Genomic DNA, 141,860 nt, shown 5'->3' with positions numbered 1-141,860 from the left:
ACCTCAATCCCCTTCCACAATGAACCCTTCCATTTGTACAAGGGACCCTCTGGGTACAACCAAGAGCGATAAGGCTAAATTGTTTCTTATTCTAGATTTCAATATTTTTAGGCAGTTGGGACAGAGGTAGAGGGTGACTTGGAGGCTTTCAGGAAGATGTCTAGACAAGCTTTGCTAATAAAAATGGGCATTTCATTGTAGAACGATACCCTTTAAAGTTGTTACCTTGAGCCTGATGAGGTGATGCAAAAAATGAATTTTGGTACTGCTTTGGCCTTACATGTTTTCTCCCTCCCAAAGTTGGGCTGAATCCAAATGTTCCCTTCCTACAACAGAGGAAGAAATGTACTAATCAAAATGCATTGTTAAGGCATTTAAGGGTATTCATTATTGGAGATGCAAAAATATAACTTGTGTTTCCAGCTTTCAAGACTAGCCATTTCATCAGTTATCCTAGTGCACTTGCATGGCATGAATCAAGGTTCACATTTCCATATGTGTATTTGAGTTTAATCACAGCAATAGCTATCATTGCTTCTAAGTAGCTGGTTTATCCAAGGCCCTTAAGGTACAATGATGGGCCCTCTAAAAGTATCCAGATTGGAGTTAGGTCAGTAACACAGAAACAGGTTTACTTTTGTGAAACAGACGCTAATGACTTGTAAAACCTAAGTGTTGCTACATGTTGGTTCTCTTTAAAGTATGACTTTGTAGATTTAGCTTAGTTATGTTTAAACAGATGGGCTGCCAAATTCCTTCAGTCTGTACAGAGTGTAATTTTTTAATGCTCTTTCTCCTCTCCTCTCCTACTCTCTAAGCTTCTGTCCACACACACAAAAATAAAGATGAACTATTCAGCTGACAAGAATAACCCTAAGAAACTCTGATTTTACACTTTTCTGTATAGCGCCGCCTTCAGAATTAGTGTCTTAAATCAGATACAGTCAATAAATTATTATTTTTTTCTGTTGGGGAAAAGCTGTGATTTATTCAAATTTTTCAGACTAAGGAAAACTAGAGTACAATATTTGGAAAATGGCGAACTAGGATTATTCTAAAGTGCTTCTGTCACTTTAGCAGAAAGGGATGAGTAATGATGTCTGATAAAACAGCACAAGGTCTGGTCTGTCAATTGGCAGTAGGAGTTTTTACATAAAACCAGGTATACAGAAGTAGTTAACCTATAACAAGGATACAGGAAAAGCCTCACAAGTCAGCCATGTAGGCAGAAAGGATGCCAAATGGGAAATGATTCACCGTCTCCGAATGGGATGAGCAATGAGCAGAAACAGTTTAAATTTCAGACTTTGGGCTGGATTCAACTAATTGGTCCTGCTAGCGGAAGTTTGCATAAGAACTTCCGCTATTGCAGTGGGGTTTCCCCTGTCTCCTCTCCATGGGCGCCCCCCAAATTGGCTGGGGGAGGGGTCAGGAGAACCTCCAAAACTGCATGCGAGGGGAGGAGAGGGGAGATCTATCAGGCAAGCAGAAATGCTTGTATTTCCCAAGCACTCGGCTTACTTCTATGTTGAATTTCTACCTTATCATTTAGTGCATTACTAACCAAATACAGTGGTACCTCCGGTTGCGGATGGGATCTGTTCCGAGGTCCGGTTGGATCCTGAGGTTTCTGCAACCTGTGGACCGCTTCTGCGCATGCATTCTTTTTTGGAAGTCATTCCGCTAGTATATTGAATTCCTCCCCCTCTGCGCAATGGGACTTATTCACAGGAAGGTGTGCTTAGTATTATACCATTAAATCTTCCGGATCTAGGAGATGCCATGTTCAGATAACTGATGGGCAAATCAGGGGTAACATGTCTTTTGCTGCTGCTGTGCCCAGCAGACCAGCTGACTGCAGCCAGGCAGGTGGAGATGCTAGGTGTCAAGTGTGGCGATGGACATCTCCATCCAGTTACAAAAGGCCAGTTGCAAAATGCGCCTGGCTCCTGGCTAATTTCGAACGCTTACCAGGAAATTGTTCTTCACAATGTCGGAATCAGGCCTTTAGTTGTTGTGGCACCCACCCTTCGGAATTTAATCCCTTTGAATATTAGGCATTTATGTTGTCTTTTGGGTACCTGCTGAAGACCTTCCCTTCCAACAAGCCTTTTAAGTTGTGGTCTTTCCCAGTCTGCATATGCGTTATAATTATTTTAAATAATTTTTTTAATTGTTTGTTAACCTTGGGCTTGTTGGGAGGAAGGGTGGGAGACAAATTTAATAAATAAATAAGTTAGCATTTTATTTGATTTGCAGCTGGTCATGGCACAAGGAAATGAACACTCACTCATACTCAGGAAGTTCAATTATAGAATCATAGACTTGGGGAGTTCTTTCTAAGTGTCTGATTATGTAGTTACAAATCCATATGGCAGGTTGATTTTTGTGGGAAGGCATCTACAGTTATGTTGAACACAGAAAATATCAGACACGTGTTATAGACACACTCAGTGAGGAAAATGACAACATCCTTAGCTAATCTCAGACCTCTCACATTATTAGAAATAATCTCATATCTACATACATCAGGGTGTCTAGATGATGTGCATTTATCATGTTGCTTTAGTTGCTATATTCCTATAATTTAAAAGTTCTGTCAAAAGGTTTTCTCCAGTAATGTATAGTAAAGCAAAATGTATAATATATCCTTGTACTCTGAGGTCCTTTGCTTCAGGAAGAGGCAAACAAATAAGTGGGAAGGCACAATAATGTCTTACTGTGTCTTTGCTTTGCTTCTAGAAGAGAGAAAGGAGGAGAAAATAGGGGTCTGCTGCTTTCAGTAGCAGTCATGTGGCTTCTATATTCTTTTTTCCTCCCTTAGAGTAGTTACTAAGATCACAGACATGAAAATGGAATACTGAAGGTAGTGGATTTTTGTCTTTTGTGGAATTGAAGGAGGAAGAGGAAGGGAATCTGCAAAATTATAAACTTTGTTTTTTCTTAAAGAAAAGAGAACCTTGATCTTGGCAGGGAAATGGGAGGAAACTTTCCTATTCCTGAAGAGTTTATCTGTAAATGTAAATATACACTGGTTAATATTTAAGCCATTTACCTTTTCACACAAGCTCTGTGAATCCATGCTATGAATTGCAAAGAGAGCATAGTTTCTAGAACTACTGCAGGTAGTCTCTTAAGCTTCTGTACCACTATTATAAATATTTCAGTAAAATGTCATTAGTTGTATCCAGTAACAACTAGATTGCTAGGATTTCTTGTGTCTTTCTATTCAGGATCCAGCATAACCCGTCCAAATCTTATTGTCAAAAAGCTTTCTTTTTAAACTGTATATTAGAGTGTGCTTTAAAAAAAGGGGTGTAATCTCTCTCCTGGTTTTAAAACGTAACCCATGAGCAAGTCTTAGAGTGACATTCGATGTTAGTCGCCCTTGGAGTAGACCCACTAAGTAACAAGTCCATAAATTTGAATAGGCCAATTTTGAGTATGACTTAGTTGGATATTACCCTGAGAGTTGAAGGTATCTCTTGGGTCATATAAAATATGAATAGTATTTGAATTTTTGAAAGTCACTTCCATGCTAATCCTGGGAGGTAGCTATGTAATATTGTAAATAAGTTTTGAGAAACAAAAATGCAAAACAGTACAATTCAGTCCTGATTTCTGAGGGAGATGCAAAAAGATAAAATTCCTAAAACTCTTGTGTGAATGGGTCATCCCAATACGAGGCAGCACTGAAATTATTTCTTAAAAGAATACAGTGGACCCTCCGGATACAAACTTAATTCGTTCCGGTGGTCCGTCCACAACCTGAAAAGTCTGTATCCAGAAGCGCTGCTTCTGCTCACATGCGCGACGTGATAGAGCGTTTCTGCATGCACACACGGTGTGAAACCTGGAAGTATATACTTCCAGGTTTGCCACGTTCACAACCCAAAGTTTACATATCCGGAGGGATACATAAGTAGAGGTACTACTGTATAATGGAGTCTAGATTTATTTATTTCTACATTTAGCCGTCTCCCCTAGAGATTTCCATTAAGGGGACAGAACGTTGTCTGTTTCATACACTTTCCTTACCATTATCCCAAAGATGCTGTCTTTTAGATCTTAAAACATCCTTTGAATGACTACAAGCAACCTCATTGTTCAGTGTAATATGAGAACCACGGTATTATATTCAGAATTTAAGGAATAGCACTGACAGCTATGGGTGCCCACTTCTGCAAAGGATGGTAAATACCAGCTGCGATGCCCTATTGTCCAGAAGGTGTAAAATTGCTCTCAACTTAATTTTAAAAGTGAATTTGTTTAAGTATCCTGCCTTGTTACCATAATGCCCCCTGAGTGGCCTATAAATAATAGTTCCATCAATTAAAATTAAAATTTCAAAAATGTTAAAACTGCTTTAAAAAAATTACAAAGCATAGTGGAGCAAGAAAAGAAGTAAAAAATTGAGTTCAGTCAACTACTCCGAAGCACTTGGGCATATGCAACCATATATTTCTGATAGTGAACTAATTGTTCAGAAGGAACCTGATTTGGAGAGAAAGTTCCATAAACAGGGTGCTGCCACTGAGATGACCCTGTCCTTTCTGGGCACCCCCTAATGTCTCTCCTCACTCAGTAGTTGTCTTTTTTTGTATATATTTTTTATATTTGCCAAACTTTCTCTACTGAAAACTGAGGAATCAAACAGTAAGTTTCAAAATAACGTAAGTATCATGGCACTTTCAATGTTGTTTCTCTAGAAGAAAGAAGAAATGTGTAATGAAGAGGCCAATCTATCAGTTTCAAAAGCAATATTGTTGACTGCTATTTTGCTCCCAAAAGGCTGTTGCCTCCAAGTATAGTAGTTAGCTAGTTCAAATTCCCGCAACAGGGTGAGCTCCCATTGTTCTGTCCCAGCTCCTGCCAACCTAGCAGTTTGAAAGCATGCCATTGCAGGTAGAGAAATAGGTACTGCTGCGGCGGGAAGGTAAACGGCATTTCCATGCGCTCTGGCTTCTGTTACAGTGTTCCGTTGTGCCACAAGCAGTTTAGTCCTGCTGGCCACATGACCCAGAAACCTGTCTGCGGACAAATGCCAGCTCCCTCGGCCTGAAAGCGAAATGAGCACCACAACCCCATAGTCCACTTTGACTGGACTTAACCGTTCAGGGGTCCTTTACCTTACCTTACCTTACCTAGTTAGCTAGTTGTCTAGTTTCCTTTAAGGAACTGAAAGGCTGAGACTATTTAAATAAAGTTTACCAATGGAGATTGAATATTATCTACACAAAAGGTAAGCAATTTCATTTGCTTAGGCAATCGGAGTTCAGTGTTCATTCTGAAAGATGCATTTTGTTGCCTTAGCTTATAGTTGTGATGGTTTTAGTAAGTGTCTTCTGATTAAATAAAATAAACATAATCCAATTTAAACAGTGCACGTAAGGTTGAACGGGAGCTAGCGTGAGCAACACAACTCATCGCTTGTTCAAACACATGGGTAGTTTGACAGATACTATGTATCTCACACTGCAGTTTTCCAAGAACCTAGAAGTTGTTGTTTAGTCATTTAGTCGTGTCCGACTCTTCGTGACCCCATGGACCAGAGCACTCCTGTCTTCCACTGCCTCCCGCAGTTTGGTCAGACTCATGTTTGTAGCTTCGAGAACACTGTCCAACCATCTCGTCCTCTGTCGTCCCCTTCTCCTTGTGCCCTCCATCTTTCCCAGCATCAGGGTCTTTTCCAGGGAGTCTTCTCTTCTCATGAGGTGGCCAAAGTATTGGAGCCTCAGCTTCAGGATCTGTCCTTCCAGTGAGCACTCAGGGCTGATTTCCTTCAGAATGGATAGGTTTGATCTTCTTGCAGTCCATGGGACTCTCAAGAGTCTCCTCCAGCACCCAGAAGTAGCAATTAGTAATTTCTAGACGGGGGTCCTCAAACTTTTTGAACAGCAGGCCAGTTCACTGTCCCTCAGACACTGTTGGGGGCCAGACTATAGTTTGAAAAAAATATGAACAAATATTTAACTCACCTGCTTTTGAAGGTTTGTGGCCTTCCCATTCCCCAGCCTTATGGCAAAAACGCAGGGAGGCTTTGCTACAGCTGGCTGGAAGCATGTCCCATCTTTAGCTGGCACTGAATCCTTGAGATGCCCGTCTCTCCCTGGAGCCTTCCTGCAGAGGAGGAAGTTCGCCTCCCCACGTGAGTGGTTGTGTGCTGCTTTCTGGCAGGTGAGTGATTTTCGGCAACCCCCCCCCCCAACAATCAAGCGGCCAATGCCGAAAATTGGTCATCCGCTGAAACGAAGCGCGAGCCCAAGATTGTAAGCGGCGATTAGCTGCTTGATTGTTGGGGGGGGGATTCTGAAATCGCTCACCCACCTAAACACAGCACACAACCACTGGCGGTGGGCATGAGGAGGAGGAGTCCAAGAGCGACCCTGCCAGGCGGCACCCTATTGGTTGGCGCCAAAGCCCGTCAAACGCGTTGTGGTGCTCGGATTTGCTCTTTCCATGTTAAACAGCAGCGGGTTCTGCAATGGCCGGGCAGGCTGGGTTCAAGACCCTGGCGGGTTAGATCTGGCCTGCAGACCGTACTTTGAGGACCCCTAGACCTCATGTAGTGCCTGCTCATGTTGCTTGATAGGCAAATATTCAGAAAGATTGCTTTGATATACTGGGATTTTGAATCTTTCAGCAGGCATGATGTATTCATTTACACTAAACAGCAACAAGCAGTGGAAATTTCCTCTGTTTGCTGAATATCCTAGATATTTTAAATGCTAAATAGGGGTTGACCTTACCTGGGATGTTGCTTGTGCCTTTTCCCCCTGCTAGTCAAAAGTGCCAGCAAATTGTGCACAGGGGGAGTGAACTCTGGAGTGCGAAACCAATAACAATGGCATCAAATACTTGTGAAATCCTGTTCATATGAGGTACTCTTTGGTTTCAGGGTTTAAACACTTTACAGAGTTGCCATTGGTGGGGAAGCAGGCATCTGAAACAACTTTTAGAGACAAAGACTTTATTTCTCAAGTTTTTATAGAAGGTGCTTTCAAGTTTAATTTCCAGTGTTCTTTTTGACAACTGTATTAAATTAGCGAGCAGAACTAGTGCAAAAATGACATGAATTCATCATTGATCGCATTGAAGAAATATGAATGTATTATGTCTCTGGGAATTCAGTGTGCATGTTTTCTTTTTTCTTTTAATTTTGGCTTAGAAAGTAGAAAATGGGAGGAGGAGTGGAAAAGGAAGCCTTTTGTTTACTTCAAAACAATACTGTGAAGTAGACATGATGTTTAAAACAGGAGTCTAAACATGGCAAATGTAGGCAGACTGTGTCCACAAGTTACTCAGGAATCCTAAGTGCAGATTGCTGGAGTCTGATATTTCTTAAGGAAATTCAGATTTACTTTTAAGAGGAAATTTACCCCAGAATTTTATCACTGAATTAGAAGACTGGCATTGTTCATATGCGTCTATAAAAATACTGTAATTTAACTGAAATTTGCTTGAAAGCTCTTCCGTCTTCCTCCCCTTTTTGGTGTCCTATGCAAAGTTTAAAATATTTATTTTTTAAAAAAATTATAAGCTTAATAATATACTTAAAAACACTCCATTATCAAGTGGTCACTGTTACACTTTGCAGTACCTTAGTATATCATTTGATTTAGGTGCTGGAATGCTATAATGTTCAGAAAACAATTCTGATTTATTTAGGCCTGGATTTTTTAAAAAGTTACAATATGCTCTTGTAGTTAGGCAGTTCTGTGTAACTGCAAGTCACATTTTATTTTGTATGAGATGAGCGCCGCAACCCCAGAGTCGGTCATGACTGGACCTAATGGTCAGGGGTCCCTTTACCTTTACCTATGCACACTTGTGTAGGAACTTAAAGTACAAATAGAAATCTAATTAGATTATTTAAAACTAGTCTTTGTTTGGTAATTTCAAATATTCCTAGAAATTGCTGCCCCTGACCTTGCCTATGTCCCACCATTTCGTCCAGATACATAGATAGCAACACTTGTCTCAGCAGGCTGGCTTCATGGCAGTGCCCTACTGTGCCAACAGCTCCTGAAATCCCACTCAGATTTATGTTTGGAGCATAATCCAGCCAGAGGAAAGATTTAAGCAGATGCTTAACTCTTTCACCTAAGCATCAGTGCTAACTAAGACTAGCTGGTAGCCTACAAACTTTACTATAGTTCCTATAAGGAAGTTTAATGTTTAGCGCATTGTTGTAGTATCCATACTGTCAACTTTTCCCTTTTCTTGTGAGGAATCCTATACAGAATAAGGGAATTTCCCTTTAAAAAAGGGAAAAGTTGGCAGCTATGGCAGTATGATTAGTTAAGAATAACATGCTTTTAACACACAATTACAAATATGGTAGTTGGGTGCATATGCTTTGTAGTTCCACATTAAATTAGCTCTTTTAGAGATGAGATGACTAGGCTGTATTGCAGGATGCAAGATCTTGTACTCAGGACCGGTTAAATACCCATTGGCAATCCAAGGAGATGGAGATATGCATGAAAGTGTATCTTTTGACTTGGTTTTCCAAAGAACAACACTATACTACACAAGCTGTTTTTCCAACTCCCCTGACTTTGAACAGTGGTTTGTCTTGTGGCATGTAATGCCTTGGTGCTTGGGAGTTTCACTGATAGTGGATTTGCTGTGTTTCTATATCATGAGTTAGAAGATAGGTTAGAGGATGTTTACTCTGACACAGTAGGAGGTATTTTCAAAATTATACTTCTTACATTTTTAGGAATATCCCGTATTTAAATTAGAGCAATCGTGGGAGGAATATTATAAACTGGCAGAAATGAATCTGATACAAAAAAAAGTCCCTAAGTAATTGAAAAGTGATTTGAATCTAGTAAACTTAATAGCGCTTTTTCACCTGCCCCTTCTGGAGGCAGCTCCAGCACCCATGGAAAAGGTGCTCCTAGGGGGTTGAGAGACCCTCTAGAGCAGTGGGGGCAAACCTATGGCACGCCGCGTGCCAGAGGGGGCACTCTCTGTGGGCGCGTGTGCCGTCGCCCCAGCACAGAGCCTTCAGAAGGCGAGGGCAGCTCGTTGAGTCCTCAGCTCAACTTGTGTCCGAGTAGAAGTGCCTCGGGTGGGGTGTTGGGGATATGTGTGTGTGCAAAATGGAGCCACAACCTTCAGGGTGCGCATTTTCCCTTGGGGAGCCGCCACTGAGGGTGGGGAGGGCGCAGCGCTGTGCACGTGCTCAGAAGCGCGCTGCCACATTGGTGGGCTGCTGAAAGTTCCGATCACCCGTCTTCCTCCGCCTCCTGCTGTGAGGGTGAAGCTTTACACCAGGGGTCAGCAAACTTTTTCAGCAGGGGGCCGGTCCACTGTTCCTCAGACCTTGTGAGGGGCTGGACTATATTTTGAAAAGAAAAAAGAACGAATTCCTATGCCCCACAAATAACCCAGAGATGCATTTTAAATAAAAGGACACATTCTACTCATGTAAAAACACGCTGATTCCAGGACTGTCCACGGGCCGGATTTAGAAGGCGATTGGGCCGGATCCGGCCCCTGGGACTTAATTTGCCTACCCATGCTTTACACACCCTCCACCCGGGGCCAGTGGGAGTGGAGTCAGAAGTGGAGTGGAGGCTTTGCGCTCCCCAGCTCAGCTGCGTGATCCCACTCCTACTTGCGTGCAAGCAAGAGCAGGGTGGGGATCTCTCAGCTGGGAAGTACTAAGCCTCCACTTCTGAGAGATCCCTGCCTCTACTCCTGCTTGCACACAAGTAGGAGCTGGAGCGGGCAGCTCAGCTGAGGAGTGCCTGGCTGCTTTCAGGTGGTGCAGGGGCTCTCAGATGCAGCTTCTGGGCTGCCTTCACCTTCCCCAACCTCAGCAACTATTCAGCCTGGCTGCCTTCACGGGGTTGCAGGGGATCTGATGCGGAGGTGGGGGCTCCTTTAAACTTCTCTCTTGAGGGAAGTGCAGCCATGAACCCCTCAATGGAAAGTGTGACAGAGCCTGCACCACCCCAACTGAGCAGCCCTGATCCAGCTCCTGTTCCTGTGCAATTAGCAACGCTGCCTATCAGAGCAGCCCAATCCCACTCCTACTTGCCTGCAAGCATTAGCAGGCTAGGGGGGCGGCTGGCGGCGGCGAATCCCTTGTCTGCTCGCTTGCTGCCCCAGCCCAACCTTTGCTCACTCAGCGCCGGGGCCTCTGGAGCTGAAGGAGGGGGTGCTTGCTTTTGTGGCTGCGGCGGCAGAGGGACCCAACGCTGGAGGGCGGCAGGTGCCTGCTCACTTGTTGCCCGGCCCGCCTTCCCTCACTCTGAAAACGGAAGTTATACTCAGAACAGAGCATGTTCCACTTCCGTAAAAAGTTGGGAAACCGAAACACTCATTTCCGGGTGTAAAGTGTTTGGATTCCAAATAGTTTGAGAACTATGCTGTTCAAAAACCGAGGTACCACTGTATTGCTCCACTCTCTCTCCACATGGATACACCAACCTTCCCTTCTAAACTAAAACCTTAGTACAGTGGAACCTCTACTTATGGATGTAATCAGTTCCGGAGGTCCGTCTGTAAGTCGATCCGGGTTGCTGGTAGAAGCACCGTTGTGCGCAGGCGCATTTGGTGGCAGCATGCTTCTGCGTGTGCGCGAATCGCAGCAAACCCGGTACAGTGGTACCTCGGGTTACAGATGCTCTGGGTTACAGTCGCTTCAGGTTACAAACTCCACTAATCAGGAAGTGATTGTTCCAGGTTAAAAACTTTGCCCCAGGATAAGAACGGAAATTGTGTGCCAGCGGCGCAGCAGCAGCAGCAAGAGGCCCCATTAGTGAAAGCGCGCCTCAGGTTAAGAACCGTTTCAGGTTAAGAACAGACCTCTGGAACGAATTAAGTTCTTAACCCGCGGTACCACTGTATTTACTTCTTGGTTTGCCGCGGTCGCAACTTGGATCGGGCCCAAGTAGAGGCGGTCGTAAGTAGAGGTTCTACTGTATTTAGGTTAAATTGCCGTGTTGGCACTTTGCAATAAATAAATGGGTTTTGGGTTGCAGTTTGGGCACTCGGTCTCTAAAAGGTTCGCCATCACTGCTCTAGAGACTCTGTGATGTTACATAGTGGATGTAGCAGGAAAGGAGACTTGGTATAAAGTGGAGAACCCTCCCTTGAGCTGTCATTTCATTGGATTCAAGCCATTACATGAAGGGTGGGGAGCTGTTGCAGTTGGTAGACGGAACATTTCTCAACAAATTTAATTCACTTTTGCCACATGTTTTCTAGAAAGGAGAATATTAATGGCTAAAGTTTTATTGTCAAGTGTTTCCAGCTAGCTACAATTCCCTTTAGAAAGCTTGGTTCATATCATCTCTGGAATTGTGATGTGCTCTGGAAGGCAAATCACAGAAAAAATGTAAGTGGCTGTGTAGCTTGCCAGCAGTTCAGCAAAAACATAGGAATTTGGTTAGAAGTACTGAAAAAAAGCCTAGGGTATTCTCTATGCTCTCTTCTGAAGTTTTTCTTCTTCTAAGAAACCTCTTCTATAAAGCCTGGTAAAATGTCGCAAACATTTAAACATGTATTATCAACGTGTTTAAATTGCCAGTGTTGCTCTTAGGTTTCAGAAGCATATTTTGAAATAGAGAGTTTCCTATTTTTTTCTCTCTTTTCTCTCCAGTGCACCCCCACCCCCTGCCCAAGTAGCTTCATTCCAATCAGCAGTGTAATTGGAATGCAACCACAGTCTGGAGGAGGAAAGGAAATTTTTGGCAAGAGGCAGCAGAGCAGTTGGGAGATTTATTCAGATTAAAGCATAGTCTATTCATTATCAGCGCAGCGCACATTAACAGCAGTGTAGCATTGTGTTTCTACAGCTGGGACCTATTTTTAATTATTATATTCCTTGCATAATGCATGCAAAACAGCTGGGAACCAATCAGCAAAAGCCATGGTAATGACTTTCAGTGAAAGATTATTTTGGATAGCCTAGGGATTTCCCACCCACCCCCCTCAAGCTTGTGGTGCAGAACTTGCCCTTTTTTGTCTTGTCCTCTTTCTTACCAATTTTAAAATGCATCCTTTGAGAAGCAAGAATAATGTTGTATTATTGAATCTTTTGTTTTATTTTGGTGGAGCTAATGATCGACTTCACAAAGATTCAGTTGTTTTCCTGCAGTGATGACATCAGAAAACTAGAGGATTAGAAAACAAATTTATCTTTGGACCAAGTTATTTTTTTCTGCTGTAATGTTGCTGTTTGCCAGCATGAAATTTGTTACTTTCAGACATTAGTAATAACAATAATGTAACAGTTCATAGATCAGCCTTATGTTTCAGCAGTGGATAAGACTTAATGACTGTCTTTGATTTTTTTGTTTTAAAATGGTGTAAAATTATAAAAATGAAAACAGGATTATAAACATTTGTTCTATTTTAATTGATGTTAAGCATGTTAATTGTATGGAGTGTTGACACTAAAGACATTTTAATTTAAGGTCTTCTAAGTTATTTACGGTATATGGGCCTTTAAAAATTCCAAGTGCTCGGTTGCCCAGGTCTCTAAAACCATGATGCTGGTGCCTGCATATGTAAACATTTTCTCACTTTGTTCCTAGAAATTGGATATATTTCTCCAGACATATTATTGATTTCATTTCAGGGTTTTTTTGTGCAGTGTTTTAGCATGGAAACTTTAGTAAGCGCTGCATAAGAAAATCTACAAGAAAAAGTATAATTTTAATAATGTTAGTTGCATTCCATTTTTAATGAAAAGAAGCTGTCACTCAAACTATCCCCAGAAAAGTGCTTCTCATTCAATTAAATGTTCACCAAAATATTTTTGCTTGGATTATTTCTGCTTCTGCAGACTTTTAGTTTTGAAAAATATTCAATGTCAAGTAAGCTGTTTGCCTGAGGCAAGTTGCAGTTACCCTGGGTGGAAAACAGTAAATTCATGTAGGCAGTCATCATCTGAGCTTGGCCTTGAGGCTTAACTGTGTTTGTTTGTTTTTAACTTTGAACAAACCACACCTGTAAGCTATGGGTTTTTTGTTTATAAACTCTTGTTAAATTTAACTGTGTTGTTGTGTTAGGAGTGAGTCTGGTCCTTGTGTTGTTCTAAGGGGGAAGGCATCGTGTGTCACCTCGGAAAGCAGATGAGTGCATGCATTTGCTTGTGGCATGTGGATTGGGCAAGTAGGGTGACTGTCTCCTGTCTCCTGCAAGGATTGAATTAAACAGAGTGTAGGGTAGACTCAACAGTGTACCTAACAAATTCCAAATTCTCAGTGGGAACGCAACTATTTAAATCCAGATACATGGGTTCCTTAAAATTGCAACCCCTCCCTCCCTTTTCCTTCTTTAATGGCATTGTACTTTCTGCCTCCAGCGATATAATATTTGTTCAGATTGATTGTTCAGCATGTTGTTTATAGTCAGTAAGAACAGCAGTTTCAAAAATGGTTCCGCCTCTATCGATTTTTCTCTCTCTACTACCTGCCCCCTGATTTTGTGGTGTTTTGCAAGAAAGGAACATGCAGAACTACACCTGCAACAAATGTTGCTTAGAGAGAGCTTCTGTGCCCCCCCCCCCCAATAAACTAAAGCTTTACTTGATTATAGTAAAAAGGCTCATTTACTCGTTTTTTGTTCTGGTGCCCTTCTACAACTGGGAACAAAAGATAATAGTAATGTTGGTTTCTGGCAATTAATAATGAGTTCTCTTGCTTCCTCCAGTGTCTCAAAAAGGCACCTACATTAAAATTGTTTGGAGTGTACAGTTCAAATGTTTGACAGCTCTAGCGTTTATGAATTTCCTTTTGGAAAGTTTGATTGTAGGATTCCTGGTTTGGAGGCAAGGGAAGACAATGGCACTCATTTTTTAAAGGCAAATGATTTTTAAAAAATTTCTAAGGACCTTAAAAAATATTGGGTACCTTCCCATTAATCTGGAGACACCGTAAATTGCCATAGCTGTAGACAGAATGTTGGGTAATGTGGACATGTGTTCTTTAAAAGTCAAGTTGGGTGGAGTTTTCGTTTAGTCCTTGAGCATGAACCAGAAACAGAATGCCATATTTAGGATCCCAAAGGAATTTTCCTTGGGTCAAATTAAGGAGAATGTGATTGCCTTCAGTGTGTAGTGTATGCCCTTGTTTGATTACGTCATCTGCAGTTCTGCTGGTATCTTTCTGTGGAACACCTACTCTGCTTGTGACATACTTAAGGTTAGGATTGTATAGACCCGGCTTGCCATAGAGGTTTAGACCTTGTACTCCTTACATGTTGTCACTTTATAATATGAACCAATCTCCAAAGAAAGTTCTATTAAAATATAGGGATTGGATTCAGAGACTCCCTGCGTGGAGTTCTGCTCACAGGATGTTTCTGCCACGTGTTTCTTCCCTCCCCACACCCCAATTATGAACAAAATGTGTGAAATTGCAATGTATACTTGTCAGGATTGTAGTAAATGTTTGGAATTAATATGCATATTTGGAATGAATAAGCAATATCTGTTCAGACTAGCAAGAATGAAAATATTTATTTGAGTGTGGGCGAGATGCTCTAAAAATACTGTTCCCTCTAAATGACTAGGAGAGGCTCCTAACACTACCAGATAATTTCTCTTCACTGTAAGATGCAAATGAAATTGTTGTTCATTGCCCACAACTCAAGGGGTATAACATTTTGTGTGTGTGTGTTCAGATCACTATGTTCCATGCACACAGTTGGCGGGACATAGCCCATTGGACAGTGTTGTTTTCTCCCCTTTCTTGACTCTTCATTGTTGACACACAACCCTCTCTCAACACTTTGAAGTGGGTGCTTGTTACTACCATTTTAGCATTGTGGGTGTATGTTTGTTTTTACGAGTTTCAAATTGGTGCACATGCACTGTTCTTAATTTTGTGTGTGTATTCCACCACAGTGCAATTGCACAGCTCTGAGAACTGGATGTTTTTACAAACCGTTTGTGGCAGAGGGCAAGAGGATTACAGTCTTACTTTCCAATAAACATTATTGCATTCAGACTTCAGGTCCTGAGTTTTTCTAGTAAGTTTCACCACCAAACTAGGAAACTTGCCCACTTGTTTTTTCTAGTCAGTTTCACAACACCGTTCGTTAATATTGTTATTCCACTCTTACTATACTCTAAAAAAGAAAGGACAGGGAAGCAAGCAGTGCTGTGGGAGTTGAGGACAGCTCATACCAAGAGAAGAAGCAATCAATTAAACTTTTTGAGAGCTGAGATCCGTAAGCAAAATATTGCAAAGGAGCCAAAAAAGCAAAGCTCTTTAGGGAAAGGACTTTCAGTAAAAGAAGCGAAATGGTTCTACAACTGGTTGATGGCAAGAAACCTGATGGCAATAAATAAAGGAAGGGCCTCACCAACACGTCATCCAATTTCCCCAGGGACCACTTCTCTCACCTTACCTCAGTTGTACATTTTTCTGTTTGCACCTGGAGAGAGATTGCTATGTTGCTCTTTCCCTCCATAATGGATTTTTCTGTGGTAAGAAAAAGATGCAGCAGTGGGAAAATACAAGTTTTGTACAAATGGATCATAACAACTTGCTCCCTTTGGTGTAATTAAAAGAAACAAACCATAGCAATTGGACAATAAGCATATTGTCTGGAAGCACTCTATGAAAACAATGACTGCAACCATAGCTGAGGTCAAAGCCCTGGTCATTTTAATGGAATGATGCAAGTGTGTGGAGAAATGGGGCATGCGTTTGAGGAAGAATAAGAAAGAAGACAAAAATACATTTCAGATGTGTTAATATATTAGTTCTATATCTTCTTCTTTCTTCTTTCTTTGGTGATCACTTGTAGCCAAGTAAGATTGTCTTCCATGAACACAGTCTTAATGGTGTGTCCATAGGTGGCTGTGGATTCCAATTCTGGATCCACATGTCTTTGCACAGTGGGGTCATAGGTTTCTGGGCAGGAGTTGATCATGGTGAGGGTTTTGCCAAATGTGCCTTCCTCTTTGCTTGTTTCTGCCTTTCATCCTGAGTTTGAGTGTCTTCAGAGACCATTACACCTTTGGTAAAGGCTGTTCTCCAATTGGAGCGCTCGCAGGCCAGTGTTTCACAGTTGTCGTTGTCATTTTTTAAGATTTGCCTTGAAGAGAGTCTTTAAACCTCTTTTGTTGACCATCAGCATTACGCTTTCTATTTTTAAGTTCAGTATAGCATAGTTGCTTTGGAAGACAATAATCAGGCATCCAAACAACATGACCAGTCCTGCGAAGTTGATGTTGAAGAATCATTGCTTCGACACTGGTGATTTTTGCTTCTTCCAGTACACTGGCATTAGTTCACCTGTCTTCCCAAATGATATGTAAATTTTTTGGGAGACACCGTTGATGGAATCTTTAGAGGAGTTGGAGATGGCGTTTATAAGTGGTCTGTGTTCCACAAGCATACAGTAAGGTTTGTAGTACAATAATTTTGTAAACAAGCATTTTGGTTTCCCTGTGAATGTCCCAGTCCTCAAACACTCTAAACTTCAGTCAGGAGAAAGCTGTACTTGCAGAGCTCAGGCAGTGCTGGATTTTGGCATCTTTGTGGAAAGATAGCTGCCTAGGTAGGAGAAGTGATCAATATTTTCCAACATTACACCATTAAATTAGATTCGTGGCATTGCAGACGGGTTGTTTTGTGCTTGTTGGTGCAGCACTTTGGTTTTTTGGATGTTGAGCAATAGACCAAGCCTTTTGTAAGCTTCTGCGAAGATATTTAGGATGGCTTGGAGGTCATCCTCTGAGTGTGCACACACTACGTTTTCATCAGCATATTGAAGCTCTGTGGTGGAAGTTATGGTCACCTTACTCTTTGCTTTCAGCCTACTCAAGTTAAAGAGCTTTCCATCTGTTTGATATATGATTTCTACCCCAGTGGGGAATCTCCCTTCGACAATGTGTAGGATCCTGGCAATGAAAATAATAGAGCTGGGGCAATAACACATCCCTGTTTAACACCTGATCCCACTGTGAATGGTTCTATATACTGGTACATCTTCACAGATCATGGTTTTCTATTATGCAAATGAGTTCAGATTTGTGGTGTTAAATTGCCTGGCTTGCTGGCTTAACACTAGTATGTCCTGTGTACTAAGGAAATAGTGTTTGCTATAAAATAAACAACTGGTGAACTTTTCTCCAAGTCACAATCATTCAACCTTCTCCCCCAATTGTCATTGCCATTATACATAGCCCTCTACCCAGTAGCATAAGCAAAAAGACAATTGTCTCTCTGAGGATCTTCATTTACATTTCATAAAGGGAAAAGCAAGAGAGGAGCGTGGTGTTAGTAGAAAGGAATGAAAATGAGGACGTGAGTTGGGGTTGATCCCTAGTCCTTAACTCAAATTTTATTTTAGCTGAAGTCTTCAAGGGAAAGGTAACTTTTGAAAAGGGATTTGAAGAAAGAACTATTCAAGGAGTGTAGCAGTGAGTTTCAGCAGAATAGATAGCGTCATCTAAGTGGGCAGGAGACACTGAATTGTCTAGAGGGTGGTAAAGTTGCAGGGACAATAATTATAGGCAAGAGCATAATTGGAAATAAGGATAGAGAGACCAATACTGGTTAAGGCTCTAGATAACTATGAATGTACAGACAATACATTTTTGCTGGATCTGGAAGGGGAAGAGAAACTGATGTCAAGATTTGGGAAAGATGATCACATGATCTGATCAGCAGAAGTTAGTTATTTTGTTAATAGAGTCTGTTTTCGGGGGCAAGATCAGGGACAAGAAGGTTGCAGTAGTCAAGATAGCAGATATTTGAAGTATGAAGTAGATTTTTGGCTAAGAAGAGGGAGATGGAGTAACATAGTTCAGGTAATATGCACAGAGAAGCAATAGGACTTGGTAGTCGATTGAATACTGAGAGCAAAGGAAAGGGAGAAATCAAAGATAAAGCCTGGGTTTCATGCTTGGTCAGCAAAATGGATGGTGACAATATCAGTTGATACGGGGAACAGTTGAAGAAATTACTTGGCACAGTTGAGTCTTGGATGCATAGAATTTGAGACAAAGGTAATATCCAATCAGAAATGTTGGAAATCCTTCTAGGATTTGGTCAGGCTATATAAAGCATATTCTGAATTGAAATGTTCTGTTTAGGCATTGATAGACCTATCCTCTGTGAGTTTGTCTGGTCCCCTTTTAAAGCCATCTGAATCAGTGACCATCAATATATCTTTTGAGCATGAATTCCATAACACAAATGGAACACTATAATAATAAGTAGAAGCTTTTATTTTCAGGCGGTCTTGGCATGTGGGTGTCTTTAGAAAGTCTGTCTTCAAACATAAGTCATTTTTGGACAGATAGTGACATTTAGTACTAATTTGTTAGCTTCCACTGATGAAAATTGAACCACAACTACAATATATACAAGATATACGCAATACATGTTAGGAGATTATATGTAGATAAACTATTTGTATTCCATCTGGTGTGCTCTGTGTTTTGATTCTCAAATGAAAACTGGGGATTTTAAAAAGATTTTTTTAAAAAAAACACAGTTTGTTTAATTCAAGAGATTCAGAATATGCAGGCCATATTTACATGTGGGTGGGACCAACCACCTGTCAATCACCTGACATCATAGGATACCAGGGGATTCAAAGTTCAGTCTGGAAGCAGGGAGAGGCTTATTTCCAATCTTAGCACTGTAGTTCCACAATATGGATTAACACCAGGTGTTTTCAGACTGTTACTGTCTGCTCTTTATTATTAAATCTTAAAGATTGCACCTAAAAATCTGATAAAATCTGATAAAAAGTCTGATAAAATCCTATGAACATTTCTAATAAATCATATACAGATGTGGGCCTGGTTTGCATGTCACATTAAAAAACCTATGGTTTAATGTGAATGTTCAGAAATGAACCACAAGCCTAGGTTTGGATGTCCCAACAAGCCAGACTTTGGCTTCTTTTTGGTGGCATGGCAGTGGTAGGAACAGGGAAGCGGCAGAGTGAGAACTCTTTGCATTCACATTTAAGTCATAGTTTATAAATGTGGTTTAACGTGATGTTTAGCAATACAGTACATGTGATTGTGTTGCTGTTTTTTGTAAATGCTTTGTAGATAAATCTAAACGTGTTTCATAATGTGTTTTGTTTTTCTTACAGTTCTGTGTGCAAAAAACTTGGTGAAAAAAGATTTTTTCCGTAAGTAAATGTTTATGTATTTGTCTCTGAATTCTGTTACACAAGGTTTGAATGTCTCTTTGCCTTGGCTACCATGTGGTAATCAGCCAGCTAAGTCAGAGAGCGCTAATGTGATTTTAAATGCATGGCCACAATTTTTGTGGGAATCTAAGGTTCAAGGCAATGATCCAAAGGGTTATGCATGTTTATTGCACAAACAATGCACACAGTTGTGTTTTTTTTTTTTGTAGTATTGCCTTTTTAGAAGCTGTTATCTCAAAACATGAAAAGAACTCAGAAAGAAAGGTGGAAATTGTTAGGAGAGGAGCTGAACAGGGGGACAGCAGACTAGTGTGAAAAATGCTTTCATTCAGGCTTCCCTTTAGTAAATGTGGTGTGAGATCATGTAACAAGCCTTGGTTCTAGCTGTAGTCTCTTGTGTACTATGTAATATTTATAAATTTGTAAATTGTTATATACATTACTTAGTCTGTGGTTACATAATCAGGTGTATTGATTTTGGAACTATTGAAAGAGTCTTCCCATTCTTTGAAGTATTTTAGTGAGAACATTTGTAAAGAACCACTTTTCTTCTAGTATTTGGGATCATGGCCTACTGTGTCTTGAGGCACCTATGCCACGAGTCCAAGCAAGCAAACTCTGAATGGCATGTGAGTTGTAATAAATAAGTAAATAGAAAGGCCAGGCTTATGGACTGCCTTATGGATTTTATTGTAGAAAAAGCACCAGGGGGTCTCTCTTTTTCCTTTTTTTTTCAATGTTACATTTGGCAACAATGCTGAAAGGTTTGATGCCTTCAAGAAGAGAGATGACCGAGTATAGAAGCAAGCTGAAAGGCCTCTAAGTTTCTTAAAATTCCTTGGATAATGTAAGAATACTAGTACTGTTCAGTGAAAAAGAGATAACTTGGAAGAATCAAAATATGTTATAAAAAGCCAATATTTGGCAGCCATTCATGATTAAGATGTCCTAATTTAATTATACTCCCACCCTATTATGTATTTTTCCTCCCTTCTGACAGGGCTTCCTGATCCATTTGCTAAAGTGGTGGTTGACGGATCTGGCCAGTGCCATTCTACAGATACTGTGAAGAATACCCTTGATCCAAAGTGGAATCAGCATTATGACTTGTAGGTGTTGATAGGAGTGATCACAATATAGCTAGAATTTGAGCTGGGCATTGATTGATAGACTAGAAATGTATAGCATTAGGTAGCCCCTGATACTTTATCTGTGAGTTGGTAAATGTTTATTAGCTTTTAAAAGCTTTAAAAGCACAGAAACTAGCTAGTTCTTTTGTGGTGCTTTTACATCTGTAGCTATTAAAGTGCTTAATGGACACGGTGAGTATCTTTATTCTTCTGACAATTGATGAACACAGGCATGGGATGAACAGCTGTGCTACCATACATACACATGAACGTGCACACACCTCTTTCTGGTCTCTCAGTTTATTTGTGCAGTAAGTTACTGGCATAAAATTAGTTAGGCTTTTATTGTAATATTTTCTTTCATACATACGTAAAATATTCTGCATCTACTTGCATTATAGCCCAAGAAGACTCAAGATCCTAGAAACAGGATTGCAGAGTTGGAAGGGACCATGACGGTCCCAACCGGCTACAATGCAGGAATCTTTTTGCCCAGTGTGGGCCTCGAACCCACAACCTTGAGATTAAGAATCTCATGCTTTACCAACTGAGCTGAACAGAAGGAAAATTGGTGAGGGAAATGCTAGACTGTATTGTGCACCACACAGGGGAATGCGAGGTCCAGGAGCAGCGAACAGACTGAGGCCAGTAGTGAGTTAAACATGCCACAACTTTATCAGTTACAACATATCAGAACTTTTCATGCATAGGGCAAAACTCCTCCTGTCGGACAACCTGCCCACTGGCAGATGTTTCTTCCGCAGCCTGCCTTCAGGGGAAAGAGCCGCTGGGCACATAGAACCTCGACCCACTGCAATGCAGTCTGCTCTGGTTGGCCCCATCCACAACATGAATGTGTGGCAGCCTACCTCAGCCCTCTGTTGGCACAAATCTATATCCCAGAAGTGGACTGTATAAGTCTCTCTCCAGTCTGCTCCTCAGGCCTCCTGTCAGACAGCTAGCCAAAGCCTCTGATTAGCCCCGACTGGGGTCAGGGGTCTGTCTGGTTGTCCCCTTATCTGCCTTGGTAGCTGATTCTGTAGAGCATAATACTCTTAATCTTAGGGTCATGAGTTCAAGCCTCATGTTGGGCAAAAGATTCCTGCATTGCAGGGAGTTGGACGAGATGACCTTTTTGTTCCCTTCGGACTCTACATTTCTATGATTCTCCATTTTCTCTGTAGACAGCATAAATGAGGCTAGCTGTGGCAATGGCATTGTCCAGGAAGTTCTGCGGTTTATACTTAAATAGTTGCAGCAGAGGGGCAAATGTTGCAGTTCTGTATTAGCCTGGGTTTGTGATTCCCTAGAGTCACGAGGCTTTAGTACAAGGTGACCCAACTTTTCATACCAGTTGGGCCACAAGAGTACCTTGATACTGAACACACGGGCCGCACACTGCCTTGCCATCCAGTGGGAGGTGATGAAGTCAAAATTTGACACACCCACCCTCCCCTCTTGCTGCCTTCCTAAAGTGGGCTGAGCAATGCACCGGGCTTTTTGAAGGAGGCCCTAGGGCTGGGGCGGGGGGCAACAGATGTTACTGAGGGCCTCAGGGCTGCATGTTGGACCACCCTGGTTTACTAAGTGCTTGGGTCCCCAGCTCAAATGTTTGTATGTTGACAAATGTATGTTAACAGCATACATTGCTACGTCAGGACAAAAGTCCTGGGAGTAAGTCTGGTTGGATCTAATGGGCTTACTTCTGAGCAACCATGCATAGGACTTTGCTGATGATCTTTGCTTTTAAGTAACCTTACAGTAATTAAGGATGTTGATGGAGAAAGGATGCAAAAAACCCCACCAAAAAACCCCATGTCATTTAAATGTATTTATTTCAACATAACTTGACCTTCTGATGAGCTTCAGCTGTTTCAGACTACAACTCCCATCAGCTGTGCACTGGATAGAGTTGATGGGAGTTGTAGTATAAAAATCAAATCAAATCTGGTGGGCAGCAGGTTGCAGAAGGCTCACGTAACTCTTGTAAGTTCCCAACTCTTTGTGGAGAATATATATTCAGTATTTCTTTTCATTCACAGAAGGCTAAAAAAATAACATAGTACAGATAATATGTAGTTTTCTGCCAAACATTGGCGATTAACCCAGAAGTCTGTGATTATCCGCTGTACTATCCATTTCATACAGTAGATTCTGAAAGTATAATAATGTTTACCCTAACAACACACTGTTGCAGGGGAATGCTGGTCTCTGACCTATGACACATTCATTGTTATAGGAAATAACTTGCTTGGCACTCAGTGAACATTTCCCCCCTTATGGATACTGAAACTATGGCTGTGTACACAGTACACATTTAAACCACATAGCTTCCCGCAAAGAATCGTGGGAACTGTAGTTTGCCCCCGAGTTATAATTCACAGCGCCCTCAACAAACTAGTTCCCAGGATTCTTTAGGGAAAGTAATGTGCTTTAAATGTGTGGTGTGTACACAGCCTAAGTGTGAAATGGATTTGTTGTGATGTGAAACAATGTTTAAATTGTGTTTCATGTACTTGGATTTCTGTAAACTCTTTTAAATTATATTTTGGCATTACAAGAGGCATGAAATTAATGTAATATCTAACTAAGGTTTTGATGAGAGGGAACGGAAATAAAAAGATGATAGAATTAGTTCAGACTAGTTAGTGGAAAAATCTAGGACCTCTTCCAGAATTATGTCCTCTTTTATGTCATCAACTTGAATGTCAACAAAATGTTGCCCATTTTTGTTAAGCACTCCTCTAATGCAATCTTCTTATTTCCCATTTATTGTATGTTTTATAGCTTCTCCAGTGCTTAAAGAATGGCATGCCTCTGTAGATTTTTCAAAAAAACAAGCATGACATTGGTTAGATCAATTTGATGTTGTAAATGGAGATGTCAAGGCAATAAAAAGCTTTTGTCAGAGAGGATTAAAAATCAGTTTCTGTTGGTTTCTTGCTCTCTACTGTAGATAGAAATATTGTCTCTATCCTGACAAGCAAAGTGGGCTTTTCCAACACAGATTTTTCACTCTTAGTGGCTACCTACATTTGGTTTCCCCCTCCCAAACAGAGTTCTGTCACAGATTTTTAGTTGGGTGTAGAACACAGTTGGTTAACCAGTTTGTTGAAAATCAGATCCAGTGAAACAAATATATTGATTTATTGTCTAGATTTGAAACTAGTTTCTGGGACACTAGCATTCATAACTTTGTCTTTGCTCACATACATGCTTCCATTATCCAAATTTACCATATGTCAAAGATTAGAAGACTGAGGAGTGATGTGCAGCGTTAGATGGATAAATAATGAGAGAGTCAAGTGAATGATTGGTCTTAGCTGCTATTTGATACAGTTTCTGGTTTTTCATTTTTTTGTCGTTTCGTTTCAGTTTGATTCAAAATAAAGATACATACTTTTATCAGCCTTCAAGTGAACAGTAGGCTAGACGAAAAGCTTTTTTTCCAAAAAGCTCAACGCAACCATAAAGGAAATGTTTTTCTTCCTCTGGAAAAACATTATTTACTTGGCAAGACGACTTTGCATTGATTCCTATGCTAAACACAGGGACTGTGTGTCCTTTAGCAATTCCTCAGTTTCTTTGAACCAGCTAGATCCAATAGGCATAGCAGCCTCTATCCTGAACAAACAAGACTTGCGCAGAACATTGTAATAGCTGAAAACGTAAATATATTTATAAAGTTATGTATTAAATACATTTACCATATGCCTTCATGTTATGAATTTTTTTTAAGAGCACTGGAAAAGGCTTTACAGTGAGCACAGTTTTTATTTAGCGCCCTGTAACTTGTTATGGTTTTAAAGCAGGCGGACAGAATATGAAACAAGATCAGCTTCACTTTTCCTATTGCTTATCAGGCACTCTTGACTTCTGAATAGAATTATATTGGAATAGTCATGGTGGATGAAATCAAAATATGACCTGTCAGAAAACTACATTAATCTCTGTTTATGTTGCTGACAACTAATAATTTATTGCCTCCCTCTTTGGGGAGGAATGGTGGGATATAAATTAAATAACTAAATAAATAACATTAAATAACTAAATAATACAAAACTGTGCATTGCTTTTAATCTAAATATAACTAGAGTTCAATTTCACCCCCTGCTCAGTAGCACTGTTCCCTCCTGTGATTGTTTGCTGATTGTTATGCAAGCTGCCAACAGAAATCTTGGGCCTTTTTTTGCATGTAGGCCTTCAGATAGTGTGGAGCAGGGCGGGGGCAGCAGTGAGGTGGGAGGAAGTGTTCCCTGAACTTGAAAAAAAAATTACCCTTGTAAGTCTTGGAAGGTACAACAGGGTTTTGGTCTGCCAGTCCTGACAGCTTCATTTATGGTTAGATAACTAAAGATATATTACAGCTCTGCGGGTGGGGGAAGTAGATAATTTAAATGGGTGAATGTAGGAGGATATGCTTTTAGTAAGTGGAATACTTGGATGTTTGTACTAACAGGGAATGTGTAATGGAAGAAGACTGCTAAACATCTTTCAGGGAGAACCATAATTCTTAAATTTTATATCCCCCCCAGGATTAAACACCCTATGATATACCAGCCATTTGCACTTAGACATACTGTCATTGTCTAGCCAAAGGACGACCGTGTTTGATTTACGCAAGACATTTTGAAAAGCTCTTTTGAAATTCCTTCGTGTAAAATCTGTTTTACAAATAAATTACTAGGGGAGCTTTTGCCAATCTGTAGCATGCAGTTCCTGTGAATCTGACCTCTTCTGCCAGGGGAAACCATGTTTACACTTCTTAGCTGCAAAAACACACTGAAGTAAAAAAATAAAGTGTATTCCATAGACTGTCCAAAGAGTGCAGTTAACAATTTGTGTTGCTCCAATTCTTGTCCTATTTCAGATACATTGGGAAGTCAGATTCGATAACGATCAGTGTATGGAACCACAAGAAAATTCATAAAAAACAGGGAGCTGGTTTTCTGGGCTGCGTAAGACTTCTTTCCAACGCCATAAACCGCCTTAAAGACACTGGTTGTGAGTAGACCCTGATTTGGAATGAGCTTTTTAGAATTTAAAATTTATTATTATATAAAAGCAATCTTTTATGAAAACAAGCATGCTTTTCCCTCACTTAATAAAGTACAGACATGTTTAGGCAAAGAAAAACTTCATAGTGTATGCGGGTATTAAGTGATTGTTGTAGATTGTAAACTGTGCTGTTTTTTCCTCCATAGATCAGAGGTTGGATCTGTGCAAACTTGGGCCAAATGACAATGATACCGTTAGGGGACAGATTGTAGGTAAGTGCAGATTTGATTTTGCTAATTTGAATATGTGGTTTTAACACGTAGTTAAAATATCAAAGATTTTACCATCTGAATTTGAAAAAGTTCCCCCTATTACTGACATGTGTTTGGGCTCCTGTGTAGAGAGCCTGCAATCTGAGAGGCATGGAGTTTGATGAATCCCTACTCAGTTTTGGCAGAAAATCCCACTTACATTGTGTGACGCAGCTGCCATAGCTACGAAACATGGGCAAAAGTTAGGCAAGGCTGTCATGGTACAGACTTGGCTGTAATTATGATTTTATTATTTATTGCATTTATATCCTATCTTTTCCCCCTCCTCAGTTAATCCCCGTAACAAACCAGTGAGGTTAGGCTGAGTGGCAGTGACTGAACTGAGGTCACTCCTTGAGCTTCATGGCCAAGTGGGGAATTTGAGCCCCGGGCTCCTAGGACCTAGTCCAACGCATTGACCACTATGCCACACTGTGTCTTACTAGATTGTTCCTGCCTCTCTTCCTCCTCCTGCATATGGGACATGTGAGGCAGGACAGCCTTTTGGAGAGCTGTCAGTACAAAGGTTTACAGTGTCCAAAAGAGGGTTGTGGAGGGGGGGGGGAATGGAACATGCTGGGAATCACAAGATTGGACTCAGGTCTGTTTTTGGGCTTCTCATGGGCATCTAATTGGCCTCTGTGAAAAGAGGATGCTGAGCTGTGGATCTGATCAAGCCAGCTCTAATATTGTTCTTAGAAATGGAGCATACTAAACCAGGTTGTATCCAGTATTCACAGAAGATTCTTTGATCCAGTGAAGTATCCCATGAACAAAAGCAGAAGTGCGGTATTTCTTCAGATTCTCCCGCAACCCCCTGTTTACCTCCCAAACTATTCTCAAGGGTTATCCAAGTCTCTGTAGCAGATTGTGGGGGGCGGGGAGTGGGGAGCGCAGAAGGAAACAGGAATAATAGCCTCTCCCTGTTCTATTCATGAAAATGTCTGCTGGCTTAAATTACCTTCTGTGAATGGAAAGATGGCATTGGATGCAATCTTCTAAATCTGTGTATCATCTTCCTTGCGTTTATGTTTGTGAACACTATCTTGATTTTCTTCACTCCATTGTGAGCCTTCCCTAACGTGTTATTATTACTACCTTTATTTGATTGGGAAAATGTCTAGCACCCATAGATTTTGCAATGATGATGAATCAGGCAGGGATTAAGGTTCTTTTCGGAGATTTAAAGTTCAGCCTACTTTGAATGCTTTTGAAGCTTCATTAATTTTCAGTGGGAGAGAGATAAGCAGAGTACTATTTCCCCATTGAAATCAGTAGGCCTTAACATTGCTTAACTTGAGCTGGATCAAATCCATTATATTTCAGCCCTTGAAAACCTACCTGCTGCCTATGTGAGTGTTTTGTTTGAATAGGAGCAGACAAAAGTTACGTTTGCAAATGTTGCTCTGGTGCTTTCAAGTGATGGTGCCCTGAAAGAGGAAGCTATTTGACAACATCATTGTGAAAAATCACACATTATATATTATACATTATGTTTTTAGACCATTACTGCATCTATGATAAAAAAGAACAACAGTGGATTTTACCTAAAGGTCCTTGGATGGAATGAATTTCCATTCATAGGAGGAGACTTCACAAAATGCAGCCTTTGGATCCAACCCAGAATATCTTACAGTTTGATTTAATTTTAAGAGCTCACTTATGTACTTAAGTGGTTGAGGTGAAATGATTTGACTTAAATGATGCAACAAAGCAAAGTACTAGATTATGTTAATTGATGTCTCGGTTATCTCATAACATTTGCATACTCAGGTCTGCCTGGGGAATGTTGCCACTTGGGCAAGTGGATCTGCAAGGTTTTTATTTGCAAATGGTGCCTCCCATTCAGAAAGTTGGCGTGTCTTTTGGTTGCAAGGGGACCCAGCTTCTCTTATTATCTTTTGCTGGACAGGTGCTCATTTTGGTCTAGACACAAGCATTCACTTCCAATCTAAACAGGATTAGGAAAAGCACATTAATCTTAATGCCACAGAAACCACAAATAATGTCGTGTGTTCAGTTTCATTCTTGACTAACCTGTTTATAAAATAAACCTAGCTACTTAGGCTTTCACAGGCAGCCTTTATTTTACTGTTTACAGCACTTCAGGCACAAAATTGCCAGGCTGATGTTCTATTGCGAAAAATCTTCAGGCATAAGAAATACTACCAAATGGACAAAGCTTGCCATTTTTTAAAGGGATGTTCGTATGTATTTTTTCTGGAACTGTGAGCTGTGTGTTTGGACCCTTCTTACTTCTACAGTGTTCTCTGTCCAGCACTTCTTATAGGCGTATTTAATGTCTAAAAGTAATACACTGCTTTGTTTCCATAATGCTGATCAAGAATCTAAATATGGTTCCATCTTGTAAAATACAAGTGCCAGTCCATATTAAAGGGCAAAGTAATTCTAAATTCAGTGAGGATTCCATATTTTAAGGATTCTTGAAGCCATGTTTACTATTGGTGCTGTGGTCCTTACAGAAACATACTCTTCTCCCTATAGGGTTCTTGTCAGTGGAGGGTAGACCCCAAATATTAAGGAGTGATGAGTTGGTTGAGATCCTACTTCATTTTTAAGTACAAGCCAATCAGCCAGACCTCTCTGTGGAGGGAATTCCACAAACAGGGCACCACCACTGAAGGCTTTTTCTCTGGTTGCCACCCACCTTACCTTAGATGGCAGAGGTACCTCCAGAGATGACTTCAGCATATGGGAATATTAGTAGGTGTTCCTCATGTACCTGGGTCCTAAGCTTTATAGGGCTTTAAAAGCCAGTACTCTGAATTATGTTTGGAAACAGTATTGAATTTATTTCAATACTATTGACCAATCATGGTCAACAGGCGCAGCTGTTGCAGTCTACTGAGGCAGCCTCATGAATAACCACACCTAGATGTCACCAAGTGAAGCTGCAGCTGGTATACCAACCTCAGTGGATGAAATGCACTCTTACCAGAGAGGATACCTGGATCCTGGGTTCATGTATCATGGGAACTCAAGGTTATTGCAGCTTTTTGGTCCCGCTTGTTCAAAGATGAAAGCAAAGTTGGAATGATTAAGTAGAGTGCCCCAGTATGCTGCTTATTCCCAATAAACCAGAATAAACTATCAATCCTGCCTCAGTGCAGCATTTGAATGGGGCCAGTCTCATCATGTCTCTGTTGAAATGGTGTGTAAAAAATAATCAACTGAAAAGAAGGCTTTTAAGACTGTATCAACAAGTTGTGTCATTTCTTTCCAAATACAGTCGTGATTTGAATTGTATTGTCGTACCTCTAATTTTGGCCTTTGTTTGTTTGTTTGTTTGCTAGTAAGTCTTCAATCCAGAGACCGGATAGGTACTGGAGGGCAAGTTGTGGACTGCAGTAGATTATTTGACAATGATCTACCTGATGGGTAAGATAACATTTTTACATTTCATAAATGCTGTTTACATATTTGTCTGATATTTGCAGTGATGAAAAATGGATGGAAGAATACTAGTGTGTTCTAAAAAAATATTTACATGTAGACTTATTTTGGAGTTAGAGATGCCAACCAGCAATTTAACTTCATGAAAATACTGGACTGCAAACTCCCATTATCCCTGAACATTTGCCATGGCTGGTGAGAGTTGAAGTTCAAAACATCTGGACAGCATTGGTTGGAAAAGGCAACTTCACCGTTAGAAGAAACTGTGTGTGTGTGGGGGGGTGAATCCTGATAAAACTGAAACTAAATCCTGATAAGATAGACACAGTGTGTGTGTGTGTGTGTGTGTGTGTGTGTGTGGTGAATCCTGATAAAACTGAAACTAAATCCTGATAAGATAGACACAGTAAGTCCCCACATCCAGTAACTTGTATGTTTGCTTACCCTCAACACTGTTGTCCCTGAAAGAGCAGGTATGTGATTTGGGGGTGCTGCTAGATTTATCACTTTCAGTTGATGGGCGAATGACCTTGATAGCAAGGAGTACCTATTACTAACTGGTTGCTTTGCCAACCGCCGGCTTTCTGGATAGAGTCAGTTCAGCAACAATGATATATGCACTGCTAACCTCATGATCTTCTAGGTGGCATTGTAAAGCCCCGAACAACTTGGGTCAAGGTTAGCTAAAGTACTGTCCTTCTCTGTACAGCCCCCTATACAGTCAGATATATGGAGAAGGCCTTTCTGATGGCGCATTCTGCAATATGCAGAATGCCACCTACTGGCAACATAAAAGAGGGCCTTATCCCTGGTGGTTCCTACCCTTAGGAATGTCCTCTCCTGTGACTTGGGAGGTACCAGTAGTTGGGCACTTCTGAAGTTTAGTAGTAGCCGTGTTGTAGAAGTTGATTAGTAGCCCTGATGCTACTGCCCTATATTATGGCTTGTCTCTGTAACATTAACATTATTTTTAACTGTATAGTTCTTTTTATCTTTGTAAAAATACATTTAAATAAAAATGAGTAATATAAAAATAGTGTGGATAGTTAGCCAAATGTAATGTTCATGTTATGGTGTCTGTTGGCTAAAAACTTCTTTAAAACAAACTTCTTCTAAATATGGTGATTTTCTTTCAATGTATAATTCTAGTTGGGAAGAAAGGAGGACGGCCTCTGGAAGAATTCAGTATTTAAATCATATTACACGAACAACACAGTGGGAGCGACCAACACGGTAAGAATTATTAGAGAACACTGTACAGTAAATTTTTCAGTGACTCAAGCTAAGCACTTGGGCTTCTTGTGGATTTAATTGGTAGGAGTCCATCATTCCTTGAAATTGTTGCTAGTTATTACCTCAGTTCCACATCTCCGGAATAGAGATTCCTCCCAAATATTGCTCCTATAATGTAAATCCTTCCTATATCCCTCTTACAGAGTCGGATGTGGATATAACAGACTTGTGATGCATTACTAGAGTTTATAAATGGGACACAGGTGGCGCTGTGGTTGGCAGTTAGAATCTGTGCGACCAGATGAGCTCCCGTTGCTCTTCCCAGCTTCTGCCAACCTAGCAGTTTGAAAGCACACCAGTGCAAGTAGATAAATAGGTACTGCTTTGGTGGGGAAGTAAACAGTGTTTCTGTGCGCTCTGGTTTCCGTCACGGTGCTCCGTTGATCCAGTAGCAGCTTAGTCTTGCTGGCCACATAACACATAAGTGTCTGTGGACAAATGCCGGCTCCCTCGGTCTGAAAGTGAGATGAGCGCTGCAACCCCATACTCGCCTTTGACTGGACTTAACCGTCCAGGGGTTCTTTACCTTTACCTACCCTTTCCTGACTAGAGTTTATATTGCAGGCCATTCCCACAAACCCCTCACCCCTGCCCCACAGATAGGGTTCTGGCCCACTGGCCCCCAAAGGTTCCCTGCTCCTCACAAATGAAAAGTGTAAAATAAGAAGGCAATGTTGGCATTACTGTTTTGTATTAGATAAATGACACTTGGTTATGAGCCAGGTTAGTATAGTTTTCATTGTGGAAAGTGATTTAGTAATATGGGAGAAGGGAATTGGGAATCGGGACTGGTCCATATTTGAGTTGTTGCCATCAGGCCATTATTTCATTTAGTGAAGATTAGTCTGTACATTAGTTGTCACACATCAGTTTTCTGTTGGCTCCTTACTTGGTTTTAAGTATTATGTATTATGTTGTTAGATTGTGCTTCTGTTGAATATATTGTCAGGTCCTTTATCTCTGCACGCTCTCCCACTTGCTCCGTTTGTAATAGGATACAAGCAGGGCATATGTTTCTCTGCAAAGTAGCTCTGGGCATCTTGTGGCCACAAGCAGCCCTTGATTTTTATTACCATGCTTCTGAATAGCATTGGAATCCAAACTTGTGTGTTGCCTCGGCATGTGTATTATATCAGTGATGCATAACTTTTTAATTGAAGCTCCCCACAGTTTAGGAGTCACCAGTGCGATGACTGCAGGCATACATGTACTCAGAGAGGACTTTGCTCAGAATTCCCTGCCCTTGCTGATGAAATGAGTCTTGAAAGAAGGGTGATTTTATAGCCAGAGAGTACGGTTGTGGGTGTGTGGTTGCCTAGAACGATTTCTCCCGTTTGCAAATTGCCCCATGTGTCCAAAAAGGTTGGCAATCTATGGTTTAGAGACAGTTCTCGAAAACAGAGAGGTCTCAAAAACATTATTACTGTTAACAGGCCAGCATCGGAATATTCAAGTCCAGGTCGACCACTGAGCTGCTTTGTGGATGAGAACACACCACTTACGGGAATAAACGGCGCGACATGTGGACAGGCATCAGATCCCAGGCTAGCAGAGAGAAGAGTGAGGTCTCAGAGGCACAGGAATTACATGAGCAGGACCCATCTACATACGCCTCCAGATTTACCGGAAGGATATGGTACGCATTTTTAAAACAGCGTAACTATCTGTCTGTCTGTTTTTCAAAGGCTACTTCAAAGGACTATTATTCTGAAGATCTAATGAGAGGGATTTCCCCCTTCACGCTTTCATGATACTGGTCTCAGTCCAGCTCTGGTGATTTAATTACTGTATGGGTGTAGTATACTGCTGGAGCTTTGCTGTGTGAGAGAAAAATCCTGTTAATTCCTATTCTGATCGTTGCTTCTTTTCCTTGAACCATGGAGTGGTGCAATTCACTAGTCCAGATCTCAGGCTTCTAATTTAATCAGTTTCTGATCCCTTGTATAGACATTGTAGAGGAATAAAATTGGCAGGCGTTACATCCAGGAAGACATGTTAACGAACAGAGCCTTTGCTGCAGATGGTGATAGAGGCATATGGCACAGAGTATCAATAGATGATATGAGGGAACTGGGAATGGCCTTAGAGAACTGCATTAAATGCTAACCGCTTCCAGGTTACGTCCCACCATTAATGCCATTGCATGAAAGGCAGTGCAGAAACACAAGAAACAAAGCTTTTCTCACTCTTTGAGAGACAGTTTTGGTGTTGCATTTTTCCTTGTATCCTTGAAGGCTAATAAACACCTTTAAAATACCTAGCTCTCTGGAGATTCTAAGAGACATATCCTATAGTACAAAGCAATGGGTTGGAACTGACTGAAGTGTGTTACTTTGGGCCTATTGAAACTAATGGGACAAGTTAGCAATGGCTAATTCAGTCTGGATCCAGTCCAGTGTATTTTATGGTATGGCCATAAATATGCAAATTTCCAACTTTCTGTTTAATATGATCCTCTATCGTTACACCAGTTTAGGTAAAGGTAAAGTTTAGGGCTGCGGGTGGCGCTGTGGTCTAAACCACTAAGCCTCTTGGGCTTGCCGATCGGAAGGTTGGTGCTTTGAATTCAAGTGATGGGGTGAGCTCCCGTTGCTCTGGCCCAGCTCCTGCCAACCTAGCAGTTCAAAAGCATACCAGTGCAAGCAGATAAATAGGTGTGGTGGGAAGGTAAACGGCATTTCCATGCGCTCCGGCACAGTGTCCTGATGTGCCAGAAGCGGTTTAGTCATGCTGGCCACATGACCCAGAAATCTGTCTGTGGAGAAACACCGGCTCCCTCGGCCTGAAAGTGAGATGAGCGACGCACCCTATACAGTGGTGCCCCGCAAGACGAATGCCTCGCAAGACGGAAAACCCGCTAGACGAAAGGGTTTTCCGTTTTTGAGTTGCTTCGCAGGACGAATTTCCCTATGGGCTTGCTTCGCAAGACGAAAATGTCTTGCGAGTCTAGAGATTTTTTTTTCGCTTTCCCCCCCCTTTATCTAATCTGCTAAGCCTTTAATAGCCTTTAATAGCCTTTTAGCAGCTAATCCGCTAAGCCTTTAAGCCTTTAATAGCCGCTAAACCGCTAATAGCGCTAATCCGTTAAGCCGCTAATAGGGTTGCTTCGCAAGACGAAAAAACCGCTAGACGAAGACTCTTGCGGAACGGATTAATTTCGTCTTGCGAGGCACCACTATAGTCGTCTTTGACTGGACTTAACCGTCCAGGGGTCCTTTATCTTTAACTTTTTATACCAGTTTAAGAATGTAACTCCATATGTGTTAAAAATTCACAGGAAAAATTAACTCGTGCATTATTATACTACCCTTGACTTCCAAAGAAATTCTTCAGAATTTTCAGTTCATAAAATACTTCAAAATCCTTTGAGACCCACATTAAAATTGCAGTTCACTTCTGTTGCTATGGCTCAGTGTTTCCACGTTATCTTCCTCTCTGTGTATATGTGTGTCTCCTGCCCTATGATCTAATCATAAGACGAATACATGAAAACTTAACCTCTAAAGTGAGAGTTTCAACCCCACCCCAAGCTGCTCCAGAGGATTAGGGGAAACCCCCAGAATAGATGAGGGGTACAGGGGAAAGAGGGGGAAATGTCCTGCTGAGTCGGCAGAAATGCGTTTTGCTAAGGGGACAATTTTGTTGGATCCAGCCCAGAATACAAAAGCCAACTGGGGAAATATATTGTTTAAAAATTAAGCTACCTCTACTCTTGCTTTGATGTGGCTATTAAAGCTAGACCAAGCACAAAAGTCTTTTTAACTGTTTTTCTCAGAGACATTCAGGTTTTGACAAATCTTGAGGGGAAGGGAATTTATATAGTTATTTCAAGTCTGTGAACTTGTTAACCTTTTGCATGGGATTTTCATTAGTAAACGAAGCAATCTTTTGTTTCCACATTGGCACGTCTGAATGAACAGAGCAAAGGACAACTCAGCAAGGGCAGGTGTATTTCCTACATACTCAGACTGGTGTAAGCACATGGCATGATCCACGCGTACCGAGGTAAGCGGATAATTTGTCCTTTGATGCTGTAAGTTAAATAAAGTTGCTGTACAAATCAAATTAGTAATATATACATTGGCTATAATAGCCTGTTGGCAGGAGGTATGTTATCTATGAATCTGTGCAAGCCCAGATTTTGGAAGTGGTATCAGAAAATTCAGACTCCTAAGAAGCTCTGATATAATTTAAAGCAAGAGAAACAGAAAGCTTACAGCCCCAGACTCTGAAGCAATGTAGTGTTTGCAGTGCTTAGTGAATTCACAGAGATCTGAGAGGGACGGAGTAAGACTTTTCACTGATCAGATTTTAGTGCCTTCCATCCTTTCCCTTTCTGTGTCATGTGAGTAGTTTAAAACAGACCTGTGCGGAACTTTTGCATACTTTTATCAACTTGCCTCAGAATTCTAAGGGAGGTTTTTTGGGCACAGAATATTCAAATATTTTTTAACAGTATGCACAGCGCTGGCTGATCGCTGAAATGTTGATTATGCATTTTTTCTTTTACGGGCATAAAATAATTTTGGTAAATCACCTGCTGCGTACATATTTAGAGCTAACTTGTTCAGTTCCTTGCAGCGCTAGCATGGTGTAGTGATCTAAGGGTTTGACTTGGACTGATGGGATCCGAGTTCAAATCCCCACTCGACCATGAATCTCATTAAAAGACCTTGGGTCAGTCCCTGTCTCTCATCCTACCCTTCTTTACAGGGTGGTAGTGGGGCAAAGTTTTGGGGGAGAGCTATGTAGGCTACCTTCAGCTCCTTGGAAGGAAGACGGGATATGAATGATATAAACATTGCTACAGGTTAGGATGTTTAATCTCTCTAGTAGATTGGGAGGTCCTGTACAGTGAAAACTGTGTTATACGGAGCTTTAGTGATGTAGTGCCTGAAATCACTAGCCCCAGATCCCCCTGCCTGATTTGAGGCAATTTCTTCCCCTTCCACAGCAGCTCTGTTTAGGCTCCCTACTCCCCAGGAGAGCATTTTGGCCGGGGGGGGGGGCGGACAGGAGGAGGGAAAGCGAGACTGAGGGCTCAGCTACTACACAGCTGCAAATAAAATGTTTTAAGTGTGTTTTAAGTGCAACATACAATGTGACACTAGATAGCGATGGTGAGCCTTAAGGAAAATTCAATGTATTTTTTTAAATGCTTTTTTAAAAAAAAAAATTCAGAACAGTTTTTATGTGTTTGTAGATTCCACCTGACCGTGTGATTGCCTTCTTTCTAGCCGTGCAATAACTGGACACAACCCTTCTGGGATTATGATTTTTTACGACATCTAGTGGCTAGTTTTCTTAGTTGGCAAAAATTGTCTGTGGCACACATGCATAAATCTTCATGGAAAACACCAGTATTGACAAATGTGTCTGTCCGCCTTCCACTGTTTCTAAAAAAAAAGAACTATTCCGATGTCCTTTAAAAACTGGCATTAAGAACATGCAGCTCCTGTAGGAAAAAGGATTTTGTTTTCGTTTTAAGTCAGTATCCCATTAATTACCGATGTAGTTATTTTCTTCTTAAAGCAAAAAACATAGGTTGTGCGATAACAGTTTTTCCAAGACCAGTGTAGCGGGATGTTTTTCTGAGAGTACGTTTTGCTTTTCCTTTGGTGGGCTTGCTCCTTGAGAGTAGACATTCCAGCTGTATAGATCAAGTTTCCGAAACAATGCATACTCTCAGGCTTCATGGAATTGTAATGTTACTTTTACACTGGTTTGGCTCAGAGGTCAAATACTGAGGGTTTTTTCTCTCTCTCTCATTTTTATGTTTGTTTTTGCAGGGATCTTAGCAACATCAATTGTGAAGAGCTTGGTCCTTTGCCTCCTGGATGGGAGATCCGGAATACAGCAACAGGCAGAGTTTATTTTGTTGACCATAACAACAGAACAACGCAATTCACAGATCCACGGCTATCGGCTAACTTGCACCTGGTTCTAAAGTGAGTTCATGATGTCACCAGCACATGCAGATTAATGTTTTGGAGCATGAAAGTGGTTCTCTGGGAATGTGCAATAGGTTGATTCTGCCACCTTGGGTTATATAACTCCTTTGTGTTGACTTAAGATCTCTTGAGACTTTGTAGTCCTGGGGAGAAGCAATCTGAAATATATATTATTGAGGGAGTATGTGGAAGAATAATTACACAACAAGGTATTGCAGAAGCTTAGTGATCTGCATTGTCTGCCTTTAATATTTTAAACCAATACAAAATAAGTCCTTTGAAATATTCTTGGCAGCAAGATTTTTTGGTTTCACTTTGAAAGAACTGATTCAGTTGCCCTTGAGGAAGAGTTTTAATCTGAAACGCATAGGGCAATAAAATGGCTTTTTCGTCACCATCTGAGCTCTTCTTTCCATTCACTTCTGCATTTAATGCCTTCCTTGCTTTACTCTGTTAGCCATGTTTCCAAAAGCAGAAGAGACTATATAAATCAAAATTGCCATTGTCTAGACAGAACGATCCGTTTGTTCAGACACTCCTGGAATTTTATTTCATTGTTCTTCGCTTTAACACCTTTTAAATGCTATTTTGGGAAACACCTGCATAGCATTAAGTAAATACTCCACAAAAGCTGGGTTAGAATGTGACTGGGCATAAGAATCCGCAGAGCTAGACTAGTGATGAGACTCTGGAACCACTTTTTTATAGGAAGGGAGGCTGTGGAAGGTAAAAAAGTAAAAGTTAAATTGTCTTCAGTATATCTGAAAACGCTTAGTGTACCTTATGTGCAAATATGCACATAGTTTTGGAAGCTATTTCTTACAGAATCAAATCTGTTTGGAAATTTCGGGGGGTGGGGATTTTACTCAGACCCATTAAAATTAATGACCACGACTAACTTAGGCCCACTGGTTTTAATGGGTCTACTCTGAGTAAACATTAGTTAATTAAAATCTCAGGGCTGTGGTCATCTCTTGGCTAGAATGTCAAGCGAATTCAAATATAACGTGTGATATTTGAGGAGTCTGTAGTTACCTACTGAAGAAGGATGTAATTTAAAAAAATATATATTACTATTCTAAGATAGTAATTTGCATTTGTTGTTTTTAATTTTCAGTTTCCTAGCAGTAACCAATTGACATCTATAAAATTGTGATCCTTATAGATTTCCAAGATAGCTGTGACAACCTTCAGGTTGTCTTTCAGTAGGATAAACCTCAAGCTGTAAAATCACAGATCTTTTTTGCACTTCTCAGCCTATTGCTACAACATTTAAGCTTTTTCATTCATACATCTGTCTTTCATTATGAAAGGATTTCAGAAATCCAACCAATAGTCCAATAGTGTCATCAGCAAAGACCTCAGTCTGATAAATTTTCTCCAGTGTGTGTTACTGTCTGCTACAGTAAGGCGAGATATGTGAAGATGATTTCTCCCTTCTTTTCACTAAAGAGGAGATAATTTTTGTGGTTTCGATATATCCAAAGCTTTAGATTAGTTAAAAAAACAAATGTACCTGTCTCAGTGAAGTTATACATGGCTTCAGTTGCCTGTCCAACCTCAAAGTACGTAAGTTTAGTATGTAGTGTTAAATTTAGGGAGCTCTAAATTTAAGAATTGTGCAGTGGAAGAACAGAAACTTCAGAGGTCAGTGTGAAAAGAAAAGAAAAGGAAAAAAAAAGGCAATTTTTAAATTATTCAGCATAAAATGGACTGGGTGTAAATAATTTGTTGCTGACATACTGAGTGCTTTCAGGGTCTGCTGTCCAGGCAGACGGATGGATAACTGAGCAAAAGGCATGACTCGTTATCATGGCAAGTGTAAGTCAATCCCACTGTACCCCAACCCAAGGGCATAGCTGGAAACAGATCTTCATGGTGAATGTGGACCAATTAGCCAAGCCCCAAGAACCAACTTTGTCTTACCAGTTGCAGTTTATTTTGGAGCGGAACAAATTGCAATCCCTGGTTTGGACATAATGTTAAGCAAGGAGTTGAGGTTCACTTCCCACACTCACACCTGGGCAACCTGGGCATTCCCAGTAAACCGTTAACAAGAGCTTCATTTGCATGTCACAACGAATCACAGTTAAGTTCTATGCAGATCTCAGGGCTGCTGGGAAAAAGGAACACACAATGGTTCCCCCCCCCAAAGATTTTGTTGCGCTAATATGGCTTTTTCAACTTTTCTTGTAGGCAACATAGCTACTTTTACTTTCAGTAAGGATACCAAGGCCCGCTGTTCTGAGTTTACATGCAGCCCTGACATGTTTCTGAGTTGAAGAATTTTGCAGAACTGCAGATTAAGCTGAACCATTTAACCTGGAGATTGCCTTCCTTGCAGCCACTTCAACGCTCCTTTCCCTGCGCAGAACATACTGTGCAGCAAAATTTGGCATGACAAATCTCCAGGAACATTCACGTAGAAAATATTTTTTATAAAGGTTTCCCCCCCTTCCCCAGTTGCAACCTGAACTTCATTTCAATACATTTTTTAGAATAGCTAATAAAAAATAGTCATGTCTTTGTGTCTGTTGAGTGCATGTCAATCTGTTTCCCTTCTCACCTTACCAATCCGCTTACAATCCTGTGGTCCCGACTAGCCCAGGTAACAATCTTTGTCAAATGTTCTGTACAAGCGTTTTTGTAAGCGAATTCTTCTTTAAAATGTAAGGTTGTATCAAATTTAAATTGACTGTGCCTCGAACTAACCCTGAACATTCACATGAACATCGATAAAGCATGCAAAACAAATATGAAAGAGCTTTTGAGCAGCGGGTTGTCAATATGGTGCTGCAATCTGCTTAGCAGAAATGTTCAAAACCCCTCAAAGCTGGTTGAAAACGATCAGGACAGGCAGATGGATATGTTCTTAGTCTCCTTTAGGAAACATTAGTGGAAAAGCAGGGCACTCGCATAGAAACCATTGTTACACTTGCCTCAGAATGTTGGTTGAAAGGCATATTAATTTGTTGTGGGGGGGGGGAATAATGGGAAGTTTTGAATTACTGACAGCAGCTGCCATTCTTTTCAGTCGTCAGAACCAACTTAAGGATCAACAGCAGCAGCAGCAGCAGCAGGTAGTCTCGCTTTGCCAGCTTCCAGATGAGGCCGAGTGCCTGACTGTGCCCAGGTATAAGCGGGACCTTGTGCAGAAACTCAAGATTCTGAGACAGGAGCTATCCCAGCAGCAGCCCCAAGCTGGACACTGCCGGATAGAAGTCTCCAGGGAAGAAATTTTTGAGGTAACTTTCGGTAGAGTTATCTTAGGTGTTAAATAATGCGGGGGAACATCCTGCCGCCGGGATGGTTCTTGCTTTTTTTGGCAATGTAAATGGACAAAGATTATGTGGAAACATCTGAACTACAGCACATTTTTTGAGATTTCATGGTGAGCAATGTGATAAAGTGAGGAGGCTGAATCTTAATTCGTTGTGTATATCCTACATGTATCGTCAGGCATCATTTTACTGAATCTAAGCTTCAGTCCTATACATGCTTTCTTGGAAGCACAATCTATAATTTAAAGCAGGGGTCAGCAAACTTTTCCAGCAGGGGGCTAGTCCACTGTCCCTCAGACCTTGTGGGGGGCCAGACTATATATTTTTTTGGGGGGATGAACGAATTCCTATGCCCCACAAATAACCCAGAGATGCATTTTAAATAAAAGCACACATTCTACTCATGTAAAAACATGCTGATTACCAGACCGTCTGTGGGCCAGATTTAGAAGGCGATTGGGTCAGATCCTGGGCCTGAGTTTGCCTACCCATGATATAAAGCAAGTGCCTGAATTTTACAGGCATAGAATCGGGCTGCGCAAACGGGTTTCAGTGCATTGATGTATGAACTGCCCCCTTTTCTTGTGGCTGTAAGGAATTAACGTCCAGCCATGTTGGACCAGGATTGCTTCTTGTGCTCTCATTCAGCAGGGATTGTGAAAACCTTCTCACCCCAAATGTATTATGCCAAACTACTTTTCACGTCCGGAGAACTACACCCAGAATAATCTCAAAACATTAGCAATTCATGTAAGCTGCGCAAGAAAATGGGCAATATACCCCTGCAGGTTAAAAGGCATTTTTAAGTGCATGTGGCAGTGACAAAAGATCCTCACATGCCTGCTTATATATTATGATGCCACCTGCTGTAAGTTTTGGATACTCTGATTTGTTCTTTCTTTAGGATCTTGAGCAGAGGAACATCAGAGTAAGGACTATGATAATATTGATAAATGTATTATCTGGTGTAATTCCAGGAGTCTTACAGACAAGTCATGAAGATGAGGCCCAAAGACCTGTGGAAGAGATTAATGATAAAATTTCGTGGGGAAGAAGGCCTTGACTATGGAGGAGTTGCCAGGTAAATAACAATGCCTTAGGTCTGTCTCCTAAACCAGGATCAAGCAGCATCCAGAGTTGCTGTTGAAATAAATTCTGATACTTGGAGATTGATGTGAAGGCACTGACAACAGCAGAGCTCTGTAATATATGGCAAGTCTGGGGAGAGGGAAAAACAGTTATGCTGGTTCTCTCCCCACCCCCTATCTCATGGCTATTCATCTCAAGTTTATTCATCTCTAGCAGTAGCCTGTATTCAAAGCCCACCCCTTATTTTGATTGCCATCTTATACTGAATGAATGCATTAGTATATATTTACTCTTAGAAAATAAGCCACAATTTTTCTTACTCTCAGAAGAACCTCTCTATGGTCAGAAGTAATTTGTGGTCCTACTGACCTTGAGATGTCAAGGAGTCTTACATACTCAAGGCATGTTATCTGCCAACACTCAACATACTACAAAAGGTAAAATATGATTAATAATAGGGAAATCAATTGTTGTATGTAAGGGTTTAACGGATTATGTTAGAGCTTTGTCAACTCTGTTGAGCATATCCGTTTCAAGGTAACAGGCTGGATAAAACTGTTCTGTGAATGGTGGTCTTCTTCCACTCCCGGAATGGAATCTTGGCTCCAATATGTTGTGATTTTTTTCCCATCTAGTTAGTATAGATTAGAGAACAGAAAGTTTGCAATTAAAAAAAAATTTTTTTAAAGGTTTGCAATGTTAAGAATTGCATTCTGTGTTAATAATTTCTTTCAAGAAGGAAGGTTCGTGTAGGCTTCAAACCAACAAGGAAATGGGAATGACCTTTCCCTGCTTGCTGCATACCATGAGATCTTTTCTGCCGTGTGTTTGGACTAAACATTAAGTTGCCGTAATTCCAAGTAACAGAATAGGGCTGGGGAGTGCAACACTACATTTTCAGAATCAGCAATGCAAGTAGGCTCTGACCTCTGATTGTGAAACAATATTATGTGGAGTGTTTTTAGTGTGCTGTGGCTTTTCTGTTCACAAAAGGGACTGTGGGAAAGAGCACAAGCTACAGCCTGGAACATGAGAGGGAAGGGAAGCAAATCAGCCAAGCACCAACCCCTCCTTTTTCTTCACCACTGCCACCAAGTGGATGTCTTTAGTAGGAGGGAACTATTTCTACAGTTTGAATAGCTATCCATAAGATCAAACATATGCATCCTGCTATACCTCTTCTATAATGTTTCCCTAACTAAGCCAATACTCATCAATTTGCATCCCTTAATTGAGCTTCTGCATCCCTTCGTAGTTCTCTCCTGCAGTATCCAACTCTGCTCTCTTAACATTTTTCATGGTTTCGGCCGTTTTCTCACTTGCAGCTTCTCAACTCCCGCTCTTGAAGTTTCCGACTCCGCAACCTTTTGACCAACTGGGTTGTTTCCTAGCTTGACTTACGCACAATATTTTCACTTCTCCCCCAAATGTGTTAGCGAATCAGGAGGGAGAGGAGTGTTTCAGTTGTGTTTCTGTTCCCCTTAATTGACAGGATAAATCTTTGACCCTTCTGTGCAGATGTGAGCAAGATACCCATTGGCACTTTTAACTCTCCTTGAACTTTTGATTCCCATATGCACAAAACTCTTTAAAGCCAAAAGTAACCATTTTGCAGCCCAAGTTTTCCAACCAGAAGCCCACCACAAAATGACATAAAATTCTATTCCTTCACAGACCATTCCTTTTCAGTGCCCAGAAAGCCCTCTCCAGCCAAGGCCTTCCCTTCTCAGCCCCACGCCTGATGTCTGGTTTAGGGCAGGTGGGAATGGTTTGCCCAAAACTGCCTCAAAGCATGTAGGGTAACAGGGATGAAGGTTGGCAATTAATTTCAGATTTCAGGTGCATTTCTTATCACATTCTTTGAACGGAATTCTTTTTTTTTACATCCAGATATGTTAAGACTGCCACTCAGGGGTAGTTTTTATTCTTCAATATCTGCCCTCAACTTTGCTGCTCAGGGGTCCCCAGCAGATGTTTTTATTGGGTTTCTTGTAACATCACCAGTGGGCCTTTTCTCTCTTTTCTCCCCCTAACTCCACTGGCAGGCCGCAGGATATGAGCCTCCCTCTCCTTAAATTCCAAAGCACCTGCATTTACCTCCAGCTTTCATTATGGACACCTAATAGTTGAACAAATGCTGGTAGTTCAGTTACTTATCAATTCCAAAGACCAGAAGCAGAGGAGTGTTCTCTCGGGTGATCTGAGGAGTCTGCCATCAATTCCATTTGGCATAAGCTGGCCTGTTGGCAGTGAGCTTTAGTGACCCATGCCAGGAAAGTAAATCTCAGAAGCGCTGTGAAATTCTGTGAATTTTTTTGCTGTTAGCTATACCAATATTTACCAACTGGAGCAAATTTATTTAGCACTTTAAATTTTAAGCTTTTAAAGTAATAGTCCTTCAGGTAATGGGTATATTTCAGCATACTGTTAATATCTGTTCAGTACAGTGCATTAAACTGCATTCAGTGTGACTATCACAATCTGAAGAAGGCATCTGAAGAAGTGTGCATGCACATAAAAGCTTATACCTAGAACAAACTTAGTTGGTCTCTAAGGTGCTACTGGACATTTTAAAAAATATATATATACATATATATATCACAATCAGAGTCATATTCACACTATGCTGAAACAGTAGAAGGTCTGTATTCAGTTAATTTAAAGTCTTCCAAAAGAACTGAATTAGAATGTCAATTAAGCTCTTAAGTTTCACATTTAACAATATATAGATACTCCAACATTGTTTATGATTGGAACAATGATCTTTAAAGCTTTCTTTACATATTTTTAATTCTTTTTCCTTCTTGTACATTTGCAAATCTGTGTGTTTTGTTAATAAATGAAAGACAACAATGGCTCCCTTTATCTAAAAAAGATTGTCTTTTCACCCCTGCTTGAATCATGCCATAACCTTCAAGTGTCCCGATTCCCCTGGCACATTCCTGGAATTTCAGAAGCCCCCCTGGCTTCTGATTTGATTCTGGGATGTCCCATTTTCCCCCTCCAGCGCCACCACGGAGCTCAGGGAGGAGGATGAACCAGCGCTTGCAATTGCCGTGGTCCTGCAAGGGTATCTTATACAGTGGTACCTCGGGTTACATACGCTTCAGGTTACAGACTCTGCTAACCCAGAAATAGTACCTTGGGTTAAGAACTTTGCTTCAGGATGAGAACAGAAATTGCGCAGCGGCGGCAGCGGGAAGCCCCATTAGCTAAAGTGGTACCTCAGGTTAAGAACAGTTTCAGGTTAAGAATGGACTTCCAGAACGAATTAAGTTCTTAACCCAAGGTACCACTGTAGTAGGAAGCAAGCTAAGGTGTGGTGTGGCACACCTGGACCTCTTACTGCCTTCTCAGGCCTAGCCCTGCTGGAGTGGATGTGCGCAACCCTCTTGTTGGCCCCTCTGCTGCCGCCACTGTCACGGCGGCCTGAGGCGTCGCGCAGGCGGAGGAAGCGAGCAGAGAGGTAAGGGAGCAAGCAACTGCCAGGTAGTGGCTGCGGCAGGGGAGGCGGCCAGCTGACTCGTGCAGTGGCATGGCACACAAAGGCATGTGTCTTTTGGCACTGTGTTCCGGCTTGCGTGGGAACAGCTCCAAAAGACACGCGTCCCGATTTTCATCTCAGGAACATTGGAGGGTTGGTCCCCCATATGTCTGGACATTTTCCCGGGATTTCAAAGGCGGAATTGATGCCTCCGGGGGTGGTGGTTCCCAAAATGTGTCGCTTTGTCCTGGATCTTAGGCAAGTCAGTCGAGAAATCGTGGGTATCTTGGCGTTTTTTCTTTTAATTTTTTTAAAAAAATAAAAGCTCAACAACTTCCAGGGTGTCCTGGTTTTTACTTTTTGAAATATGGCAATCCTACTACCACTGGTCTACACAGATAGGCAGTAGCTCTCCAGGGTTTTGGACCAGGGCTCTCCAGTCACCAGAGACACTTGGGATCGAACTAGAAAACTTTTGCATGCAAAACAGGGGCTCTAGTTACCATCATGCCAAACTTTGGGGTTTGTCTAAAAAAAAAAAAAAGCTCCACAACTTTGGGGTTTCCTTTCAAAAAAGCAAGCTCAACAATTCTGGGGATGTCCTGGTTTTTACTTTTTGAAATATGGCAACCCTATTGGAGGGTAAGTCACGTTCTATATAAGTTTTTCTTTGTCACTGCTTCCTTCCCTGTGTGCTTCTTTGCTTTACATCTTTTTATTCTGGTGCAAGGTACGGAAATAGTTGCTTCCTTTCTTTTTGCCCCCTCAAATCCCCCCCCCCCCAATTCAAGCCCATCTTCAACATCCTGTTAATAAAGGGCACACAACCGATTACTGTGCATAGCTAGTGCAGTTATACAGCACACAGCTTTTGACATATGCAGCTAAAGAGATTGGACACGTCAGCAAGACGTTGAGAGAAATAGTTGAGAGAAATTGAAACAAGAAATTCTGAAAATGTGCTTATGAGACAGTTGTGAATAAATGCTTTTCCCATTACCACATTCTGTTGTCATTGATTAAGAAATTATTTATCACTGAAAACCAGTGTTTTTCTGCATCAGTTTAACAGTGTTTGACCCTTAAAATGTTTTCTTTTCTTCAGGGAATGGCTCTATTTGCTCTCCCATGAAATGCTGAATCCGTATTATGGCCTCTTCCAGTATTCGCGTGATGACATCTATACACTACAGATAAACCCAGATTCTGCTGTTAACCCGGTATGGAAATGTACCCCATGTTTGTGGCCAGCAGTTCCTTTTTAATAGTTTTGGTGTGCTAGCTTTATGCAAATCTGAATTACTTTAGTGACGTTCAACTTCTTTTTTAGAACAGATAGAAACTGCTTTGGGAGTTCCCTTTTTGTTTTTGCTTTGAAGTGCAGGGTATAATCATGAAAATTAATGAATGCTGCAGGTTTGTTAAACCTTAGACAAGAAATAAAGGTGTTAAGTTGTAGCAGGAAACTTTGAGGTCAAATATAAGAGGAAGTGTTGTAATCCTAAGAATAGCTGTTTAGAGGAAGTGTTTTCAAGTGAAAGTGGAAGTTTATACAACACTAGGGGCTGCACCTTTGCTCACAAGCCAGTATTGTGATGCAGCACAACAAATCCTGCAAAAGGGGCTGTACAGTCTCAGATAGATAGATAGATAGATAGATAGATAGATAGATAGATAGACAGATAGTCTTGATGGAAGTGAAGCAGGCACATTAACATATTTTAAAGCTTTTTATTTTATTTTTCGGACTCTTCATTGTAACTTTTAAGTAAATCTTATTGCATACTGTCAGGGAACTGACATCGGAGCGAGAGGCGAAGGGGAGGCTCCTAGATGATGCCGGCGAAGGACCCAGCAGCAGGGGGAGAAACAGCTCAGTAGAGGGGGAAACAAATCAGCGCAACACCAGGGATAAAGGGGGGCAGATGGGGGAATCGGAGAGAGGGCTCCAGGACTCTTCACTGGACCTCAGTGAGGAGGGCACAGGTCCTCCGCTACCCACGCCCTCCCTGCGCAGAAGACTCCCGCGCAGTGAGAGGAGGAGGAGACTGGGTGTCAAACAACTTTTATGTTGGAAGAGGTTCAAGAAACGCCCACTGACGGATTCTGCCAGCGACTGAGGCAGCCACAATGAGAAAGGGCTGTGCAGTCAGAAAGGTTTAACAAGGCTAATTAGCCTAGAGCGGCACCAGTTTATGCACGAGTAACTCATACCCACTGCACATACTAAAGAAAATGTTCTTGTTGAAAAATCTGAATGCTTCATCAGTTTTGGAATCAAGCCAAGAACCCCGACATGAGTACATTTTTTCCTTCAATTCTAGGAACACTTATCCTACTTCCATTTTGTTGGACGGATCATGGGGATGGCTGTGTTTCACGGACATTATATTGATGGGGGCTTCACATTGCCTTTTTACAAGCAGTTGCTAGGAAAGCCAATTACGTTGGATGACATGGAATTGGTTGACCCAGATCTTCACAACAGCTTAGTATGGATACTGTATGTACTGATCTCTTTGAAATGATGCTTATCATTTATAATGGTTGTATCCTGCTTTAATTCATTTGCTATAAATGGGCAGGCTATGAATATAATTTTTGCTAAAAAAACCCCAACAACTATAGCTGAGCCATGGGAACTTAAGTCTTCTAATCCAAATCATTATTAGAAAGACTGGGACAGATGTAACGTGACACATTTGGTAGCCCCATTGGGGAAGCCTGCCAGCTTTAGGCAATCTGAGCCAGGATGGGGTGACTTGAGGTATGTGTGTGTATTTTGCATAGGACTGGCTAGGGAACCACAATATAGGCTACAATTGGCCATAGTTTTCTATAGAATGGCCTTCTTAGTCTTGTGCTGACACGTAGGGTCTGTCCTCCCTTGTTACTTCTGAGCATTCCACAAGCTTTGTAATCAGAGGTGATTTTTATCATGGAATAAAACAATTTTGGGGTACTTTCATGTTAAAGAATACATCACCCACCCACCCTCCAGAGTATTGGATTCTTAGAGGCAGTATAAGCAAATTATTTATTTATTTATTTATTTTTTAACGGCAGGCTATAGGATGTACGGTTAGGTATGCCTGAGACGTTTAGAATTCATATAATTTTGCTTTCTCTACTTCAGTGAGAATGATACTACCGGAGTCTTGGACCATACATTTTGTGTGGAACATAATGCATACGGTGAAATTATACAACATGAACTGAAACCTAATGGCAAAAGCATTCCTGTCACAGAGGAGAGTAAAAAGGAATACGTCAGGTATCAAAAACTATAGTCTTTGTCGTTGCTTAATCGTTTAGCCGTGTCCGACTCTTCGTGACCCCATGGACCAGAGCACGCCAGGCATAGTCTTAAAAAACCCCAAAAGGTTTCTGTTACAGTGCTCTGTGCAGAGGGTAATATGCTATGCTTAAATTAATAGAGTGACTTTGTCATGTTAATGGCTGCTTAACTTTGGCCCTACAGATGTTGCTGAACTATAACTCCCTTCATCTCTGACTACGCTGGCTGGGGTTGATGGGAGTTTTAGTCCAACTATTCCAACAACATTTGCACGGCCTCTAGCCTGTCTATGTAGATGCTTGGTTGAAAATTTGTAGTAATGTTTGCAGCTTGGGATCAAGCATCTAAGTTGTTGAGTGGGAAGACACTCCTTTGCAAATAGGACTTGTAATTTATTGCAGGCTTTATGTAAACTGGCGATTTTTACGAGGGATTGAAGCTCAGTTTCTGGCTCTGCAGAAGGGATTTAATGAAGTAATCCCACAACATCTGCTGAAGACATTTGATGAGAAGGAGCTAGAGGTCAGTACATTAATGATATGCTAGGTCATCAAGTGTAACAAGAAAAAAAGCATTCTTCTTAAATTTTGCGTATGCAAAGTTGATCCCCAATGCTTCTAGGGATGGAGGGTTTGCAGTAATTTTAACCATGGTTAACATACCAAATCACCAAAGGGTTGGGATTCCTTTTTTCTTTACATTTTGTAGACAGGCTTCTTAATAATACTCTTGTCTTGCTAGCTAATGACTTTAAAATGCTATTTTTGATAGAATACATCACATACTTTGGAGGGCTATTTTTTATTACCCTTAGCATTATTTTGAGTGTTTTACAATTCCTTTAAGAAACAGATTCTTAATATTGTACAATAAGCGCTGGATGATAAAAGTTGAAATAGTAAAATTTTGTAGTTCTTAATGGTTGGGCAGAAAAAAACCTAAATTGTGCAGTGTGAGTCAAAGGATATCTTGGAAACTAAAATGTGCCTCTGTAGGAAAGTATTTTCTGGTAACCATAGATAAACATATTCTGTTTCCTGTAGAGAACATATTGGGGAGGGTGTCTGAACCACCCTACTATTAGTCCCATTTGCTGAATATAGCACAGAACATGCAAGACACCCATGGGAACTCTTTCATTGCCCTCTTCTTCTTCGGCGATCACTCATAGCCGAGTAAGATTGTCTTCCATGAACACGGTCTTAACAGTGAGTCTGTAAGTGACTGTGGAGGCCAATTCTGGATCCACACGTCCTTCCACAGTGGGGACATAGGTTTCTGGGCAGGAGTTGATCACGGTGAGGATTTGCCAAGCATGTTCTTAGCTCATTCCTCCCTTTTGTCCTGAGTTTGAGCATCTTCAAAAGTCCATGACACCTTTGGTAAAGGCTGCTCTCCGTCTGGAGCGCTCGCAGGCCAGGGTTTTCCAGTTGTTGGTGTTTATACTACATTTTTTTAGATTTGTCTTGAGGGAGTCTTTAAACCTCTTTTGTTGACCACCAGCGTTACACGTTCCATTTTTAAGTTCGGAATAGAGTAGTTGCTTCGGAAGACAATAATCGGACAGGAGAGAGGCACAAACCCACACCTCTTGTTTTTACTGTCCTGTGCATGTGTGCCAGCCAAGCAGGGCATGTGAGAGAGGCAAACACACATGAGACTTTTATATGCTTTGCTCCTGGTTGGGGCAGGAGGGGAATTCACGGTGCATGAGAGATGGGGTGATAATGGCACATGGATACACCCATTTCCCCTATACAAAACCCATGAAGACCTTATTCTTGGCTAGGCTGCCTTTCTCCCTTTGCTGCCCTTGCTCCCAACCACTCATCTCAACCCTTTTAAATGTTGCACACTATAATACCCCCTCCCACCCTCTTTCCGGGAAGGGATGATGGAGATGCATGGCTGTCGGGTTATTTTTTTTTTTTTTTTAATCATATTCATTAAAATTTCCAATAATAACAGAATAAAGAAGATAGAAAAGATAAAGAAAAAAAAGAAAGAAAAGAGACCAATTTTAAACCCTTATTTTCATAACCTTCTTTCTGGGACTCCCTCCTTCCCCTCCCGGCTGTATTCCCCTTTCCCTACGTTGGTTCCACAAGTTCTCATTCCCAATTTAACCTAATATGTTATGCCTAATAGCCAATTTAAATTACAATCTTAACATCACTCCTCACCTTTAACAAAATAGAACAAAGATTTTTTTCCCCAAAATCTACCCCGTTTCCTTCCACGAATTCCCCCTTTTCTTTTTTTTTCCAAAACTTGTTAAATCAAAATACCAAAGTTATATATAAAAAAAAAATTTAAAAGATAGAAAATAGAAGAAGGTTCCAGAAGTTGATTACATAGCCTTTGGATTCTAGAATTCCCCCTCCCTTCCCCGGTTTAGATTCCCTATGTCCATCAGTCTGTATGTTGTCGGCCTGGAGGTCTCAAGTCCACAGCCAAACTTTCTCAATTCATCTTGCCGGTTTTCTTTAAATTTACTTGTTTTGATAATGTTTAATTTCAAAAGTCCAGTCTAATCGAGGCCTTTAATTTCCCTTGATCATTGTTACTCCTCCCATTGTTCTTGCCGTGGCGTAGTTGGTCCTTTACTCTTTTGTTTCTTACTTTCTCAGGTTTCTGTCTTGTTCAGCTGCAAAACCATTCTTATTCTGAAATCTAGTATCTCTACAGAGGTTTGTTATTCAGGAGCTTACTTAAATAGAAAGATTCTATTGTGTTGTCACCTCTGTAGACAAAACAAATATTTCAGTTTTGCTACTTTCCCAGAAGCTAAGACCAGTAGTACACATCCCAGAGTAGTTTTCCATATACGCCGCTTGTAATGTCCCAAAACCCCTCTAGAGGGATTGCAATAACTTTGTGTCCTCTCATCCAAAAGTCAAATTGTTGTTTCTTTTTCCACCCGACATTTTGTATCCATATTTATATCCAATTGTATCAAAATTAACCAGCAAAGTACTTGTAGCAAAGTCCTCTTTATATTCTCAAGATTTGACAGCTACTTTGACAGCTGTCAAGCTCTCCATCTCTCTCCGCCAGGTTCTCTGAATCGCCCCGGTTCCCGGGGGGGGGGTTGCCTTTTCCCTCTCACCCTCGACTCTCCTCCAGCACAATTCTTGTAATGATTCCATCGTGGAATTTGGTATTTTTAGTCAGCAATAAACTTCTGAATTGATCTTGGTTTCTCAGTCCTTGTTTTAGCATGTTTACAATCAGGGAGGGGACTGACTTCCTTTTTAGATCCCCCCCGCTCGTGCCGAATCCGAAAAAAAAAAAATTCCTTTTTTTTTCCTCCTTTTGTACCCGGTTACCCAATTACTCACGGGTTTTTGTTAAATGTCCGAATTTCAAATGGAAGAAGCCAGCGCTCTCCGACGAATGGCATGCGGCTGCACTCGGCAGGGGAAGCGATAGACTCAAAGTACCACGCCACTCCCAGGCACCCGATCCGTAGCCTTTAAAAAGGCTCCTTCACGAGTCGGGAGGGCGCTGACGGTACCAGCCGAGTCCCCATGTCCACGGGCCCCGTGCCCGTGGTTTTTAAGGGTCCCCGCGTCGCCGGCGCGGTAGGACCCAGCCCCTGCCGAGCCGGCTCCCTCCGGAGCTCGGAGGGAGTCCGCCATTCGGCGATGGCGCCAACCCGGAAGTCCCCATGGCTGTCGGGTTAGAAAGTTGTAGGGGAATAGAATGTGTGGGAGAAGGAAAAATCAGCCCAAGAAACCTGCATATAAGCCAAAAGGGGGCTGGATAGCAAGGGCTTGCTGTGGATCAGGATCTGTTCGCTGCTCACCTTTGGTGAAATCTGTTTCTTATTTCTAAGACTTCTATAATGCACAGATGAAGCTGACTATATTGTTTGCTATTCCACTTAGAAAACTAAGGTTATGTACTTTGCAAGCTTAAACTGACTTGTCATTTCCTACTGGCCAACATTTCATATAACAAAAGTTTTTTAAGAAAAGAAAAGAACAAGAAAAGTTTTGTCATTTAGAGGGATAACTTTCTATTTGTAGCAGATTTGCGGGGGTGGGGGTGGGGTGTATTGACTTCATGCAGTCCTCCACTGACTGATATTTGTACCGTTATGAACAGCTCATCATTTGTGGCCTTGGGAAGATAGATGTTAATGACTGGAAGGCAAACACCAGGTTAAAACACTGCACGCCAGACAGCAACATTGTGAAGTGGTTTTGGAAAGCCGTGGAGCTCTTTGATGAAGAAAGGAGAGCCCGATTACTGCAGTTTGTGACTGGGTCATCCAGAGTACCTCTGCAGGGTTTCAAAGCATTACAAGGTTAAAAAAAAAAAAGCACAAAAGCAAATTTCTTTTGAATCGCTGTCCACAGTCCCAAGTTACTGCTTTTTCAATTTTGTAACATTTGTGATATATTCAGAGTACATTATGAAATGCATAGCTTTGACTTTCCGTCAAAAGTCTTAAATCTGTAGGCTTGTGTGTGTTTTTGTTTGGTATGCCCGATGCCCTGGTTTTCCAAATGCATCTACTAGTCCAACTACTGCAACATTTTATCATAAATATATTGATAACTGTTGTTCCTGGCTCTGTGTGATTTTCTGGCTGTTATAAGACCTGGCAGCACATGATACTCAATTCAGAAGGCCTCTTAAGTTAGCCTACCTTACAGCATAGCTGTCAAGCGTCCCTTATTTGGCGGGACAGTCCTTTATCCCAGCACCATGTCCCGCTGCTGTCCCTTATTGATGACGTCCCTTAAATAAGCTACTGAAGGTAATGGGGCCCTTTCTATGTCCAGCTGTCCTTTGTCAACAACAAATTGTTGCTGTTTTTTTGTGTTGAATATATGCTGTATGGTAATTTATGGACCTAATAGGTATCTAAAGCCATTTGCACGCAACAGAATATGTATTTTATCAAAGTAATTGTTGGTCCCTTATTTTGGCTGCTGATCCCTTATTTTCGAGGCTGCTGGTCCCTTATTTTCAAATCTGTAAGTTGACAGCTATGCCTTAGAGCTCTTGTAACATGGTAAGGGGCAGTCAAAAGCCCTTTGCGTGTCTGTGTATCAGAGCCATCGTTTTCACTTACTGAAAGGAATGGAAGGTTGGGGGTATATGGTTTCTAGTATTCACTTTTCTAATATGTTCTAGAAAGCCTTAAATCGGCACGTATCAAATTGGAGATGTACAGGTCACACTCCATGGATGCTGCCTTTCTGTCTGTCATCTTCCAAAGCTTGCTTCTCTGGCCAGTCTTTTACATGTTTTGGTTGTGCTCCAAAGTACTGGACAGTAATGCCCAATTTCTGATCCATTTGCAGGTGCTGCCGGTCCAAGACTATTCACAATTCACCAGATTGATGCTAGCACAAATAACCTGCCAAAAGCTCACACTTGGTAAGCTTTATAGATGCATTACTGTGCTCATTCTTTTCTACATGGAGAATATTGAATTTGCAACTAATTAGAGAAGAAATTCATTAATAATCCAGCTTCAGAAATAGGTTACTATGAATAATCTACCTGCATATAATTAACATATCATCAAAACCATTAGAAGAAAGAAATAAGCATTTATGATTTTTCTTTCTGCACATCGTAGCCTAGTCATCAGTAAATTCTCTGTGCTACGTTTTTGTGGGAAACTGTTTTTTTCCAGCAGTCTTTATCCATTCATTACTTACAACACCATGTGTGTTTTTAATTCTTTGTCAAAACGGATCAACATGGGCATAGTTCTATTTAGAAGACAATGTTAGCGGTGGGGGAGGAACTGTGTTCTTTTAACTGTAGCAGCCTGCTTGAAGTATATTACTTATTACTGCCATTCAGCTTAAATTCAGTGTGTATATATTATTGAAAGCCTATTAAAGCTTTTGTTCTCTGCGTGCAGCTTCAATCGAATAGACATTCCTCCTTATGAAAGCTATGAGAAGCTCTATGAAAAGCTGCTAACCGCCATTGAAGAAACATGTGGGTTTGCTGTGGAATGAACATTTGCAGACTTACCTGGGACTGTATTTATACTCCGTCAAGCAGAAAATCCTCTCCTCAGCCATGACACAGTTAAATGCTTGAAATATAGGAAACTTTTTTCCCCCACTCCCTTTTCTACTTTAGGACGATATGAGGGAAAGGACAATTTTTGGAGTTCTTCATTCAAGAAAATGTCCTGTGGCTCCTGCCAAGGAATCATTCAGCTGCTATTAAAAACAAGTATCTTGAATATACAGAATGCTGACTTTTCCTTCCTTTCAACAGCAGTATTCTTCTCTCAAAAAGACGACTACTATTTTTGTAAAAGGTGATCTGATCTATTTGCTTACCTGATTTCTATTCTGACAGGTCCAAGATATAGCTGTCGGTACAAGTCACGTTCTAGCCTACTTAAGTAAACATGTGATACTGAACAGCATCTATACCTGCTATTTTTTTAAATAAAATATTTTGATTATTCTAATTTTTTCATATAATTGGCTAAGCAAACCATAACCCTTTTAAATTAAGGCCACTTAACGTACAAACTGTGTTTTCTTATAGTGAATGATTTAATTCTCTGTTATGAGTTAAACTTCAATGTTACTTGTATAAGGATTTTTATATTTCTCAAGCATGAATTACAGGTTTTGGCTCCTGTTTTTCTCTTGTCCAGTTTCTTTAGCAGACTCCTAGTCAGAGTTAACTTGCACTGTATTTGGTACAGTACTTTGTGGTAAACGTGGAAACCCCCCTTTTTTAAAGCATCTAGCATTTTTTAAAATGAGCGTTTTTGTAAAAAGTCAATACTTGAGTTTTTTTTAATTTGCTTTCCATTTTAAATGGAACTTGCTGCATTTTGTAAACTCCTAAATGTATGTTGATGATATCAACAGCCTTCTGCCAGGTCGTCAGTTCATTTTTCAAAACTCTCTGTGGATGTCATACCAACCAAAGTTTTTCTGTTCCGATACAGTGAATCTGCATTGTATATTAGTTGTTGCAAAACAATATTATCAGGTTAAAACGTCTTTATTTTAAATGGCTTGTGGCATATGGGTTTGTGCTAGCTACAACTAAGGGAAAAAATAGTGATGCAATGGACTTAAAAGCAGAGCTTCTGTACATTTTGTGATGTGCTCCAATAAATAGCTGACTGGAGCACCCCAGAAATCATCTTTGCATTGAGGGTAAATATATGCAAAATAGTTAAAATAAAGGGGGCACGTTTAGATGAAATATATTGCACTGTTAATTGACAGTCATCCAAGGAATTATATATCAATAACTAAAGTGGTTGAGCTTGTAACTTGGGGATAGCTCATAAGTACACTTCTCTTTGCAATAGTGTGTTTAGTTGCTGTGAAAAGTGCAGCTTCTCTTGCTGAAATCATTGCTGGCTGTTTCTGGTACGCTGGCAAGCACAGATATTTCTTCCTAGTTTTATGTACCCAACTGTGTGGAGAGGAAAGCGGAACTTGCATGTGCGAACTAGCTCTCACTGAACAACATTGAGAACGTCTAGTGAACTGTCAGCACAGTTGTTCGGTTGCTCATCTTCTCGTGCAAAAGCAAGGAATGACAAACAACAGCAAGGCATATGGTAGTAATTAATCACAAGTAACCATCTAAAACCACCCACTTTTTCTGTGCAAATGATCAAGAGTGCCACGTATATGGAGGCAACAGATTGAAAACTATTAGTGCAGCCCTGCTTATCTTGAAGGTTTTGTTGGAGATGGCCTTTTTCCTTGTCTAAAATTGGGATAAGAGAAAGCAAGTTAAGTCAAAAGACATTCGCTAGATGTAGATGTGTGTAGCCTTCTCTGACTTGAATCCGGCAGGTTGTACGTTAACAACCAGTCTTGTAGGCTCAAGATGTAGAGAGGCGAGGATGAATGATCATTTCCATTTGTTGCATTGGTTCCGAAACAGCCTCGCTCCTATGTCATATTGAATTATGAAGCAATTACACAAATTAGCCATAGTAAACATAAATAAAAAATGGTGACAGGTGGTCTGTTTATGAGTAGATTGTCCAGCATTTGGAATAGCTAGGTCTGACTTCGTCTTCCTTTGCTCATGGACTGCAGCAGAACTGTAAGTCTACATTGATTGCTCCGAGTAGACTTAAGGCGGATTTTGGAATGCAAGCCTAAGGGAATCTGCTCTGGTTCTAGGCTGGCAGATACGATCCTTTCTATCGGAGCAGATCCATCTGCTTCCACTGTTCTTTCAGGTTTCAGGAATAGCATTGCGTTGATTTCTCTCTACTGTTGTCTTAAATTAAAAGCTGGTAGAATACTGGTTTCCATATCCACAGCCGTGCGCGGCTACTGTTCTGCATATCTTTCAGGAGTTGTCATTCTGCCTGTGCACAGATTGATGTAGGGCTTCTTGTTAACCATGTTTTGTACCAGGCCTTACTTGCTGCTTGTCAGCTGTGTACTTCCTTCTCTGAAAAATTATCACTTGATCCAAGATGATAGCCTCACCCTTACCTCATGGGAATATGCCTCTTGTTCTGCATCAGATTGTGCTGAATGTTGTGGCCTCCACTGATGACCTCTGCTCACCTTACAATATCTTGTATTATTTCATAAGGAGATGTAGCCTAATAACCACAGAACGATTAACGAGAGCCTGTGACAGACCGCATTGACAGGTCTCCGTGAAGGAGTTTGCGTTACAGGGTTTTGATGAGGCGGACTCGAGTCGGGTCTGAGATCAAAACCTGAGAGCAATTTCATTGTCGTCCTGCGTTGTGTCCAGAGATTCTTCCGTCATTACAGGGCTAACTTTGCAAAATCTGATTCTCACTAACAGGCAAAACAAAAAACATTTCTGCATATTGCTTTGACTGCTACGCTGAGCAGACTGATGCAAATTGAATATCGGGTCTCCTGAGTGCCTTCTTATCTGCATAACCATTAAAATGCTTTAAATCACACAACCTGTCAGAAGCTTCTCTAGACCCATTGAGTGTTGTCCCACGGCCATGCCACTTTTCCCGTCGACAAGTGCTAAACCCAATATTATGTTAAGACCTTCGGATTTTCAACCCAGATTTAAATGTGAATATTTATTTCCAGCTTGTCCCTCTTCCTACACGGTTTATTTCATCCATCCTAAATTTGCATTAAGTGGTTAAGAGAGATGCATTAAATGGTTAAGAGAGATGTCACCTCACATTTCCATGCTTCCTTTTCAGAAATGAATGTTTTTTAAATATAGTGACTATTTTGTAGGATTCAGATATACAGTACTCAGTTGTGTTTCAGATTTAATTTTTAGATGTAAAGTTTTGTAATGGTGCTTTGTACAGTATGTATTCTATTTTTTTGCACATAGGTTCAGTTTCCCTAAACCGATTATATTTTTACCAAAACATTGTGTTGTACTGGAGTCCAGAGCACACAGGATGTCCCCCCCAACACTACATCTGTTAAACCTCTGGTGCATTAAAACTGGCTGCATTAATGGAAGTAAAAGCGTTGCTTCTATATCATACATCATAATGTAGCATGACCCCGTTGCTTCAGACTTTAAACCGCACCATATAGATAACAGGTGCAGTTTGTACTTAACACAATCTCTTTTTTAGATTTCTGACTCTGCCAAATTCTAAGAGCTTTGTCTATAGCTAAAACTAGTATATATTTGGTATGATTTTTCCTTCTTCCACAGACTGACAGGTGGGGTTTTTTGTTCTTTTTTAGTTGCATTTCTATTGTATTTATTGCAGAGTGTTTTTAGCATTGATATACATTGTATTTTCACCAAGCTGTTACATGAGCTTTAACAATACATCTGTATAAAATGTTTTTTTTTTGTTTTTTTAAAAAGTATGTACTCATGCAGAAGTTGAGCAATAAAATTGTATGCTGTTTGCACTGTCACAGCATCAATGGTTTTAAAAAAACTGGGTTTTTTTGCATTTACTTCATTTTTAAGTAAAAGCAACAGTGGTGATCGTGTAATTTAGTTTGTATGTTTTTAAAGAGGATACGTGCAGAGGCTCCCTGGATATGCTTAACAGCAGCTTTATGTGGAGGAAAAATAATCACTTGCAACAGCTGTAACCACTGTATTACATGAAGAAAAAATTGAAATTTTTGAAGGTCAGTTCATTGATGTTCCTTTAATATACAGACGTAAGAAGAACCTGCTGGATTTAGCCAATGGCCAATCTAACCCAGCATCCTGTTCCCACAGTGGCCAAGCAGGTACCTGTGGGGAAAGCAGGATATTCACACTTGTGATTCCTGGCAACTAGTATTCAGAAGGATACCGCCACCAACAGTTGGGGGTAGAACACAGTCATTGTGCTTAGTAGCCTGGTCCTCCATGAATTTGCCTAATCCTTGTTTGAAGTTAGTGGACATCACTGTTTCTTGTGAGAGTGAATGTTTCTTGTGAGGGTGAATGTTTTAATTCTAAGTACAGTGGTACCTCGGGTTACATATGCTTCAGGTTACAGACTCCACTAACCCAGAAATAGTACCTCAGGTTAAGAACTTTGCTTCAGGATGAGAACAGAAATCGCGCAGTGGCGGCAGCAGGAGGCCCCATTAGCTAAAGTGGTGCTTCAGGTTAAGAACAGTTTCAGGTTAAGAACGGACCTCCGGAACGAATTAAGTACTTAACCCGAGGTACCACTGTATGTGCTGCATGAAGTTCTTTTTTTGTTGGGTTGCCGTATTTCAAAAAGTAAAAACCACCAATTTATTTGTTTGTTTGTTTGCTTGCTTGCTTGCTTGCCAAAGATCCAGGAAAAACTGCCCCCTTCCAGAAATCCCCCCTGGACGCCACTTCCACCTTTGAGCTCCCGGTAATGTTTTGGGAAATCTGGACATATGGCAGCCCTATTTTTTGCTTTCTTTCTGTGTCCCGAATCTGCCAACATTCAGCTTCCTTAGATATCCCAGAGTTCTAGTGTTAAGCGATAGGGAGAGAAGCTTGTCTCTCCTCTCCTTACGCCATGCATAATTTTATATAACCCTATCATGTCTCCTCCTTCTCTCCAGTCCAAAATATTGTAAACTTTCCTCATAGGGGATTTGTTCCATCACCTTTTTCTGAATCTCTTCCAGCTCATTTTGAGGTGAGGAGACCAGAAACGTACACAGTGTTCCAAGTGTGGTCGTAAACTATCGCATTTACTCTAATGTAATGCGCACCTTTTTGGGGGGGCCAAATTGATATTAAGTTTGCTAGAATTTATCTTTTAAACATGCCCAGTCTTGATTTAAATGCATCATCAGTTAGCTATACTTAAGCAATAAGATTAATAAGATTAATATTTGGAGTAACCTGGAAGAAAGCTTCACTAGCTTAGTTTTGACGGTTGAGAAGGTAACCTTTATTGAAAAAGTCTTTTGTTTTTAAAAAAATCATTTTGAAAATATCAGTTCAATATTTCCATGACACTGTCTATGGATTCTGGGCAGCAAAACAAGCTACTAACTTCATACTTCAGGTTGTGTACCACCCAGTATCATTTTTAAATATAAAAAGCATATTTGCCAGAAACAAGAGGCATTCCAACACTTAAAGGAACTGGTAGTTTTTGCTATATTGAAAGGAAGCCACTAGGAGTCTGGTTTTTAGGCGATCAGCTTCCAGTTCTCGGAAGAATGAATCATCATCATCACGTGTGATCATGTCCTGCAGTTCTTTAATCTCCTTCTCCATCTTTGATCTCAGCTCACGTTTCACTTTGTTTAATGTCTGAAAGAGACCATTAGGATTAAGTCTAGTACAAGGGTTCCCTAACATGGGTCTCCAGCTGGTTTTTTTGGACTACAATTCCCATCATCCCTGACCCCTGGTCCTGCTAGCTAGTGATGATGGGAGATGTAGTCCAACTGCAGCTGGACGATTTTGGGAAACACTGGTCCAGTAGTTGGTCAGCAAGACAGAAAGTTTAGAGCAATAAGACTTACTGTTGCCTGTGCTTTCTCTCTGGTTTGGATTTCTCGACGTTCTTCAGAAACAGCTTCTGCCAGCATTGAAAACTAAGCAGAGCACAAGAAAAACAAATTAATTAGGTGAAGATAATGTTAGTTTATCCTTGTGTTGTAAGGAAGAAGCAAGCCTACCTGGTCCTTATAGTAGCACTCCATGGCCTCTAGCTCAGCCTGATGTTCTCTCTTTTGCTCAGCTCGCTTGTCCTTGGCATACGATCTCAGCTCATGCAGCCTCTGCTTCTGAATTTCCAAGCCTTCTTCAAACAGGTTTTTAAATATCTGCCAAACAAAACATGGCAGCCGCAAACATAAGAACAGCTCCGTTCAAGAAAACCTCAGCCCAGGTGACCAAGTGAAAAAAGCTAGTCGCGCTCAAACCTATTATTTCCGAGAGAACGTAACCTGCTTTGCAACAGGCGGTCAAGTCGGTTTGCTTCCTTGGCCGTGGATCAGTAGCTACAACATGTCAACTAATAATTTTTTTAGCTTATTAAATAAGACTTGGTGATTACATGGTTCATTATGTGAAAGTGCATTTGCGTGTTCCTAAAAGGCACCTTTGAGATGCTCAAAGTAGTGTAGGAACTTAAGCTAACAAAGTCACAATTCATTTTACTTTCTTGACAAGTTTCCCCCTAGCTCTTAATCTCAAAGGAAATTACAAAGGAAATATCTATGTATTATCGCCGTCACAAAGCTGATCTGCAGTGGGCAGGTCTCATCCCACCCTGCCAAGGAATGGGTAAGCTAGATCATGTGGTACCTTGCAAACTAGTGTCACAACCCCAACAGCACCAGCACACCTAGTGCAAGAAATATCCATATGATGGCAGCCTACTCGCATGATGAAGACATTCCTAAGTTACCAGAGTGGTGGGAGAGATGCCCACGGAGAAGGAGGAGCTATGCAGTTGTGATCGGAGCATGTTGGAAAACATGGAAGCTGGCCTGCAGTCTCAATACAGTCCTTAGAATCTCAGCTGGACTTTCCTGGGTGGAAGAGCAGGAGTCCCCCTTCCTGCAGCGTAGGTTCCCCTCGACTTACACGTTCCTCGCGTGTCCTGGCTCTCATCATCTTTGCCCGCAGCTGAACTCTGTAATCCTGGTAGTACTTTTTAGCTCGGACAATTTGCTGTCGTCTCTCCTTCATTTTGTTCTGGGCACATTTCTGCCGATTAATGTGTTGCTTCAACTCTTGCTAAAGACAAAAACCGAAAAACACAATTCAGGTTTCCCTAAGGAGAAGAGAGAAGGTATTAACTATTTTCTGAAATAGGTGCAGCGACCAGAAAAGAAGAATTCCCTTCTTGATCTTCATCTAGAGGAACTATAGCTGGACAAAAGAGTTTAGGAGGGAAGGCCGTTTTTCAGAAATTCGGCTGTCCAGTTTTTCACTCCCATTTGCTGCAGGACTATCAAGCACAATGTCCTGCTGAGCAATTGGTAAATCCCGAAACTAGATGAGGGTGTGGCAATATGCTTCACCCAGCAGAATTAGGGGTGTCTGAGGACCTGGCTCGCCCAACTTGAAAGCATTGCTCTGAGAAAATAACTCACGACCTACCAAACCAAGTGCAGTAGTCTCCCCCCCCCCCCACAAAGAAAAAACGTTTGTGGTCCCAAGCAGGTGCCCTAACCAGCCCCACCTCCTGCAAGATCTCTGAACATACCAGTCTCCTGTTATGAGCATGCTCTTTCTTAATGAGGTCAACAAGCAGTTCATGCCTTTTCAATGTTTCTAGTGCCTAAAAGTGGGGGGAAGTAAAGAAACCTGATTAATATTGGTTTTGCACATGTCAATCTTCTGCATACTATAATGAACTCATGAAACACCTTTAAAAAAAAGTGCCCTTCCTCCTTTTTTTACCCATCACGTTTGGATCTACAGTTTCTCTCAGAAACTCTTTCTGTATGCTCTGTCTCCCTCTGTGAGCAGGAAGGCAGTCACACTGAAAGCTGATCCGCTTCCAAGAGGAAAGGCGCATGCTGCTCTAAAATCCCCTTCTGCTTTCCTCCAGTCACCCTCTCTCATCTCTCGCAGGAGTTAGTTGAGCCCTGCCACAAAGGTACCTAGCTGCATGGTCCGGTTCCTTCTTTGCTTCCCATCTCTTTTATGCCCCAACCTCCTTATCTCATCAGAACTAGCTCCTTGTGGAAAGAATTTGCTCAGGTGGAATCCGGAAAAGTCCCCCCCCCCCTTTTACAGCCTTATCAGTCCTGCAGCGAAGAAAAACCAAGCAGAAGACTCTGGTACCGATCAGCACATTTTGCAATGCCATCTTATGCATTTACTCAAAAGCAATCCTTCTCCCACACCTCTGGAAGGCATGCATAGGATTGGAGCCTAATATGGCTGGTACACACGACCCCACCTGATCTTTAAAAGACCGTGACCTTCCTTGGCCTGAGCAGAGTAACTCACTTCACTCTGCAGTTTGAATTTGTTTTTACTGCCGGTTGACTTCAGGTGGTCTATCTGTGCCAGCTGCTGGTGCCACATCTTGTTCATGACAGGGCGGGAAATGTGTAGGTGGGGGAAATCCTCCAGGAGCAGAGGCAAGAGGTCGTTCTCCTTGACCTTCACTGCAAGAGAGAGAAAGGCAGGTGTCAGCCACCCAGCTCTGGAAGACAAGGGCAGGGCGGCATAGCCTGAGGTCCCAGTCCTCAAGCTGTCAGAATCTTGTCTAAGGAAGATGTTGCAGGTCTGTGTCCCTGGAGAATAAATATGTATGGAGGGCATTGTTAAAAAGGAAAAAAGAAAAATAACTGCCTCAAAGTGTGGGTAGGACCTAGCTATTATGTTCCATGCATGTAACACCACCAGCTACTTTGCTGCAGGAAGAAACAAACTCTGCACAGAAAAATGGTGGGCATTGGAAAATTTAAGCCCAGGCTCACATTGCCTTGTCTGTGCTTTGTCTCAAAGCTGTTTTTCCCTTTTTTTAAAAAAAAAGAAGCTGTCAGATTCTGTTAGACATGTGCATGTAATGTGCAATCAGTCTCTCAAATACCATATTGCTCCATGCAATACCTCGAAACAGGGAGCTGCGCACTTATTGCAGGTATCACACTTGACCAACAAAGCTGGAGTCGCTTGGACTGTGGCTTTTCACCGCAAATGGAGAACATGCAAGGTGAAAAGTGAGCGTGCAATTTATGGAGTGCGCTCTTTTCTTTGACAGCAACCTCTCCCAGCATTCTTGCGGCGACCACCACAATTGCAGCCTCTGTTTTCCTAGTCAGCTACAGGTGTGGAGCAAAGGAAAACAGGTTTGCCCATATTGGCACAGATGCTTTCAGTATCTTTCGGAAGAACATCAAGCTGTATAAGCACGGCTGGCATATGTTGCTTGGGCGCTTAATTTTAAAGCAACAAACCCTTGCCAGTGACTACACTGAACTCCGAAGAGCTCCCGAAGCAGAGAGGAGTGTGGTGGTGGGAGCCTTGGCTTCTCTGATGGCTTTTGGGAAAGGGGTTGGGATGAGCTGTGTGCCCTTGGTTAGAAACTGGTACATGAATTTGCTTCCCTTACACAAGTCTAGACATATGGAGGTCATAAGGCAAGAAGCCAGTATTCTTGGCCTTCAGCCGACGCTTTCAAAAGGTGCCAAGCTTTCTACTAAGGAGCTCTCTGTAGTTCTTACTTGGAGCTGCTTTCTTTGGCTTTGCAAACCCTCCTCTTGAAATCCACTGGCTGAGTTTGGGATTCCGAGGACCATTTTTTCTAGAATAAATCTTTGCTGCTTGCGAGGCTCTTGGAGGTTCTTTAAATAATTTCTCCTTGTATTTTTGTTCCTGGATGCAGACAGACATGAAGAACAAGTTACTGAAAGGCAAGCATTTCCAAAAATAGCCACTGGCTACTTGTAAGGAGATTTACGCGGACTGGGCCAAATTCTTCCTGTAGGGCAACTGGATTCTGAGCAAGGAAGAGGAGCATTTCTATGCACCTTGAAAGAGAGGAAACCCACCCTCAGAATCCCAGGAATTCAGAGACCAGTGCAAGAGAGGCACACCACCCCCAACTCCTTCATTCTCTTTTGCTCCCCCTTACAATTTCCTTCGCCTTGGCTTTCAGCTCTGCCAGTTCGAATTTCTCACGAGCCTCATAAGCTCTTAATTCATCCTCGTAGGCTTTGGTCAAGAGCTGGAAGGCAAAAAACAAAGCCTGGTCAATGTCCACAACAAGTGTGTCGATTTAGCAAAACATTCTATGCCACTTTTCCACGTTTCTACTCCCAGGGCAGCTAAACATCAATTAAACCATATAAAAACAGCAAGTCAACGTACCAAAGCAGAATCCAAACATAAAGGTATAAAAGCTTCACAGAAGAATAAAAGGTCTGGGTTTTTTCAAGGCCTGGGAAAATAGACCAGCCCCAAAACACAGCTGCCAGACGAGCCTCCCCAAAGAAAACGCAGCACAGCTAAGGCAGGGCAGCTCTCGCCAGTTGCTGCAACTCTCCTCTCAGAAGGCCAGAGCCCTGAAAGGAGGCCCGAAAAAGGTTGGCTTTAATGCACAGGCAGAGGAATGCAGGGTACCAAAGTCCCAAACCATGTAGAGCTTTAAAAAGGTAAGGGTAAAGGGACCCCTGACCATTAGGTCCCGTCGTGGCCGACTCTGGGGTTGCAGTGCTCATCTCGCTTTATTGGCCGAGGGAGCCGGCATACAGCTTCTGGGTCATGTGGGCAGCATGACTAAGCCGCTTCTGGCGAACCAGAGCAGCGCACGGAAAAGCCGTTTACCTTCCCGCCGGAGTGGTACCTATTTATCTACTTGCACTTTGACGTGCTTTCGAACTGCTAGGTTGGCAGGAGCAGGGACCGAGCAACGGGAGCTCACCCCGTTGCGGGGATTCGAACCACCGACCTTATGATTGGCAAGTCCTAGGCTCTGTGGTTTAACCCACAGCGCCACCTGCATCCCTTTAAAAAGGTAGGGGGCAGGAATTGGAACAGTGCTCAGAAACAGACCCAACAGCCAGATTGGCCCTTGTATGACTCACACCAATTAAGCCCAATACCACCAGTGCAGAGAACAGCCACAAAGTAGAGGCTTAGGTTTGCAGGATGATGCTTGTATTGTTACGTGTCAGCAAAAATATATTCAGCACTGCAGTTCTGTTGGGCCAATGGACTTCTCTGTGTGCATCTAAGGTTCCCCTTCCTCCCCCTGCACACCTTCAAAATCAGCTCCACGGGGGTTGGGGGAACCCCCTGGAGTAGACTGTGGGGTCATAAAGGAAGGGCAAGACTCATAATCCCATCAGAATTACATGTATGTAGCACTGGGTACAACCCATAAAAACAAAGCAATTGGCAAATGAAACTGAATGTGTCTCCCCACAAAGTGAGATCTATGTTTGCTGCAGCTAATATTGGGAATGTTAATGCATATGGCATTGCCAATTCATATATGTTAAAAAATACCAAGCTGGCACATATGAACATTTCAAAGAGCTAGTTACTTAATAGCTAACAGCACCAGGAGGCTGCAGCCCACTGGACCCCCTGCCCCCGCAAAGCATCAGATGTGGGAAGGAATTTTGCTAAGGCCTGAACCAAACCTTTGCCTGTACTGGGCTGGATCTTGCAATGCTAATCTGGGCATAAGATCCTTTTCAAGAAATTAGAAAGCCAAACAATCCAGAAACATGGCGGCAAAGATTAACAGCCAGTCGAACTCTGACGCAGTTTAGAAGAGGGTATTTGATAAGGGAAAGCATCAGAAGTCAGCACATCAGAGAAATAAAAGCTGAAGAATTATTTAAGCTGTTTTATTACTTGGCTGCTTAAGTACAGGCTAGAAAGCTGATAATAGGTGCCAAAGCACTTTGCTCAAGCCGCGTAACAAATCCAAAACAGAATTGAATGCCTCTTGTTTTCCAGGGTGTCTGTGTCACATCACAACTCTAGCAAATTCACAGGGTGGATGTTGAAGCAGATAACAGATCTCTGGGCATGCTTCCCACCCCCCCTTTTTAAAAAATAAAACCTTACAACCTCCCCTTTGGGCAAGCAGATAAACCATCTGCATCCCTAGTGCCAGAGACCTGGGAAGGCTCTTCAGTGTTGGGTATCCTTACCTGCCTATTGAGGCTATCGGCTGTTCACCCAGAAGGCTGCATCTTGCAATCCTGCTGCCCTTACCTTTGCTCTTAACTTCCTCTGGTCTTTTTCCTTTTGCACACGGTCTCGCATTCTTCCCATTGGCCCTCGTACATCTTTCCAAAGTGCACCACCCGATTCAGGGGTTAGGTGGTGGCTTGATGGAGGGGGTGAAGCAGAAAGTGACCGCCGTCTGCTGGGTGCCCTTCCGAAACGTAGCACACCTGCAAAAGAAACTAGCTCTGAGAGTTTCTAGTAGCAGCAGCAGAAACGAGAGGCCCTTGCAGACATGCTCTTATTTGGTTCGCATGTAATGTGAAGCCAGATTGGCTTTGGGCAGAGAAAAGCTGGCTACCGCTTTGCTCCTCCTTTGGTCCTGCAAGCTAAGCCACGGCTTGGCTTAGCCTGTTGTCTGAACCCAGGTTCATGGTTTGTCTTGCACCAGACAAACCATGAGCTGTGAAATGAGGTTTGTTCATTGGAACAAAGCAAAGCATGTCCCTGGGTTTGGACAGCATGCTAAACCAAAGCATAGTTTAGCTCAGGGGTCAGCAAACTTTTTCAGTGGGGGGCCAGTCCACTGTCCCTCAGACCTTGTGCGGCTCCAGACTATATTGGGGAGGGGAGAACAAATTCCTATGCCCCACAAATAACCCAGAGATGCATTTTAAATAAAAGCACACATTCTACTAATGTAAAAACACACTGATTCCCAGACCGTCCATGGGCCGGATTTAGAAGGCGATTGGGCTGCATCTGGCCCCTGGGCCTTAGTGTGCCTACCCATGGTTTAGCTCGTAGCAATTCAGCACAGCTGAAGGAGGGTCAAAGCAACTGTACTTCCTCAGGGAGCCACACAGTTGTGAATTTGTGTTGAGCTAGGGTTGCCATATTTCAAAAAGTAAAATTCGTGACACCCGCAAAGCTGTTGATTTTTTCTTTTAAAGAAACCCACCAAAATTGTTAAGCTTTTTTAGGGGAAACTGTCACAAAAATTGTGATTTTAAGCTTTCGGAGTGGTTTCTGCTGCTTTTTCTATTGCGTAGTCATACATCTGGGTTTCCCCTGACATTTTGCCAATTAGGCAAAATTCCCCCCAATGTCATTTTTACACCCAAAAACCAGGGCATGTCAGGAATTTTCCTGACCTATGGCAAGCCTATGTTAAGTCATGGTTTATCTTAGCATCGTGTGCCAGCTGAGCCACAGAGGAGTGAGAGCTCTTTACGGTGAATGCCCTTCAGTTGCCAGTGGGACTCTCTGGGACCAAATACTCTACTGCCTCATATTCCAATATAACATTCCTTCCTTTCACTTTAGGCGTTGGATCCACACTTTGCCAATCAAGGTTCAGCAGCAGGCTTGCAATTTACTGAAGGAAGTCCAAATGCACATGCAGAAGCAACAGCTGGTTTTCGCCTGGAGGGCGTTTCTTTAAGGTGTTGGGACACACAGCATTGGTGGGTTGTGCTGCCCCTCTTGTGGCCATCTGCATCCTCTGTCTTTCACCACAAGAGGGCAGTATAACCCACCACAAAGTGCGCACATCACCTGGCAAAGAAAGGGGCAGGTCACCAGGATGTCGTCAAACTTAACACTCTGAACTGTTACCCGATTCCGGTTTCCTTCGGCGGTAATCCATGATGCTATCGCTGTGCTGAGAAAGATTATCTTCATCGGCTGATGACTCTTCCTCCTCCTCCTTGCTTTGCTCGCCCAGAGCATGCTTTAACATCTGTCATTTAAAGAGATCTGTCAAGAATGCATTCCAATGGCACAACCTAGTACTAACTGTTTATTATAATAATAATAATTTATTATTTATACCGCACCCACCTGGCTGGGTTTCCCCAGCCACTCTGGGCGGCTCCCAACAGAATGTTAAAAACACAACAAAACATCAAACATTAAAAGCTTCCCTAACCAGGGCTGCCTTCAGATGTCTTCTAAAAGTAATATAGTTGTTTATTTCCTTGACATCTGATGGGAGGGTGTTCAAAACATCCGTCCGGTGTTCAAAACATCCGTCTGAAAACTTCAGCCTCAAGTATATAGTGTCATATTTACTACCAAAACCAAGGTTGGCACCTTGCGGTAACTTGCTTGAATTTATTGCAGCCTGGCCTATGCATGCGGCAGAATGGTTGGCAGAATCACAAGGTGGCAGAACGGACTGTGCCGCTACAGTACTACTACAAAATGCAGGCAGGAATGCTTCCGAGTACCGCAGGAGAGTTTTCTGCAAGCATGTGGGTGGCCATTGAGAGAACAGGATGCTGGATGAGGTGGACCTCTGGCCTGATCCAGCAGGCTCTTCTTATGTCCTTAAACTTCTCATTATTTTGGGTAGCAGTTTTAATACTGGACTGTCTCTCTTTGGAAAAAGTCAGTACAAGGAAGGAGTAATTGACCTAACATGCTACATATATTGATTTTATTGGAATGTTTAGTAAAGCCCAGGGACGTGGGTGGCGCTGTGGGTTAAACCACAGAGTCTAGGACTTGCCGATCAGAAGGTCGGCGGTTCGAATCCCCGTGACAGGGTGAGCTCCCGTTGCTCAGTCCCTGCTCCTGCCAACCTAGCAGTTCGAAAGCACGTCAAAGTGCAAGTAGATAAATAGGTACCACTCCGGCGGGAAGGTAAACGGCGTTTCCGTGCGCTGCTCTGGTTCGCCAGAAGCAGCTTAGTCATGCTGGCCACATGACCCGGAAGCTGTATGCCAGCTCCCTTGGCCAATAAAGCGAGATGAGCGCCGCAACCCCAAAGTTGGCCATGACTGGACCTAATGGTCAGGGGTCCCTTTACCTTTACCTTTAGTAAAGCCCAGGGTGGACACCAAATGGTTTCCCATCTGGTCCTTGGATACCAGGGGCTACTAAGGGATTTTAAATTCATCCCACCCCTTTAACTAGGTTTTCTCACAAGTTGTTGACAACAGGAGAGCTGCACTATATTGGGAGAAGGTGCTGTCAAGAATAGATGGGGCTTACTTACTCCTTCTAGTTCGTTCATCCGGCGGGACAGTTTGTCCGACATCTCCTTCAGCTCCTGTTCAGACAGCTTTTCCTTTGCCGTTTGGTGTGAAGAAGCTTCCTCTGCAAGCGAGTCTGTGATGGAACGTTCTTTCTGGCTGAGAAACCACATGGGGTCAACAGGCTGAAAATGAATGTTGCTTTTTCTATCAAAGACCTCATTTCAGCAACACTCAGACAGCATTCCCAGGAGTTCATCTTGGCAGCGATACAATGAGAGTTCATACATGGACCCCAGGGATCACACCGGCCTCCCTAAATATTTAGCTACATATCTGACATGCTATTTCTTCCGATGAGGGGGAAAAACTTGTGTTGCAAGAATCAGTGCCCAGGTTGCATGAATGGGCTTTTGAGGAAATAAATAAAGAATATGACGACTGTTATTAGCATGTACCACCTTAAGCTGCTGATAACATCGCTGGTTTGGGAGGAAGAGGCAAATACTGAGGTTTTAAGACAGGAGGAAATAACCTTTTTTTTTTGTTGAGGACTACATTCCCCTTGGAGGGAACCTACGTGGAACAGAGCCAGATCATCAGCACTTCAAATACCCTCCTTTTCTCTCTCACTACCTCATACTTAATAATCTTGGTAGTTCCCCACCTCTGTCTTAAACAATGCAAGAAAACCTTTAGGATCTCAGACGATCTAGGAAGTGCATACCTTTTCCCAGGAAGCAGATTCCTTTGTTTTGGTCTTGTGCTTTGCTTTGTTGCAAACTCTGGCAACCTGCCCTTCTCAAAGCAAGGAGCTGGTGTGTATGGAACATTCTCATTCCTTTCCTTTTAGATGAGAGAGAGGGGAAAAAAGCTCTCACTGAAGAAGTCAAGAATAAATTAAAGAGAATGCCTGGTGTTAAAACTGAGCAGTGAGTACCACACCATATACTGAGGGGCTGCCAAATGGAATTGCTGGTAATATTAAAGCAGCTTTTAGGGCATTAGCAGTCCTTCAAAGGATGATATTCATTTACAGTGGTACCTCGGGCTAAGAACTTAATTTGTTCTGGAGGTCTGTTCTTAACCTGAAACTCTTCTTAACCTGAAGCACCACTTTAGCTAATGGGGCCTCCTGCTGCTGCTGCACTGCTGCACAATTTCTGTTCTCATCCTGAAGCAAAGTTCTTAACCCGAGGTAATATTTCTGGGTTAGCGGAGTCTGTAACCTGAAGCGTATGTAACCCGAGGTACCACTGTATTGCAGTGTTGTTTGTCAGCCTAGAAATATATTTTGGGTTCTGAGCAGCCAGCACTATGTGTACTCTCTCTCTTTCTGAGCAAAATGAAAATCAGAAATGCAGCCTTTTAAAATCTAAGCATTCCTGAGTTTGACTCACAAGCAAAACCTGTCAAATGTTTTAGAATCTTAGAGTTGGGCTCAAGGGTTGATTCACCTAGTCCAGCCCCCTGCAATGCAGGAATCTCAGCGAAAGCTTCCAGGACAAATGGCCATCCAACCTCTGCTTAAAAACCTCCAAGGAAGGAGAGTTCACCACCTCTCGTGGGAGTCGGTTCTACTGCTGAACAGCTCTTACTGTCAGAAAGTTTTTCTGAATGTTTAGTCAGAATCTACTTTCTTGCAACTTGAAGCCACTGGTTTGAGTCCTACCCTCCAGAGCAGGAGAAAACAAGCGTGCTCCCTCCTCCATGTGGCAGCCCTTAAGATATTTGAAGATGGCTATCCTCTCAGTCTCCTCTTTTCCAGGCTAAACATACCCAACTCCTTCAACTGCTCCTCATAAGGCTGAGTTTCCTGACCCTTTATAATCTTTGTCGCCCTCCTCTGCACAAGTTCCAGCTTGTCAACATCCTTTTTAAATTGTGGTGCCCAGAACTGGACACAGTATTCCAGGTGTGGTCTGACCAAGGCACAATAGAGTGGTACTATTACTTCCCTTGATCTGGACACTGTACTTCTGTTGATGCAACCTAGAATAGTGTTAGCTTTTTTTTGGCTGCTGCATCACACTGTTCAAATACAGTCATACCTCTTGTTACGTTCGATTCAGGTTACATCTTTTCAGGTTGCGTCCCATGGTGACCCAGAAGTACCAGAAGGGATACTTCTGGGTTTCGCCACTCATGCATGCGCAGAAGCGGCGAATCACAACCTGCGCATGCGCAGGTTGCGTTCCTTTCAGGTTGCAAACAGGGCTCCAGAACGGATCCTGTTCGCAACCAGATGTACCACTGTACTATAATTCAAATACTATAAACATGTAAGGTAAAAGATAAAGAACTCCTGGACGGTTAAGTCCAATTAAAGGCGACTATGATGTTGCAGCGTTCATCTCGCATTCAGGCCGAGGGACCCGGTGTCTGTCCACAGATAGCTTTCCAGGTCATGTGGCCAGCAAGACTAAATGGCTTCTGGCGCAACAGAACACCGTAACAGAAGCCAGAGCACACAGAAATGCCGTTTACCTTCCTGCCGCAGTGGTACCTATTTATCTACTTGCACTGGCGTGCTTTCGAACTGCTAGGTTGGCAGAAACTGGGACAGAGCAACGGGAGCTTACCCTGTTGTGGGAATTCGAACTACCAATTTTCTGATTGGCAAGCCCAAGAGGCTCAGTAGTTTAGATGACAGCACCACCCGCATCCCTATATAAACATGTATCTACACCCAACAGGGTATGAATTAACAGTTACCTTTCCTGCATCATCTATGGTGTCTTCTAGCACTGACTCATCAGCTTCTTCATTCACACCAGTTTCAGATGCAGGTTCATTATCTACAGCTGGAAGAGCCAACAGCAGAAGCCACAAGAAATTAGTTTACATAATTCACTTCTTTACGCAACTAGAGACAAACCCAAGTCCCAAAAAACTAAACACACTTGTCACAGCATATGCAAACAGGATAACGCAGTGACTTGTAAAACTACCTCCACATGAAGACTTCTATAGATTTTTCTGCAAGGATCATTGGCAACAATAAGTTTAACTTGTAAACATAATACAAACCTCCAAATAAGAAGTGTGGTGGGGAGTCAATTTGTTTTCTCTGGCTGTGCCTATCACAGGATGGTTAATCACATTTTCTAGAATGGTTTCTGTTCAGCAATTTTTTTTGCTAATGTTAGTTCAGTGATGTAATTACCCAAGAAGGTGAGCAGGGAAAAGAAAGGCTTAAAGGTGAAAGATAATCAAATGTTCTTGCCAACAAGAATTGGTGCCTTTGTTAATGCTGCACTTGAACTGTGTGTTAAAGTGATAAAGGGTAGCAACATGGTGCCCTCCAAATGCTGGACTCTAAATTCCATCAGCCTCAGCCAACGGCCAGGGATGATGGGAGTTGTGATGCAGCAACATCAGTACTGGTTTACAATGCAATCCTATATAATCTGCCAAAGAAAGTAACTGACACTGAGTTCAGTGGGACCAGCTCCTGGTTTGTTGAAAAGTCTCTTTGGGATAATGCAGAGCTCCTGGAGGGAAGTGAGTTTCTGACAGAATTTGCCATACCGTTATAAAAACTTCACTACCCAAGGTATCCTTGGGAAGGTGAAAAATGAAACTGAACATATGCATACAGTGATGTTCCCTGGCAAATGAGAACATTTTGAAAGTACATTAAAAAGAAAGAAAGATAGATCCACAAGTAGTCGCTTTTACAAGCACTTTTCAAAAGTCTCTTTCTCCCTATGTCAGTAGCTTTAATTAGAGTAGTAAAAGTAAAGAGGACCCCTGACCATTAGGTCCAGGCGTGGCTGACTCGGGGATTGCGACGCTCATCTCGCTTTATTGGTCGAAGGAGCCAGCGTACAGCTTCCAGGTCATGTGGCCAGCATGACTAAGCCACTTCTGGCGAACCAGAGCAGCGCACGGAAACGCTGTTTACCTTCCCGCCGGAGCGGTACCTATTTATCTACTTGCACTTTGACGTGCTTTCGAACTGCTAGGTTGGCAGGAGCAGGGACCGAGCAACGGGAGCTCACCCCGTTGTGGGGATTCGAACCACCGACCTTCTGATCAGCAAACCCTGGGCTCAGTGGTTTAACCCACAGTGCCACCTGCGTCCCTAATTAGAGTAGTAGAAGAGATATTAAGATTACACTTTTCAATAACTCAAGGAATGTTCTTACCGGAAGTGATCGTGGATAAAGAAAGGATGTCACCTGAGAGGGTTCCAGACTCTTCCCCAAGGGACTCTGCAGGCTGTTAAAAAACGTGGGACATGTAAATTTTGTGTGGCATTTGCTTGTTTGTTTTTTTAAAATGCATATATGAGCAACTTCCTGTTTGCATGGGGGTTGCATTCCAGGTCATCGTGCACGTCAACAGTCGCACGCCAATCAAACACCTGCAAAATGGTCACTGCTTGTGCATAAAATATTATCCAAACCGTAAAAATAACCAGATGTATTAACACTACATTAAAATTTATTTGCGTTTGGTGTAGGCCTTGTCATTTCTCATCTAAATAGCTAATGACACCAATGGTATATTATGACCGACACACACACTCCAAAAGTAAGTGAAATAATTGCCAATTCTCCTAACAGGTTATTCACCTTATTCATCCTTTCTCTTCCATCCAGATACGAGTTTGCTTCAACATACAGAGAACACGCCTGATTCTCCTTGTGCAATTAGAAAGGCTTTGGCTTACTTCCATTGACTAGTCATCTCATTCCTTGGTACTGCTAGTAGATTAATCATTGCCTTTTGATGTCCTGTTCAAACAATATCTTCTATATCCCCTAAATGACTTATTGCTTTAAGAGGAACTCACTATGAAGATGTGCCTCTTCCCACACCATTTGGACAGTGTTAGAAACTGAGATATTAAAGCTAGGAACTAAAGGGCACCTTAAACCTAGGTTGTGGGCCCAACAATGGAATGTCTAGGCGTGCTTTTTTATAACAAGAATACAAAGCTGAAAATGAATGAACTGCAGCTAAAATCTTATGTTCGTTTTTCACATGGTCTAGTCCCTCCCCTGCCCCACCCGCCCTAATATTCTTAAGAGGGTCTCTTCGCCAGTCTTCAGAGAGTAGCTGGAAGTGAGGAGGCAGAAAAAGGTCCTCCTTTCCTTTCACTCTGCAGTTTTAATCTGAAAATCTTTGGTGCAGTTCTGCGCCCAGAAACTGCATGTCCTAATGAAATTCCCTGTCGCAAAATACGCCTAGAACAATGGCAGTTTCAAACACAGCATTTGAGACTCTATCATGATTCTTATATATTGGTTTTATCTTAAATCAGCAGGCGTGGTAGTGGTTTAATACGCTTAGACAGCGTACTGTAACTCAGTCAGAAATACACTCTTCCACCTACGTTCTGAAAGTGAAACATACTGTATTTTTCGTTCTATAAGACGCGCCAGGCCATAAGATGCACCTAGCTTTTGGAAGAGGAAAACAAGAAAAAAAATATTTTGAATCCCAGAAGCCAGAACAGCAAGAGGGATCGCTGCGCAGCGGGAGCAGCGATCCCTCTTGCTGTTCTGGCTTCTGGGATAGCCGCACCAAGCCTCTTCAGGACAGGGGGAGTGTTCCTCCCATTGCCTTGAAGAGGCTTCGCAAAAGCAATGCAAAGCCTCTTGAGTGAAGATGGAGGAGCGCTCCCGCTGCACTCAAGAGGCTTTGCGCGGCTATCCCTGAAGCCAGAAGAGCAAGAGGGATCGGTGTGTGTGCAGTGATCCCTCTTGCTCTTCTGGCTTCAGCGATAGCTGCACAGCCTGCATTCGCTTCATAAGACGCATACACATCCCCCCTTACTTTTTAGGAGGGAAAAAGTGTGTCTTACAGAGCGAAAAATAAGGTACATATTGAGCTTCCTGGACACAGGAAGGCCTAGCAGCGTTAACCTGGAAGCAGTCTGAATTAAGGATCCCAAGGCAGTGCATTTCTACAAAGGCTGACAATACTAACAGAAACAAAGGAAACTTCAGCACTTACATCAGAGGACGCAAGTCTGCAAGGTTTAGCTGGTGGCGGCGAACGTCTGCCTGAACTTCCAGCACCTCTTTCAGTTAGGTAAGAGGGCCTGGATGCGGAAGGCTGGAATGGTGGCTGCAAAGGAATAGCTGGGCGGATTGGTTCCCCAAGCTTTTTTGCATTAGAACACAACTGCTCCTTAGACGACAAAGCAGATTTGGCTGTTCCTTAGGAAAGACAAGCAGTTTAGAGGTTCAGTCCATGTACTTTAAAAAAAGGGGGGTATATAATTATTATAATTAATCGCTCCACTGGGAAGTTTCCTATAGAAATTTTGGGCCCAGTGCTGGAAGCAAGCGATTTATGGGATTTCATAGAATTGATTAGGATATTTCCCCCACAGGTCCTATCAACTTAGCCCATCCAGACTTTTCACACACAAAAAGAATAGCTTTATTTAACTGAATAAGATGCACAGGTAAGATGAAACATAGTAACAAACTTAAGCCAGTTCTCTTTCCCCCACCAGATCACCAAAGAAAGATCAAACCCAGGTGGTAAAACAAAGGGAACCCTTACTTGATTAAAATACAATGGACACAAGAAAAGGCCAGTAATATATTTTAAATATATATTTCTGAGGTTCTTTGGTATACACTCACCTTGAGTTTCTCTGACAAGAGCTCTTCTGCCACTAGATGGTCCCCCAAAAGCCACAAGATCTTCAGGTTTTGTAATCTTCTTCGAGATGTCTCTTTCTGCAGGTAACTCTGTAAGAAATTGAAATTTTAAGGGCAGCATTTGGAGGTGACTACGTGCAGAGGGAGCGCGCGAGTCAAACATTTGTGTTTGACTATTTCACTGCTAATTACGAAGAAGATGTATTATCCAAACAGACTACTGCTGTAACAGGGAGCAGAAAAAGAGAATAAAATATTAAGTTGGCATTTTGTGCAAGGAATCCCGCACATAGCAAATGCTGCCAATTCCACCATGCTGCAGCCCACAGTGCTTCATCTCATTGCATTTCACAAGGTCCTTTAACCCTCAGTAGCAGCTTGGGATATATGTGTAGATGCTGAGAGCAGAAATAGGAAGGAGCCAGCAGCGGCGTAGCGTGGGTTGTCAGCACCCGGGGCAAGGCAAGTAATTTGCGCCCCCTAACCCGGGGCAAGGCAAGCAATTTGTGCCCCCTAACCCCTAACCTGCCGCCGCTGCCAGCTTCTTCTTGCTGCTGCCTGGTCTGGTCTGGTGTGGTTCTCTCCCGCGCTCAGCGCTGCGCTGGGCGGCCACTGCACTGTCCCTCCCCCAGATAGTCCCTCGCTCTCTCTCCGCACCGCACGCCTGGCACCCAACCCCTCCACAGTGGGCGGCGACCCAGCGGCTCGGATCGGATTCGCACAGCCAGCACTGCAGTGAGAGAGAGTGAGTGAGCCAGGTAGGGGCAGAGAGCTGCGAGTGCGAGCGCGACCCCCCCCCAGATGTTGCGCCCGGTGCGGCCGGCCCCCCCTGCACCTCCCACGCTACGCCACTGGGAGCCAGGTAAGCCCCACAGCTCCCCTGGCACTTTTTGGGTTCAACCCAGTGAGTGATCCTGAAAGTTACCATATTGTAAGTACCCTTATACATTTATTTAATTTAATTTCTACACTGCTCTCCATCCGAAGATCACAGGGCGGTTTTCAATATAAAAACCACAAAGATACATACCATAATAATAAACCAAAACAATACCCCCCCCCCCCCAGTTTAAAAGGTCACAGACTGTTTAATTAGCCAAAGGCCTGGGAGAAGAGGAATGCTTTTGCATGGAGCCTGAAGATATGTAATGAAGGCACCAGGCACCTGGAAAGAGCATTTCACAAGTGAGGAGACACTGCAGAAACATCCCATTCTCGTGTTGCTGCCCTCCAGACATCTCGCAGAAGAGGCACACCAATAACAGCCTCAGATCATGATTGCATGGTCCAGGTCAGTTCATAAGGGAAGAGGTGTTCCTTGTGGTATTGTGCTCCTGAGCATTACCATATCTTGAAAATATGCATGCTAAGGTTTGGGGAACATGCAAAAGCCAGTGTAAATGTTCAAAACTGATGAGTTTAAATGCAGATCCAACAACTAAAAATCTTTAGTAAGTTAGTAATTTAATCAACCACTCAGTGTGCTATCTGACTAACACCCCAGCATTTTTATCAACCAGCTCGTTCCATTTAATCACAAAATGTCCAAGAACCCAAAGAGAGAAACAGACAGAGAAATGTAGACGGTAGTGTATAAAGAAGTCCTGGATGAGTCCAAACCCAGCAATGAACTCTGGAAGTCGGGAATTTACAATAATTCCAAGTCAGCAAGTAGTAGTATTTCCATAAATGACGATTAAGATATGATCTTCCCGCAAAAGAGGGGCCAAAAGGGACCACTGGTTTCCCCACATAACTTTGTGACTCGGCATATTGTTGCATGAATCTGACATAAACATTATACCCCGTACTTCTGCTAATACTATCTGCAGCAGAGATGGGTGTTTTTATTTATAGCCTGCCAAATGTGTTGATTTCAAGTATTAGTTACTTGTGGAGTTATATAGACTACTCAAATGAATTACATCTCTCAGCTTCACGTTTCAGGCCATTAAGATGCTGGTTTCAATTGTATGCTAATAAGGAGAATTGGTGGGGATCTCAAACTTTGTTCAACCTCTTACACTATTCCGATCCTTGAGTACCAACTTCCAATTGACACCAGGATCTACAAAAAAAAAAAGCAATCTGAATGTGTTTGTAGTTAAAGGGTTACAATTTATTCCATCTGCTGGTGGGAGTGACCGACCTTGTGACTCTTCTGGTTTTTTACTACTGCACTAGAATATATTACAACAAACCATAGATTTCCTAATCATTTGTCTCATGCCTGTTCATCTCAAGTAATTTGTGAATGTGGGGAGAGAAACTGCCAATTCCCTGTAGCAAGCTGCTGCATACCAAGAGTTTTTGTTTGCGGGGAAAGTGCCTGCACAGGGAAGAAACTATTTAAAGTGGTCTCCGCACGGCAGACATTCAGTTACTCAGATTTGGCTGCTCTTGTGTGTTGCTTGAACTCACCTTCATTTCTTAGAGAAAACAAATAAGCAGTGTCGCCAAGCTTAATGAGCTCACTTGTAGATTCCGAACCATCTACCTCGTATGATGGAACCTCTATCTCTGACGACCGAGAAGACCTAAACAGAATGCAAGGAAGTAAATTTGTTTACTTGACTTGGCCACAAGGTGGTGCTTCTAGCTGAGAGGCGCACACTTCCAACGCCAAGGATCACTGCTACATGTTTATCAACTGAAGGCGGCTATGGCACCACATTAACTGGAGAAAACGCGTTTTCCCAGGTGACAACTACGTTTAACCATTCTACGCAACTGGGAACGGGGACAGCATCTGGCAATCGGTTGCACCAGTGCGTTGGTTGCAGAACCAATGTCATGTCATGGCATTGCGGTGGAGGAAGAAACCTGCAGCAATATCCTCTCTGAGATGCCAAGCAGAAACGCCGAGTTCAGTGCATTCCATCAGCTTGCAGAGGCTCTCAGTGTTCTCAACCTGTGGGTTCCCAGATGTTGTTGGACTACAACTCCCATCATTCCTAGCCAGCATGACCAGTGGTCAGAGATGATGGGAGTTGTAGTCCAACAAACATCTGGGGACCCACAGGTTGAGAACCACTAACATATCAGAAATGCAGAAGCAGTTGTGGAGCAAGCAATGGTGGGGAGCGAGAAGAAGAGAGGTGTTAACTGTATGCTTCACAACTAAAGTGGTGCCCATGGTCATCGAAAGGCCATAGTCTAAAATTACCTAGCTGCACCACTGCCTCACCTATGGAAGCAGTCTAAAATTACCTAGCTGCACCACTGCCTCACCTATGGAAGCAGAGAACAGTGGTACTAACATGTTGCACATTTTGCAACCTAGTAAAGACTTGGGAAGCTAAGGGAACTATGAACCTGCCTTACCCCGAGGCAGACGGAAGTGTCAGGGAGGGAACTGGCACATCATGAACACCACCTTCTTCCTCTTCGAGACCGGTAGTCTGGACTTCATCTTCAGCCCTCTGGTTAAGATCTTCTGTTCATAAACAAAACTATTATGAGCAAGGAGCAAGACAGACTTCTGCCTGCCACAAAGATGACCGTGACAATATCAATCCCCTCCTCAGCCCACACATCTGCAGTGGCATATCAGTCAGCGTATGACTAACGCAGCAAAATATTTATTCTGGCACAGAAGCTTATACAGTGGTACCCCGCAAGACGAACGCCTCGCGAGATGAAAAACTCGCAAAACGAAAGGTTTTTTCGTTTTCGAGTTGCCTCGCAAGACGAATTTCCCTATGGGCTTGCTTCGCAAAACGAAGCTTGCCCCGGGGACAGCGGGTCTTCTCTTCGTGCTGCCCCCGGACCTCTTTTGAAGCAAGGGTTTGCGGGGAGATCGCTTCTCCCTGCAGCCCCTTGCTTCAAAAGAGGTCCGGGGGCAGCGGGAAGCGCTTCGCGCTGCCCCCGGACCTCTTTTGAAGCAAGGGTTTGCGGGGAGATCGCTTCTCCCTGCAGCCCCTTGCTTCAAAAGAGGTCCGGGGAAGCAAGGGGCTGCGGGGAGATCGCGATCTCCCCGCAGCCCCTTGCTTCAAAAGAGGTCCGGGGGCAGCGCGAAGCGCAGCGCTTCTTCCCCGCTGCCCCCGGACCTCTTTTGAAGCAAGGGGCTGCGGGGAGTTCGCTTCTCCCGGTGCTCCGAAGCGGGGCGGGGGGGCGGGAACACCTTCCCCCACCGCCCCACTTCGGAACGCTGCTCCGAAGCGGGGCGGGGGGGTGGGAACACCTTCCCCCACCGCCCGGCTTCGGAACGGTGCTCCGAAGCGGGGCGGGGGGGTGGGAACACCTTCCCCCACCGCCCCGCTTCGGAACGGTGCTCCGAAGCGGGGCGGGGGGTGGGAACACCTTCCCCCACCGCCCCGCTTCGGAACGGTGCTCCGAAGCGGGGCGGGGGGTGGGAACACCTTCCCCCACCGCCCCGCTTCGGAACGGTGCTCCGAAGCGGGGTGGGGGGGTGGGAACACCTTCCCCCACCGCCCCGCTTCGGAACGGTGCTCCGAAGCGGGGCGGGGGGCGGGAACACCTTCTGAAGGCTGGCGGGGGGCAAAAGTCTTTGTCCCCCCTGCCTGCCTTCCCAGGGGCTTTTAAATCGCCCCGGACAGCGGAGAAGTCCTCCGCTGTCCCGGGGCGATTTTAAAATGCCGCCCGCCAGCATTTTAAGATTGCCCGGACAGCGGAGAAGTCCTCCGCTGTCCCGGGGTTTTTTAAAATGCTGGGGGTGGGAAGAAAAGCCCTTATCCCCCCCCCCAGCCTTCAGAAGAGGCTGAAGGCGGTTTCCCTAGGAACGCATTAATTGATTTTCAATGCATTCCTATGGGAAACCGTGCATCGCAAGACGAAAAACCCGCAAGACGAAGAGACTTGCGGAACGAATTAATTTCGTCTTGCGAGGCACCACTGTACGATGCACTGTCTGTTTATGTAAGGTGTGCTGGCACTGTTGTAAAAACCCAGTTTCATCCAGTACCAGCCACTTTGAGCTTTAAATCTCACAGGCTTGATTGCTTTGCAACCAATATTGTTAAATAAAAACTACTTGCTAAGAAATTTAGCATTGTTTTACTCCATATTTTGTGGTTTTATATTTTGATTTTGTTCTGTGAACCACTCTGAGACCTCTGGGTACAGGGTGGTATATGAATTCAATAACTAATAATAAGCTTTTTCTTTCTTTTCTATTATTTCCTATGCTCTTATTCCCCCCCCCCCCGTAATTACAGCCTGACGGTGACTGAGAGGCACCGCAAGTCCTTTCACTTTATGCCAACATACTGATGCTAAACAAGGCATTGAAAGTGCTCTCTCTTTTTAAGAATACCCCTCTAGGTGCAAAAAGTGATACTACTACATACAAATAAACAGAATACGCTATCTGCACAGAGGAAGCACATGCCATTGATTATGCCCCTTCTCTCACCGCCATTCTGAGAAGCCGTCTCACTGATCTCTTCTGTCAGGTACTCGAGCAAGCCATCAAATATTTCCAAGAGATTTCTGATGGACTCCTTATTTCCTTTCACAATGTTCTCCCCTTGACAAAAATCGGTGTTAATAGATTGGCAGAGAATGCGGGGGGGGGGGGGGACATGGGTATTGTATGCCTTTCACAACGGGAAGAATGATGGGCAAGGCTGGGCTCCATGCAAATGGCTCAAAGTCGTGCGTCTCCACCCCCATCGTTCAGCCTGAACACTGAGATCCAGCGCCGAGGGCCTTCTGGCGGTTCCCTCATTGCGAGAAGTGAGGTTACAGGGAACCAGACAGAGGGCCTTCTCGGTGGTGGCACCCACCCTGTGGAACGCCCTCCCTTCAGATGTGAAGGAAATAAGCAGCTATCTTCTCTTTAAAAGACATCTGAAGGCAGCCCTGTTTAGGGAAGTTTTTAATAGTTGATGCTGTATTGTTTTTAACACTCGATTGGAAGCCGCCCAAAGTGGCTGGGGAAACTCAGCCAGATGGGCGGGGTATAAATAATAAATTATTATTATTGTTGTTGTTGTTATTATTATCATTATCATTATTATTATTAAATCAAGCCGAATGCAACAGTCGGCATAAAGCGAGCCGTGTTGTGGATTGTTCTCTCTGCTCATTACGATTAGATGAAGTAAAGGGAAATTCATGGTGAGAGAAAATCATGCAGAGGATGTTTTCCTTTCTCATTCCAAATCCCTCAGAATGCCTTTTGAAATTTTTTGGAAGCCCTTGTAAAGCATCTGAGGCTGCTCCATGGAGCATAGTATTGGAAAGGAAACTCACAACAGGTTTCAAGTAATCTCACCTCTGAGTCACAGTTCTAAAATCGAAGGAAAGGGTAGCAGCAGGGAATGTCAACTCTGTGGCTTTGTTTAATGAGCTGCATTAGAACACTTGGGGCACAATCCTGCATGCCAAGAATTCTTGTAAGCTCCATCTCCCCAACAAGGTGCAATTGTTTTGCTAGGAGAGGGATAACCCGTTTCTGACATAAGTATTTTTGTATGCCTTGGTGGGGGCTTGACCCTCCTCACGGTGCTAACCATAGAGATCCATGAACAAACCCATTATCCAAAGCAGTGACATTTCCTCTTTAGATAACTGCTGGTATAGGGAAGAGTCAGCCAGAAAGAAATGCAACTGGTATTGAGTCCCAAATGTCTTTCATGCACTAACAAAATCCTTGCGCTAACAGAGCTACTTCATGGGATACTGCCCTCTGAATGTGTTTTAACTAATGAAAGATTTAGGTCCTAAATCTTTCAGTAAGTCGGATATACTTCCTAGATTTTAGGAAGGCCCTATCAATTTGTCTTACTGGGAAAAGGTGCTCCATTGAGCAGCATGATCCCCTGTGCTCTTTTACGCAGAAGCACAGAGACGCACTCCCTAGTGTGTTTAGGATTGCAGCCCAGGTCACACATTTCCAGTAAGTGAAAACATTGATTAAAAATATGGGAGGAGGAAACTGCCAAGTTCATACAGAGACTAAAAATTGATCCCTAAGTGGACAGGGTTATATCCTACCGAGTTATTGCAGAAGCACTCCCCCAATCTCTCTCTCCTTCCCTTCCCCCAATATGCTCTGTTGGTTCCCAAACCAAGTCACATGGAGTTCCTCAGGAACCTGGACTGCAGTTCTTTATATACCGCAGGTTCAGGAGGCAATGGGGATACATGTATCATATCAAGGTGATATTCTTAGTATCTTATCAACATAAGCCAACTTATCTTATCAAGCCCGTATCAACTTGAGACCAGTTTACCTACGAGATCGCTTTACCCCACAGGTGCCCACTTGAACCCTTTGATCAGCAGAATTGGTACTACTACAAGAGCCACGTAATACCCCTTCCGCATCTGTAAAAACGTGATCATTTAGTTTGGCAGCGCCTAAACTTCAGAACTCCCTGCTTCTTGAGATCAAGCAGGTGCCTTCACTGTACAGTGGACGCTCAGGCTGCGAACGTGATCCGTGCAGGAAGCACGTTCGCAACCCGTATCTGCGCACGTGCAGGTTGCAATTCAGCACTTCTGCGCATGTGCAAAGCGCGATCTAGCACTTATGCGTATGCGTGACTGCCGAAACCCAGAAGTAACCCGTTCCGGTACTTCTGGGTTTTGGCAATCCGTAACCCGAAAAAATGCAACCTGAAGCGTCTGTAACCCGAAGTATGACTGTATTCTTTTTGGTGCCTTCTAATAGCATTATTGTTTAGAAAAGCCTATCCAGATGCTTAGATAGTTGAGGTGATCTTAATCTGCTTTAGTACTTTAACTTTTTTAGGAATTTTTTCTCAATTTTATCTTTTCGTAAACCACTTTGAACTTTTTTTTATAATTAAGTGAATTCATAAAGGTTAATGAACTTAATTAAATAAATAAATATTAAATAAATAAATAAAATAAAATAAAATAAATAAATACATACATACATACATCCAGCATAATTAAATTATTGCTCGCACCAACCATAAAAGTGCATATAATTTTTTATTATTAATTTTTTTCAATAGCAATCATAGAATGGTAGAGTTGGAAGGGCCCCTGAGGGTCATCTAGTCCAACTCCCTGCAATGCAGGAATCTCAACTAGATTACAAATGATAGGTACCCACCAGTTATATGCGATAAGCTGATCTGCAAATAGTCCAAAGCCAAAGAATCTATCACTGCCTGCACATTATGGGCATCGTCTTCAGGGCAAAGAGGTGTGGCTATGACATCTATAAAATAATAGTACATCATGCTATTATTTCACAGAACGGTATACTGCGTAAGCTGCTTTTCATGTAATCTGAGAGCAAGTCTGCACAGACCCCATGAGTCAGTTGGCAGGAATCTATATAACAGTGGATTGTGTATAATCGTTCAGTGCTTTCTTGTGCCAATATTGTTAAAAAGAAGTTTAGAGCAGTTTCCATTTGTGTTTAGTTACAAGTGTGTGTGTGTGTGTGTGTGTGTGTGTGTATTCATATATATATATTTCTCATTATGTTATTAAAAGCTCTTGGATATAGAACATATGATGCCTATTTATGTCCAAATCTCACAGCATTACTATTTATTTCAAATATACATAGACAACAGGAAAAAAACATTACCCTAGAAAACCAAGACATTGTAGGAGGTATGCATTCTTACCTGGCACTCTCTCTCCCAGTATCGATTCATAAAGATGAATAAACACTTTAGCTCCACAGTCAGAGAGATTGCTAACATGCAAATCTATGTTACATTTTGTCAGGAGATCATTGGCAACATTGACCCATTCTATGAAAATAAAAGAGATGAAACATTATGGCTTTTCAGAGAATGTGTTTGCATAAAAAAGGCTACAAAATCTTCTACCAAGGACCCAAAAAGGACTTAACAATGTTTTTTTAATCTCCATCAAAAACAAGTTTTCTGAAATAATGGGTGCAAAATTGCCATTTATCTCATAATGCATACATTAATCTCCAGCAATTGAACTGGCAGGCCTATTTGTTTATTACCACGGCAGTAGCCCATGATGAATCAACATTCTCACCAATCTTGTTGGGTAGGGAAAGTGGCGTTTAGAGGTCAAGATCAAACTCGTATAGAAGTATCAAGTTTAGTAATTAAAAACATATTTTTAAAAATATATTATCACATTTTAAGAATAACTCTCTAGTCTAGACCTTATCATTCATCTTATTACAAATGTATGTAAAATACTAGCTTAAAATGTAGCATGTGTTTCTTCTGTCAGCCTGGTATGATATTGCAGACAATTCAGGAAGGAATGTTGCCTCTTTTAATGATCGATTTATTATCTTCAGATTCCTTTTTTTGATGCTTAGAGGGATTACTAGAAAGAAAAAAGGTAATATGATAGTTGATTGCACAATTCTCTTCAGGCTGCATGCCATCCATATGTAAGAATCTGGTCTTTTCACATTTGTCTTTCCTATATTTCCTATATTTTTTCAGCTGTAAGCCCTTTGGAAACAGCAATGGAAAGTATTTTTTTCTACACAACACTAACCATGCTGGTAGGGAATCTGCAGGTCAAATTAAGCACTCAAGGCTGCCTAATTTGGCCTGTGAGGCCATTTTCATTCACACCAATCAGATGTGCGACTCGTATAGTTGTGGGTGCCAATGAAGAACCAGGAACATAAAGCTCAGTGTGTGCTCTTGATTGTTCCTTCTCACCAGGCTTTTGCATTCCTGAGTAGCTCCAACTATTGCCAAAAGTAATTGCACTTGCCAACCGGGCATTAAGTGGTGTGTCAATCATTTTATAGTAATAATAATTCACTGACAAATTTAAGCAATGCCAAATGTCAGCCTTGCTGCAAAAATGCAATCAGGAGAGCATGGCTTGGAATCATAACTTCAGGTAACTGACAGGTGGGTGGCCCCACCCTTCTGACAAATGTGGCCTGACAAAAGCAGCTCCCTATCCCTGACATAGCATTTTGTTGGGTCTGTAACATGCAGTAGGAAGCCAAAACTAAAATATATTTTGATGAATGATAAAGGTTGTGACACCACTGTGACCATTTTAGTTTAGCTTTTGCATGCATTGTTTTAATGATATAGACCGCTTTGGGTATCAAAACATTGGTGAACTCCTATATTTGCATTGTGATGTACTAAATATTATTTCTGAATATACTGTAAATAAATGGTTTAAGAAAGAAAAATATTGGTGGGCCTGCAAACTTTTAGTCAATTTCCAGTTTCTGAAACAAACTCTGTTCAAATACTACCTAATTTGGGATGCATTCTGTTTTCAAATATATGGAAATCTGATAAACCTTGCCAGATAATATAAGTTTAATATAGAGCCCTGTGAACCAGTTCTGGGATATCAGGTTGCAATTGCATACTTGTTTTTGTATAGCCACTGTCAAAACCTGTCGGAAGGAGCTGCAGGCAACAGATCTCTCAGAGCAATGCCAAATATACTCTCTTAGATTAGTGCCAAGTGAGGAAGCCAAGACAAAAACCAGGACAGCACTATGTGCTCAGTTTTCTAAGAACATGAGCTTCCTCCCTCCCAGTGCAATCCTATACAGATATACTCAAAATTAAGTGCAAATGACTTCAGTGGGGCTCACCCACAGGTAACAGTGTTATTCATACGCATAAGATACCTTGTAAAGGCACAAATTAAAGAGAAAACATACGCAACCAACAAAAGCTTGCTTATATTGCTAAATGGAAACATACATGTTATTACAAATATAATGAAAAAATGCTTGTTTCCGATGTGCTAAAAGAAGCAGCATTTTATCAGGTGTTTAGTTACCTGAAGGCAAGGAATCAATCTTATATTTATTGTAAGCACTCACAACTGGAATAGCCATAGGGACTGATTCCCTTTTAACTGTGCATTGTTAAGAGAACAAAATTCCTCTAAGAGTAGCTTTCTCATCTGTGTCATCAGACAAGTTAAAAGAATTATTTACCAGCATTTCACAGGCAAGAGCGATAAAGACATGCAATAGAATGGTCATATATACGTGCTTCTTGGGCACCTTGTGTTTTCCTAGATGAGGGCCCTCCTCACCATATCTGATGAAGTTGGTTCCACAGACACTTATACCACAGACACTTATACCATATATCCACAGACACTTATACCATACTAGATAGACTTAACATATAGCTTTCTTGACTTTGCCAGTGTGGAGTCAGATTGTATGCCTAGAGATGAATTACAGGGATGTGTGGTGCAGAATTCCCCTCCAATAAATTCATTACTGGCAACCATTCATGGATACTGATTGCAAAAACAATATTGGGCAACCCAGTATTTGTGTTGATTGGAAGTTCGGCTTCTGCCCACCTTGCAGTTCAAAAGCAGTTTGAAAGTAGATAAATGGGTACCGCTGCAGCGGGAAGGTAAACGGCGTTTCTGTGCGCTGCTCTGGCACGGTGTCCCATTGCGCCAGAAGCGGTTTAGTCATGCTGGCCACATGACCCAGGAAAGCTGTATGCGGACAAACGCCGACTCCCTCAGCCTGAAAAGCGAAATGAGCCCCATAGTTGCCTTTAACCGGACTTAACCATCCAGGGGTCCTTTACCAATTTACCTTTACTGGGTCGTTTCAAAGTTGGTTAGGTCTTTTTTTTTTTTTTTTTAAAAAAGGAAAAATAACCATGTTCAATTAGATCACACTGTAGTAGAGCATCAGAAGATTTCCAGATAGAAACGGGGGTGGGAGGCTGGGGATCTGATGCTTTTAAGAGAAAACTCACATCACAGACGACTGAGCTGTGTTTCTACAGAGATAGGGGCTGAGGTGGCCCCGCTGTTTTACATAGGTAAAAAGGTAAAGGACCCCTGGATGGTTAAGTCCTGTTGTCAGAAGCTGGGACGGAGCAATGCTTGGAGTTCACCCCGTCCCGAGGATCCGAACAGCAAGTTTTTGCTCGCTCCCATGCAAGGGGAGAGCCATATGGAAAGCATTATTACCACAGGGAACAAGAACCTGTGGACCCCACCCCACCCCGGAGCTGCTGAACCCCGACTCCTATCAGCTGAGGGGCAACAAGTGTTAGGAGAACGTGGGAATGGGGTGAGGGGGAAAATGGGTGTCGCCCTCCCTACTCCCGCCTCCGAAATTAGGGTCCCTCGCCTTCGGGGGGGGGTTCCTTCCTGCGCCCCCCCCGCCCGGAACTCGTCGGAGCGGGCCCGCCCACCTCTTTCAGCGGCGCCCATCTTGGGACGCGGAGGCGACTTAATCTCCCGCAGCCGGGCCCAAACGAGCGGCCCCCTCACCTCCCGCTTCCTTCGCCCTTAAGCGATGCCCAGGGATATTTAAACGATTGGCCCGCTCTACGGCCTTTTGCTCTGCGATTGGCCAGCCGGGAGCGGAAGAGGCAGGACTTCCTCTTGTCACTGTCGGCTCGCGCCTTCCCCGCCCCCCTTCCTGCCCGCCTTGTTGCCGCGGCTGTTTATTTTCCAGGCCGCTCCAGTTGCCGTGGCAACGGCGGCGGGGGAATTGATGGCGGGATGGAGCGGGAACGAGCCTCCCGTTTTGCCTTGTTCGATTTGCGTCCTGGGTTTTTTTGCCCTGCCTTTCCTTCGAGGGCCCTCAGGGCATCCTCCCCTCTCCCACGCGCTCTTTATCCGCAAAACAACCCTGTGAGGTGGGCTAGGTCGACAGAGACAGCGAGCGGCCTAAAGTCACACACAGAGACACAAAAACACACCATGCGGCCCAGCTAGGGTTGCCATGCGTCATCTTTTTCCAGGACGCAGCCTCCTTTTTAGGTAAAGTTAAAGGGACCCCTGACCATTAGGTCCAGTCATGACCGACTCTGGGGTTGCGGCGCTCATCTCGCTTTATTGGCCGAGGGAGCCGGCGTACAGCTTCCGGGTCATGTGGCCAGCTTGACTAAGCCGCTTCTGGTGAACCAGAGCAGTGCACGGAAAACGCCGTTTACCTTCCCGCCGGAGCGGTACCTATTTATCTACTTGCACTTTGATGTGCTTTCAAACTGCTAGGTTGGCAGGAGCAGGGACCAAGCAATGGGAGCTCACCATGTCACGGGGATTCGAACTGCCGACCTTTTGATCGGCAAGTCCTAGGCTCTGTCGTTTAACCCACAACGCCACCCACATCCCCTTTTTACGGGTATGTAAAAGGAGAGTCGTCATAGTTAAAAGTAGAAGTCAGCAAAGGTGTCCTCTTTTTTTGCAGACCTAGGCCACTGCCCGGCCGTGCCTGGGTCCACTGCCAGGTTTCCAGACAGGGCAGAAGAAACCTCTTGTCTTCGGATGGCGGCATTCGTGTTGATTTTGAAAGATGTAAACCAGCGGAACAGGCCCCTTGGCAGACCTCATTTTGGATGATCAAGGACAATGTGCCAGCCTTGAGAGCGCCTGCTCCTGCTGCCAACTAGCCACGGAGGACATGGTTATAGGTTGGAAGGCGATGGAAGGTGGGCAGGAGAATAAAGGCTTGCGTGTCACATTGGGCACACGTGACTTACGGGGAGGCAAGTCAAGCCTAGCAAGGTCAAAACTGCAGGAGTCTTGGAAGGCGATTCCTCTGAGAAAGAGAACAGTTTTCAGCATTTCATCAGTGGGATCTGAGGAGTTTGTGTGTTATTCGTTTGATTGTAGAGTGTATGCAGAATTGGAATTCTGCTATATCCCACCCCAAGCCTTTGTTCCTAATGTTCCATTGGAGTCTATAAAACTAACCTTAACCATTTCTATTCTCTAGCTGTCGTAGAACCATTTTGCTTAAATGCCTATTCCAAAGAAATAAAATTGAAAAGTGTGATAGTTTCCCCCCAAAATCTTCATTTGTGACTTCATGGAATTCACTGTTTTATCCATTCATGTTTCACATTGTCCAGAAACATAACACTTGATTTTAGCTTATAACCTTTGTATACTATTGTGTTTTGATAATAATGGTTTTGGATTTAGCATCCATGTTGTAGTTGAGTTCAGTCACAACAGAGATAAAGCTAAAGACTGAAAACACTTGATTAAAATGAGTCTAATGTCTCAAAACATTGTTGTATTTCCTTTAGTCCAGGAAATACCAGCAAAACATACTTGCTGAACTACACAATTGTGTGTAGTTTTGCAGTATCCTAAAGTAATATTCATTGTCTTGGGCATTGCCCAAGTACTGATCCTACATCTTGACTTATGGTAGGTTGTACTTGGAGTAGACCCATTATTATCAATGAATATGGCTAACTTGGGTCCATTCATTTCAGCATTGGCTACAACCTTGTGTAACCCAAGTATGTACTTAATGGGTATTTGTGGATACAGCACTGTCACTTGAGGCCTTGGTGGTGAGAAGTGTCTCTTTCCAGTTTCAAGTAGTTCACCAGCTACAACCGTTCCTGGACAGGGATAGTCTGACCACAGTGGTCCTTGCCTTGGTAACTTTCTCTTTTGATTATTGCAATAAATTATCCTTGAAGCCAGAGAGTCAATTAGTGCTGAATGCAATTACCAGATGTTTAATAGGTATAGATAGCATGGTTCATATTTCACTGATCCTTAAAACAACTGCATTGGCTGCATATTCAATTACAAGCCCAATCTAAGGTGCTGATATTACCTTTAAAGCCATAGCTATATTGCAACTAAAAACACGAAGTGGTACCTCTCCCTGTAGTAGTCTGCTGGTGCTTTAAGATCCAGGGATGTGGTGGATTTCTCTGTTATAATTTATGCTGTACTGATAGGACCAATAAAATCCAGGCTACAAACTTTTGAAGAAATAAAGACTTATGCCTGGGGAATTTATCTGGGACCTCTTGCATACTGGAGCTAGCACTGAGTTTTTGCTTTCATTTTCCGTGTGCGGTTACTGCTTTGATGATGCAATCCCTTAGTCTGTTGAAAGCCTTTAGCTGACACTTCAACTAATGTACACATGTACACACACATAGTGTCTATGATCATTTGAAATTCCCAAGGTAGGTATAGTGTGGGGGTACAGGGGTGTATGTGGGTGCTAAATCACCAGTATTAGAACTGCTGATTTTATACACCTGACCTGGCTCTCCTTTTCCAAAAATGGATTCTGCACTTAAATGGTGTTGTTTGTAGCTGCTGTTGGGAGTCCCACTGGTGTCTTTATCCAGAGGCATGAATGTCTTCTGGGAAATCTGATAATTGCTGTACTGTTACTCTGCTTTTTGGCTTTGTTTGTTGCTTTGTTTATTGTATGGGTATTCTTTGCTTGGTTCTGTGCACTTTCAATGTCTATTCCAATCATCATTTTTCTAATACATAATACTAATAGCCCTGGCACTCCAGTCATGTTCTGCAGCCCTACTCAAACTGAATTGATTCCTGGATAATACCAAAATAGGTTTTGGATGAGTAAATAAAAATAATAAAATGGGGGGGGGGAGTTATTATTGTTTTTTTTATTATTATTTTGTCTTTTTTATCTTGCAAATGTTGTGAACAGCTCTGAGATCTACAGATTAAGGGAAGTATACAAATTTAATTATTATTAATAATAATAATTTTGTGCTGCCACCTTGTTTCCAATGGGTAGTCTTTAGATAGGTTCTCATCAAACATTTAAAGCACATCCGATACACATCATTCCTCCAAAAAACCCCTGAGACCATAGCTATAATTCCCAGCACCTTTAAAAAAACCTACAGTTATCAGGATTCTTTGGGGAAGTCATGTGTTTTTAAAGTGTGTTAGATGTGCTTTAAATATAGGGTGTGGATCAGCCTCACGTTTCCTGTGAGTTGTGTGAGAGCAGAATGCTATGGTCTTATGCCATGTGTCTTATTTATTTTTAAATACCTGTTTTGGCTCACCCTCCATCAGATGACCCCAGGGCAGTTAAAAACACAAATGTGTGCACTCTCTTTCCTTTCTGCAGCTCATACACACTTGTGGTAGTGACCTCTGCAATGACTCTTTTCAGTGCTGCAAGTTGGCCTGTTACATTCCAGTATCGTGATGGTTGCTGTCATCATCCAGAGGGGTGTGCCCTTCCCCTCTCCTATCCTGTCTTATGTCCTTTCTGCTGCTGCTTTTGTACCACTGATGCCATCCACATAACCTGTTGTTTCATGTTCTGAACTACATTCAAGACAAAATAAATTGTCATTATTGCTACATGTTTTGGCAAGCGAAAAGGGAAGAGAGTGGGGTGCTTGGGAATGGGGAAATGAGCCTGTTGCCTTGGGGCAACACTATTGCAGCAGAAAGATCACTCTGCAGTTGAAATTTAGAAGCAACTTCGCTGAAGAGCAGCACGATGCACAAAATTAATAGAATCGGGTTCTCATCAGGTCAGGGACGCGAGACTTTTATATTACTGCTGTTAAGTGCAGTGCAGTCAGGGGTTCTTGCCCTGACAATAGGATTGGACTTTCCAAAGCGGGTACTGTGGTGAGTAGGCCTTTTGTTAGTGGGCAGAACCTGAGTTTGCTAGAAGGCTGATCGCCAAAGAATTGATGCTTTTGAATTATGGTGCTGGAGGAGACTCTTGAGAGTCCCATGGACTGCAAGAAGATCAGACCTATCTATTCTATTTTTTTTTTTTAAAGCAATTTATTAAATTTTACAATAAAGATAAACATAATAAACAATGTAACATTGATCTTAACATATTTTCACATTTTCTTTGGACTTCCTCACATCTCCCGCTCCCATTTTCATCGTTGTAACATTTTGTCAGCAATTTATCATCTTATTTAAATTCTTATATCCCTTCTATGTTACATAATCTTATAATTCTCAAAAGGAGCTAAATTTCACAGTCTTACTTATTTTCTTAAAAAACTTCTAAATTTAGTGGTGCTCAGTTATTTTGATCTAGCATCTTGTTTAGCATTCACTCAAATTACAATACTTTTGTAAATAGTTCTTAAATTTCTTCCAGTCCTCCTCAATCCTCTCTTCTCCCAGGTCACGGATTCTGCCGGTCATTTCAGCCAGTTCCATGTAGTCTATCAGTTGTATCTGCCATTCTTCCAGTGTGGGTAGATCTTGAGTTTTCCAATGTTTTGCGAGAAGTATCCTTGCTGCTGTTGTTGCATACATAAAGAATGTCTGGTCCTTCTTTGCCACCCCTTGGCCGACAATACCCAAAAGGAAAGCCTCTGGTTTCTTAGTGAAGGTATATTTAAATACCTTTTTTAGTTCATTATAAATCATTTCCCAGAACGCCTTCACTTTAGGGCAAGTCCACCAGAGGTGGAAGAACGTTCCCTCACACTCTTTGCATTTCCAACACTTATTATCAGACAGGTGGTAAATTTTGGCAAGTTTGACTGGGGTCATATACCATCTATAAATCATTTTCATTACATTTTCTTTCAGAGCGTTACATGCAGTAAATTTCAATCCATTGCTCCACAACCTCTCCCAGTCCTCAAACATGATATTATGCCCAATGTCCTGTGCCCACCTTATCATAGCCGATTTAACCGTTTCATCTTGTGTATTCCATTTCAACAGCAAGTTATACATCCTTGAAAGTACCTTAATCTTTGGTTCTAACAATTCTGTTTCTAATTTCGATTTCTCCACCTGGAACCCTAGTTTCTTATCATTTTTAAAAACTTCTTTAATCTGAGCGTAATGTAACCAATCTCGCACTTTGTCTTTCATTTTCTCCAAACTCTGCAATTTCCAATTGTCTCCATCCTTTTCTAGTATTTCCCAATATTTTGGCCATTTAGCCTCCATATTGGGTCTTTTTCGGGCCTTGGCTTCCAAAGGTGAAAGCCACCTTGGTGTTTTATTTTCCAGCAAGTCTTTATATTTTGTCCAGACATTAAACAATGATTTTCTGACAATATGGTTCTTAAAGGCCTTATTTGCTTTAACCTTGTCATACCATAAATATGCATGCCATCCAAAAGCATTGTTAAACCCTTCCAGATCCAACACATCAGTGTCCTCAAGAAGTAGCCAGTCTTTTAGCCAGCAGAACGCTGCGGCTTCATAATACAACTTTAAGTCTGGCAGGGCAAAGCCCCCTCTTTGTTTTGCATCAGTTAATATCTTAAACTTAATTCTGGGCTTTTTGCCCTGCCAGACAAACTTAGAAATGTCTCTCTGCCACTTCTGAAAGCACCCCGTTTTGTCCAAGACCTGAAGTGTTTGAAATAAAAACAACATCCTTGGCAATACATTCATCTTGATAGCAGCAATTCGGCCTAACAAAGAAAGTTTCAATTTTGACCAACTATCTAGGTCTCTCTTAATTTCTGTCCAGCATTTTTCATAATTGTCCTTAAATAGACTTAGATTTTTTGCTGTTATGTTTACCCCTAGGTATTTTACTTTTTTAACCACGTTAAGTTCCATCTCATTCTGAAACCGTTCTGACTCAGACCTATCTATTCTAAAGGAAATCAGCCCTGAGTGAACACTGGAAGAACAGATCCTGAAGCTGAGGCTCCAATACTTTGGCCACCTCGTGAGAAGAGAAGACTCCCTGGAAAAGACCCTGATGTTGGGAAAGATGGAGGGCACAAGGAGAAGGGGACGACAGAGGACGAGATGGTTAGACAGTGTTCTCGAGGCTACCAGCATGAGTTGGACCAAGCTGTGTGAGGCCGTGGAAGACAGGAGTGCCTGGCTTGCTCTGGTCCATGGGGTCACAAAGAGTCGGACATGACTAAACAACAAATGTTGATTTTTATAGATTGTGGGGGCAGCTGCCCCTCCCTTGGCTACGCCCATAGCGGGTGCTGTACTTTTCCTGGAAACCTATGCGCTATGAAGGGCTTCCTTCATTACCATCGCTTTGAAAGGCTCCCTAAGCCGGGAGGAGTTCACCATTACCGTTAATCGCACGGTATTTCTCTTCCCGGGGGCGGAGGCAGCTGGCTCCCTAAGGTGTGCGGGGGCGACCCTCCTTTCGCTTTTAAATGGGGGGGTAGTAGCGTAAAGGGGGGGGGGAGCCCTACAGGTCGTTTCAGGCCGAGACTCTTCCTGGGCCGGCGCTGATGGCTACCAGGACAAGGAGAGCCGCTTCCGTTTGGCCTAGTTTACAACCACCCGGCACGCCGGCCGGCCGGCTTCGAGGACGAGAACGTGCGCAAGCGCGCGCCCCCCTTCCTTGCCCCGCCTTTCGAGGAACAGCAGAGGAGAATCTTGCGGGGGCGGGGGAAGAGGGCGCGAACGAGCTCGTCGCTGACGTCACGAGCCGGCTTCCCGGCATTCGCGGCGGCGCCGGGTATATAACCGGCATCCGCCCGGCTGGACCCTCCCCATTCAGTCGCCCTCGTCATCGGCGTTTCGCTTGTGGACCGTCCGTGCCGTTTCATCCTCGACGTCTTGATCTCCGCCGTCGCCGTCAGCATGCCTGGGTATTCCAGTGAGAGGGACCGCGGGTGAGCCTGAGGGGCTCGGTTCACTTAACACGCGGCCGGCTCCCCGAGGCTCCCGCCTTAAAATACCGTCTGGGGCTGGGATGGCGGGGGTCGTTAAAATGGCGGCGGCGAGAAGCAGCCGTTTCCCGGCGACCGCTCGAGGCGCACGGAATGGGGGGAGGGGGCGGAGGAAAAGGATGAGCGACCTCCTCAGGGACGTCGTCGCTGGCCGAGGCCCGATAGTTAGGGGGGCGGGGGGGGAGAAGCGGGAGGTTAATTTGACGGTGGTGTTCCGCTGAGGGGGGGGGGAGAAAAAAAGGCAATTTAAGCGGGGGGCGGGGAAGAGAAGCGCAGCGGGCAGGAGGCAGAAAAGGACGTGCGGACTGGGATTTATCTTCTCGCCGAAACCGGTTTCCCTTCCCCTCCTTTTTTTTGTCTCTGGACTCGGGCGGATGTCAATGGCTGGCCCCGCCATGCGGCGACCGAGGGGGAAATCAAAATGCCGGCGGCTGCCTTTGTTCCTCCTCCGTCTGCTTCTCTCTATCCCCGCCCCGGCGTCAAAATGGACGCGCCGACTAGAAAATAGCTTTCCCTCTAACATCCTATAAAACTCCGATTTGTTATCAATAGTGGGGATATACGCACCTAATGATAACAAATCGGAGTTTTATAGGATGTTAGAGGGAAAGCTATTTGAATACGTCGATCAGAAAATAATACTATTGGGAGATATGAATGGTGTGGTGTCGTTAGAGATGGACAGGTTAAGGGATGGAATGGGCAAAGAAGGAAAGCTACCCAGAACCTTCTTCTCATTGGTTCAGAACTGTAATTTGGTGGATATTTGGAGATTTAAATACCCTCTGGAAAAACAATATACTTTCTACTCAGAACCCAATGACTCATCCTCGAGATTAGATCAGATATGGACCTCGGCAGAACTAGTACCAAGATCTATACGGGTGGGGATCCAGGCCAAAACGATTTCGGATCATAACCCAGTAAAAATGGAACTGAAAGGGCTGGAAGAAAGATCATACAGATGGAAAATGAAAGATTACTTGTTAGATGATTTAGAGATAGTAGAGAAAGCTCAGAAAAGGTTAAAGGAATACTTCGAGGATAACTTAGGTAATGATACAAAACCAAAGGTGGTGTGGGATGCAGGTAAGGCGGTGATGAGGGGTTTCTTCATTCAACAGAGTGCAATTAAGAATAAAAAAAGAGAAAAAGGGAAAAATGAAATTCTACAGCAAATAATGGACAACGAACAAAAATTAACTAAAAACCCCAAAAATAAGAGAATAAAAGAGAATATTAAAGTTTTACAATCTCAGTTTGCAATGTTGATAAATAGGGAAATAGAATGGAAAGTCAAAAAATTAAGACAGAGAAGCTTCGAATATGCTAATAAATCAGGAAAGCTATTAGCTTGGCAGCTTAAAAAAAGGAAGGAACAGAACACAATAAATAAAATCAAGGTGGAGGGAGAAGAGATAAATAATCCCAAGGAAATAAGGAAGGCCTTTTTGGATTTCTACAGAGGACTTTTTAAAAACAGTGAAAGGAATAATCTGAGAAAAATAGAAAGATTTCTAAAATGTAAGAATATAAAAAAGATTTCCACAGTGGAGAAAGGAAAATTGAGTGCCCTAATTGAGGTAGAAGAAATCAAAGAAGCAATAAAGGAATTAAAAAAAGGGAAAGCCCCAGGTCCAGATGGGTTTACTGGTAGCTATTATAAAGAAATGGAGTCAGTCTTGCTGACTCCATTGCAAGAAGTAATGAATAATATCCTTAAAGAAAGAGAAATACCAGAGACATGGAAGGAGGCACTAATCACACTAATCCCCAAACAGGATTCAGATTTACAACAGATTAAAAACTATAGACCGATCTCCCTATTAAACATAGATTACAAGATTTTTGCGGGAATTCTGGCAAGGAGACTAAAAAATATATTGGTAGAAAGTATACACAAAGATCAAGCGGGCTTTTTGCCGGGTAGGCAAATGAAGGACAACATAAGAAACATAGTAAATATTATAGAATATTTATCTGACAGGTGTGATAAACAAGGTTTGTTGTTGTTCGTGGATGCAGAGAAAGCATTCGATAACATAATCTGGGATTTCCTGCTGAAACAATTGGAATATATGGAGGTTGGCACTGAATTCTATAACGGGGTAAAGGCAATCTACACGGAACAAAAGGCAAAACTGATAATAAATAATGTGGAGACAGCAGAAATAAGAATAGCAAAAGGAACAAGACAGGGATGTCCACTGTCCCCATTGTTATTTATAATGGTGTTAGAAGTCCTCCTAAATTCAATAAGAGAAAATAAGGGGATAAAAGGAGTAACAGTTGGGCAGAACGAATACAAAATTAAGGCATTCGCAGACGATCTGGTTGTAACAATGGAGGATCCAATAGATTCAATAAAAGAGGTACTCGAAGAATTTGACCAATTCGGAAAAGTGGCTGGCTTCAAATTAAATAAAAGGAAAACAAAAATTATAGTAAAGAATATGAATACAGATAAAACTGAAGAATTACAAAGAGAAACGGAAATAGAGGTGGCCAGAAAGGTGAAATATTTAGGAATATGGGTAACGCCAAAAAACATAGACTTATTCAAAAATAATTACGAGACAGTATGGAAAGGAGTTAAGAAAGATATTGAAACATGGGGCAAGCTAAAACTGTCATTTTGGGGCAGAATAGCCACAATCAAGATGTGTGTGCTTCCAAAAGTGTTGTTTTTGTTTCAGAACATTCCTGTAATTAAGGGTATAAAGATATTTAAAGACTGGCAGAGGGTGATCTCAAAATTCGTCTGGCAGGGCAAGAAACCAAGAATAAAATTTAAACTGTTGACAGATGTGAAGGAAAGGGGGGGCTTTGCCCTGCCAGATTTGAAATTGTACTATGAGGCGTCATGCCTATGCTGGGTCAAAACATGGATAAAACTGGAAGATAAGGAAGTGCTAGACCTAGAGGGATTTAACAACAGATTTGGGTGGCACGCCTATCTATGGCATGGGAGGAGAAAAGTACACAGGGGCTTCGAAAATCATATTTTCAGAGGTCCACTGATTGAGGTATGGGAGAGGAACAGAGATATGTTAGAACCTAAAACACCCCATTGGCTATCGCCACTAGAAGTCATGAGCGTTAAAAAGATTAACATGAGGGACAATTGGGCTACCTATGAACAACTGTTAATGAAAGAAGAAGGAAAGTGGAAAATGAAGCCGTACGAACAGGTCAAAGAGAAAGTCTATGATTGGCTGCACTATTTCCAGATAAACGGAATGTTCAGGAAAGATATTAAAGACAAAGGATATGCTGATAAAGATTCTAGATTCCAGATTGAGATATTGAATAACAACTATAAAATTTTGTCTAAAATGTATAATCAGTTATTGGAATGGAATTTAATAGACGAGGAAGTAAAGTCGGTAATGATATATTGGGCTAGAGATATCGGTCATAATATATATTTTGAAGAATGGGAGAAACTTTGGAATAAACATCTCAAGTTTACAGCTTGCGTGACACTAAAGGAGAATTTAATGAAAATGTTTTACCGATGGTATATGACTCCTGCAAAATTAGCCAAAATGTATGGAACTTGTAATAAATGCTGGAAGTGCAAGGAAAGGGAGGGGACCTTCTACCATATGTGGTGGGAATGCCAAAAGGTTAAAGGGTTCTGGGAGAGTGTATATAACGAAATGAAGAAAATTCTAAGATATACTTTTGTTAAAAAACCCGAGGCTTTTCTGTTGGGATTGGTAGGAAGGGAGATAAAAAAGAAAGATCACAAGCTGTTCCAGTATGCAACAACGGCAGCAAGAGTCTTATTAGCTCAAAATTGGAAATCAGAGGGCCTACCGACAATTGAGGAATGGAGAGCAAAACTATTAGATTATGCGGAAATGGATAAGATGACAGGGAAAATTAGATATTCAAAAGACCAGAGGTTCATTAAGGATTGGGAAAGTTTTACGAAATATCTGGAAAATTTAAGTGATGGACAGATAACACTAGTGGGCTTTAAAGGAGCTCTGTAAAAAGAAAAGAGTATTGTCTAAAGAGAAATGGAAGAACTAGAATGATTAATGGCATTACAAATTAAGAAATGCGAACTTTTATAAAAGATTATTACGGATGATTTGTGGAAAGGTTGAAGGAAGCCATACTTAAAAACCTGTGAAAATGAGAATCGAACTTTTATATTTTGTTTTTGTATTTTGCATTATGCAAATTAATAAAAATTATGCATTTAAAAAAAAACAATCTCGCACTTTGTCTTTCATTTTCTCCAAACTCTGCAATTTCCAATTGTCTCCATCCTTTTCTAGTATTTCCCAATATTTTGGCCATTTAGCCTCCATATTGGGTCTTTTTCGGGCCTTGGCTTCCAAAGGTGAAAGCCACCTTGGTGTTTTATTTTCCAGCAAGTCTTTATATTTTGTCCAGACATTAAACAATGATTTTCTGACAATATGGTTCTTAAAGGCCTTATTTGCTTTAACCTTGTCATACCATAAATATGCATGCCATCCAAAAGCATTGTTAAACCCTTCCAGATCCAACACATCAGTGTCCTCAAGAAGTAGCCAGTCTTTTAGCCAGCAGAACGCTGCGGCTTCATAATACAACTTTAAGTCTGGCAGGGCAAAGCCCCCTCTTTGTTTTGCATCAGTTAATATCTTAAACTTAATTCTGGGCTTTTTGCCCTGCCAGACAAACTTAGAAATGTCTCTCTGCCACTTCTGAAAGCACCCCGTTTTGTCCAAGACCTGAAGTGTTTGAAATAAAAACAACATCCTTGGCAATACATTCATCTTGATAGCAGCAATTCGGCCTAACAAAGAAAGTTTCAATTTTGACCAACTATCTAGGTCTCTCTTAATTTCTGTCCAGCATTTTTCATAATTGTCCTTAAATAGACTTAGATTTTTTGCTGTTATGTTTACCCCTAGGTATTTTACTTTTTTAACCACGTTAAGTTCCATCTCATTCTGAAACCGTTCTGACTCAGACCTATCTATTCTAAAGGAAATCAGCCCTGAGTGAACACTGGAAGAACAGATCCTGAAGCTGAGGCTCCAATACTTTGGCCACCTCGTGAGAAGAGAAGACTCCCTGGAAAAGACCCTGATGTTGGGAAAGATGGAGGGCACAAGGAGAAGGGGACGACAGAGGACGAGATGGTTAGACAGTGTTCTCGAGGCTACCAGCATGAGTTGGACCAAGCTGTGTGAGGCCGTGGAAGACAGGAGTGCCTGGCTTGCTCTGGTCCATGGGGTCACAAAGAGTCGGACATGACTAAACAACAAATGTTGATTTTTATAGATTGTGGGGGCAGCTGCCCCTCCCTTGGCTACGCCCATAGCGGGTGCTGTACTTTTCCTGGAAACCTATGCGCTATGAAGGGCTTCCTTCATTACCATCGCTTTGAAAGGCTCCCTAAGCCGGGAGGAGTTCACCATTACCGTTAATCGCACGGTATTTCTCTTCCCGGGGGCGGAGGCAGCTGGCTCCCTAAGGTGTGCGGGGGCGACCCTCCTTTCGCTTTTAAATGGGGGGGTAGTAGCGTAAAGGGGGGGGGGAGCCCTACAGGTCGTTTCAGGCCGAGACTCTTCCTGGGCCGGCGCTGATGGCTACCAGGACAAGGAGAGCCGCTTCCGTTTGGCCTAGTTTACAACCACCCGGCACGCCGGCCGGCCGGCTTCGAGGACGAGAACGTGCGCAAGCGCGCGCCCCCCTTCCTTGCCCCGCCTTTCGAGGAACAGCAGAGGAGAATCTTGCGGGGGCGGGGGAAGAGGGCGCGAACGAGCTCGTCGCTGACGTCACGAGCCGGCTTCCCGGCATTCGCGGCGGCGCCGGGTATATAACCGGCATCCGCCCGGCTGGACCCTCCCCATTCAGTCGCCCTCGTCATCGGCGTTTCGCTTGTGGACCGTCCGTGCCGTTTCATCCTCGACGTCTTGATCTCCGCCGTCGCCGTCAGCATGCCTGGGTATTCCAGTGAGAGGGACCGCGGGTGAGCCTGAGGGGCTCGGTTCACTTAACACGCGGCCGGCTCCCCGAGGCTCCCGCCTTAAAATACCGTCTGGGGCTGGGATGGCGGGGGTCGTTAAAATGGCGGCGGCGAGAAGCAGCCGTTTCCCGGCGACCGCTCGAGGCGCACGGAATGGGGGGAGGGGGCGGAGGAAAAGGATGAGCGACCTCCTCAGGGACGTCGTCGCTGGCCGAGGCCCGATAGTTAGGGGGGCGGGGGGGGAGAAGCGGGAGGTTAATTTGACGGTGGTGTTCCGCTGAGGGGGGGGGAGAGAAAAAAAGGCAATTTAGGCGGGGGGCGGGGAAGGGAAGCGCAGCGGGCAGGAGGCAGAAAAGGACGTGCGGACAGGGATTTATCTTCTCGCCGAAACCGGTTTCCCTTCCCCTCCTTTTTTTTGTCTCTGGACTCGGGCGGATGTCAATGGCTGGCCCCGCCATGCGGCGACCGAGGGGGAAATCAAAATGCCGGCGGCTGCCTTTGTTCCTCCTCCGTCTGCTTCTCTCTATCCCCGCCCCGGCGTCAAAATGGACGCGCCGACTAGAAAATGTGGCGTAGACGGAAAAGACAAAAGCGGGAGGGAGGGAGAGAGAGAGATGGAGGGAGGGGGGAGACGCCTCTCGGCCTCCTTTGTGTGCGGCTTGGCGCGTTTGGGCGGGCGGCCTCCCCCGGCGCCACCCCTCTCCCCTGCCACGCGCCCCGGACAAAAAAGCCCAGTCTAGAAATGGGATTAATTTAGGGGAACGAAGGCTAGGCGGGGGGTAGGCTAAGCGGGATTTAGAAGCCCTTTTGGGTGCGCGCAGGCGCCTTAAGCCCCATGCTTCGAATTTCTCCCCCGGCTCTGAATGAAGCGTTAAGATATGTGTCTAAAAAGAGAAGTAGCCTAATCCCGCCGCTTGAAAAAGCTAGCTTCTTACCGGAACCGTGTAGGTTTCATAACCATCCCCGCCCACTTAGGAGCCTGACGCAAAGAGGGAGTGCCCGGCAATTACCGACGGCGACGTTTGTTTTTGTAGCGTTAACCCAACTTCAGATCTCTTTTCTAGTATCTTACCAGTTCTGAACCTTACTGTGTTTTTAACTTTGGGGTTGGAAGCTATGGGGTACATAGATGCCAGCGATCGTTTTTTAATATGTCCCTTAACCATGGCTACTTACGACACTGAATTAAATTTTGCTTTGGCAGGTTTGGTGGCCCTCGTTTTGGAGGAAGTCGAGGGGGATCTTTAGGTGGGAAGAAGTTTGGGAACCCTGGAGAAAAGCTTACAAAGAAAAAATGGAATCTAGATGAGCTTCCTAAATTTGAGAAGAACTTCTACCAGGAACATCCCGACGTTGCCAGACGTCCTATGGTATGAAAACTACTAACTTTGTAGACAATGTTGCTTGAATTGTGCTGTAATTAAAGTGTGCTTAAATCACTGTTTTAGTGAATATTATGCCTGATGAGTCATGGTTTTTTTATTTGCAGCAAGAGATTGAACAATACAGAGCAGGAAAAGAGATCACAGTTAAAGGCCACAATTGTCCAAAACCAGTTATGAATTTCTATGAAGCTAACTTTCCAGGTAAGTAGTAAATTTATTGGTAGTAAATACATATTTGTATACACCTCTTTAATAAAGTTGTTGGACTTAACTAGCATACTTCCTTGCATTTTAGCAAACGTTATGGAAGTTATTCAGAGACAGAACTTTACGGAACCAACTGCTATTCAGGCACAAGGTTGGCCTGTTGCCTTGAGTGGACTGGATATGGTTGGCGTAGCACAAACTGGATCGGGGAAAACACTGTCTGTAAGTACTTCTGTTTAGCTGTTCAGATGACTTAAATGAATGATATTTTTTTCCTTGAACTAAGACCCTTCCTTTTTCCCCAACAGTATTTGTTGCCTGCCATAGTACACATAAACCATCAGCCATTCCTAGAACGAGGAGATGGGCCCATTGTAAGTATTGAGCAACATGAAATTTGTTGTGTGGCAGGGGTAACGAAAACTTAACCTTGGATGTCATGGCTGTAGAAACTTGTATTTGTGATAGGATCAAGCTGAAAGTTTGGTTTTTTGATCTTTGGGCTCATGGTGCAGCTTGAACAGGAGGACTAAAACGGGCAGGGATCTCCTGTAAAAGTTCTGCGAAGAAATAATGGGAGCATGTCTATTTCATTACCTTTTTAAGCTGCTGAGTCTTCTCAGCAGCTTCCATTTTTTCCTAGAGTGCCACAGAACAGTACTGCCACTGCAGTATTGATGAGTTTTGCTTTGTTCCCTATGACCTTCCAGTGGCCAAATTCCCTGTTACAGTAGTATAAACACAGTTCATTACATCTTCTATAGCAGTTGTTGAAGCCATATGATTTATTTGTCCATCACAAACTTGCAGACAGATGGAAAAACGCTAACCAAAAGGCATAAAGTCGTAATGAGCTTTACTGCCATAAGTGAATCTGCACCAGTGTATTTACTTTACTTTGAAGAATGAAGTAAAAAAGTAAAGAAGAATGAAGTAAAAAATAGAATGTCCTATCATTTTCAGTGCAATCTGTACCAGTAATTACCCAGAGTACAGTATGACTATATTTGTACTTCTGTTCGCAGTGTTTGGTGCTGGCACCAACTCGAGAGCTGGCTCAGCAGGTGCAGCAAGTGGCTGCAGAATATGGCAGAGCCTGCCGTTTGAAGTCTACTTGTATTTATGGAGGTGCTCCTAAGGGACCACAAATACGTGACCTGGAAAGAGGTATGAAAATGACAGCTGAGCAACGTTCTAGTATGTTAAGCCTCACCATGATAGCTTATAAGCTACAAAGAGTGTAAAATCATTTTGAGAAATGACTACTAAGTAACTTACATTTTGCTTTCAGGTGTGGAGATTTGCATTGCAACACCTGGTAGGCTCATAGACTTCTTGGAAGCTGGAAAAACCAATCTCCGGCGATGCACTTACCTCGTTCTTGATGAAGCTGACAGAATGCTTGATATGGGATTTGAGCCTCAGATTCGAAAAATTGTAGAACAGATTAGAGTAAGTTCACACTATTATTGGACACAGTCGGGAAGTTGTGCCCAGGAACTTGCTAGTTCTAGGAGCTGGGCAACTGACCGAATGTTAAAAAATATCCATTTACTTCCAGCCTGACAGGCAGACTCTGATGTGGAGTGCAACATGGCCCAAAGAAGTTAGGCAGCTTGCAGAAGATTTCTTAAAAGAACATGTACACATCAACATTGGCGCATTGGAACTAAGTGCAAACCACAATATTCTGCAGATAGTGGATGTATGTCATGATGTAGAGAAAGATGATAAGTAAGTAAAATTGGAAATGCTTTCGGTTGAAAGAATAGTTGAAGCATTCTGCAGATCTTTAAATGTCTTATACCCTGAAGTAATTTGCATTAATCCCATACTTGTGAAAGTTTTTGATACTACTGTTTCTTACAACAGGCTTATTCGGTTGATGGAAGAAATAATGAGCGAGAAAGAAAACAAAACTATTGTCTTTGTGGAGACCAAAAGAAGATGTGATGATCTTACTAGAAAAATGAGGAGAGATGGGTAAATATTTCCAGTGAACCAAATTAGCATAGGCACTTGAAGGAATAATTCAGTTAATTAAATATGAAAAAAATTGTATACCTGAAATGTGGGGAGGGGTAGCCTATTCTGTGGTACCCATGCTGGTGCTGCAGAACCCAAAGCAGTTATGTCTCCCTACCATAATTCCAGAACTGTCAGGTCAAGATTAATATAATTCTATATTTCAAGAGCAATGTTTTCCAATAGATTTTTATGAAGTGTGAATTTTGTAGCAGGATAAGTACTATAGAAGTGTCTTCCTGATAAAAGTGGAAGAACTTGCTGGGGTAGGGGTGCCATGTATGTTTACTGGCTGTGCAAGGACAAAATAAAAGGTCACTGCTAATGTATTACTGGTTAATTTAGTGACTTTGATAAAAGATACTTATGTGACGGTAAATATTACTGCAGGTGGCCAGCAATGGGTATCCATGGTGACAAAAGTCAACAGGAGCGCGACTGGGTTCTAAATGGTGAGTAATTCAGAACGGCTTCTAAATTATGAATTCAGAGGGTTATTCTGCTAGAATACCAAATGTTTTTTTTTAAATGAATTAATACGGTTTTCTTTGTTTCAGAATTCAAACACGGAAAGGCTCCTATCCTGATTGCTACAGATGTGGCCTCCAGAGGTCTAGGTTAGTACAACTATTTTGGGTGACAGACAACTTTAAAGAAAGTTCGTTGCTTTCTTTAACCTCTGCATTTTTCTAAGTTTTTTCACATAAAGGTGCAGTCTTTGTGGCAAGGCCTAGGCATGACAATCGGAGGACTCGAGGGGGATGGAGGACTAGTGGAAGTGATCGTCTGGACGCTTCCAGTCCAATAGAGAGGTGAAAGTTGAACATTGTGTGCCAGTAATCTTCAAAAGGCAAAGACAAAAACTACGAGCCCATAAACTGTTCTCTCAAACGGTAGCATCATTCACGGTTCACTTTTGCCCGGTTATTTCTACTGTTCCATGCTTTGCATGACTGCCATGGTGCACTGCTGTTTAGTCTGTGTGCATACTGTTTGCTGTGGTCCGTGAGTCTTTGGATTTCAGTGAGTTTGCTGAAATGTCGAAGAATAATTAAACTACAGTGATCTCTGGTTTTTTTTCCAACTTTTGAAATGGAGAGAGAGCAGCTTTAAAATGTACTGAGCCTTGTACAAATTGGTGAGTACTGGCACATGAAATTTGAAAGTCCACCTCTCAATTTTACAAGTTGGGGTGGGAAAAGCAGTGGCTTTTCAAACCTGGAGTTCCTCCGTCACCTATACCCTAACCGTCATGTCGAGACCTGCCAGAGAGAGACACACACTCAAGTGAACGCTGGCTTCTTGGAAGCGCTTGCCTAGACGAGACACAGTGCATGAAAACAACTTGATGACCTTTCGGGGACAGGTATGTTTTTCTTGCAGCTGCGGTTGAAAGGTCTTGGCAAGACAAGCAGTGTGGCCCTCTATTAGAGCTTCTGGTGTGTGGCAAGGCCTCATTTTTTTATACCGAGGTCCTTTGGAGCACACGGAAGAGGCTACTGTGAACTTATTTGGTCTTACTGCAAGAAGCATTCAGATGTCACTTGACTTGTTAGGGGCACTCTGGTAAGGATTTAGATCACGGGGTGAATTGCAAAGAGGTTCAGAGGAGGGAGAGCATCCATGATCTCAGGTGGTGTGGTTTTTATTTTTATTTTTTATTTTTTTCAGGAATAGATAATTAACATTCTTTACAGCAGTTACCATCTTAAAATCTATTACTGTCTAACTTGCTTTTTCATCTGGCTGTTGTGGTGTGCAAAATTTTGTACATTGCTTTTTGCCGCACTGCAACACTTTACAGATGTGGAAGATGTGAAATTTGTCATCAATTATGACTACCCTAACTCCTCTGAGGACTATATCCACCGAATTGGACGAACTGCCCGCAGTACCAAAACAGGCACAGCATACACATTCTTTACACCTAACAATATAAAGCAAGTAAGCGACCTCATCTCTGTACTTCGTGAAGCAAATCAGGCAATCAACCCAAAATTGCTCCAGTTGGTTGAAGACAGAGGTTCAGGTAAATGTTGTCTTAGTATATTTCTAGCATTTGATTCTTCCATTGCATGTGTTATTTAATGGACATCAGAATTCCTTTTTGCCCTAAAATGGATCTTCCTGTAATATCACAGTAGAAAATAACTCTTTAACAGTAGCTTTCAGTGCTTAAATATGTAACCAGTAATGACGTGTTCAGTTCTAGTCCTTATTCCTTTGTGGTTGTATTGTTTTTAAGCTTTTTCAAAATACAACTTTTGCCTTGCTCCCGTTAGGAGTTGGAGGTCCCAAATTGCAACAAGGGGATTTCTTAACTTGCCTTCTAATTTTTCTGCAGGTCGTTCCAGAGGTGACCGACGTGACAGATACTCTGCGGGCAAAAGAGGTGGATTTGGTTTTAGAGAGAGGGAAAACTTTGAAAGAACCTATGGTGCAGTGGGCAAGAGAGACTTCGGTGCAAAAGCTCAGAATGGTGGCTATGGTGCTCAAGGTTTTGGTAACGGAACTGCCTTTGGAAACAACTTTGGAGGAGCTGGCATGCAGGGTGGATTTAGGGCTGGCACACCAGCTTATCAGAATGGTTATGATCAGCAGTATGGGAATAACATGGCAAACATGCACGGTGCAATGAACCAGCAGCAGTATGCGTACCCTGCAACTGGCACCACGCCAATGATAGGTTATCCAATGCCAGCAAACTATACCCAATAACTTAGAAGTATATTTAAGTGTCTTGTTTTTCATAATTGCTCTTTATATTGTGTGTTGAGACAGGATAGTTATTTAAAATCTTATGGAACATGCAGACATGTCTGCAGTGCAGCTGTTAACTATGGTGCACTTTTCCGCTATTTAAGTTGAATATTCTCTACATTCCTGAACAATTTTTAGTTTTTTGTACTAGAAAATGCAGCCAGTGTTTTCACAAAGTAAATGTACAGTGATTTGAAATACAGCAACTGGGGGCAATGCATGGCCTTCCAATAAAGATATTTGAAAACACAATTGGTGTTCTATATGATTCGGAGCACAAATAAATTAAGCAAGCTGACGATCAGTGGTGAACGCTTTCTATCTAATGGGGGGAGGGGAGGGGACTCATACTTGGAAGGACAAGAAAAGCTTCATGAAGTGGCTTATCCCTGCAGTTTAACTACTTTGAGCTCTTCATTTTGCTCTAGCTGCTATCCAACTAAGTGGTTGAAAATGATGGGTTGGTGTGGACTGGCAGTAGCTCCCACAATGTTAATGTTTTGATCAGTCCTTCATGTCTTGACTGCCCCGCCCCAATCCACACATTTTTCTTGGCGGTTTAGGAGACAAAATATCATTTCTCAAACTTAGTGTAACACAAAGCCTTTGCAGCAACAGGGAAACCTGATGAGCTAATAAAGTAACAGTAACCAAATTTCCAGTGTTGAAGCTCCCCTGCCCAGCCTGTGGTGGAAGGCAGGATGATGAACCTTAGCTTTGTGTTGGATTTCCTTTGCTAAAAATATTTCATAACCTCAGGATTTTGACATAGTGATCTCATACATGCTTTGTCTTGCATTTCCAGTTTACTGGTTCACCCATAATAGGATTACTCGGATTCACTGTAACTTAACAATGTCTGATTTCCCTCCATCCTTGATAACAAGCTCAGCAGGTTTAATGCTGCTCCATAAGCTCCACCTAATGGAAGGAGGTTATAACCATGATTTAACAAATCTTGTATGATGGAAATTTCCACTGGCCTGCTGATGAGTCAGTGCCAAACGAAAATAATTAATGCTGGCAAAGCAGCCTTACATACTTGATCCCGTGGAGTATACTTTTAAATCTGGTTTACCGATTAGTAACGCAACAAGAGGCAGTCAACCACAACAAGATTTTTATTTTTGTTTGCTTTATACCTAAATCTCCAATGCAGGGCCCTAAGGGGTCTGGAGTTTCAGCATTAGACCCACAAGTTTCAGCCAAATGACTTCAGATACATGTAACACTTTGCTGTGCAAAGTTTACACGGATAATGTTCTGAATTGGAAGTGCATATCTGACTAATCTGTTCAGAGATTCCAAGATGGTGAAAGAAGGAACATGTTGCTTATGCAGGAGAGTTTCACACTCCTGTTACCAGCTCCTGTTAGCTGTCCCAGCTACCTGTCTGATCTGGCTCCCTTGCTGTCAAACACACCTCTCAAGATGCATCAGCTGTTACCACTTAAGCATGCTGTTAATGCTGCAGTCTTCTATTTGTGCTCTTTACCTACTAATGGTCCTTGCTTTAATCAGCTTACTAGCTGTACCCCTCTAACCCAGATCTCTCCCTTGCACGCCCCCCCCTTTCAGTCCAGCAGCAGTGTCAGTCAGCAAATCTGCACACTTATCAGTGCAGGTCATCTTGAGCTTAGAGCAGCATCATTCTTCAGTACTTGCTTGAAGACCTGGCAGGGAGATCTCGCTCATCCCTCTAGGTTAGGTAAGCCCCACTTAGTTTAATGGGGCTTGCTTCCAAGTGACTGCATAGGTACAGATGCAATACTGGAGGAAGCACTAAAAGTGCTGCTCTGCTACCTAGTCAACACACATTTGTCCACATCAGTAACACATGAACTTTAGCTATGGTGATGAAGAAATCAGAGGAACAACTAAAAAAGACACAAAGGTATACCTTTGGTTGCAGCAAAGACCAAGCTAATTTAATTGCTACTTCAAATCTGGCTCCAAATAAGCAAATGTGCCTTCACCACTTGCAGACATGGTAGTGTCGATACTACTCCAGTACCATCAATACAGCAGGAACATGCATGAGGCGCCAGCACCGGAAGAGGGAAAAACTTAGAGCAGTTTTTTCAAAAAATAGACCAGAGGCAATTGTACTTCATCCAGCAGAGCTTTACTGCTACTGAAGGCAAATTAGCATAATGGTCACAAATCCAGTACATGCAGGGTTGGCACAGTCCATAAAATCCAGTTGCAGCACTTAACAATAAAACTTACAAAAACAAGACTAAACCTTAACACGATAGCATGCAGAAACAACACTAGAACAAAGTGAGTGAAAACCCAGGCTCCTCCTGGCCTGACTTGCAGTCAGTACAACCTTGACAGAAAGATCAAGCAACCAGTTTAAACCAGCTGTATTCAGCTTCCCAGAAGAACAAATCCAAACAAGAACCTTCTGCCTGTTTCTTTCACATAGAAAGAAAACCACCTAGAATCTTGAATTAATCAGAATAGGAAAAATCTCTACACATCAGATCATTACTTTCTGTAATGAAATGAATGAAATGAAAACTGACATTCCCTCCATTTATTAGGTGCAGGCAGTATAAAACACTTATAGAAAAATATTGTATGCACACCTTCCTTCCCCAATAATAAAACCTAGCCTTTTGTTGCTACACCAGCAGCAGAAAAACAGCCTTACAAGGTGCTTCTGTTACTCTAACCTTCCTGCCTCTATGTTCCTAAAGCCTTAGCAATCATGGAGATCAATGGGATCTGACACAAAACTTTCTTTTCCTGTCTTTACTAGCAATCACAGCACACCACAGTCCTCATTCTACTTTTAATTTGAAAGCTGCCATAGCTGAGTGTCTTGTCTTCATCAATGCCTACCGCATTCAATCTGGAACCAGAACTGTGCCCATGGTTTCATTTACTCTTGTCTTGGATGCTTCCCAATGGCATGCAAAATGTTTCTACTGAACCATTTTTTTACCTAAATGAGCCACCCCTTGGTTCTAATTGAGAACACATTTTAAAATACATCTGGGGTGCAAATGGGCACTGTGCAAATAAATCAATACAGAAACTCGAGATTTCATCACAACTGTGATTGGACAGCATTAGCAAAGAGAGGAACTCATGATCTTCCTAACTCAGGTCTTTTGTAATCCATTACTGTATGAGGGATGCGGGTGGCACTGTGGGTTACACCACAGAGCCTAGGACTTGCCAATCGGAAGGCTGACAGTTCGAATCCCCGCAACGGGGTGAGCTCCCGTTGCCTGGTCCCTGCTCCTGCTAACCTAGCAGTTCAGAAGCACATCAAAGTGCAAATAGATAAATAGGTACTGCTCCGGCGAGAAGGCAAACGGCGTTTCCGTGTGCTGCTCTGGTTTGCCTGAAGCAGCTTAGTCATGCTGGCCACATGACCTGGAAGCTGTACGCCGGCTCCCTTGGCCAATAAAGCGAGATGAGCGCCGCAACCCCAGAGTCGGGCACGACTAGACCTAATGGTCAGGGGTTCCTTTACCTTTTACTATATCTCCATAATGCAAGTTGGAGGAGACTAACTGAAAAAGTGGTTTACAACAGCCCTATAATTTATAATTGAGGTCAGGTTGTGGGCAGGAGACTGCTTTTCAACATTGCAATGTACTCTGCTTCTATTACCATATTGGAAATGAGTATGAGAGAAGCTTATAACATCCCTGCAGTGTTGTCCATTGTTACTCCCACATTTCAAGTTGAGGATCCCGAGAGAGAAGCTTATGATACTGTAAACACTAGAGGTCAAATGTGGGGTTGAGATTTGTATGGCTTTCCACTCAAAATTCTTTTTTTTTTAAAAAATGATATTTATTGAAAATTTTAGAATTACAAAAGGAAACAAAGAAGAAAAAAAGAAAGACAAAACAAAGAGAAAACAAACCACAATCAAACAATACAGATTAATCAAAATCAAAATCAAAAAATTGCACAACACGCTCAAAAAACAAAAATATACACAAACATTTAAAAACAAATCCAGTATTCTCAAATCTTTAACTGTCATTACCTTCTTTCTTTGACCTCCTCCTCCTCCCTTTTTTTGTATCCTGGTTATTAATTGTCGCAGCAAATCCTTTCCATATTTCATAATATTCTGTCATTACTTTACCTTAATCTATTTTAATCTTATCTTACTATGAAAACCTTAAAACTTAAAACTTATTTTTACCAATTTCTCATAACCATAATATTCCTACATAATTCTTTAAACATTTTAGCTAAAGCCAAATAATTTCGTTCCAACATTTTTCTAACATTCATCAATTTTATAAGACAATCCTAATAAAAAAAATATAGAAAAAACAATCCAATCTTCAGCCAGCGTCTCTTCCTCCTGGACCCGGGTTTTGTCAGTCCTTTCTATCCCATCAATCTAGCGCATTAACCTGGCAACCTTATGTCCGAGGCCCTCAAGTCCCTTCCATGTCCCTTCCGCAGCTCTTCTTCATATTTATAGCTGTATTTTCCTTTATCTCCTGCTTCTTTCACTCTTGGGAACTCCAGCTTGACAATGCTTTTGACCCTTCTCGACAAATCAGCCCCTTTTCCATAGTCCACACTAAACTCCATGTGGTATTTAAGAACATGTTTCAAAATCCCTCCAAAATTAAAAGCCCCCACAACCCCAAACATCTCACGGCCCATTGCCAGACTTGAAAAGTCCAAACCTTCCTGCATAGGGGGGTCTATCCAACCCCCCATTTCCAAACCAAACCAAACTTTATCTTTCCAAATCTGGCTTTTTCCAAGTTCATTTGTCAAATCCAAGAATTCATGATCCTGCTGGGCCGCAGCTCCCTCCATCTCTGGCGCCCAAGATTCAGCAACATCCTCTTCCCTCATCTGTTCTGTCAGGGCACACTCCTGATCTAATTCCTGGGTGGGCTCTATATAATATCCCACTGCCTGTCCAAAATTTATAATCGCATCAGTCATAAAGTCCGTCTTCTCATGTAGCTGTTCCAGTAGGGCACTTGTTTTACAGAAAGCACGCAACAGAGCTTCTGAGTACATTGTCCTGCAAGGTCAGAAGTCTATTCCCACGATCATAATCTGTAACAGCTGCGAGCTCCCCGATTCAAAATTGGTTACAGTTTCACAGGCTCCCTCTAGGGGAAGAACTTCTGTTTGTTCTTTTCTTTTAAAAACAGATCTAACAACAAAGTTTCCTTTTTTAGATATTTTGTCAATATTTGTTCCTTTAAAATGCGAAGGGGAACAATGGAATCACTATGTTTCTCTTCCTTTAGCTATCTGTCAGAAACGTTTGTCTCTGGTCAATGAGCTTCAAAAAACGTCAGTCCTGACACCCCGCTCCAGGATCAAGACGATGGAAAGTTACTTTGCTTTACACTCACTTCTGCAGGTTTAAACAGTCTGGAAAAAATCCCCCCTCTTCTCCTGCTTCCGAAGGGGGTTCAACAATTTTAAATGATGAAAGTTAATCCTTTACAAGCGATTTTCAGAACTCTAGTTTGCCATGTCTTTGCTTTAATCTATCTACAAAGAAACGGAAGACTGACTTCCTGTTTAGACCTTTCCGTTTCAGTGCTAAATTAAAATAAACTTTTAAGTCCAATTTTCCTTTCAACTCGCAAATCCTTATTTAGAGTCCAATTGTCCGAAACTTAAGTACTCACGGGTGGTTGTTTTAAAAGCCAAATTGTCCCAGGAAAAAGGCAGCGCTCTCTGGCAACGGCTGTGCGGCTTCGCTCCACGGAAGAAGCAGTTGACTCTCAGCACCGCGCCACTTCCCCCTCTTCGCTCCGGAGCCCGTTAGTGGGTTCCTTTGCGGGTTGGGGGGGCGCTAAAGGTGCCTGCCGAGTCCCATGGTCACAGGCTTCATCCGCCTGTGATTTTTGAATGGGTCCCCGCTTCGCCGTAGCGGAAAAGACCTGTTTCCCGTGGAGCTGGTCCCTCCAGTTCAGAGGGAGTCCGCCATTACCGATGGCGCCACCCCGGAAGTCTGGCTTTCAACTCAAAATTCATCCCTATAATCCCCTCCCATCGAGTTACAACAAATTCGGTCTACATTCATTCATTGATGTATTAATAGTCCGCTCTTTCATTGTATGTCAAGGCGGTATACAGTATATACATGGTCATAATAAAACCAGTAATTTTTTTACAAACAAATTGTAAACAAATTAAGACATTAGCAGGATTATTGTAAAAACTTGCAGTTTCTAAAACATATATGAAACAGATGAGGAAAAGAATAAATAGAGTTAACCGGGATATGCAGAAGTAGAAAAGGAAGGTAAATTCATGGAACCTCTGAAAGGGGGGAGGGAAGTCAAGGTTTGATAGGTGAGAATTGTTTTATTTTTTTTGTTGAAATGCTTATTTGTTAAAAATGAAAATTATAAACTTATAAAAAATAAAACCAGTAAAGCACAAATTAAAAGCATCAATAGTGGCTGGTTAAAAGAGGCAGGGATTTGTGTTGTAAAGGCCTGTTCAAACAATAGTTTTCAGGAGAAAAACCTAAAATGCAAGGATAGCTCTCACCAAACCGCAGGCCTCCTGTGACACATATAGCACCCAGCTAGATTCATAGGCCTCCTACTGTTTTGACTGCTGAGTTGTTGACAGACACCACTTTGAAATGCCCCGAAAGGAGGTTGTAATCTTATCCCCACTTACCTGGGAGCCAGCCCTTTTGAACTCAGTAAGTATTAATGTGCTGCTCTGGTTCACCAGAAGTGGCTTAGTCATGCTGGCCACATGACCCGGAAGCTGTACGCCGGCTCCCTCGGCCAATAAAGCAAGATGAGCGCCGCAACCCCAGAGTCGGCCACGACTGGACCTAATGGTCAGGGGTCCCTTTACCTTTAAGTATTAATGCATACATATGATTGTGCTGAAAAGGTCTCACATGAAAAACAAAGACTAATGTCTTCCCCTAAGATGATAGAATTTGCAAAACCAGCAGGTTTAACATGCAGAATAAGAGAACAAGAAGAGACTCTATATAAATAGAGGAGTGGAAAATCTTTGCTGAGTATTTGGAAAATAACTGTACAGCTGAAGATGCAGCATTAGGAGAAATTCAACAGTGTGATTAATATTTGAATGATGTAAACTGGAGAATGACTAAAATGGTTACAGTAAAATATGCAGGAATGCTAGGCAAATAAAATGAACCATGGAAGGAGGGAAGTCACTGCATATATGCTATTATGTGTTATATGAATTCTAAGGTCTCAAATACAGAATAAATGTTCATAAATATACAATGCAAACACACATACATAAGTATATAAACCATGTGTCTGAAATAGTACAGGAGAGCAATTCTGAAGCCATTTTGACTCTCCCAAATTGACCTCAAATATTTCTCTGCAAGGAGGAAGGAAATGGGAAAAGCTTTCCAATTGTCTTTGGATTGTAGGGGCTTACACCTCCCTGCAAATACTGTCTGGCAAGTATCTGATAAGCTGAGGAATCTATCAATATGTGTAAGAGATTAAGGAACTAAGGTACAGTACCGTATTTTTCGCCCTATAGGACGCACTTTTTCCCCTCCAAAAATGAAGGGGAAATGTGTGTGCGTCCTATGGGGCGAATGCAGGCTTTCGCTGAAGCCTGGAGAGCGAGAGGGGTTGGTGCGCACTGACCCCTCTTGCTCTCCAGACTTCGCGGACCTCTCCGCAAGCAGCGGGAGCCCAGCGCTGGGCTCCCGCTGCTTGCGGAGAGTTACCTGCATGCTGAAGCCTGTGCGCGCTGCGATCAGCGCGTCCAGGCTTCGCGCACCTCTAAGCAAGCAGCGGGAGCCGGCGCTGGGCTCCCACGGCTTGCAGAGAGCTGCCTGTTTGGGGGCTGGGGTCGGGGGAAGCTCGGGCTTCCCCCGCCCCAGCCCCGCGCCTGGGGGGGAAATAATTTCCCCCCCTTTATTTCCCCCCCAAAAAACTAGGTGCGCCTTATGGGATGGTGCGTCCTATAGGGCGAAAAATACGGTATTTACCATCTTCAAGGAATGGCCCTATCCAGAAAATGCAAACAAGTAAGGCATTATCAGGTATTCTGGCACAGGAGAGAAGCAACACTCAATTTTCTGCCCGAGACACCTCCTGTGATGTATGTATGATGTTTTGGGGTGGTGGTCTTGGACTACAGGGTGGGCAATTTCAAAAGTCTTTATAGGAGCTTTGCACACCATTGTTCTATGTTTCTCTTGCCTCCTTGCTAGGAGGGAGGGGACTCTGTTGCAACAGAAAAATAAAGATTTGCCTTACAGTCATACCTCATACAGTTACAGATAGGTAGCTGTGTTGGTCTGCCATAGTCAAAATAAAAAAAATCCTTCCAGTAGCACCTTTAAGACCAACTAAGTTAGTTCTTGGTATGAGCTTTCGTGTGCAAGCACACTTCTTCAGATACACTGAAACAGAAGTTGCCAGATCCTTCTATATAGTGAGAAGGTGGGGAGGGGTATTACTCAGAAGGGTGGTGGGAATGGGAGATAGGCAGATAGCTGGGATGAGCCTGCTGACGACTCTTAACGACTGTAATGGGTCTTACAGGAAAAGGCAAGGGGTGAGAAGGTAAGAAATGGCTTAGTCATGTATAATGGGATAAGAATCCAATGTCTTTGTTCAAACCAGGTTTCTCCATGGTTTTAAGTTTGGTAATGAGTTGCAATTCAGCAGCTTCTCTTTCCAGTCTATTTCTGAAATTCCTTTGTAGTAAAACAGCTACTTTGAGATCTTGTATAGAATGTCCTGGGAGATTAAAGTGTTAAACAGAGAAACCAGTAGGAGAACACTTTAATCTCCCAGGACATTCTATACAAGATCTCAAAGTAGCTGTTTTACTACAAAGGATTAACTTAGTTGGTCTTAAAGGTGCTACTGGAAGGATTTTTTTTATTTAGTCATACCTCATGTTACATTTGCTTCATGTTACGTTCTTTCAGGTTACGTCCTGCGGCGACCCGGAAGTACCGGAAAGGGTTACTTCTGGGTCTCCCCGCTTGTGCATGCGCGCAAAATGACATCACGCATATGCGCAGAAGTGGCGAATTGCAACCCACGCATGTGCAGACACGCCGCTGCAGATTGCGCTCTTTTCATGTTGCGAACAGGACCCGTTCCGGAGGTACCACTGTACTTTCCACTGGATCTGGCCCCCATCCATTCATCTCTGACCGATCATAAACTTTAGAGGACTCAGTCTCTTGGGGAGTTGGCCAACAAAAGCCAACTATCTCTATTTTTCCACATGTAAAATGTTTGAGATGTATAATTTGAAAACTTAATAAAAATAAAAAACCAAGAATCCTGACAGCATACAAATTAATCTGGTTTACCTGACCAGGCTGCAGCCAAGCACAGACAACCAACCACACCCTGCCCCCCAAAACCTCACTACCAAGGAAATGTAATAAACGTATAGAAAGAGAACCTACCCAGTTGACGCTGACACAAAACCCCACATTTACACAATACAAAATAATATAAGCCTCTCCCCACCCTCCTTTTCCCCAATCTTATACTGTACTCAACACAAAAGCCTCACAAAAAAGGTCGCTGATTTGTAAGAAAGGCTGTACAACCTGAAAAAAGACAAGGCATGTACCTTTGTAAACCAAGAAAATATATATATTAATCCACACACAACCACCCTGTGAGGTAGGTTAGGCAGAGAGATGAATTTCATTGCTTATGTGGGGATTTGAACCTGGCTCTTCCCAAACCTAGTCAGACACTCTGAGGTAGATTATAATAAGGGGGGGGAGGAACCTTACAGGCCACACAGGAGCGGAACCACCCCCCCCCGAAACCGGAAACCAGCCCAGTGGTTGCGTCTAGGAAGTTACGTCTCTATGCACCCGCCTCTGCGTTCCAGCCCACAGGGTCTGAGAAGCCGCGCAAGCGCTACGCGGCTCGCCTGTTGTTTCTTTGTTAAAAAGGGGGCGGGGCCAGCAGAGCGCTGCCGCGCTTAAGAGACATGTTACCCCGCCGCTTCGTTTCCTTCTTCAGCACCGGTGGCTGCGGTCTCCGCAGGGTCCAAAAGCCCGTCCGACGCGGTTGGCCAGAGGGAGAGAGGCTCCTGACAGGAGAGCGCGGGGGGCAGCCGCCGGGGCGTTTCCTGAGCGGCTCTGCGGGCCCTGTGTCTTCATCCCCCGGCAGCGCCGACGAGGAGCCCCGCGGCTTTCCCGAAGCGCTCCTGGGCTTGTGTCGGAGGAGGCGCTTCCTGCGAGGAGCCGAAGGTCCCCAGAAGCTCACCTGGGACTCTCACCTGAGCGGGGAGCACCCGGGATTGGGGCCTCTGGGCGTCGAGCTGAGGAAGAACCTCGCCGCCCGGTGGTGGGAGTCCGTGGTCACGTCCAGGGAGCAGGTGCTGGGGGTGGATGGCCCGCTCTGCCGCTCTCCCCTCGCGGGCCAAGGGCAGGCCGCGGAGGCTCTCCTTGCGCTGCGCCCCAGAGGCGTTCGGGAAATGTTGGAGAATGACCAGCTAAGCAAAGAGCAGGTGCTGGGCTCTCTGAGGAAGATGCTGGAGGCGTCTGGGGTGCTGCGGGACAGCCTCCTTCACGGTATGGCTCTGTCTCTCTTTCCAGAATGCCATTGTTGTTGTTGTTTAGTCGTGTCCGACTCTTCGTGACCCCATGGACCAGAGCATGCCAGGCACTCCTGTCTTCCACTGCCTCCCGCAGTTTGGTCAAACTCATGCTGGTAGCTTCAAGAACACTGTCCAACCATCTCATCCTCTGCCGTCCCCTTCTCCTTGTGCCCTCCATCTTTCCCAACATCAGGGTCTTTTCCAGGGAGTCTTCTCTTCTCATGAGGTGGCCAAAGTATTGGAGCCTCAGCTTCAGGACCTGTCCTTCCAGTGAGCACTCAGGGCTGATTTCCTTCAGAATGGAGAGGTTTGATCTTCTTGCAGTCCATGGGACTCTCAAGAGTCTCCTCCAGCACCATAATTCAAAAGCATCAATTCTTCGGTGATCAGCCTTCTTTATGGTCCAGCTCTCACTTCCATACATCACTACTGGGAAAACCATAGCTTTTACTATACGGACCTTTGTTGGCAAGGTGATCTCTCTACATACCCAAGTTTTATCACGGATGGAGGGGTTGTATTAGGATGGCAGCCCCTTAACACAGGTCCTCTTATAGTAGGTTTGCAGACCGGAGAATGAAAGGTTTGGTGAAAAGGCAGCTGTTCGAAATGGTGAAAAGCATCTTGAAAAGATTCCTTTCTTCTCTCATCTGTAGGAACGAAAATAAGGACCCACAAGGGGAAGGGGGGAAGTCCAGGGGAATCTACGGAATTCTTTTTATTTTGGTTGTTTGACAATTGTTTGTAAATTTTAAAATTTGAAAAACTAAATAGTTTTTTTTTAATAAATAAGAAGATTCCTTTCTAGCTGCAAGGGGGGAGGGGAATATGAAGCAAACCTGCAGCTCAGTTTAAAAGATGTTAAAAAGGCTGGAGTGAATAAAAAAGTATTTTTTAACTTTCTTTGCACTCCTATAAAAAGTTCGTCCTGCATCTTTGACCGCAGTAATTCCTCCTCTTTTCTTTTTTAAAGATGGAAAGGTGAGGTTGAGCAGCATCAGCTCAGCCAAAAATAAAGATGTCATTTTAACAGATGGCAAAGGTCTATTTGGCAAAGTGTTTTGTGACTATTCCGAAATGAAGGTGTTTATGTTGGCAGATTTGCTGTGTAGTAGTGCCATCCTCCAAAATTAACAAACCAGGTGCTGTCTTCGATATACAGCCTGGCTGAAAGGAATGCCTACTAGGTCGTCTTCAAACCCTTCTTCAACAAACCTGGTATTAAAATAGTATAAGGACAAGCAGATGAAGGTTATTTTATTGACCGTTTGTACTGTTTCGTAACTTGCAGCAACAAACACTGATAACTAATGAGATACCAATAGAAAACTTTGGTGAATAAAAAAAGATTTCACCTATTTATTATGCAGACGCCTTGTTTCAGAGTCAGCATCTTGAAGTGTTATATGAAACACTTGTGTTGTATTTCATTATAGAAAATGCAGGCATTTAGACAGCTGGTTGATTTATGAATTCAGCATTGGCTGCTTCTGAAGTTGCAATGCCCAAAGACTTGCTCACGTTTGGGTATTAGGTTAACAGTGGAGCGTTCTGGGGAGTTGGCTGTGTTGAATTAGTTTCGATGAATTCTGCCAAACTTGCAGCTGTAACTCCAAAGGTGTGTGACAGCAGATATATATTTTTGTCAAAAGTGCCTTTCCACCACTCCACACAATTTGAAGTTTAGTGCTGTGGTTGATGGGATATGCAACTCCCCAAGTACTGCTAAGGTTCTGCTACCCCTCTGGAAAATATAGCTAAGGTTTTTGTATCTCTGAATGTGTGCATGCTGGAATGTGTCTATTCTATCACACGTTTATATTATGATATTGGAACTTTCAGTTGAAAGATGGTACATTTTTTAACACTTCTCTGAAAATACAGGCACAAAACATATTAAAAACATAGCACCCAACTCAGAAGTAACCCAGTGTACAGTTGTATATAACAAAGTAATTGTAAGTTTGTGTGAAAAGGTAGTATATAGCTGTGACACTACTTGGTGTAGTTGCTAAATTTTGCCCTAGGCTGTCTATGTTCCAGATTCTTTTCCGTTATAAAACAGATTAACATATAGGAACTGTTAACACTTCCTATGAATGCTGAAGCCTTTTCATTATTTATTTATTGATAGGTGCCTTACAGCAATACATTGAGTGCCTGGAACTGGTCAACAAGAGATTGCCTTTTGGGGTTGCTCAGATAGGAGTATGTTTCCATCCATTAAGAAATAATGAAAACGAGAATTACATGAGGTACTGTAATTTACGTTCCTAAATAGGCTTTGGTAGAATATTTGGCCACAGGTGCTTATCTCTGCATGTCTGTTCTATTTCTGGAAGAAAAATAATCTCTTCCATTTATTTGTGTTTTAAAGTGTTAATTTGATGGCCTCCTGCTGTTGTTTAAAGAACAGGTGAAAGCACGATGACTTCCCTAGTGTGGTACAGCTCTGCTAGAACTGCTGGACAGTGGCTGGACTACTGGTTACGTCAGCGTCTCCAGTGGTGGAGAAAGGTATTCAGTATAGTACTTGCATTATAAGCTTTTAAGGTACAAAGAGAGTGAATTGTCTGCCACTGTTTTTATCTGCCCTAAGGAGGTTGCTGAAGGTTAAAAGGCTGTAGGTCATTGCCCTCAATATTAGAATAATGATGAACAAACCCACTTTTAGCACTCAAACAATCATTTGCTTAATTTAAAATATATGAATCCAACAAGATCCTCAGTTAGACTTGCAAGTAGTTCTGCCTCCTGCAGTCATTAAAAATTAGATCCAACTATATGCAAGCATGTGACTTACTAAAAATTCTTCTGGACTGGCAACTAACGTAGAATTATTTGCAAGCTTTCCAAACAAAAAGTATAGTCCAGCAAAAGGAAAGTAAGGCGTTGCTGCTGCAATCCTAGATGGCGTTTTATACTTCAGCTCGCTACATTGTCTTTCACAGTCTGTGTATGGTTCCTTCCCACTAATGTTAGGATAGTATTCTTGTCACCTCTGATCTCCATCTGACATGAGAAGTTGTGAAGCGTTGGCATTAGTCTCCTGTGCTTTGAATTATCAGCCAAGTTCTCACCCTCACACATGCCATCCCCCCATGAAATTACAGCTGAAATTTCCCCATGTTTGTTTTACTCCACACCCTGTCTCCACTGATATACACTCCATCTATTCCTTGCATTGGAGTAGGTTGTGGAACTTTTGATTGCACTGTGCCAAAGAAGCAGTTTTTGCCAGGATTTAGGTAGGGAAGGAAAGGGCTAATTTTCTCCCTTGCTCCCTGCTACAGTTCTAATAATTCCCCCAGGGCAGGGGTTATCAGCCTGTTTAGGACTTGAGAGCACTTTTGCAAAGTGGAGAAATTGTGGTGGGCAACACCTATCCTATTGGCTATAATGGATTGCTTATTTCGTGCATAATTGCATCAAAGATAGGGACGCTGTATTGCCCAGGAAGGAAAGGTGTGGGTGCACTCGTGGGGGTCACATCGGTGACCCCAGCATAGTGGCTACTGGTTGTTGTGCATTAAATGTGTGTCTCGTTTGTCCTTGAGCCACAGCCGATATACAGACATGCCACTTTCTGTCAGAGTGAAAAGACAGCTAACTAGAGAATAAGGTTAAACATTAATGCATATGCTTCTGTTTAGACCAGGAAAAAACACAGTGTAGTTGGCATAAATGTCATCTGTACATTCATAGATCCTTCTGTTACTTTTCTGTAGTTTGCAATAAGCCCATCCAGCTTCACCAGTAGTGATCATCATGATGAAGAAGGAAGAAGAAGAAGCAATCTCTATTATAACTTTCCTTGGGGGAAGGAAGTCATAGAAACTCTGAGCAACCTAGGGGATAACGAACTGCTACAAATGTATACAGGAAAAGAATCCAGTTTGCATGTAAGTTTTATTAAATTTATTTTATTTTAAGAGCATTTCTAGGCAGCTTTTCAGTCCCAAACAAGAGCTCCCAAAGTGGTTTACAGCATGCATTGCTTAACTAATATACATTCAAGTGAAGCAGATGGGATAAAAACTTTGCCCGGGGACAGTTTCAAGACTAAATGAGCAACAAGACTCAAAGTAGAAGCAATCCCACAATCATAGTGCCTTTGAAGTCACTAAGTGCAGAATTATCATGAAGATGGCAAGCAGGAGAGCAGCAGGTGCTGAGTGACGTGTTTCTTTCATTGGAAATGAACAAATTAAATATGTAGACACTTTTTCTCTGCTCATCACACATTCCAGCTCTTTTAGAAACACTTTTTAACCTATCTCCCCTTCTCTCCCACCATCACTGTGAACTCTTTTTTTTATTGAGTCAGCATGTCAAATGAATGGAAGTTAATCTGCTTCTTTACATCTTTCTTATTGTAGAATGTATTCCTGGGTTTTAAAGATTGCCAAATGCACATTTTTGTTTTTTCTCCTTCAGGGTCGAGATGGGAGGAAGAATGTTGTTCCTCATATCCTGTCTGTGAGTGGCAATCTGGACTATGGAGTGTTAGCATATCTCTGTGATGGTATGCAGTTGGCTGAAAATGCTTCAACAAGGAAGAAAGCTCTGCAGAGAAAGGTGATCTTCCTCTTAATGCGTATGCAGGCCAGCTAGGAGGTTGAAAAATTAATATACACTGAGGCAGCGTATAACTAAAACACTTGGGTCACTCCTACACAGATGAAAACTAATGGGCGTTATTCTTGTGTTGGATTGTGACCTAGCATATTGCATTATGTGATTAGGGTATTGAATTTTCTATAAAAGGTGATATTGCCCATATTCACTCACCATTATAAAGCATATTCCAGTGCCAAGTGAATGAACAGCAGCAAGCACCAGGCTCAAATGCTACTGAGTTCAGAAAGTTTGTTTTTGCCTTAATCAAAGGCAAAGTGCAGCTTGGGACGTGGGTGGCACTGTGGGTTAAACCACAGAGCCTAGGACTTGCTGATCAGAAGGTCAGTGGTTCGAATCCCCGCGAGGGGGTGAGCTCCCGTTGCTCGGTCCTGCTCCTGCCAACCTAGCAGTTTGAAAGCATGTCAAAGTGCAAGTAGATATATAGGTACTGCTCCGGCGGGAAGGTAAACGGCGTTTCCGTGCACTACTCTGGTTCACCAGAAGCAGCTTAGTCATGCTGGCCACATGACCCGGAAGCTGTACGCCGGCTCCCTCGGCCAATAAAGCGAGATGAGCATCGCAACCCCAGAGTCGGCCACGACTGGACCTAATGGTCAGGGGTCCCTTTACCTTTAAGTGCAGCTTGATCTGTTATATGCAGCCAGAACTGTAGTTGAACTCAACTAAGGTTAGTTTAAGCAAGCCTACTTCAATTGTTAGAAGTTGTAACCAGCCATCGCTAAAGTTAACCAGTTTATCAGTTCAGACAACACAACAAACTGGTCAAGCAAAAGGTGCCAAGCTCCTCATTCTTGCCATACAGGAAGGGCAGGGGAAGCATGCAGTCCTGAGAATGTAAACATTCCCATTCTCTTTCTTAGGCTTAATTGGCAACATTAATTCCCTGGCTTGGGCTCCATTTCCCACGAGTTCAAAAATAAAAATGAACATTACATACTGCCAGTGATTTGTATTGTCCTGGGAATGTTTCATGGTTGTGTATCTCTTTTACTGTTTTGTATTTCAGGTACTTAAACTTCACCCATGTTTGACGCCAATAAAAGTAGCTTTGGATGTGGGAAGAGGCCCTACAATAGAGCTGAGGCAGGTAAGCTATGAAAGTAGGTATGCTTATTTCATTCTAATGCAGGAATTTTAATGTAGATAAGCACAGCTTCAGTTCATGTGGCTCAAATGCTGCATCCAATCTTTTTGTCCTAGCTGCTGTGAAAGGCAGTGGCCTGGTTTGGCCACCAATGGATTACTTAAGTAGGATTGCACAAATGTGCAGGTCACTTGCTTAGGCATGTATAAATCTTGTCCCTAGTTATTACTTTCTTGCAGGAGTTGTACTGGGGATAAACTTCGCACAGCTGATGATCCGGGGGATTAGCATTAATTGCTTAGAAAGCAAAGTAACTGTATACAAAATCAAGAGGAAAAATATTTTCATTGGTTCCTAAGTTAATTTCTATTGCCAAAAACAAGGAAATGTCAAATATATTTGAGGTAAATGAACCAAGGTTAAATTGTTGGCATTAGGTGATTTCTTTTTTAGCTCTTTCTCCTCCAGAATGTATCTTGAATGTTTTTACATCATTAATGATGTCAATTAATTTATTATAATTAAAAAGCTACGTTTGTTTTCCAGTTTAACATTCCAATCACTGACAGTGTTTCTTTCTTGTAGGTGTGCAAGGGATTGTTCAATGAACTGTTAGAAAATGGGATTTCTGTTTGGCCTGGATATCTCGAAACCGTGCAGTCGTCACTGGAGCAGCTTTTTGCAAAGTAAGAAACATGGGTTCGTAGAGCTGTAGAGCTGGAAGAGACCACAAGGATCATCCATTCCAACCCCCTGCAATGCAGTAATATTTTGCCCAATGGTGGGGGTAAAGCTGTGATATAAAATCCAGGCACTGGTCCAGAGACCACATAACCTCTCCTGATTCAGATGTTATGGAGAAATAGTGCTGATCGCTCCCTTCCCGAAAACTTCTAATGACCACTCCCAGCAGCTTCTTATAGCTATTACGTAGCATTAGCGATAAGAGATTACTCTGCAGCACCCCATAGTGTAACCACTAGGCAGCCAAAAAGCACTCTTCCAATGCTGCTCTCTGGACTCTGCCCAGAGGTAGGATCAGAACAACAGTAACACAGCACCCCCAGTTCCCATTCCCCAGAGCCAGTAGGATACCATGGCCAATGGTATCAAAAGCTGAAGACAGATTAAAGAGCAGGAGCAAGATCCCGCTCCCAATGTCCCACTCTCTGCAGAGATTAGGGTTGCCATATGTCCGGAATTTCCCGAACGTAGTCGGTATTCTGCCCTTGTAAACAGTGTCTGGGCAGAAATCACCGAAAGTGTAGATTTTGACGAATTTCATTAAAATTAGCTCCAAAACTCATTTTTAGCCAAAGAAGCTCAACAACCTTTGTCTCCAGATTTTCACTTTTTGAAATATGGCAACCCTAGTGGAGGTCCTCCAACAGAGTGACCAAGGTTGACTCACCTCCATGTTTTAATAATCTTTTATTACAGTATAGTCAGTACACTGTCTTGCTTGCCTTTAAAAAAAATACCTGAACTGCTTTTGAGAAATTCTATTTTTTATTATCTTAGCATTGCAAATACTTTTGCAGTGGATCGTCACACTTCCGCAGCCCTTCTCCCACCAACATGCTATAGCCCTAAACTGTTTTGTGGCTCCTACACTGGCTCACAAATTGGTATAGACTTCTATTGCTGTTCTCAGGTTGGGAAAGCAAGATACGGGAATACCAAGGCTGTTCATGCTCTCTGTTGTATACTTAAAAGTTCAGGGATAGCATGGTGGTGGCCTGTGGGAGATGAACAGGATAGTAAATGGTGTCTGGGAAAGAAGGAGTCCTGTGCAGTTTGCCCAGAGACAGTGGGCAAACTGCATCTCTACATTACCTTCATCTGCTCCAGTATTGAGTGACTCAATTGGCGTGAAATTGATCTTGGGTTAACAATGGCAACATTGAATCCTGAAAATCTTTCAACAGGTCAATTAGTAAACAAACCCTTTTCCCCCCAAGGAGAACTGAATGCCTTATAGCAATATTTCTGTAAGTTATTTTTAAAAACCACAAACTCCTGGAAAGTGCTGGTTTTTAATGTACAGAATGCCTAGCGGATTCTTTCAGTGTGCCTCCCCTAATATAAATTTGTCATACTGCTACTGAATACAAGAGCACCAGTTCCACAGGCTTGTTTTTTTTGTTTGCAGGTATGATGAAATGAGTATCCTCTTCACAATCCTTGTCAGTGATACCACACTAGAGAATGGTGTGGTCCAGCTAAGGAACAGAGACACCACAATGAAAGAAATGATGCATATATCCCGATTAAAGGACTTCTTAACCAAGTACATTTCAGCAGCTAAAAACATCTGAGCTTACAATAAAGACCAATTCTTCCTTCCTGAATGAATGGATCTTTTCCCTGGTTGTAGCTAACAAAAGCCAGGAAAATTGACTTTTTTCTGATACATTGTTCTGTTCGCTAGGGGGCTCTCTTGCATCATGCGATAAGATGAGGCAAAACCATGCAACTGGAAAGCCACAGCTTTCAGTTCATAGTAACATTACAAAACATCTAAGAAGCAGAGGGCAAGCAAAGATATAATGATCCTTTGATAACTAGCAGTTTGGAGCCTTCCAGACCCCAGGAGATCTTAATTTTATCACAACATAGCAACATCTTCATCTGAAAGGAATTAGTGCATTGTTGATCAATAAATTTGTCTTTTTATATAGTAGAAATAGGCATGGATGACTTGTGTGCAGTGGAGCAGCTGTCATCTGAACATGGACCCATCCTAACCTTGTTAGCCAAATTAATTCTGCTTCCATTTCCAACATAAGCATATATAAATGGCATTCCCATAAACTGGAATAAATATTAGCTTAAGTGTCCCAGGTTCATATGCAAAATCATTCTCCATTGTAATTGAATGGGGGGGGGGGAGAGAGACTTGGAACCAATGAAGTGAGGTGGTGGTTTTCCACTTCCTTGATTGCTGATATGTCAGTTTGAATAAATGCTGAACATCAGGTTGGAGACACGTAGCAGGGGCAAGCAGGTAATATTGAACTTGTCAAAAGGTAAAGGAAAGGTTCTAGATCTGCTGTGTCATCTTGGCTGTAGTATCTTGAGACAACTGGTATCAAACTAGAGTCCTGTAAAGACAAACAAACGGACATGGGCTTTGTTGAAGAATATTCTAAAGCTACTGGGAAACAGTCAGGTTTAGAGGAACAATTGGCAGCTTCCTACTGGTTGGGTAATCTAATCAATATATGAAAAACAGTTCTTAAGAGATTAGGTGGAGTGGTGGGGAGTAAGGCAGTGACTGCAAAAAAAAATAATGGGTGCGATATATATTATATGAAAGGATTATTGAAAAAAAAGAAGGTTTCGCTGCTGTTTCTACACTCTGAGTAGTATGCCTTTTGGTTTGTGGTTCCTTCCTACACCCCATATTTTCCCCCCAAGGCGTTGCAAATCACTAGAAACTACTGGTATTTTTGGATATAATACTCGAGCTTCAGTTTTATAAGCTTCCTCCTCCCTTTATGTGTTCTGAATCCCTCTCTTTTGCATCCAAATTATGGTTTGTGCATGTCCTCCAAACCACATTTATAAATCATAGCTTGGTTCTGGTGGTCTGTAATATAGAATGAAGTAGTAGAGTGTTGGGGACAACAACGATGACAAAATGAGACCAAGTCTTGCTTTTGTCTGAACCAAACTTTGGACATTACATTTTGTCTGAACCAAACTTTGGACATTACATTGCTGAATTGGCTATCTAGCATTTAAGAGAAAAAGAGGGTACTATCTTTAACACATGACAAATAGTAAGTAAATTAAAGATTTGTGCCTACCCACTACAGGCAGAAACATGATCAAAATGGACATAATTGGAGAATCTGAAAAAAACTCAGTTGCTTGTGAATAGCGAGGAAGGAACTGTACCTTTTTATCTTCGGATGACAACTTCTGCATAGTCTACAGTACTATCCCCACCAAGGATCACTAGAATAAATAAGAAATGAACTTAACTTTTTAAAAAAAGGCTGCGTACACACTATATATTTGAAGCACAATATTTACATCAAGTAATTCTGGGAACTGTAGTTTACCTCTCCCAGTGTTTCAATTCCCAGCAACCCTTAACAAATTGCAGTGCCCAGAACTGTTTGAGGGAGCAAGTGCTTTGAATATGCTTTAAAGGCATAATGTGTATATAACCTTAGTCATATCAGTTTCCATGTTGGTATATCCTGCCATTCCATAACTATTACAGGTAGCATCACATTCATGTAATTCAGGGAAGCAGCATAGTTCCAGGTTTCAGTGGGTGACCTTCCATGTCTTCCCATCTAAACTTGAAAAATGTAGGGTGCAATCCAATAGTACTTGCCATGTGCATTCTCTGCTAATTTTGGTGTCAGTTGTGGATAGCAACTTGTACCTTCAAGTGTTTGCATTTTTAAAAGACATTTTTGCTATTATATGAGCTGAAAGATATTTGTAATATGTGTCTAAAATACATTTTTTATGTGAATTTTCTCCTACCTATTTGCGGGGACAATGCCTATTTATAAATCCTCCATTTCTTCTATGTAAAATGTTTCTTTTTTAGTAGGGCCAGAATTCCTTAAGAATTCGTTGTAAACACAGCACAGCATCTTGTGAGATACCAGTTTGCAGCAGTCATTATAATAAGGCTGCAATCCTTCACAAGATAACAGCTGTGTTACTACAACAACAACAACAACAACAACAACAACAACAACAACTTTTATTTACGTATATCCCGCCCTCTCAGGGTGGCTAACATCAAATATCTAATACATTAAAACATAAGATCAAACCATCAGTTGAAATGCAGCTTAAAATCAGAATAAAATCAGATGGCAATCCATGAATTATAACTATAACTACTTTACTATAAAGTAAAGCTCTCCACAAACAAACATGAAATGCAAGAATATGAATGTTCCTCAATGTCACTGTAGACCAGCCTGTTTGTAACAAGCAGAGAACTCACCATAGCAAAGGATGCATTGGGTACAAATCTGGAGTTCTGTACTATGTTAATTAAAAAATATCTCAGTTCAATTCTTTCTCTCCTAGGAAGTAAATTCCATTGAGCTAAATAGGATATTCACAGCATAAGACTGCAGCCTTAGACTGCTTATTTAGGACAGGGATGGGGAACCTGTGGCCCTCCAGATGTTGAACTACAAATCTCATTAGCCACAGCCAGCATTGCTAGCGATCAGGGGGGGTGGTAGTTAGTCCAGCAACATCTAGAGGGCATAGGTTCTCTATTACTGCTTCGAGGTAAGGTATTTTGGGGTAATTCCAAAAAATCATATATATATTGCTGTGCTCACTAACATGGTTGTAAGCAGTAATGAATCATAAAACTGGTTTCAAAACTGAAATGAAGCTAAATAAATATTTTCAGTACCACTAATATTGCATGGTGGGGGCTATTTCTGTTTCAATATATCATCATTTCTTAAAGGTTGCAAACAAAACTAAATGTTTTGTCCTTTTAATTTTTTTGTTTTTGAAATGAAAGTTCGTGGGGTTTTGAAAATTTTCTCATATTGATTGAGTTTGGACATTATTTTTAATCATAATGCGCATGAGCTGCATGCTGGTAGTTCTTTTTCACTTCTTTCTTTGTTTAGTATTAACTCACTAGTGCACATAATCTAATATAGTTTGCTTTTAGTAGGATTGTCCAACTCAGGAGGGCAAACCTGTATTCAACCTAGCATTGCTTTATTTAGGGAATTCAAGATAGACTTTACCATTTCTGTTGTCTTCCTTCTTCGTTTTAAGTTTCACATTGCAATACTCATTTTCTTCACATACTGAATAGAATGCAAGAAAGAATAAGTGAAAAGATGAGTTAACTGGCATTTCTGGTCTGCAAAAACAGTTCAATTTTTTATATGTTCTGCCTCAAATCAGAAATTATGTTCTTCATCCTTAAATCCATGGTCTTGAAAGGTCAGGAATGTGATGTCCGAAATGGGACTATTTAACAAAACTGAAATTAAATCTCTGTTAAGATACAGGGAAATACTAAATATAATTCTCAATTGTATGGTTCCCAGGATGAGGTTTTAATGATTGATAGGAATGAAACTGGGCATATTTTGTACTTCTGGAAGTGCTAAAATTGCTTTTCTATTTATCCCTTTTCAGGAAAGAGTTATTAAAGTTTGGGTTTGTTGGTTCTTTGCATTTACTCCTTCACATGAAAGAGTTCCTTATTCTTAGCTCTTTTCAGGAATATGTTCCATGTATATGAGAAAAGGTACCTGTAGTTGCCATGAATGTCCCTCATATTGGGGACCGCCTCTCCTGGTATGCCCCACGGAGGACCTTAAGGTCCATAAATAGCAACAGCCTAGAGGTCCCGGGCCCTAAGGAAGTTAGATTATCCTCAACCAGAGCCAGGGCCTTCTCAACACTGGCTCTGGCTCGGTGGAACGCTCTGTCTCATGAGATCAGGGCCCTGCAGGATCTGATTTCTTTCCACAGAGCCTGTAAGACAGAGTTGTTCCACCTGGCCTTTGGCTTAGAATCAGTTTGATTCCCTCCCCCACCTTTCTTTTTCCTTTCTCCTCCTGTGAAGAGGCTGCATCCTAATGTTTTAATGTTGTATTTTAATCTTGTTTTTTAAATTGTATTTTAATCAACATGTTTTTATTATTGGTTGTTAGCCGCCCTGAGCCTGGTCTTGGCTGGGGAGGGCGGGGTATAAATAACTATTATTATTATTATTATTATTATTATTATTATTATTAAATATCTACCTTGAGGCTTTGGAACACAGGGAGGTACAAGTCTACATAAATCTTCAGTCTCTCCTGTTCTTGAGCCTTATGATTTCAGCATTAGGCCTACTCCAACTCTTTTCAGTCCTGTTTTCTATTCTCTCTTCTCAGCCAGCTTTCAAAGCTCTTTGCACAAGCTCCTGATAGTCAACTGGCTATACAGTTTGGCCCATTGGCACATGTCATTCTACACACTGCAGGGTCTCAAGGCAGTATATCATGTGCTGCTTCCGTATGAGCTATAATGTCCTTTATAACATGTGCCTAAAATATTTGTCGTGTGTGTTTCCACCCCCCTACCCCCTGTGGTGATGTTACAACAAAGGATTTGTAAAATATTCATTCCCCTTGCCATATAGAGCCAGAATTCCTAGAACCAAATCTTGTTTCTTTCAATGGAATATTTTGTCTTGCTTTCCAGAGTGGCTGGGTCAACCCAGTCAGATGTGTGGGGTATAAATAGTAAAATTATCATTACGGAATGGGATGTCCCTATTTTCACCGGGAAAATGTTAGGAGGGTATGGAATTGCTCGGTCTTTACCAGTATCATAAACATCACCGTTGTCACTGCTTGGGCGACGGGCTGAAAAGACAACAGCTGGTTTGCTGCCTCTACTCTGTTTTCCTGTGAAATAAAAGCAAAATACAGTGATAGGGTTAAAATGTGTTTCTGATAAGCAAGGCCTTGCTTTCCCCTGTGAAGTGCATCCTCTTCTCTTGGCTCTAGGTCACGGGTGACGAATTTGGGTCAAATTTAATCCAGTTGGGGGAGCCCAGAGAGACATGGAGAAAATAATGTGCATGGGCTGAAACGGACTGAGCAATTGAAGGATGAAGTGGGAGAAAGCCCTCTGAAGGTTCCATGTTCTTGCCAAGGTTGTCGCTCCCCTAGTACAAGGAGGAGAAAGATGGGTGGTGGAAAGGGAGCTGCAGAGAGAGGGAACGTGGGTGGCAGTAAGAGATACAGTGGTACCTCAGGTTACATACGCTTCAGGTTACACACTCCGCTAACCCAGAAATAGTGCTTCAGGTTAAGAACTTGGCTTCAGGATGAGAACAGAAATTGTGCTGCGGCGGCGCAGCAGCAGCGGGAGGCCCCATTAGCTAAAGTGGTGCTTCAGGTTAAGAACAGTTTCAGGTTAAGTACAGATCTCCAGAACGAATTAAGTACTTATCCCGAGGTACCACTGTAATAGTAAGCCTGATCTCCACAGGCCCTGCCCACTGCCAGCATGCCACCCTGACAGGTTTCCCTCAAGGGATGAGGCCTACAACAAAAGGTTCCTTGCACTTGCATTAAATACCGGAATCATTTCAATTTAGCAATCAAACAAATGTGTTTGTCTTGCATACATGGGTGAGGGACCTCAGGCCTTGGGTGTCAATGCAGCCCTTGACACTTATCTTTACAAGTCTCAAGGCTTTCTCCAGGACATACCCATAGGAACATAGGAAACTGCCTCATCCCGAGTCAGGCCATTGGCCCAACTAACGCCATGTTGTCTACTCTTGACTGATGGCGAGTAGTCTCCAATGACATTCTAGTCAGAGAAGACCAACTGAAATGAATGAGCCGAAGTTAGTCCTGTCTATAATTTCAGCGGGTCTGTTCTAAGTAAGGAACAGGGGTAAAATCCCGGGCCTAGACGGAAAAACCAAGCAATGCTTTACAAGATGAATTTTGGCATCTTGGCGGACCAGAGAGGTAGCTACCAGGTTGCTAAACCCCGGGTTTTCTATAGGCCTTTATGAAAAGGATTAAGGCGCCCGGAGACCAGAATGACTAGGCCCCAGTTCACATTGCCACAGTGGCAAAAAGAAGCTTATTGCATGAGAATGCATGTCGCCGCCTCTTGTTTGGCCTAGAACACGTTTCAAGGCGAAGTTAACAACATGGAGTGCAGATGCGATCTGGGGCGAAAGAAAAGTGAGGAAAGGTCAGGGAAGTTAATTCAACCTAGGCTTGGTTTCAATATCGCCGTGTGGTCCAGAGTGACATTGTGAAAGCTGTCTGTCCGATGCTCAAGCACTTTTATCAGGAGGAAAAGCTGATAAGGATTCTGCCGAAGCACAAAGATGTCGCCACACCAGCGCTACTCAAGGTAAGGAAAGATTGCTCTCTCATTGCTTCGTTGTGAATTAGTTCGCCAGTACAGTCAGCACACCAGAATAAATCTGCATGGGTTTTTTTACTTTTCATCTTTGTGAGTGTAAAACCAAATGCGAAGCACTTGTTCCCTCAAACCTCAAGTTAATATTTGTGTGTACCATGTGCTAGGGTACATGACTCGCAGAAGGTTTAGGAACGCCATGAATTTTCTAGACAGAAATATGTTTGTCTTGCCAGGGAAGGGTTCAGCCTAGCCTCCCTTGGAAGGGAGTTGATTTGATTTGATGTGATTGAATTTATACCCGGAGGTCTCAGGGCGGTTCACAGAACAAAACCAGAATATAAAACCACAAAAAATATAATCAAAATAAAAACAACAACCCAATAACATCCCCTCCCCCAATACCTCAGCAGCACGCTGAGAAAGCCCTCTCTTGTATCCTCGCCAACATGTCTCGGAGGGTGATGGGTCCAAGAGAAAGGCCTCTTACCTAGATCTCAAACCCTAGGCACATTTGTATGGGAGTATATGGTCTCTCAGAACATCGAGATCCAAGCCGTTATTTAAGTTGTTAGAAGATACGCTAAATAAAAAATGAATATATATCATATATCATGCTATGCTTTGCAAAAACACTTTCTACCTAGACAGGTGAAACTAACACCCTTGACTAACACCAGCCTTTAAATGCATTTGACGCTGCAACTTTAAAAAAAAATCATGTGCTTGTTATAAGTTTAGCTTGTGTGGAGTGCTGAGTGTTACTAGGAAGCAATGCCTTTTTGGGCAAAGTGCAGCAACTTTTTGATTTATTTATTTTTGTTGTTGTTGTAGCCCCCATTGACGGGGAATTCTGAAAGAGTGTGTTGGAAATCTTCTACATCCTCTGATACACATGTTGGGTTGCCATGCACCTGGAATTTCCTGGACATAGATGGGACTTGGCCGTCTCTGGACAGAAATCGCTTTAGAGTCCGGTAAAATCCAGATGTATGGCAACCCACATTGGAAGTGTAAAGGTAAAGGTTAAGGTACCCCTGCCCGTACGGGCCAGTCTTGACAGACTCTAGGGTTGTGCACTCATCTCACTCTATAGGCCGGGAGCCAGCGCTGTCCGCAGACACTTCCAGATCACGTGGCCAGCGTGACAAGCTGCATCTGGTGAGCCAGCGCAGCACACGGAAACACCGTTTACCTTCCCGCTAGTAAGCGGTCCCTATAGGTTGGTAGGCGCTGGGACCGAGCAACGGGAGCGCACCCCGCCGCGGGGATTCGAACCGCCGACCTGACGATCGGCAAGTCCTAGGTGCTGAGGTTTTACCCACAGTGCCACCCGCGTCCCTCATTGGAAGTGTAGGTTTTGGCAAATTTCCTTTAAAAAATAAAGTTCAACAACTTTGGGCAAAACTAAATAAAAGTCTCAGCAACATTTGTGTCTGGATTTTCGCTTTTTGAAATATGGCAACCCTATATTGGAGGGCATGGGTGGATTCTGTATGCTTAATTGCAACTCCTTTAGATAAGATTGTCATTGCTATGGAGTCTTTGAATAAGCTAAATTTGTCTCTACAGACATCTTTTGTGCTGTGGGGTGTTTTGGAATATATCACATCATTCAAGTGCCTAATCATGGCACCAATCTGGTAAAAGTTGCTGGTTTCAGTTGACTACAGACATAAACTGCTATAAGCTTTGAGATACTGCCGCTGATGTCAATAACATTAAAAGCTAGTTAGCTGAATTAACCTTAATTCAAGAAAACGAAAATGCCCACTCCGTGGCATTGCTATTGCCAATATCATGAATATCAAGCCAGAATTTACAGAGAGGTGCTTAAGAAGAGGAAATAATTTCATGATGAAATGACAGAAACGGTGGCAGAAATCCAAAGGATCTATTCAAGACAGATGTTTTTATGTAATTGTTGATAATCTAATTTCCAGTCTTAAAAATCATTATGAAGTTGTGGGGCTTTTAGACGAGAAACTTTGGGTTTCTGTGGGCATACACCAAAATGACTAAAAACCAGGTGGAGTAAATGTGCAAGTCCTTCACCAAAGAGCACCAAATCACAACAGATTTGTTTAAAGAAGTGAAGTATCTGAAAGCAATTCATTTGTTTCCCTTTGGAAAAACCGTTTGGAACCATTTAACCCAGGGGTCAGCAACCTTTTCCAGCCATGGGCCAGTCCACCGTCCCTCAGACCATGTGGTGGGCTGGACTATATTTTGAAAAAAAATATGAACAAATTCCTATGCCCCACAAATAACCCAGACATGCATTTTAAATAAAAGGACACATTCTACTCATGTAAAAACACACTGATTCCCAGACCGTCTGCAGGCCAGATTGAGAAGGCAGTTGAGCCGTATCTAGCCCACGGGCCTTAGGTTGCCTACCCCTGAATTAACCTCTCAAATAAGATTAACGAATTTAACATTTCAAGCTTATTTGTGCAGTTCATATCTTTTGCACTCTTGCAGTGACGGTAGCTAAAGCAAAGAGGTCACTGGGCACTTTGGCATGTGTTCAAAAATGGGTCAAGAGCACATCACAATTTTTGGAACCTTGGTCACTGAATCAAAACAGGAAAGAAAACTAAACTTTAATTATAACATTTAAACATTTCCTAATAGAAAAACCTGCACAGGACTGTTAAATGTGTTGTAGGCAGATAGACTGATGGTCAGTAGTGTGATATCAGAAATTAAAGTCTAAAAAACAACAAAAAAGGATCCTCATATAGGTAAAGCAGAGTCATACTTACTTGCTTTACACCAAGGAAGAATCAGCAGTGCAATTGCTGCACTTACTGCTAGCAGCAACAGCAGCAGAAGCAAGGGAGGCACAATGTATGCTACCAAGTTTTTATTCTTTTTCTCTTCTGCCACTGGGAGAAATATAATCATATGGATGTTAGGTAAACATGGATGAGGTTCCTGTCCAAATGGGATGCATTTTTAAGTAAAATGAAACAACAACAGCAACTAAATAGATTCTAGATTGTTTAAAATTTGTGCAAGAGGGGGCATTCGGGCAACTTTCCATCTACAGTCCCCACACCATTACAGATAGTTCTCCAATTCCTAGGAACAGATTTGTGAGGAGGCTGCAAGGGGGAAGAAACTTCCATTTCCTCATAAGCAGAACTCTGTGCCGTTCACAGAAAGGAAGTTAGCCTAAGCCAATGCTTTTTAACCATGGGTGCAGCCTTAAGCCTGTCAGTAGGGACGACTGTTCTCATACAAGCCATATTCCATTCAAAGCTCTGCTGGGCAATCCCTGGTTTTTGCTGGTGTTTAGTCCCAGGTTGTTGTTTTTGTGTGTGTGTCCCATTCTTATGTCTTTAAGTGCATTTCCCTTTTAACCTTTAGTTTGCTCGTTAGCCATGGATGTTCGTATGGCAAATGTAGACTCTGGCCCTGCGTGCAGAGGTCTTTCTTTTTGAATTTGGGCGCACTGGCTTTTCAAGTGCAAATGTCACTTGTCATAACAGGCGCTTGGGTTCTTACAAGCTGTAAGTTCTCAGCACGGCAGGCTCATAATTGATGAGAACACAATGAGGATTCCCAACTGACACTTTTCAAGATCACACCTTAAAACCAGAACTCTCTAGATATTAGAAAATACACATACCTCTTAATGTAATGTTGAGTCCACGGCTGTATTGGGTTTCATTAAATCTTTGAGCTTTACATTTATATTCACCCAGATCACTGGTCGACATGACTGTGAGGTTAAACACAGCCCTTTCTTCTGTCCTGTTCGTTGTTACATAGCCTACAGCCTTGGTCTGGTTTCTGAAAAGTGTGTAGCTAATTGGCAGCCAATCAGTCTTTGAGTAGTAGCACACCAGGATCACATTCCCGCCTATGATGGTTTCGTTTGGATGGCTGCAAATGCTGAAAACAGCTTTGGACCCTGGGCAAGTAGCGAAATTGTCAGGCACATCTGTAATGAGAAGTCAAGAAGCAAACAACTCCTTAGAATATGCTGTGTGCTGAATTGGAAAATGCATTCGGGCACTGTTGCTCTGCTGCCCAGCAGCTGGTTTTTACATTGTGGCATTGAGTGCCTGCGGAACACGGTAGTTCCATATAGACATCCTGATCAATATCACTAGACCATGAATTGATAAGATAACCTCTGGAAGATATCTAAGTGTCTTCTGGCAGTGAATTCCATTAATTCCAAATGGCAGTGGGGGGATTTGGAGCAGGGGAAATGATATTCTCAAACGTATTCTGTCCTAGTGCTTCTCTACTCCAATCCTGACCCTACCCAGCCTTCCTCCATCCCTTCCATAAGGGCAAAGACACTGCAGAGGGGGAGAATCAGCTTTCAGGAGTGAGTTGGAGTGGACATTGTAAACCCGGGGGGGGGGGGAGAGAAGAGAGGTAGAACACCCTGTGTATTTGATCTACTTCATGGGTAGGCAAACTAAGGCCCGGGGACCAGATCTGGCCCAATCACCTTCTAAATCCAGCCCGTGGACAGTCTGGGAATCAGCATGTTTTTACATGAGTGGAATGTGTCCTTTTATTTAAAATGCATCTCTGGGTTATTTGTGGGGCCTGCCTGGTGTTTTTACATGAGTAGAATGTGTGCTTTTATTTAAGATGCATGTCTGGGTTATTTGTGGGACATAGGAATTCGTCCCCCCCAAATATTGCTGACCCCTGCCCTACTTCAAACCCCCCCTCACAAATCAACATTTCCCAAAGTAAAACAATCCCTGCTGTGTCAGAACTTTAATGTACATCTTTGTGTGTAGCACATAACCAACCCCGAGGTCTTTACCAGTTATCAAAAGCTTGGGCAGAATAGTATTGGCAGTAGGAATTGTAGCAATTCACTTATATTCTGCTCTTGTACAGACACACTCAAGAGAGTGGTTTACAGCAAAAAAGAGAGAAATACATAACCATAAAATACATTGAAACCTATACTACAAATTAACAGCAGCAATGTCACAATATATAGCTGTAAAACCCAGCACATAGAGAAAATCCCTACTTGACAAGTTATTTTTCCGTAAGCCTTAATCAAAACTTTAGATCAGATTTGAACAGATGATTCTATATTTTCTGCTCAGATTGGTGTTCGATACAAAGAGGTTTCCAGGAAAGAGAAAGGTGAAGAAAGACCTCAGGACCTTATGAGGCTGGACTTCTCCACCCCTCACCCCAAGTGATATACCATTAAGTCTCTTGTGGGATGGACTTCAGGTGAGAGAGAGAGGGAGGGAGGCAGTCCGCCTTATTTTCCTCCACCAGAACAAATGTTTCTCAACCTTTTTAAACCCACATCCACTTTTAGCTAACATAAATATCCCACAGCCCTTCAAACCTAGCTCTCCTAATTCTTTTTTTTAAATTTCCAAGTGGATTGAAATTTTGTGACTTTTAATTTTGTACTTACAGTGTTTTTGGAAACACCCCTCCCCCCCAATAGCTTCATATACTCTTTTGGGGGTGTCCTCTAGTTGAGAAACACTGACCTTCACTATCTTTTCCCCCACCACAGGGCTATTCTACTACCAGCTTCCCTCTGGGAAGGATCCTGATGACCTTTTCTATTTTGATATTGTTTGTTGTGGGTTTTTAAAACAATTTAAATGAGATACAAGTAACTGAAATAAAGTAGAATTATTGCACTAAGTAAAAATTATTGCAATGCGCCAAGGCTAAGATAATTTACTGATCTTACATACATATAGTTGAACATACCATCTATTCTAGTATAGCATTTTGAATCTCACTACTGTAAGTTGAAGGAGAAACTTACCTTTTTTATCAACATTCTTACCACTCCCATGATCCAGGTTGGGTAGACCTGAATGAGCTGAAAGAAGAAAAAAGAACATTGAGTGAGGTTAATCAAATGGGCAGCATTGTAGAAATAGGCACCACTAATAACAGGAGTATTTCATACCACATACTAAAGGGAGACACACAAACACTAAGCACTTCAGCATTTTTAACAAGAATGGAGAAGCGGTTTCGTTTTCATCCTCAAAGCAGTGGTTCTGCTAAAAAAGTATTGTCTGAATAACGTTGAGCAATAAATATGAGGAAGCTGATTTAGGGGAAATAGATTTCTGTTTGCTGAAAGAAAGAAAAAAAAGTCTTGACATTTATCTTGTATTCAGATTCAAGCTTGATTGTTCTGATGATCAAACATACATACTACCTAGTATTCGGAAAGTGAGTTGTGAGGAATCTCAGACTGTTATGTACTGTATAAATGATCTGAGAAAGATCAGCCTCCAATGCAAACTGCATTGCTTCACCCACACAGCCCTTTGCAGCTTGAGTTGCTGGCTCAGACAGCTATTTTGCATGTATGTGGAAGGGGGAAGCTGAACTGTAGTGCAGCTGGAAGAAAAGGAGAACAGAAGAGAAAGCGTAGGAAATGACGTTTTGCTTAGAAAATGACTTTCAAGTCAGCACAGGCACTTGGGTGTTGTACAGGCATCCCTGTTGTGCAGGCATCAGCAAACTCCGCCCCTCCAGTTGTTTGGGACTACAATTCCCACCATCCCTGACCATTGGTCCTGTTAGCTAGGGATGATGGGAATTGTAGTCCCAAACATCTGGAGAGCCGGAGTTTGCCTATGTGGAAGCCCCTCTCATCCCAAGTAAGACTGGTGCCCACTCACTTGAGTTTATGACACCAGCCAAAGGTGCTAAGGACTTATGTATTTGTACAGTGGTACCTCAGGTTAAGTACTTAATTAGTTCCGGAGGTCCATTCTTAACCTGAAACTGTTCTTAACCTGAAGCACCACTTTAGCTAATGGGGCCTCCCGCTGCTGCCGTGCCGCCGGAGCACGATTTCTGTTCTTATCCTGAAGCAAAGTTCTTAACCTGAAGCACTATTTCTGGGTTAGCGGAGTCTGTAACCTGAAGCGTATGTAACCTGAAGCGTCTGTAACCTGAGGTACCACTGTATAGGCCACTGGGTGAAAAGAATTTATTTATATCATTAGAGGAGCACAGCCACTGCTGAACCACAGCCAGCCCATTTCAGTCAGCCACACAATCAAGAGTGGAGGAGAAACTGCCTTTGCTCATTAGCAGTGAAAGGCTATGGAAGGAAAGGGTCTGACCAGCTGCACTGAACTGCCCACTAGATGGTGCCATTATGCAATGCAGTGGATTTTAAATGACCAGTTTAGCACACACAAAAGGATATGCAGGTAATTTTGTGTTCTTTCAGTATTGCTATTTCTGGCAGATATTTTCGTCTCTTCAAAGAGGTGTGTTCTTAAAGGCACTTGGGTTGGGCACAGTATGGACAGCGTGCAGAGCTATATGAACCTTTTGGTCTGATTCAGCAAGGCTCTTCTTAGTTCTTAAGGCAAGCTGATAAAACATCAGCCTCTGGTACCCTCTAGTAATAAATACAATGATATATATTGACAACAAACCAGGGTAGTATCTACACACACATAAAAAAACACTGTGAAAATGCTTTTTAAAAAAACGTTTTGAAAAAATATATATTGAATCTGCCATAGCTCACCATCGCCATCTAGTGTCACATTTGTTACAATGCACTTTACAACACACTTAAAACATTTTATTTGCAGCTGTATAGCTGAGTCCAGGGTGCGGACTTGAAACACTTCCAGCAAGCCTTTTAAGTAGAGCACTTTGCTAGTTTGCACGTTTTAAATACGTTTTTAGTGTTTTATATCCTGTTGTTTGCGGCCCTGAACTCCTTTGGAAGGAAGAGTGGGATATATATTAAAAGCATCAGCAGCTATTCCAGCCCATCGATTTCCACTGGGGAGTTAAGTGTAGACATAGTCCTCTATCTTAGAAACTTCAATGTGACTTTGAAGTGCTTTAACTTTGGCTGGATTCCACCTGAAATATTTCAGACAAGTTATTTAGGTAGTGAATGGCAAGTGGGGGATACTAACGTAGATAAATTTATTATATTCAAATTCAGATTTATTAGTAAAGGTAGCCCTGAATCTAAGCATTTTATAGCTATATCGTGGAACCTGGGAGTGGGGTACTTGGTGATTTGGAAGCGAGAAATGTGTCCTTTTGCCTTTCCTTGCTCCTGCGACATCCCTGTATACTGCAAGGTTTTTAAAAATCTTCCAAATCCTCAAAGACAAAACTTTTAGGGGCTTGAGCAAGCTAGTTTCCTCTTCTCTTTCCTACCCCATCAGCTCCATTCTTCTTTTTTGCCCCCCAACATTCTCCACAGACATGAATAAGCTTAGCAGGTACTTAGGCTGTTCCTCCATGCCTTCTGCATACCTCCTGAGTTCCCTAGAAACCACTATCTCGTTGTTGTTTTTGATGGCTCCATTTAATTTCCAATCTGACAGGCACTCCAACAGCCAAGTTTGCAATTAAAAGGAATGATGAATCATATGCAATCCTAGCCATTACGTCTTGACCTTCAGCATCTTAAGTTTCCTCACATCACGAAATTGGTCTTGGTTCAGTCTAAACGAAAACAATCATCTGACAAGACAGTGAATGGATGAGCAATAGGCTTCATGATTCCCTTTCCCCTTGACCGCAGGTCATGGGATTCGTAATAGGAAAAAGTATACTGTACATTGTCATGACACCGAGTTTTGTAGTGATGCAGCTGATAACGCATTTTATATAGACCCTTTTCACCAGTAAATGCAATTAACAACCACCAGATGGCATAAAAGGTGTCTGGTTTTTTCCTTTCCTTTCAGCACCATTACATTATGGGTTATTTCCTCAGACCACCTCTGTACATTTTTATACCATATGTCTACTTCAAAACCCTATAGATTGTGCCACATTTGGGCAATGGATAGTTTCACTGCAGCAAGCAAAAATATCAGGAGACGTATTGTCTCAACAGACTTATTAGGCCCCACTGGACTTCCTAGTCTTAACAGACTTATGGTCAAGCTTTTAAAATGCATTAACCCAATCATAGAAGCCTGTTAGAGCCGTGGACAAGGTAAGCCTTTAAAGTAACAGAAAGGAAGGAAGGAAGACTATTCCAGGAGAGAAGAATAATTATTTTATGGCCATCACTTTTGATGAGCTATTTAAAGCCTAAAATAGCGGCATGTTTCTAGCCAGCATGTTTATGAAGGAAAATTTCTATTATTGTGTGTATTTCTATTTATATTATTCTGGGTGTTTTTCTTCATTGTGTGGTTTTCCAAGCAAGTGGCAGGTTATACACTGCTCTTCCCCAGCTATTTAAAAGCTCTCGATTTAATTTCTTGATTTGAAGGTTATGACTTTGAGCCCCAAGATTCTTGTTTAAGGAACTTCACTTTTTGTTGTTGTTGTTTATTGATGGAAACAAGAATACAACAATGGCGATGATAATACAAAGGTTTTGGATCTTTGCCAGGACAATATGGTATACCAATTAATGTCCACTGCTAAAACACAAAAAAATAGATCTCCCCTTATGTTTCTGCACCCATGAAGGAAACTGAATAAGCAACAGCACATTGAACACCAATGTTGATTATGTTGATGTTGACTGATGCATTATTATTTCAATTTATTGGTCACCTAATGTACCACACCTCTGGGAAATGTAAATAATACAACAGCTATCAGATGTAACAATAAAACAATATTCCCCGGCCCACACAGAGAGAAGGAGCTGTAAGCATGATTATCACAATCCCTCAAAAGCCTGGGAAAAGAGATTTGTCCGAACCTATCACTGAAAGGATGTTAACGTTGGCAGCAGTCAGGCTTCACTGGGGAGAGCATTCCATCGCTGCAGTGTTGGAGTGGTGAAGGTCAAAACTGAAAAGGTCCTCTTCTTTGTTGCTGCCCTCCAAACCACTCTCAGAGGGGGCAACTGGAGAATGGCCTCTAATTGATTGATTGATTGATTGATTGATTGATTATTCTATACCTCTTAATATATTTTAAAATATCTCTAAG

The 141,860-nt window shown here is 42.4% G+C and overlaps 5 protein-coding genes and 1 long non-coding RNA gene across 11 annotated transcripts in view; 4 read left to right on the top strand and 2 right to left on the bottom strand.

Moving 5' to 3' along the window:
• SMURF2 (SMAD specific E3 ubiquitin protein ligase 2) overlaps window positions 1–54,613 on the top strand; it is a 72,346-nt gene extending 17,733 nt beyond the window's left edge. The window contains exons 2-19 of the mRNA XM_080994517.1: window positions 19,093–19,131; window positions 20,153–20,261; window positions 25,153–25,286; window positions 25,487–25,552; window positions 28,906–28,990; window positions 30,155–30,238; window positions 31,732–31,934; window positions 34,219–34,303; window positions 36,088–36,246; window positions 39,284–39,494; window positions 40,508–40,611; window positions 45,209–45,323; window positions 46,428–46,606; window positions 47,240–47,377; window positions 47,803–47,923; window positions 51,512–51,713; window positions 52,720–52,795; window positions 53,292–54,613. Coding sequence (XP_080850643.1) covers window positions 19,093–19,131; window positions 20,153–20,261; window positions 25,153–25,286; window positions 25,487–25,552; window positions 28,906–28,990; window positions 30,155–30,238; window positions 31,732–31,934; window positions 34,219–34,303; window positions 36,088–36,246; window positions 39,284–39,494; window positions 40,508–40,611; window positions 45,209–45,323; window positions 46,428–46,606; window positions 47,240–47,377; window positions 47,803–47,923; window positions 51,512–51,713; window positions 52,720–52,795; window positions 53,292–53,391 — 2,210 coding nt within the window. The 3' untranslated portion in view covers window positions 53,392–54,613. The remainder of the gene's footprint in view (window positions 1–19,092; window positions 19,132–20,152; window positions 20,262–25,152; window positions 25,287–25,486; window positions 25,553–28,905; window positions 28,991–30,154; window positions 30,239–31,731; window positions 31,935–34,218; window positions 34,304–36,087; window positions 36,247–39,283; window positions 39,495–40,507; window positions 40,612–45,208; window positions 45,324–46,427; window positions 46,607–47,239; window positions 47,378–47,802; window positions 47,924–51,511; window positions 51,714–52,719; window positions 52,796–53,291) is intronic.
• A 4,099-nt stretch (window positions 54,614–58,712) lies between these two features.
• CEP95 (centrosomal protein 95) lies at window positions 58,713–87,333 on the bottom strand. 3 transcript variants are annotated; one of them, XM_080994470.1, is made up of 22 exons: window positions 87,164–87,333; window positions 83,627–83,755; window positions 83,101–83,208; window positions 80,425–80,538; window positions 78,375–78,486; window positions 77,472–77,587; window positions 75,033–75,140; window positions 74,392–74,597; window positions 72,576–72,648; window positions 71,140–71,228; window positions 69,152–69,270; window positions 68,448–68,583; window positions 67,064–67,187; window positions 65,495–65,676; window positions 63,399–63,491; window positions 62,989–63,139; window positions 61,766–61,926; window positions 61,014–61,088; window positions 60,389–60,541; window positions 59,476–59,622; window positions 59,320–59,391; window positions 58,713–59,104 (listed from the first exon to the last, which is right to left on the bottom strand). In XM_080994470.1, the coding sequence occupies exons 1-22, from the start codon at window positions 87,180–87,182 to the stop codon at window positions 58,925–58,927; spliced, it is 2,667 nt and encodes an 888-aa protein (XP_080850596.1). In that variant the 5' UTR covers window positions 87,183–87,333; the 3' UTR covers window positions 58,713–58,924. The 3 variants fall into 3 exon arrangements, with proteins under 3 accessions (XP_080850596.1, XP_080850594.1, XP_080850595.1); XM_080994468.1 differs by lacking the exon at window positions 87,164–87,333 and adding an exon at window positions 85,767–85,839; XM_080994469.1 differs by lacking the exon at window positions 87,164–87,333 and adding an exon at window positions 85,767–85,839 and having other exon boundaries at window positions 78,375–78,483.
• Window positions 87,334–87,422: 89 nt separating this feature from the next.
• LOC308471155 lies at window positions 87,423–88,755 on the top strand. The gene is made up of 2 exons (XR_013982718.1): window positions 87,423–87,737; window positions 88,168–88,755. It is a non-coding gene; the product is annotated as an uncharacterized lncRNA (long non-coding RNA).
• An 11,422-nt stretch (window positions 88,756–100,177) lies between these two features.
• Window positions 100,178–106,984, top strand: DDX5 (DEAD-box helicase 5). Of its 3 annotated transcripts, none has more exons than XM_080987474.1 (13): window positions 100,178–100,334; window positions 101,560–101,725; window positions 101,845–101,941; window positions 102,036–102,169; window positions 102,256–102,321; window positions 102,973–103,114; window positions 103,239–103,399; window positions 103,509–103,681; window positions 103,820–103,930; window positions 104,360–104,424; window positions 104,530–104,589; window positions 105,777–106,001; window positions 106,317–106,984. In XM_080987474.1, exons 1-13 carry the CDS (start codon window positions 100,327–100,329, stop codon window positions 106,688–106,690), a joined length of 1,782 nt encoding a protein of 593 aa, XP_080843600.1. In that variant the 5' UTR covers window positions 100,178–100,326; the 3' UTR covers window positions 106,691–106,984. The 3 variants fall into 3 exon arrangements, with proteins under 3 accessions (XP_080843600.1, XP_080843599.1, XP_080843598.1); XM_080987473.1 differs by having other exon boundaries at window positions 100,202–100,358; window positions 104,363–104,424; XM_080987472.1 differs by having other exon boundaries at window positions 100,202–100,358.
• A 9,605-nt stretch (window positions 106,985–116,589) lies between these two features.
• On the top strand, window positions 116,590–125,380 carry POLG2 (DNA polymerase gamma 2, accessory subunit). Its single transcript, XM_080994715.1, has 8 exons — window positions 116,590–117,278; window positions 119,439–119,559; window positions 119,716–119,821; window positions 121,033–121,206; window positions 121,742–121,882; window positions 122,952–123,032; window positions 123,615–123,715; window positions 125,182–125,380. Exons 1-8 carry the CDS (start codon window positions 116,693–116,695, stop codon window positions 125,345–125,347), a joined length of 1,476 nt encoding a protein of 491 aa, XP_080850841.1. The 5' UTR covers window positions 116,590–116,692; the 3' UTR covers window positions 125,348–125,380.
• MILR1 (mast cell immunoglobulin like receptor 1) lies at window positions 124,520–137,974 on the bottom strand. 2 transcript variants are annotated; one of them, XM_080995064.1, is made up of 8 exons: window positions 137,869–137,971; window positions 137,722–137,778; window positions 135,571–135,885; window positions 134,702–134,824; window positions 130,364–130,447; window positions 128,786–128,848; window positions 126,933–126,992; window positions 124,520–126,133 (listed from the first exon to the last, which is right to left on the bottom strand). In XM_080995064.1, exons 1-7 carry the CDS (start codon window positions 137,909–137,911, stop codon window positions 126,937–126,939), a joined length of 741 nt encoding a protein of 246 aa, XP_080851190.1. In that variant the 5' UTR covers window positions 137,912–137,971; the 3' UTR covers window positions 124,520–126,133; window positions 126,933–126,936. The 2 variants fall into 2 exon arrangements, with proteins under 2 accessions (XP_080851190.1, XP_080851191.1); XM_080995065.1 differs by lacking the exon at window positions 134,702–134,824 and having other exon boundaries at window positions 137,869–137,974.
• Between the last annotated feature and the right edge of the window lie 3,886 nt (window positions 137,975–141,860).

This window comes from Podarcis pityusensis, assembly GCF_964106645.2.
Source record: "Podarcis pityusensis genome assembly, chromosome: 2".
NCBI lineage: Eukaryota > Metazoa > Chordata > Lepidosauria > Squamata > Lacertidae > Podarcis > Podarcis pityusensis.
Note: the sequence above shows the minus strand (reverse complement) of the source record. Positions and strands in the feature narration are given on the sequence as shown.

Excerpts from the sequence above, each read along its gene's own strand:
- DDX5 (XM_080987472.1), top strand. The coding sequence starts at position 100,327 with ATGCCTGGGTATTCCAGTGAGAGGGACCGCGG. Across the intron at positions 102,170-102,255 it reads GATCGGGGAAAACACTGTCT|TATTTGTTGCCTGCCATAGT; the intron begins GTAAGTACTTCT and ends TTTCCCCAACAG. Across the intron at positions 106,002-106,316 it reads GGTTGAAGACAGAGGTTCAG|GTCGTTCCAGAGGTGACCGA; the intron begins GTAAATGTTGTC and ends ATTTTTCTGCAG.
- POLG2 (XM_080994715.1), top strand. The coding sequence starts at position 116,693 with ATGTTACCCCGCCGCTTCGTTTCCTTCTTCAGCACCGGTGGCTGCGGT. Across the intron at positions 117,279-119,438 it reads GCGGGACAGCCTCCTTCACG|GTGCCTTACAGCAATACATT; the intron begins GTATGGCTCTGT and ends ATTTATTGATAG. Across the intron at positions 119,560-119,715 it reads GAAAACGAGAATTACATGAG|AACAGGTGAAAGCACGATGA; the intron begins GTACTGTAATTT and ends TGTTGTTTAAAG.
- MILR1 (XM_080995064.1), bottom strand. The coding sequence starts at position 137,911 with ATGCTGAAGTGCTTAGTGTTTGTGTGTCTCCCTTTAGTATGTG. Across the intron at positions 137,779-137,868 it reads GTGTCTCCCTTTAGTATGTG|CTCATTCAGGTCTACCCAAC; the intron begins GTATGAAATACT and ends TTCTTCTTTCAG. Across the intron at positions 126,993-128,785 it reads GAAGGAAGACAACAGAAATG|TGATCCTTGGTGGGGATAGT; the intron begins GTAAAGTCTATC and ends TATTTATTCTAG.
- CEP95 (XM_080994468.1), bottom strand. The coding sequence starts at position 85,824 with ATGGCTATTCCAGTTGTGAGTGCTTACAATAAATATAAGATTGATTCC. Across the intron at positions 75,141-77,471 it reads GTTTTCTCTAAGAAATGAAG|AGTTACCTGCAGAAAGAGAC; the intron begins GTGAGTTCAAGC and ends AATTTCTTACAG. Across the intron at positions 68,584-69,151 it reads AATCTGCTTCCTGGGAAAAG|CCAGAAAGAACGTTCCATCA; the intron begins GTATGCACTTCC and ends GTGGTTTCTCAG.